Consider the following 124,938-nt stretch of genomic DNA (forward strand, 5'->3'; position numbering starts at 1 on the left):
ATACATAGCCAAGGGTTTGTAGTAAAAAAAAAATCGAATATTTGAAATTTTACTCTTTCTGTGTCATAAAATGTAGTTTCAAGAGCTGTTAAGTTAAGAATATAAAGTAATAAACTTCATAACTGTGGTCAGTTAAGTAAAGATAGCGCCTATATAAAAATTTTCTCAGACTTTTGGATACGTGAGTTCCAGTGAATCAGCGGGCGGTCAGCGGCGTGTTCACTGCCAAGGGCAGCCTCATCTCGGCAAGTCCTTCTAAAATTTGCCACAGTCTTAATGAAGCTGCTCTGCCTTTGGTGTCTGATGGTTGAACATAAAATCTTTCCCGTGGATATATATCTTACTGGCATTTTTTTGATCTCATCCATTTATTTCTCTCTATTATTCATATGAAGTCTGTTATTTGTTATTATTTAACTGATGTTAAAGTTAAGTTTCATAACTTAAATCACACATATTTTCTATATAATCTTAACATTTTAGTAAATCACTGCATTTTACTTTAACTGGATCTTTTTCTTTTGTTTATTTCATGTTGCACAAACATTTTGTACTGTTAAAAAACATGGTTGTGTTTTATATCATATTTCATTTTGTAATAAATACATTAAAGCACCACAGGGGTGGTGATGGCGCAGTGGATAAGACACACGATTTTGGTGTGAGAGACCCGGGTTTGAATCCACTGTGACACACACCATTGTGTCCCTGAGCAAGACACTTAACCCCTAGTTGCTCCAGAGGCGTGCGACCTCTGACACATATAGCAATTTTAAGACGCTTTGGATAAAAGCATCAGCCAAATGAATAAGTAAGCTAATCAGGGTATGCACATATGAATAACATATTTATATTTTCAAAAAAAAGCATTGCATTTGATATATTTAGTTTTATTGTAAAAATACATTAAAATAAGAGTAGCCAGGGCTGCATGTAATGGTTAGACTGAATGACGACCTCAAGTACTCTGCTGTTCCATTTGCAATATAACCGGACTCGAGTCTTCCCGTCCTCCGGAGTTCATTCTTTAGAGTCTAAACTACAAAGAACGCAAGTCCGAACTTGGAGTTCTTGGTATTGAGAAACAGCCCTGCAGGCATTGCACATATGGCTGTGCAGTGACGTGACTTCCCTTAAAAGACTGCCTGAATGTGATGAAAGAGACACTGAGATCTCAGTTACTTAACTAGAATCAGAACCAGAATCTGTACATTTTTGTGATTCCTTTTCTTTTATGTGATGATTCTGGTTGGAAAATTATGAAAATCAAGTGTGACTAATATTTGTGCACATCCAGATACAATTACAATTTAATGTGTGTCTGTGTGTTCTTTTGCAGTTGGAGATTTGCCTTTTATCTTCTGGCCTTTATCGGTGGTCTATATGCGCTTATTGATGTAAGTCATTTTGCCATTTGTAGTTTTACAGAGTTTTTACAACCACAGTTGTATTCTCATTTCCTGTAAAGACCCATTACATTACGCAATCCATTAATATCCTCTGTCTTTAGAAACCGTGGTTGTATGAGCTGGAAGAGATGTGGAAAGGGTTCCCCAAACTGGTGAGTTATATTTCTCAAAAAACACATAATATACAAAAAGCTCTCCTGTAGTGGATAATCACCAGATTTTTAGCAACAAATAAAATCTTTAATATAGACAAATATACAACAATTGCATGTTATAAGAAACTAGCTAGCAATAAGGTTGTATTTGTTAGCATTACATTATAGTAAATGCATTAGCTAACTTGAACAATATAGTTTATCAACATTCATTAAAGGGAAAGTTCACCCAAAAATGAAAATTCTGTCATCATTTACTCACTCTCATATTGTTACAAACCTGCATATATTTCTTTGTTCTGATAAATACAAAGGAAGATATTTTGAGAAATGTTTGTAACCAAACTATTTATGGACCCCATTCACTTCCATAGTATGAAAAAGAATACTATGTAAGTGAATGGGGTACATGGATGGTTTGGTTTAAAAAAAATTCTCAAAATATCATTTATTGTGTTCATCTGAACAAAGAAATATATGCAGGTTTGTTACAACATGAGTGTTCATTTTTGAGTGAACTATCCCTTTAATCTTTAAAAAAGTTGTTAGTTAATGCACAATGTCCTGGCATTAATGAACCTTTTATTTTGAATAAATCTGCGTGAATGTATTTGTAATTGCTGAAACTAACATTAACTTAGATGAATAAATGCTGTAGAAGTATTGTTCATTATTTGTTAGCTAATGTATAAACAAATGTCAACAAAACAAACTTATTGGAAAGTGCTGCCATTCGCTAAATGCTGTTTGAAATCATTTAGATCTCAGATCTAAGTCACTATTTTATTTCTCCTACATGGTTTTCAGGCGAAACACATCTGTGACTTAAATTGTGAACTGTGTTTAATCCCTGAGCTTTTAAGTTTTCAGTAATACAGTTTCCGCTGTACCCATGTGCCGATTTGCATTGAATTGTATTTGCAGTCAAATAATAACACTGATGCAAGTTAATAAGCCATTTGATTTTCTTACACATTAGTTATGAGTTTCATGTTTTCAAACCACTTTTTCTGAGCCAATGTGTAATCTCTCTCTCTTTCTTTTTCTTTCTCTTTCTCTTTCAGGAACTGCTGCCATCTCAATACTGGTATTACATGCTGGAACTTGGTTTCTACACATCCCTTCTCTTTAGTGTGGCATCAGATGTCAAACGTAAAGTAAGCCAGTCGTTCATTTTGCTGTCATTCGTTTCATTATTATCTGGCACGTCAGACCTCACCTTTAAGTCTTTAAAGGCATTTTATCCAGCAGCGTAATATTCAAAACAGAAGATGAATCGTTGCAGACTGTTTTGTTTTTCTGGCTTGGGTGGTTACAGATATTTAAAACGTTTTCATGTATACTTTTGGTAAAAAGGCAACATGCACTAAATGTGTTGTTGGGTAAACAAAAAATTATTCATGTCAGCATTTTTTTTTTAAACGGGTTCATCATAGAGCACCTATGACTGAAAGATGCACAGGAGAATTTGGTCTTTGAGTCATATGTTATATTCAGATACCATGAAATACAGTATCTTTTTGTCTAGAGGCACAATTTACCACACCCTCCTCCCTAAGTGGACAAAAAAATCAGCCCATGACAGACTGCATGCAAAACTTGACCAACCCTTTTTGCTGTATATCAACCTGTCTCATGTTTCAAATCCGTGTTTGAGGAGCTCAGATGCAATAGCCGCTTAAGGCAATCTTCATCAAAATGAGATGATAATAACCGAATGCTGTCAGCATGTATTATACTGTAAAAAAGAAGTTGTTGGTTCAACTTAATAAAGTAAGTTACCTGGTTAACTTAAAATTTTGAGATAATTCAACTTAAAATATTTAACTCAAAAACGTTGTGTAAAAATTGATTAACTCAAAATGTTAAGGCAACCAGCTAATTTACTTTTTTAAGTTGAACCAACTTTTTTTTTACAGTGTATGCGTTCATCAAATACTTTGAATATGCTTAATCCTGTCCTCAGAACATTCAGAAATTGCGATTTTGTTCCATTAAGAGTCTGATAAATTTGCTCTTTTACAAAAAAACACGTCAGACGCAGTTGGAAACTTTTGCATTTGAGCTCTTCATTTATTGTTTATATACAATAAACCGCTCTTAACATCTCAAAATAACGTCTCTTTTTGTTGGCCAAAGGTATTGTGTATTGACATTAGATTTAAAAGTTATCTTACTCTTTATCTTAGGACTTTACAGAGCAGATCATTCATCATGTGGCCACCATCACACTCGTCAGTTTCTCCTGGTGTGTTAATTATCTCCGAGCTGGAACCCTTATCATGCTTGTTCATGATTCTGCAGACTATTTACTAGAGGTAAGAACACACAAAACATCTTACAACATCACACATTTACACAAACGAAACAAGCTTTGTAAAAGATGTTAGGACTAGAGGAATGAGACGTCTATGAGACACTGTACTAGTGGAGATGTTGGCGGTAGGGTGTAACCTTTAAAGCAATGCATAAATGCATACTTTGACACCATAAATAAAATCTAGCAAATCATTCAGGAACTTTTAGTATGTTTTGATACATGTTTACAGCTAATTACTATACAGCTTACTATAACATGAGAATTCATGGTGAACACTAGTGTACAAGTATTTAAAACTAATTTCCTTCTCAATGTCTCTGTGTTGCTCTCCTATGTCTATGTGTAGTCCCCCATTCCACCAGCACCATCATTCTTATCATATTTGCTCTTTCTCTCTCTCATAGTTAGCTAAGATGTTTAATTACGCAAGATGGAAGAACGCATGCAACTACATCTTCATCCTGTTTGCTGCAATCTTCATCGTCACGCGCCTCATCATCTTCCCTTTCCGGTACACATCACATCTTCTGTGTCTCACATATGTGCTATCGTCAAATGATAAACAATTTTGCTATTTTAAAGAAAGAATTGCTACAAAATATCTTTACATTGTAAAAAAAGATGAAAAAAAAAATTTAGTTAATTCAACTTAAAAATATTAGTTGACTTAACATTTTTACTAGGGCTGTCAATCAATTAAATATTTAATCTAGATCTAGATTAATCGCAACTTTTTTAAAGTTTCTAATACACTAATCAACATGGGAAAGGACAAATATGGATGCTTTATGCAAATGTATGTTTATTTTTAGTGAAAGAGTCACCAAACTGATTTTGAGAAAAATCCAGTTAAACATTTTTAAAGGTTCAAAAACAAAATAACCGCATCCATACTTTATAATCATTGGTAAATCTAATAGATTTAGCACACATAAAGTAAAAACAATATCAATATATGTTTAACTTTTTTCTTTCTTTTATTGTTTGATTGACATTGAGACAGACAGCTTTACTGTAATGCAAGGATCTAATATAATGTTACACATCAGATAATTTTTCCAAACAGTTAATCAAACTTTTACATAAGACATTACAGATTATATGTGCGTGAATTCTGGTCAAAACAGATATTTTTTAAACTGTAATTCTAAGTATGCATATATCAGGGTTGCGTTTTTGAGTCTCGACACTCTTAATAACTCTCTAAACATTAATCAGGTCCCAAAATGTTTATCTCTTTATAACTGTTTTAACTTCAAGGAAGTCCTGCACTTTATTTTCTAATTTCTGTCAAAACTAAAACCAAAATATGAGACATGCAAGTTGATGGACATGCGTTTCTCAGAAAATGTACAAATATAGATTATTTTAGACGTTTGATGACTATTTACTGTCTCAATTAATCCAACCAAGTGCTTGTTCTAGGGTCAGAAATTGCGCATTGCATTAATCGCACGTCAATAAAATTTGTGTTTTTTTTTTATAAATTTACGTACATTTTGACTGCCCTAACTTTTTTGAGTCAATATAAAATATTAACTAATATTTTTAGGTTGAATTTACTCAAAACACTTTAAGGCAGCACAAACAAATCTTTGACAGTATAGTTAACATAAATTTTTTTAAACCAAATTTACGATTGTTTCTCTTTTGCAGGATCATGTATTGCACTTTGGTGTATCCCATGACCCTTTATACTCCATTTTTTATCTATTACCTCTTTAACGGACTGATGATGGTCCTACAATGTCTACACATCTTCTGGGCTGCGCTCATTTTACGCATGGCCTTCAAATTTCTGACCAGCAATGTAAGTCTTTGTGTCACAGGGTGTTTCATGTTCACATTATAGTTTCATATCATATTTACAGTTATATTTGTAATTTCCTGTGATATTTTTAATCTCCTGTGTTTCATGAACTTCTGATGTCGTTTCTCAACAGTGGTCAGTGGAGGACGAGCGGTCTGATAAAGATGAGACGGATGAGTCTGGAGAGGAGGATGGCGAGATGAAAAATGGAGAGATAAAGAAAAACGGGCCGATGAAGAACGGTCACGCTACATATAACAACAACCATTCTAAAACAGAGTGATTCGTAGGAAGAGCAGAAGAAATAATTTTTCTGATGATTACAGTTTTTATGAATGATAAATCGCTCTGTACACTACAGACACCACACAAACACAGTGGTCAAAGATGCCAAACCCTTCAGGTCATTCCTCTCTCTGGAGACTGAAACAGGGAGCAGCGTTGCCTCACTTGAGATTTTCTTAAACATGTGCCTTTGTTGCCATTGTTTGTTCTTTAAAAAAAAAAACATTTGTTTTCTTCACGCCAGATGAATAAATCTGCATCTACATATTCCTTCACACCCTAGAATTTCAGCCAAAATTGAGGTCCATTTGAATTACTATTCAACAGGAATTACATTCATTTGTCATTTAAATATGTGTCCACTATGAAATGGACAAATTCCCAACTTTCTAAGTTCTTGTAAAGGCATACAGACTATTTGGTAAGTTCCAGTTTAAACATTTATCAACTTGTATCTACTCCAAAGCTACAAGCGCTGTGCAAACACGTAGTGGCCAGTTGTAGCATGTTTGACTGAACAGATTTTTTGAGTTGGTCTGTACATTTCTGAAGGCAGAAACCAAAGAGAGAATGATTGTGTAAAGGAAGTTTGTGTTTACGCGGTCTGGTGCCTTTACATTTTTAAGGTCCTTAAGCAGCGGAGATGAATTATACATGTTTAAATGTTTAATCTATGTGGTATTCAGAAAGGCAGCTTTTGTAAGCGTTACCCAGATTAGCCTTTCCCTTTGTGTGAATTTTTATGTGAACAATGGATAACTTACCCATTTAAATTCACAAATATCACAGATGTTTTAAGTATGTTTACGGTTTCATTTCTCAGTATAAAGGGTCAGTTCAGATAACGTTATCTTTCCACTTTAAATGAAGAATCACATTTAGAGTTCTTTCATTGTAAAGCTGACCTGCTTATTTAAAAAAGAAACACTCTTGTACCACCTGTCTTATGATAGTAAGATTTGGCATTCTCTATAGTTTATTCATTATAAGCGCCTGCTATTATAACCAAGCTGTTTAATCTGCAATTAAGTGTTTTTGAATGCTTGCACTAATCTGAGGTACTGTAACATTGCTAGAAGCACCAAAGTAATTCATGAACCACATAGACTTTGATCAGACTCTGATGTCATCATGTGGACTTTGTCATTTTAAATTGACAAACACAAACCGTAGTGATAAAGGTTTTTTATTTATATTTGATTGGTGTTTTAATGTTATCTAATAAGGAAATATTTCTGTCTCATTGAGAGTTTACTGAGCTTTCTCAAAAGAGTGCACATGAGTGTAAGTGCCTTTCTGATCATACATTCAACCCTCTTAAAAAATATCAATAGTGCTTTTATTAAGCTTTAATTTACTGTCTAACCACCTAATAATACACTGCCCAATTTTCTGTTAAATGTCCCTTTTATCATTCCTTGCATTTACTTTTTCTTAGGTCATCTTTCTCCTCTGCATTGTTTCAGTTATGAGGCCAAGTCTAGAAAACAGTGTTATCTTTATTTTGTATTTTCTTGTGTTTTGTTATGATATGACATTATATCATGGAGAATGTTAACAATAAAATACTGAATGAGAGACACAGTTAATCTGTTCATCTGAGTCATCTCTCACCATGACTGTTTGATTGATGAAATGTCACCTGGGTCACCTGGGCCCTTTATCTCTGCCTTTGAAGAACATTATGTACTGTTTGCACGCTTTTATCAAGACTTTACGAGCTGTCTGTAGACATATGACCTCAAGGTAGGTCACTACCAATGGATTGTCAGGAATCCAATTTTTACTCTCGACTAATAGTTTACTGCAAGTATGTTTTAATAAAAAGAAGAAATGCCACTTGTGAAATGGCAGTAGGTGGAGCCAGCAGTACAGACAGGGCAGCGCGTCATAACCTGAAAACCACGCCCACCGGGGGGGAAACAATACATCCGTCTCCATTGACTTTGTATTGCGAGAGGCCGCCTCCTTGTCATTTCTGGCTTATAACAAAAAAAACAGAATAATGCCTAAAAGCTGCTGTGTGACAGGATTTAAAGCTAACAAGCAAAAAACCCAGAAATAAGTTTTTATAAGCTGTCGACCCCAAAAAACTAACGTTTAAAGACACAAAAGTGGAAACAGGCAACTTTTCATAGTACTACTAATAGTAGAACTGTGCCCACTAGAGGGAAACATAGTCGGCGATCTACTTTTTCTCCTTAAAGGCTGAGGTTTTTTTTGGCTTGTTAGTTGTGCACATTGTCACACAGCAGCTTTTAGGCATTATTCTGTTTTTAAGTTTTATCTGTAAATAAGTTTTTATAAGTTGTCGACCCCAAAAATGAGCGTTTAAAGGTGCAGTATGTACATTTTAGCGGCATCTAGTGGTGAGGTTGCGAATTGCAACCAACGGCTCAGTCCACTGCTCACCCCTCACTTAGAGAAGCTACAGAGTACGGTAGCTGCCACCAGAACAAATGTCATGGTCATAGAAAACTTAGTAAAAAAGGTTTGTCCGTTAAGGGCACACACATGGCGGCACAAAATGGTGACTTCCACGTAACAGGCCCTCAGTGTATGTAGATAAAAAAAGTCTCATTCTAAGGTTAAAAAAAACATAACGGTTCATTATAAAAAGGTCTTTATACAACCCGAGATAGTTTTCTATATTATTTTGCATTTCTGTCAAGGGATCCTTCTAAAAATTACACTGCAATTCCACAAAAGTGGAAACAGGCAACTTTTCATAGTACTCCTATTAGTAGAACTGCATCCACTAGGGGGAAACGTAGTCTGCGATCCGTTTTTTTCTCCTTAAATGCTAAGTTTTACGGCTCGACAGCTTATAAAAACTTATTTCTGTTTTTTTTTGGCTTGTTCACAGCAGCTTTTAGGCATTATTCTGTTTTTTGTTATAAGCCAGAAATGACAAGGAGGCGGCCTCTCGCAATACAAAGTCAATGGAGACGGTTGGATTGTTTTCCCCCCGGTGGGTGTGGTTTTCAAATTAGCATAACTGCGCCCTGTCTCTAGAGCTACGACCAAAATCCATAGACTGTAAAAAAAGATGGACGACGCGACGTCGCCTCCCTCCATTGTAATGAATTGAAGCCAAAAATGTCCGTCCACGGTCGCCACCATGTTACGTAAAAACGTCAGTTTGGAGCCAGGCCATGCGCAGAATGAATCGTCCGTGGAGCCAGAGGAGGAGCCGCGGTATCAAACTTCCGCCCAAATGCTCGCGCGACCAATTAAACCACGCCAATCTTAACGACACGCCCCGTTTCTACAGCATCAAATAACTAGCTAAAATGAAAGTTATCACAAAAATGAACACTTGAACATTTATCAATGTGATAACAACTACTTAAAAGGACTAAAACTATCTTTCGGAAACTTTTATTGGAAGTGTAAATATTTTTTTTATTTAGAGCAGAGTCCCATTTGTTTGAATGGAGAGGGCGGGGTTATGACTTGTACTACAGCCAGCCACCAGGGGGCGATCAAAGACCCAGAGGTTTCACTTTTCAAGACTTATGAGGCACACCCGCCAAAATCTCGCAAGATGAGCGCTGTTTTTATCCTAAACCCAACATCTCGCGAGATTTGGCAGTAAGTTAGCTGTATCCCCTCAATTTTATTATTTACCTAAATTTTACACTAAAGAAAATGATCACCATAATCAGTTTACGTTACATAATACATTTAGTCTTATATGGAAAAAATTATATTAAAAACTTGAATTTGAAAAGAATTGAATTAAATAGCCCTGGTTTACCTCATTTGTAAGTCGCTTTGAATAAAAGCGTCTGCTAAATGATTAAATGGAAATGAAAAGCATAATTTAACAAACCCCACTCCGCTGTACTGTCAGATTTCATCATCTATCTCTCATTTCACTGTCCTCACCCGAGCTGAACTTTTCTCACCTTACCCTGCAGACAGTTTGAAAACACTTGACTTGTGTACTCTCTAAAATAAATGATCTACTGTAATTGCATGATTGTTTTACATACAATTTTGCCAAAGCATTTCAAATCTGAAAATAATATGTTTAAAATATGTGTAATAATAAAAATAGATCAAATAAATATAAATTCCATTAACTTTTGCGACTGCTTTTAGAAATCGTTGTTTGTCGCCCTCTACAGTTTATGTTTGTTTAGTACAGAGTGAATGGGATTGAATGTAGAGTGGAGCGGCTAAGCTCGTGGAGAGTCTCGTGTGTCCTCATCGACGCGCCTCTCTGCTGCTTTCTGAAGACTGCAGGCGCCATCTTGGTTCCGGGGAGGTTTTTAAACTGGAAGAAAAGTCAAAGTAAAGCAAAGAAAAACCCAAATTAAACATCTGAAATCTGGTCCGTTCGGGTCGGCGACGAAGATGACACTCGGTGTAAAGTCATGACACCTGTTTTTAAATACTTTTAAGAGATTTTAAAAGAAATACAAGAAAACTATAAAGAAAACAAACATTGGGCCGGAGGGATTTTTGCAGCTGGGAAAGTTGTTTTGTTGACGTTAGCTCGCATGCTAACACTTTTACCTGTCGGATATGTCATCGACTAATCCAGGTATCGTGTAAAACACCGAATAATCAACATGAATGTGCTGTTTAATTGGTTTTGAACAGTTGACGTGGTTAGCGCGAGCAGCTGTTAGCATAGTTGTTCATATAGAGCCTGTAACGCATTATGCTAATGGTGTCAAAAGTGCACAAACACTCAATATCTGCTTTGTTTGTTGTAAAAGTTGGATGCTTGTTTGTTAGTAATGAAGAGTCACAGGTCGGTGACAGTCAGATTTGCTGACACTTGTAGCAATGCGAGCTTCAGCTGTCAGCACAGAGGCCCAAATCGATTCGCACATCTGCGTGTTGTCAGATGTAACGTAATGGACGAGAACTACAAAGATTCACTGACATCTGTGTCTATTTTAGCTTCATGGTCCGTCTAACTAAATGTCATGTATCTATTTTAATATAGATAGCATTAGAATAATTGTTGAGTTTATATTTTGTGTTGCACAGTCTGATCTTGGCAATGGTTTTGGTTGATCCCAAAATTAAGTCTGTACTTGGGATAAAGTAGGGTTCATAAAGCAATTTGGTTGCACTGCACTTTGTTTTTTAATAACCAAATGGTTACATAATGGAGAAACAAAAAATTCTTGATTAAATGCTTTTATACCTACATACATATCCGTTATATAATCTGCATCACACCTAGAGGCTGTGGATTAAGATGTGAGATCATTTGAAGCAATTTGAGGGTGGTTTCCTGGACAGGGCTTTTCTTAGTCCCAGGCTAAAATGTGTGTTTGAGCTGTCTTAATTTAAAAACATGTACAAAACTTGTACTGACATTACATAACAGAATAACATAATTTTTACATATAGGGGTGGTTTTCCAGACAGGGTTTAAGTCTAGCTCAAGACTAAAATGCTTGGTAAAGTTTTAGTCTGAAACAGCTTGTACTGACATATCTTAAAATATGTCAGTGCCATTGTTTTGACTCAAGATGCACACTTGATGTAAGGTATGTTTGTAAAAACTACCTATGTTTTGACTCAAGATGCACACTTGATGTAAGGTATGTTTGTAAAAACTACCTAAATCTCCTATTATAACTAAGGCCTAGTGCTGTCTTTATCTAAGCCCTGTTTGGGAAACGGTCCAATGATGTCATAAACTTGAGATTATGTATATGCTAATTTTGGGTACAAGAGTTGAATAAAGCTTAATGAATTCAGCTAACACTACAATTTAGGGATAATTATGCATGTGTGGTGTGTTTTAGATATGTCTGAGGTTATGGCTACATCAGCTGGATCTCATTCTAACGGCTCTGCGGTCGTCCCGAAGGGAAACAACAAGCGACAAGCAACGTAAGTCGTGCTTATGGATAAAAACACATGTGTTCTACATATAACAGTATGCAGTTGGCAGACACTTTTATCCAACAGTACTGATTGTTTCTGATTTAGTACCAAAACAAAACACTACTGCTCATATTCAATTGATCTCATGAAGAATCACAAATAAAAATATTTACAATGCCCTCATGTTGCATTGAAACTAATGTGAAGTATGTTCAACCTGATATTTTTCAATGAAAGTGATGAGGAAATGGGTGTTTTAACACTGTAATGAGCAAAAACACATCCTTATGTATTACATACTACTTTAGTCTAAGTCCTCAGGAGCCATGTCAAGTGAGAAACCAACCAAAATGTAATGCTTATTCAAAAATAGCTCTTCTACGAATTTTGAAGGCCAACAATTCATACTCTTTGCATATTGTGCGTTTTGTAAGAGCCGTGTTTACACTGAAGAGAGGAAGTCAAAAGGGTTTGGTTATATGAGGATGATGATGAATTCTGACAGATTTTTTTTTTTTATGAACTAATCTCCACAGTATGCAATCCTGCTAACAGTGATTTTCCAGAGGAAAACTGATGGATAACAGTATTGTGATTTTTTTTTTTTTTTTTTTTTTAGGGAAAGTTGTTTACGCCATGTTTTTAGCCCAGTGTCTGAAGTTAATTTCACATAATGGTCTGTCTGCTTTGCTCTGTTTGCCTTTCTGTTGAATCGATGGAGAAATGGAGGAATGTGGTTTTGGCTATTGTGCAATATGCTCAAGTTATTGACTAATGTGAATTTCCCTGGTTTTGTTTTTTCTCGTTCTTTATTCCAGCTCTGACTATGAGGACGAAGATGGAGGAAAATTATTTAGGTGAGTCATGATGTGTGACTTGGATGTGAACTGTAATGAGGTTTCTGACTGAGTCTAAAGTGTTTTTGTTGTTTTTGGCTTTTCTCAGGTGTGATGATGAAGGAAGTGGCTCAAACGACAAAGAGCGTTTTGCCAGGTATTGATTTGATAGAAATCAAAATACTGAATGAGTCAGAAGAGCACTGAGTGGCAGAGAATGATGGTACCATTGCTATGTTCCTATACCATTGGTACCACTGCAACATACACTTGGCCTGTTCTAGAATATGGTGTTGAAATTTGAAGCCCTTTTTACACACAGATAACGGAAAATGTGTCTGGGATTTGTGCCCATTTGATTTTGCTTCATTCACACTGTCAATGATTTTCTGAAATCTGTACGTGCTTTCACACACATCTCGTCAAGATCCCACACAGACACATGACACAAGTAATATATATTGGTAGATTTTTGCCGTGTTTCAAGTTTGCTGATTATCCATGATTTTACTTGGAAATAGTAGGTTGAATTGAAGTGCAAAACCAAGTTGTTTTAACATCATGCTGCATATTTTTACAGTGCAGAATCGATTCCAGGATGTGTTTGATTTCACAGAAACCCCATTCACACAGACCTCTGGTCCCAGAAAATACCCGTAAAATTGCCAGACAAGCGTCTGTGTGAACAAAAACTCGTCCCGTTAATCTTCTGGGATCGTTGCCGGAAAGAGGACCTAGTCAGATACCCGGATAACCCTCTGTGTGAACAAGAAGCCGCAAGAATGCCGTAATGGGCGTGTCGAAGTGAGGACGCGCGCGTCATCAAAACAAAAGTTATGGTTCAGCTCCTTACAACGAGAGATAACATGCATATAAACATTCACCACGAGAAATTTTGCAAACTAGATTGAAGCAGTTATCCGGAAATGATAAATGAGACGCATAAACAATGACGCACGTGCCGTAGTGAGGACGCGCGTGTCATGGCAACATGAAGTTGGTTCAACTCTTTAAAATGAGGGATTTACAAAATTCACGACGAGAAATGTCAGCAAACTGGACTGATGCAGATATCAGGTAAGTTGGCTTGTTACTTACTGCGTTGAAACCGAGATCATTCAGCAGCATAAAAGAATATCGCGTCACGTGCTCATTTGAGCTATAATAAACGAAAATACCCGCGCATCATCCCAACAAGATATATCGTTCAGCTCCTCAAAATGCGGGTTTTAAATGCATATAAACAATCACGATGAGAAATGTCTGAAAACTGTATCAAAGCAGAAATCAGGGAGCTCGTCAAATATCCACTCAGAAGCTGAGATCATTCACCGGCATTAGAACGGCGCGTCACGCGCTCCTTTAGTCTTATCATAAACAAAAATGCACGCGAGTGGTTCTAGGAGAGAGAAGTAATATATAATATGCAAACTTCAGACACTGCGTAGAAGAGAGGGGGCGGGACTTTTAATAGGTCACGTGTCTTTCCGGGATCATCAGTCATGGCAGTGTGAATGAAAAAAAAATGTAATCATCCCGGAAAAATCCCGGATGCCTTTCCCGTGTATTTTACGGAATGTCTGTGTGAAAAGGGCTAAAGAAAGGCACACTGGCAATTTGTTTTGCAATTTTCTAGGAATGATGCGCTGTGTAAAAGGGTTTTAAGGGGAAATATATGCACGGCTCGATAATAAGGATAGCCTGATGGCCTTGAGCCAACGTGAACGATGCTCAGCCCATACAATAGAACTGAATCAAACAACAGATCACTCGCTGCTCTTGACTTATTCAGTTTTTTATTAAAGATTAATCTATATTTAATTTATAAAGTAAAGACTTAGTAGCAGTATTACCTCACATTCGATTGCTTTCAATTCAGATTCTGTACCTGAAAGTACAGTACTGTTAGATCGATCAGAATATTATTTCATTAGTAAGTCTGTTCTGTTGTATTTATTTATCTATTGCTTATGATTTGATTATTTATTCTTAGTTTATTACTAAGGTAGGTTAGTAGTTTTTTACTGTTATAGCCTTGTTTATTAAGGCTACATGGGTTAAAAACGTTAATGACACTAATCAGGTTGGTTTTATTGTTGTGATCCACCTCGTGTTTTAACTGTTTAAATGTGTTCTGTGTGATCGGCCGCTAACACTGTATCCGAAGCAGATTCAAGATTTCAGCTGAACATGAAATGCTGCATCAGTTCACTGTTACTCCCTGATTCTTGCACTTCATTGATTGCACTTCAAGTGTTTTCTTTTGAGCACTTTCGTTCCTTTTCTATGTCCCTTTCTTCTTTTTCTCAGGCCGTTTGAAGAGGCTTTATCTTTCAGCTCTTATGAGATCTTTCATACGCATTTATCATTTAAAAATGAGTTCATGTCGTCTCACTTAGCAGCACTTTGATGCCAGCTTTATTTTCTTCTCCATCCATCTTTTTCTCCCATGCATCTCTCTTCCTCCCTTGTTTAACCTTCTCTATGTCCCTGCACCTCCTTTTCCCACAATTCCATTTGTCTGTCCGCCCATCTCTCATCCACCTTCTATGACCTCCTGACCCCAGGGAGAACCACAGCGAGATCGAGCGGAGGCGGAGAAATAAGATGACCGCTTACATCACAGAGCTGTCAGACATGGTGCCCACCTGCAGCGCTTTGGCACGGAAGCCGGACAAACTCACGATTCTGCGCATGGCCGTCTCTCACATGAAAACTCTCAGAGGAAGCGGCAGCACCGGCACAGATGGAGCATACAAGCCGTCCTTCCTCACAGACCAGGTTAGATATGAAGTCTGCTGATTCTTTATCGCACATATAAACTTTTTTTTCTGCCTTGCAAACTTGTTGAGCTTGCTACCTAGACAGCATTTGGACACCACACTTGCTTTCAGTTTGTTTAAGCATTGGCAACATTTTACTTCTCTTCAGGATATAGAGTTTGAATATAGAGATGATGGTAGTTGCCTATAGAGTGTGTCACATACACAGCAAGTCAGTTCAGTCATTTGAGACTCATCTCTGCAGGAGCTAAAGCATCTGATCCTGGAGGCAGCTGACGGGTTTCTGTTCGTCGTGTCGTGCGAGACCGGCAACGTTGTTTATGTATCTGACTCCGTCACACCGGTTTTGAACCAGGCACAATCTGATTGGCACGGCTCCTCGTTGTACGATCAGATTCATCCAGATGACATAGAGAAGCTCAGAGAGCAGCTTTCCACCGCCGAGAACAACAACAGCGGTAAGAATCGTTTATCTGTCCGCTTTTCATTTCATGTTCTTACAGTGTTTTTTTTCTTTAAACCTCATTGTCTCCCTACAGGTCGGATGTTGGACTTGAAAACAGGGACGGTGAAGAAAGAAGGGGGGCAGTCCTCAGTGAGAATGAGTGTAGGTGCACGACGCTCCTTCATCTGCAGGATGAGGTGAGAGACATGAACAATAAACAAATCTTTGTTAGGGCCTTGAGTCAAAGTCACTGTTTATGTTTATGCATTATTGATCCTTAGTGACCTGTATCTTCAAAGTATACTGTGTAGCATAGTAGTATTGATGGTGTCAGCAGCAACAACTTAAACAATGCAACTACCGGTAGATTTCCACATAGAATCAATAACAACAGAGTCCTTTTACAGTAGTTTAATTTTGATAAAGTAAATTACCTTCATTTATGTATCATATCTAACGCATATCAGCTATTACACAGGGTTAATTTTACTGTGTAAAATGATTGTATAAAATGTCCTTGAATTCTTGCCTGACACTCCACACAGTTGTGATCCATGCTTGTCATCTCCCCTTGTCTTTAGCAAACCAAAACATTTTATTTTCAACAAGGTATTTGTTTCAGAGATCATTTTAGCTACTAGCCAGATCGATTAATAAATACAGGCCGAAAGCTCACTCCCACTTAGCCACGTGTGCATCATATGAAACCGTCTATATTACTTTAAAGAGTAAAGTGGCTAAAGCTTGGCCTTCAGAATGGCTGAATTAGTTTTTTCACAGCATGTTTTTATTTGCATCTGTTTCAGATGTGGGGTTTGTCAAGTAGAACCAGTGTCCATGAATAGACTCAGCTTCTTGAGAAACAGAAACAGGTAAGATTTACTCTTTCATACTCTCAGATCTCAGTCCACAGTCAGGTACAGATGAAAACTCTCTCTTCTTCTGTAGGAATGGATTGGGTACTCCCAAAGATGGTGAACCGCAGTATGTGGTTGTGCACTGCACGGGCTACATTAAGTCATGGCCCCTCGCAGGTAACCACATTTACACACAATCAACCACGTCATTGGCTTTACAATTGGATTTGTGGAAATTGTCCTGCGGCATAAAAGTGTGAACATTTTATTTAACTACATTTTGATGTGTTTGTAAATACTTCTGGTTAAACACTGAAATGAAAAGGACCAGTTACTGAGCCTGATATCTTGACCTGGAGTTATATAACACATTCACAGATGTCTCTGGTCTCTTTGAGGAATTTTGGATGTGTTTTAGAACAATTCTAAGGAAGTGACCTCCCATCAGATCAGCTGCTATTGTCCATAGAGAGCAGATAAATCTCCACTGTCCGGTCAGATGACCTGCTGAAGAGCTGATGTGGATCTCTCTCTCTCTTTCAGGAATGACTCTGTCTGATGAGGATGCTGATAGTAGTCAGGGAAATCGTTTCTGTCTAGTCGCCATTGGAAGGCTACAGGTACTTACATTTATTCTGAAAGTTCTTTGTCAGATTTAAAGAAATGGTTCACCTGAAAAAAAAAATCTGTCTGTCATCACTCATTTACAATTGATTTAAAAGGGTCATGGCGCGGGCATTTTATGTTTTCTTACCTGTTACACAGATCATCCACGGATAAGCAGGTTTCACTTGCTCACACAGCTGCTTAAATGGTCTTTTAAAACACATTTTCTGTTTATTTATGACCCAAACAATATTAAGTACTATGATAAAAGTAGATAAGTTGACAGGCACATGCTCACTCAATGGATGGACGATGTTACAGGATTATCTCCAGTTGAGTTACACTTATCATACACTTGTCTCATAGAGAAACCTATACCTGCATGTATAGTAAAAGAGAGAAATTGAGGGAGTATAAAACATTAGATGTCTGAAGCTGGGTTTCCACCCAAACATGTGAATTAGACTCAAGTTGTTTGAGCCACTGGTATTGGTAACAAAGTAGTTAACATTTTCTTCAACTTTTATGGCATTTTTTATTATTAAAACATTCTGCTAGCACACTTTAATTTCTTGTTTGTACCCCTTATTTAGGTAACATGTTGCCCAGGCGACAACTTGAACAACATTAGTGTACCAGTGGAGTTCATTTCCCGTCATAACTGCCAAGGCGTCTACACTTTTGTGGATCATCGCTGTCTGGCAACAGTTGGTTATCAACCTCAGGTAGGTCTTAAAATGCTGGAGCTAAATGACTACAGCGCCCCAGACTGAGGCTTGACCTCAAGAAGACACTAAAGTTATTTCTAAACGGCAGCTACTTCAGGTTTGTATTTCTTAACAATGTTTTGTGCCACAGCAATTACTGGGGAAGAACATTCTAGAGTTTGCACACCCAGAAGACCAGAACTTATTGAGAGACAGCCTTCAGCAGGTATGTGTGTGTTTATGAATATAAATATAACTTGTGATGCCAAGCTCTGAAATATGTACTTTCAAAATGTGAAATATTTTTTCTTATTTATTTCTCTTGATTTTTGACCCTTGCTGTAGGTGGTGAAACTGCGAGGTCAGGTTCTGTCTGTGATGTTCCGGTTTCGCTCTAAATCTAACGAGTGGATCTGGATGAGGACGAGCTCATTCACCTTCCAGAACCCTTTCTCAGAGGAGATCGAATATATCATCTGCACCAACGCCAATGTGAAGTGAGTATTAAAATGTGTGACATGAACACAAATCCAGATACACACACACACATGACATCACTTCACCTCTCTTTGTTTGCTTGCTCATTTGTTGATGGTTTTGTCAAATTTTGTCAATTTATTTTCAGAAAATGGTTTGCTACTGTTTAATGTACAATGGCATTATGGAGTGTAATGTATTGTTTTACAAGCCAACATTGTTGTAGTTAATCCAGAATAAAATGTCTATCATCATTTTCTTTACTTTGTACTGGTGTAGTCCTACCAGTTTTTGAGCTTGACCGCCATTGGTCAGCATAGTTTTATTGTGGGTAAAACAGCATCAGAAACATGACAACAGATATGTAATGTGTGTTTGAACTATTCCTTGTATTACCTTGAAGGTAATCGAGTATAAATGCATTTGTGTGTACTTAAGAGCAAGAGTGTCCAGTTTAAACTGACCAATCTCTCTCCACCAATCCCTCGCGTGACAGTAGAGCTCCAAATCAGGATTCCCTGTCCCCCCTCTCTTCCCCGGGGGTGGCACTGCCCCCTTCACTGGGGCAAAGCAGCCCTAACTGCCCCTCCACTCCCAGCCCAGGTCAGATGACAGCCAGGTGAGAGCAGCAGACCGGCACTATGGTGCACTGGGCTTCTGTTTCTTCCTCTCTCCACCTCCTCATCCTCTCTCTGGTGACCCTCTTTCCTCATCTTAAGCTTTAGGGGGTAGATTAACCAGCATGCTCTCTTCCCGTAGGTAGCTGTGGTGTCCGTGGTAACCTAAGAATGCTGTAGGTTACCGGGTGTTGGGTTTGACGGTTGATGGTGGTGGGAGGTAATGTCATGACCGATGTAAACATCATTGTCGTCTGTTGTTCTCCACCACAGACAGATGCAGCAGCAGGCGGAGTTAGAGGGCGGGATGAGCAGAGATGGAGTGTATGAAACGAACCAGGTGGCTCTTCCTCAGGTAAACACACCTGAGCTCACAGGCTTTCTCTTTTATCCAGCATCCATTTGAAAATTAACACTTTCTTTCTATTCGTCTGTCTGTCAGGTTCCAGTGCAGACTGTGGGTGTAGTCGGTAATGATCACAGTAAAGCCTCTTTTGAACACACACGCACACACACACTATACTAAAGAAAACACAATGTCAATGTAATTTACTGGTTACTGTTTCTCTTACAGACTCCAAGACTCTGAGCTCCTCCAGTGTCTCTAGTGGACAGCAAGTTTATCCTTCAGCAGCATCTTTCCCCAATACTACACATCCCAGTGAGCCATTCAGGTAACACACACACATGTACACTCCGCCCACATTACTATACACTGTAAACAGTGAATATGACTATTAGATTTAAGTCCTGTATCAGTGCTACAGACACATTGTCAAATTATGTGCCATTCTCAGCAATTTGTTGGTTTATACAGAATTTGGCCAATCAGTTCTCCCCTATTAACTGTTTTGCTGATGAAAGTTTTCTGTTAGGGCTGCACTATATTGAAAAACAAGTGATACATTTTGATATTATGCAATGTTTGATATGCGGTACAGTTTGTAAAAGCAATTTGAATAATAATAAAAACATTATCTAAAAAGTGAAACAACGCGTATTAAAATCATTCAGTTAGTGCAAACCATTGTGATACTTGTATGGCGTTATGTACTTTTGCAGTATTTCGCTAACGCTGTCCTATTTTTCGTTTGTACTAAAGGAAGTTTTGAGAAAATGTTGTTTATGAGTTATACAGCAATGCTATGGCCAGGGGTCATCATTCAGAAATATTGATCCACTGAATGTGAATATTTGACCTGTTCAAGCATTCCATAGAGTGATGTGATATTATCATAAAAATATTAAATTGTCATTCATGCAGCGGGGTCTAAAGGTCTAGGGTCTGTATTGTCAGAATTTTGAATATGAATGTGTCCCATATCAATTAATGACAATAATATACATCAATATGATACTTATTTCTGACTAACACCACCCTCATTATCACAATGCTCTGACTGTGGGTCAGTTTTACCTTCATCTGACTGATTCTCTGCCTCGTCTTTGATCTCAGGTCAGCTGGTATGGCTCAGCAAATGGTGTCGACCCCTCACGCAGCAGGCCAAATGCTTGCACAGATGTCCCGTCAGAACGCACCCCCTGGAGCCGCCGCAACCAACAACAGCCCTATTCAGGCCCAGGCAGGAACCACAGTGCCACCTGGAGTTTGGTCTGCCACAAGACCGTCCTTTAACACACAGGTACAGAGATTTTAAGCTTAGAGTTGATTTATACATCCTGAATTTATTGACTAAATGAAGGGATTCTTGCCCATGTTTCTACTGATTCCATCTTGATTTCCTCTGTGTCTAGCAGGTAGCAAGCCAAGTAGGAAAGAGTCAGTCTCCCCAATTTAATATGGGAGGCTTTAACTCTGCCCCTCCAGCCTCCACCACCTCCTCCTTCGGTCAGATCAGTGGAGCTCCCATGGCAAACACATCAAATTACCCACAACTTAATAATCGCCCCAATGCCTCAACTAATGGCTACGGTAAATATTTCCACATTAAAGGGCCGTTGACATTACAACGATAACTATATAGTTTTAAAAATCATTTTATATTAAAGAGAATAGCAAAGTTCTCCCCAAAACTACAACGATAAAGGTTCAATTGACGATATCATTGGAATCACTTATAAAACGATAAACCATTGACAGACAATCAAATCTATTTAAACTTTGGTGCATGTGCATTTAAAATGACCGATGACTTTGTGGAGAAGCTCATTGCTGAGGTCTATAACTTAAAATTACCTCAGGTATCCAGCGCTGATGCAGTTGCTGTGAAATTGATTTTATAATGCTTTTTATTCTACTACATTGATACAACAGCAGGTAATATATATTAGTTTACACAAACTACTAGATTTACTGTTAAGAGTTACGCAAACACGGCGTATTTATACATTTAATGACATGTGAAGAATTACAAGCATTTTAATTATAGAAAATAATGGCATTTGAAATTAAAATTATTTGCGCGAGTACTGCATCTTATGAGCGAATTAGCATAAAGTTATTGTTATTTTCTGGTGATGTAGACTTTAATATATTGTTATCATTATAGTTAACGCTACAGTTATTGTTATAATGTAAACGGCCTTTAAGACATCAAATGTCATCTCCATGTTAAACAAGACCTGATCAGTTTAAAATACATTAGCATTTAGATGTCCTTGTTATTCTAGTTTTCTGACTTTTCCTTTTTGGTTCAGGTGATGTTAATCAGATGGGAGCACAGTTCACCTCCAGGCCAGCAGAGGGAGTGTCAGGGTGGCAGCAGTGGCAGAATCAAGCACATGCTCAAGGCACTGCCGACACACATCCACAGTCTCAGAACAACCAGACAGAGATGTTTCCAGTGAGTGAAGCATGCTCTTAAGCATGTGTTCATTTTTTATTTGAAAAGGAAAAAGTTACGATCAAACCTGTAAGGTTTTCTTTATTTAGTGGACCACAAAAGAAGTTCAGCAAAATGAAAATTAGAATGCTTGTGAATAAAAGCATCCTAATAGATCTGCAAACCAATTAACCGGGACTAATTGTTTACAGTTTATATGTGTGTGTGTTTGGTCTATAATAATTATGTGTATATAAATACACACAGATGCAAGTATATTTAAGAAATACATGTGTGTATATATAAATATTTATATATAATTATAAAAACTTCATATATAAAGAGATTTTTTTTCTTAAAATTATGCATGTGTGTGTATTTATATACACATAGTTATTATAGACAGTACACACACATATGATCTAAACAAAAACTTTTATTCTGCAAACGATTAGTTGTGATTTGATATCAATGACTAGGGATGTAACGATTCAATCGCGTATCCCATTAAAAATGCCAGTTTGAAATCGATTCTGAATCGCAAGGATGCGATTCTGTGTTTCATGCACAGCTTGTGTGTGTACTACGGCTCTGTGATCAGTAGGACCTTTTGTGTGTAAACCCCTCTCTTTACCTTTTCAGGATGTTCTTTCTATGTTGGATCAGACTGGAAGTTTCGGCAATGATGACTTCGGAGAGATGCCCATGTTTCCTCCTTTCCCAGAGTGATCCCACATTTTCTGTTACGTTCTTCTTTCACTGTTGCTCTCTTACTCTCCGTTTCCTTCTGTTTTAACCAAATTGATGGCAGAGTTTGTCAGGATCCAGAAGTACAGAGAGGCACCTGTAACAGTGCACCTGTTGCAAGTCATAATGAGGATACAAGAGAGACGGCATAGGGCACAGCCAGAAAAGACAGACAAACATTGACAACCCTTGTGTTTTCTACAGGGGTGATCATGTGTTCACTTTTTAAAATCACGCACAATTGCACAAGTTGAACACAAACAGTCCCACACTGTGTCATTGCCGAACATGCACATGCATCTTTATTTTGAGTTTTAATGAGGGTTGAACCAGCCCACATAAACACACACACAATATGACAGTCTTATCTGTTTATCACTGTGTATGTATACCGTATGCACTGCCTCATTTCTAATGCCACATTTTGATCCCAATAAAGTAGGAGGACTTGCCTCAGAAAAAACCTCTGAATGAATTAATGTTCAAGAGCTCGAAATGTTTTGGTGTCCAGCACTGTTTTCCCTGGATGTTAATTTGAAATGACAGGAAGGATATTTACTGAATTCAGATTCCTCAGTTCAAAGTCAACAATTGACATAATAAATATAAAGGCTTTTTCAGTCTGAATGGCTTATATTGGTGCGTAACCTGCTGCAATAGATCTGGACTGCTTTAAAACTCATCACAGACTGTGGATTGTTTTTCTCTTGTCAGTTCTGCCGCTTTAATATGTAAAAGCCGATTGCCTGAAACGTCACTTCCTGTCTTCACGTCTCTGCTGATGACATGATGTGCTCTTACTCGGGCATGTTTTTAAAACGAAACATTTTAAAATCTCAAAACCAAGCAATAAAGAGTAGGTTTTGTGTAAATGTCAGAAGCCATTTTTCTTGGTATCCTAAGTATTGTTATGGCTTTTAATGTTGAATATTGACAAACCTATTAAGAATAATTTGCGTTGTCAGTGTTTTGCTTTAAAATTCAGATTCTGATTGTTTTTATTCTAAATTATCCTTGTACAGAGATTTCTTTCTGAATTTTTAACATACTTCAGATGGATATTTACAGGTTTAATAGTTGAATTGCTAATAGATTAACAATTCAATGTTGAATTAAGTTTGTTATTGAATGTGGGTGTATCCTCTTTAATACTAAGTCAGACCATGTGTCAATATTCTTTCTCTTTTTATAAAGTGATATAAAATGGCCAATGCTCTGATTCTGTGTGTTGTTTGTTTCCATCTTGTTCCTGAAAAAGATTTTTAAAATGATGCGTGCTGCAGTTTGTTTAGTAAGCATAGATATAAATAAGCATATATGTATATGAAATGTTAAATGATGGAAGAGAACTTGGGCTTTTGTATTAAATTGTTATATTGTCAAAAATCTTTGTTGGGTTTTTATTTCAAATCAATTTAGCACATACACCAGTTTTTTTGTAGGAGACATGACAACCTTGCGTCATGCTTGTTTTCAGTTTTCAGTTTTAGTTTACGTTCTTGAGACATCCTTTCTCAGGCCTCAACATCTAACACCAGCAGCTCAGGCACTGAAGAATGAAGGGGTTTTACATCCTCAGGTACTGGATCTGATGTACGTGTAGCAACTGGTGTTGGCAAAGGAGACGATGTTTTAATGCATAGTGAAGATGATAGGCTTTCTCCTTCTGTTCCAATGCGTTGCTCTGAGTCTTTGACTCTTTTTGACCTCTCACCCAGATAGCAAAAATATCCGCAGGACTTCTTTTTGCCGCCAGCCCTAAGCTGTCGGCTATAGGTGCGTCCCGCTGGCGGGGATGAAACGTTTGCCGCCGAATACGTCACTCCCCTTTCTTGCTTAATTTATGCAAAAGCGGCTGCCGCCGGCGGTCCGCCGTCAGACCTGTTTGCGATTACGCCCTTATGACGCTTACTGCCTCCAGAGCACCGCCGGTGGTCCGCCGACCTGGGCAGGTGCTGAAGCAGAGATTTGAGGTGCTGACTTTCTCTTCATTCCTTCAGTTTCATTTGTCTTTCTTTTCTTCTTCTGACGTTCTCTTTTTTGACATTCTTCCTCGACTGCTTTCTGCAAACTCAGTCTTTGTTTCAGATGCGCTGTACTCCAGCACAGGATCCAGACTCACTCGCTTTTGCTTTGTTTACCATATTCCTTTAGGTCTTCCTCCTGTGCACATTCTCATGCATTTGCTCCCTGTCTTGCTCTGGATGTAGCGTGTTGTGGCCAAAACATCCAAGCTGTATTATGAGACTGTTTATTTGTCCCATAATGCACAACAGTTAAGTATTATTGTTACTCATAAAGTACCAAAAAAGCATTTATCAAAGTTATCTTCGATCCAAATCTGCAACTACTGCACACGCTGTCACGCGTTTACTGATTACCGGTGACAACTGATGATGTCATCAGAAACATCCTGTGCAAAAGGAGCAGGAAATGAACTCAAAACACTTTGATAAATGTATGCAATAAAGAAATAAAAATGCACAAATGTAATTTTGCGATAACTTACAAAACTGCATCTAATGGCTCTTTTATTTAAATAAATTAAGTTTAGTATACATGTATGTTTACAATTTTCCAGCAGTATTTGTGTATTTCTTTTAATTTTCTGTGCTGATTTGAGGGAAAATCTGGAGATGTAACAAAAGTAGCACCTAAAAACATGAGGGAAACATGTATAGCCAGAGAATGGTGTCCGATCAAAGTCTGATCAAATCTTCACGTGTGTTTTACAGATAAGGTGAGTGTTGTAAATGATGCCATCTAGCGACTGCAGCAAACAAGAAATGATCAGCAACATTACAGAGGTGGGTCTGTTGTCACAGTTGAGTTGTGCCTTTACTTTTTATATGCTTGTTTAATCAAGGCCGCAAACACCAGGGACCCGACCTATGTATTTTCTTTGTGGTGTGTAAAAAATTCTTAAAGTAAATTAATTTTAGGCTGAATTGTACTTGCTGCTGTAAATGTTGTAAAACCCAGCTGGTCTGCCTCAGCGCATGTCAAAATGATAGACGTAACAAATCAAATTTAAAAAGGCGGAGTAATTGGCCAATCAGATCAAAGAAGGCAGAGTCATCGCGAATTCTGGGTGTCGATGTTGCGCTTCAGGTTTAATGGTAACAGATCAATTAATTAATTAATTACCTTACTGTAATGTTCACTGAATATTAATTTTCCGATTCGTTTTTACTTATTTTGAATTAGGCATTGAATTTTGTGTTATGTTTTAGAAGTGAAGAAAATATCCTAAAATGAACAGCAGTGTATATAGTGTGTAAGGCATTCATCCTCTTAACTTTAATACAGTTGTTGTTTATATTTACTGCCAAACTGTAATTCATTATGATTTAGGATGCTTTATTATTTGATCACTGTTCATAATAAAAACTTGAGAGTAATTTTTCATCTTTCTTTACTTTTAACTGTGTGTTAAGAGTTACAAAAAATACTTGGGGCTACAAGACCATCGGAAAGCAACTTTGTGAGAGGGTGATAACAGCTGGAGTGATTGTTCGCCAGTGGAAGAAACACAAAATAGTCGTCAATCTAGTCTGCAAGATCTCAAGAGTTTCAATGTCCATGAGAACGGTAAGGAATCAGGAGGATCTTGTCAATAATCTCAAAGCAGTTGGGACGAGAGTCACCAAGAAAACACACTACACCGTGAAGGACTGTTACCCTGCAAGGCCCGCAAGGTCCCCCCTGCTCAAGAAAGCACATGAACATGAACATCTGAATGATTCAGAGGAGAACTGGGTGAAAGTGTTGTGGTCAGATGAGCTCTTTGGCATCAACTCAACTCACCGTGTTTGGAGGAGGAGGAGGAGGAGGTAAGCTGCCTATGACCCAAAGAACACCGTGAAACATGGAGGTGGAAACATTATATTTGTGGGTGTTGTTCTGCTGAGTGGACAGAACAACTATATCGCATCAACGGGACGATAGACAGTGCATGAACCATAAAAATCGTGGGTGAGAACCTCATTCTCTCAGCCAGGGCATTGAAAATGGGTCGTGGACAGGCATGACAATGACCCAAAAACACACAGCCAAATGTGCTCAAGAAGGTCCTGGAGAGGCCTACCCAATAGGGTAGGATTAAATTGTAATTAAAAAATTTTTGATATTGCAAGATAAATATTTTATATCTGAAATAGGGTGTTTCGTATCACAGCTTTCGTTTTGTTTTTTACCTCCTAATCTAGTCTATAATTTCTCGCTGTCTGGAATATGTCACTTAGACTTCACTCCATCCTCACCTGTGACAGGTAACACATGCCTTGACTCCTGAAGTGCCTGCTGGACTATAGTGTTTCTGAGCCGGCCTGAGGGGGCGTTTTAATCCCATATAAGGACTGATTGTTACCAAACTCCTGTTTAACAATTCATGTAGGACACAAGTGCCAAGTGTTGGTGTGTATGTCTCTAAGGCCAAAGCAAGACATGCTAATACCTGAGATAAGAGGACATGTATCCCTCAGTGAAGGGTGACCAGAGACAGCAGGGTGAGAGGCTGACAGAATCAACACTATCAACCGACAAGGTATTTCTTTTAAATGTATTTATTTCTAACTAATTGACTGTAAATGCCACTGTCAAGTCAATACCTTACAATTTACAAGTCAATTTTAGTAAAAATGGTAACAACTAAAAATCTCCAATATAATTTAATTTGTCTGCTTCGCTTTTTTATTGTACTGGAATCTTAGACTCATCTGATATGGACACGATGATCAGCATGTATTTGGAACTTGAACTGCTTTACCAACAGAAACAACGTACAACTGACCTGTGCTGCTTTTGCCACCTGGAAAAACACTGAAGAGGAGAAAACGAGAAAAAAAAGACAAAAATAAGCTTTTTGGAGGGATAAATTTTTCCACAGATGCATCCACTATCTTCACATTCCTCTGCTCAATCTCGCAAACGTTTTGGATAAATATGGACCTCCCTCTCCCTGTGTCTCGACTGGACATTGATGTAGATTTAGGCTTTGCGCTCTTCTTCTTGATTCTTCTCTGTTTGTTTCTGTTGGTTACAGTGGTGCGTTGTGCTCAGATGGTTCTGGATCCATACAGCGCCATCTCTGCATCCACTTACCAGGAAGAACAAGTGGAGGGAGGATGAGAAGCTTAATGTTAATCTCTGCTGGACACATTTAGTATGAGGCAATGGGACCGTATCAGAATGAAGCAGTCTGTTTATTTAATTTAGTTTTATTTTCTGGCTTTTTTCCACATGCATTGTTTTAAAGCAGCATTATGAATATGGCAGATGTTTTGTGACTTACAGTGCATTCACTATGAGTTATAGTTATTTTTTAGCACTATGAGTTCCATGCACTATAAAATTCCTTGTTGCACTTAAACTTTTAAGTTCAATCAACTTGAAATTACAATTAATTTCAACTGTCTTGACTAGTATGGAGTTGCTATAAATTATAAAAAATAATTTGAAATAACTTCAAGCTAATTAAACATATTTTTTCAAGTTGATTAAACTTAAAAGTTAACCATTAAAAGTTAAGTGTAACAAGGATTTTATTTTAACCCATGTTTTGTACCATTTATATTGCTAAACTAATCACTAAGGTAGTTTTCTGTCTATACTGAGTTAACACAGTCACATGTCAAACACCCTAAACATTTTAATCGTGGAAATTCTTACACTTCCTTTTGAAACTCAGTCAGAAAACACGTATGCGTGGTCTGTGTGGCATTCCAGTGAGGTTTAAGCACAAATAAATTAATTTTAAAGGATTTTGTTGAGTTGTTATATGACGCGTGTCCTTATTGAAACACAAGTTGAGTAATGTGATGTGATGAAATGAAGTGTCTCTTAGTATATTCTGTGTTTTGTTTTCGCTTCAGTGAGTCTTTGTTAACTTTAGTGCCTAGTGAAACTAGAAACCACATGAATGGATCTCATTACACTTTTCCAGGTGATCACACAACCATGATCATAAGGAGTGCTTTCAGCTTTGTTTAGTGTAATGCTTAAATGAAATTAATATGTGATGAATTTTTTTAAAGGGGTCATAGCGTGAAAATCTGACTTTTTTCATGTTTAAGTGCTATAATTGGGTCCCCAGTGTTACTTTCAACCTAGAAAATGTGATAACGATCAACCCAGTAACTTAATTTCAGTAAGCCATTTTCTGCAAGCATGTGAAAAATTAGGTCGTTCAGATTTCGCCTGTTTTGTGAGGTAGGTAGTAAGGCGAATTACAATAATACCGCCCCCTTTATCTGCACTATCCAACCACAGCACTGCCGTTTAGTGCAGAGAAAAAGAGGGAGAAAAGAAGGACTTGACAGCACAATTGAGATTCAATTGCAGCAAACCACCATCATTGTGATCAGTGTTTGCACTTCATCCGCTCATTTGCATTTTAAACGACACACCCAAAAACAGCACACTTTTGCTCAGCATATAAATTTGCAATTTTAACATGCTGTTATTAATTATCTGTGGGGTATGTTGAGCTAAAACTTCACATACACACTCTGGGGACACCAAAGATATATTTTACATATTAAAAATATCTCATAATATGACCCCTTTAACAATTTTAATTTAACACGCAAGATTATATATGTGTGTGTGCGTGCATATGTATACGTCTAAAATAATTCCTTATATTTAATCATAATTATACACTGCCAATTTAATTTACACATTACAAATATTTTGTAATGCAAAATTAAACAGGGTTATAAAATATGTGCAAATTTATAAACTAAAATGCCAGACAATTATCAACGTTTTTTGTCAAATGTTAAATAGATAAAGTATTTCAATAAAATAATATAATTATAAAATGCCAAATATATAAAGTCCATGCGATTTATCACGTATCATTGTAGAAGTGCGTCCCCTAAAAAAGGAAGTGTGACTTTTAGCTTGAAAGAACAAACTTATTCGTAGTAATGATTTGGACTTTTATTTTGAAAATTGGGAAGTTTTATTTTAGTAGTGGCTGAGCTCACTTAACTTAGTATGTACGCATGGATACCTACGTTGACATCGTTATGCATAATTGAGGAACTTAAAGGATCATTGAAGTTTTAAATGATATAAAATCACTTTTCCTCAATTCTTAATTTATTTTCGACAGTGATAGATTGAGAGGTAAACACATTGTTTCATAAACAGTGAGGCACGCGCATGTTTGTTATGACATTGTACTCTAGAAGGTCAATATTAAAAGGCATTTATCATCAGAAATGTAAATATAAATGCACTTTGTGATTGTTTCTGTAGGAATCTGTAAGCATGTCTGTGTTTGGAGGACTGTTGAGGGACGCGTTGACCTTCTGTCAATCATCAATGCTGATGTGCACGAGACACTTCAGTACAGGTGTGTGTGTGTGTGTGTGTGTGTGTGAAAATTTTAAAACTAACGTTACTTTTACACGGTCCACATTTTGTAGATCTAGTCATTTGTGCACATCATAAAAGCTATTTTTTTAATTCTTTTGAACAAATTGCTAATGTTTTGATGCATGAATTCATGCAACTGATAATTTACAGTCATAGTTTATAATAGAAAATACCGATACCTGTATCTGTTATACTGACAACACGATTAAGCATTTGGTGTTTAAACGATGACACAATGACTTGTCATTCATATGGCACTGATATGTTAATTGACAAATATTTACCTTTAATAAATGATCTTAGACTTTGAGCAAGTTACAAAGTTTTTTTAGGGTAATCCATGGTGTTGTGCTACTGTTTGTACAAATTGTTTTAAAAGTGCATGGTTCATTCATATCAAGATATTTTCCACTTTCCAGCTGGTATGTTGGTATTACCATATGAGAAAACATTTCTGAATCACATTGTAGTAAACATAAGAGATAGATGGTAGTGGTTTGTGAATGTATAAACCCTGATAGTGTAAGAGGTTGCAAGGAGTACCAAATTGAACAAACAATATAATTGCAAAAATAGAATTTATGAATGTGTAACGGTATCAACGGCATGGCAAAATCCATATCATGGTGCAACACAATACTGGTGATCACTTTCATACCGGTAAATTGTCTGACTGCCATGCTGGACCGATCGCCGGTTCGAGGACCAGAGTAAGATTTCTTGCAGTTTTGCCCAACACAAAAGCAATGTTTCTCTTTATCATTTAAAAACAAATATTTCAAGGGTTTTCTATGTCCATTGGAGATCTGAACCCGCTTTGAATTACGTAAACACCATAAATCTATGACATGTATTTTTGACCTTTATGTTTGCCAATGCTTTTATTATACATAACAGTATTACCATAGTGAATCTCACCTTGCTCATTCGGTTAGCTTTTATGTAGTTTGAATGTGTTTTATGTTCTGTATTACTCCATTATACAGGCAGTTGTGCTAGAATTCGAATGCATGCTATTCCCAAACCAAAAGAGGTGGACCGATGGACTGAGAAGAGGAGCATGTTTGGAGTCTATGACAACATTGGGATATTGGGTAATGTATTACTGTTGTGGTTTTTTGGCATTCATAAATTTTTTTCTAAATGTAAACTGCTTTGCTTTTTGTTTACATCTTGTACTGATAAATCTTGACCCAGCAAGTGCTTTAGGAAAATGGCAAAATAAAAAGCACATTAAAATCTTTGCAATATTGGTCATGTTGCTTAGGCTGGCATGTTCATGCAGCAAACTAAAACTGATTTTTCCTCTTTGAATGCAGGTGACTTTAGAGCCCATCCAAAAGACTTGATCAAAGGTCCTGTATGGCTCAAAGGTTTCCAGGGAAATGAACTTCAGCGTCTCATCAGAAAGAAGCAGATGGTTGGAGATCGTATGATGACAGAGGATCGGCATAACCTGGAAAAGCGGATACGCTTTCTCTATCGCCGTTTCAACAGATACGGCAAACACAGATAGACTGAACGCTTGTGAAAATGCCCCTTTAATCTGTTTTGTATTTCCTTTATATGTACTCATGTGAAATGAATCAACTTTTTTTGTTAAAAACAATTGCATTTACTGTACATGGTTACCCAGGATTTTCTCCAACAAAAATTAAACTCAAATGCTAAATTACAGGTTTACTTTTAAAACATTTATAAAAAAAAAAAATGTACATGTGCCTTAAAAAATGTATTTTCCCAAACACTCAAAATAGAGAACGATTTTTACGGTAGCATAGCAAACCAATGTGGTATAATAACATGGTGCAAAACTGCTCTGAGATCAGTGAGAGAGAGAACTGGGACTGGGGAAGCCTGTGAACTGACCTTCAGTCATCATGGGGTGCTCAGATTCAGTCTGTGAAGAATAAAAACAAATATAATTACTGTAACATGCAAACTGTTATTCATTTAGCGATGGTTTCCCGGACAGGGATTAGCTTAAACCAGGACTAGGCCTAAATTTAATTAGGAAATATAACTAGTTTTAACAAACATGCCTTACTAAAAACATTACTTGTGTGCATTTTGAGGCAAAACATGTATTTTAAGATATGTCAGTACAAGTTGTTTGGAGTTTGGACAGCTCTTACATTTATTTTAGTCTAGGACTAGTCTAATCCCTGTCTGGGAAACCGCCCCTTAGGGTTTAACCACTGAGCAATGATAAATCAATTATTATAAAATTTCACAACAGGAATCTGACTAAACTACAGCTGTAATGTTCTGACAGATGAAATAATACCCATCTAAAGTTAAAACGCTCATGCACTACACTCCATACCTGAAGCGTATCTCTCTCTTTGTCTTTTGGAAGCCGGTGCCTCTTTTTCTTGCTTACACCTGCTGATTGGTGGTTGCTGAATGTAGGGGAGGAGCTATCGTCATCACCACCAAGAGCAGAATCTAAACCAGCTTTTCCTTCATCCTGTTGAACACAAGAAGCATGTTACTGTATATGCTGATGAAATAAAAAATAACCTGATCAAGGAATAGTTCACCCCAAAATAAAAATAAGCTGACCCAATGTTACAAACCCCATTGCTTCACCTCTGAAGACATTTAATAACTGAACGGATTAGTGTTTGAAGAATGAATGTGCTCTTTTGGCTTTAAAATTAGGGCACCACTGTACAATGCCAACCAAATATAAGAAGCTAACATTTTCCATAGATATTATAGATGGGGCCCATTGACTTACCATAGTATTTTTTTTTCCTACTATGAAAAGTCAATGGACCCCATCTTTAAAGTGGACTATTCCTTTAAGAATAGACATGGAGCCAACTCAATGACAGCTCTGGTTTGTACAGTATTTGTATTAAACAGTATATCTCACCTTCAAGCAATCCGAGAAACATATCTCCATCATCTTTCAGACATTTTGCGTTATTTTAGTAAATGTGCTTGTTCTTTCAAGCTTTATAATGGTAGAAAACAGTGATCAGGAACAACTTCTGGCTTTAAACCCCATTCATTCTTCACAGAGGTAAGCCGCACAGCTCCATGGGTTAATAAAGAGCTTCTGTGGGCTTAAAGTTGTTCCCTGATCCCTGTTTTCTACCGTTGTGAGCTTGGAAAAGCAAGGACATTTACCAAAATAACTCCAAATGTGTTAATCTGAAAGACGCTGGACATATGTATCTCAGATTGCTTAAGTCATGGGGTAATGTTGATATTTGGCTAAAGTACTGCTTTAAGTCATTGGTCATAACTGACCACAGATATCGACTTCACTCTCTGAACAAATGGATCCAATTTAATGACTTGCAAATGGTCCTACAGATCAGATTTTAAAAATCACACATGAGAAGTTGATGTATTGTGAACAAAGCTTTAAAAAATGTCTTTATCTCACTTCTAGCGGGAAGGTGAGCTGTGCTGTCCTGTAATCATCTCCATATGAATCCAGAGTCTTCAGAAGAAACCTTAAACACAAATGCTCCTCTTACTTTTCTATAACTTGAGACTAATGATTCTTGTTAAAGCATCAACTGAACGAGGGTGCAATGTGCATATTTCTGCATCAAATCCGAATATACCTCCTTTCTTTCCTCAATCGCCTTGTCAGTCTTTGGACTTGATGAAGACGACCCAAAATCTTCTCATTCACCTAATAGAAGGTATAAATGGATTTCAGACTGTTTAAAACTGTGATAAATCTCTCAATTTGACCCATTTATATACTTTGTTTATCTTGTTAATACTTTCGGTGTAAAGAAAAGCATAGAATATAATTATGTATTTATATATATCACAGGGGATATATACGGAAAGCTTTATTCTGGTTGAGAAATGTTACACGAGTATGGATTATTTTTTAATAATCCCACACCTTATCTGTCAAATGTCTTAAAATAATCACCAGAACAATGTCTTAGCAATGTCTTCGGTAACCGTGGTATAAGCGGAAAAATTGACTCATTTGAATCATATCCACTTGGTGTTGGGCCACATTACGACATTGGGTGTGCATTATTTTCCAATAATTCAATGGCACATCGTCAATTATTCCTCACAAACGCACGCACGCACACTCATCATCATTTTGGGTTTTTAAACCTTTAACCAAAATAATCTTCATATTTGTGATATGGACTAATATGAGGTTATCGTCTCTTTTGTACAAATGATCAGTTTAACTTGGCAAAACAGCTCACCTGTTCAATCTCCTTGCATCTTTTACTGAGAACCTGATACTTTTTTTTGTCAAGCTCTCTCCTCTCTTCCTCCCCATCCTGTCCCGGGCCGGGTGGTGCCCCATCATTATCCAGGAGCTCACTGCCACTGGGGCCAAGCTCCACCCCACCCGTCTCCAGCTCAGCCTCCAGGATGTGACCCCCAAACAATGGGGGTAACGCAAGACCTGAGAAATCCTCCATCATCTGAAACCCACTGATAAACCCAATAATACTTTATATTACACACAAGAAGGGTATATGAATACGAAGTACAGCCTTCAGAAACATCATGAGAGATACTATAGTATACTATACGTAACTGTAATATGCGTACAATTGCTACTGTGTAGTATAATATCCTGCAGCAAGTGCCTACAGTGAATTGACGTTTACGTTTGCCTTCACGTTACTTACCTTTAGTTATGTTGTAAAAGTCCACACATGATGTACAGTTTATAGTGAATAGATAATGAAAATATCTCTTTCACGCTTCATCAGTTCAGTCAATATATAACCTTATCAATGTTATGTTTATAAGCACAGAATAATCGCATTCATACAATTTCCACATGTATTTCTTCTATAATATAATTTGAGATTTTCACCATTTCGGCTCTCAAAACATTTCAGCACAAGGCGCTTTTTAAATACGTCACTACAGTTTAGCCAATCCACAGCAAATGCGTCATCAAAGTCATTGTGAAACTACAATTTCCATAATCCTCAAGAGGCAAAGGACTACAGAAGCGAACATGGCTGCATGTGAGTACATTTAGCGTCTTAGCTGCTTGAATTTTGCTAATTGCTTCATACGAGTTTGATTTAATTTAATCTTGCGATAAGAAGTTTTTAAAAGACCACGCCAGATATTTAATAATAAACGTGCACTTAAAAATATTATATTTTAAACGTGTGAATAGTCTAATGACCTTGGGATCTCATACTAACATTAACGTTAGCTTTCGTTTGTTTTGGCTTGTACATCGTTTATTTAACTTAGATAACTTTACTTACTCACATAAGACACCGTGCCAGTTTCACATATATACATACGATATATAAATACCGTGCTGCCTGTTATCCATATTAAAGTTTATTGTTATTAAATTGGCTAAAATGACGATATTTCTATTTAATATCGATGTGTCATGACAGATCTGCACATTGATCTGATGTGCATCAATCATCAACAGCAATCTTTCTTTTTCCTTTATTTATAGTTGGAAGGTTTTTGAAGAACGCGTGGAATAAAGAGCCTGTAGTGACAGCAGCCTGTGGGCTTGGACTGCTGGGTGAGTGGGATTTAGTTTATCGGTGTACATCACCATATATACATTTAATTTAACAAGTACATTTTCTACTTTGTGATTTTAACACACATATTTTCACTGTCAGCTTGCATTGTGCCTCTTGTGAGCCCTTTTACGAAGTACACTGGAATGATGAACCAAGCAATTCCTTACAATTATCCAGGTATATTATCTCAAAAGAATGTATATATGTTACATATTTAATGTTATAAAATTATGAGCATGCATCTTTTCTGAACAAATGTCTGTATTATTTTTCGTATGTGACCCAGTCTGTGAAAACCCAGCTACAGTAAAAAATTTTTTTACTGTTTTCTACATTATGGCCTTGGCCTGGTGTAACAGACAAGGCCTTAGTTAAATTTAGATGTTTAAGCTTCAATTACAAACATGCCTTAGAAAAAGACATTACTGGTGTGCATCTTGAGACAAATCAATGGCACTTAAGATCATTTTAAGATCTGTTAAATCTTAAAGTTTCAAGTTATTTTCAGGTGAGACAGATCAAACATGTGTTTTAGTCTAGAACTTACCTTAAGCCTTGTCTGTGAAACTGGTGGAAATAATTCTTCAAAATGTAAAGAACATCAAAGTACAACCTTGATATATTTAATATTGACTGAGTAAGAACATGTCAAAGATTAAAACCAAAGTGAAATTAATGGCGGAAATCAAACTTTGATGCTCCCTCTCTCATTATTAGGTGTAAAAGCCTATTGTTTTCTTTATATATATATATATATATATATATATATTTTTTTTTTTCACTTTTGGGGACTTTGGGTCCCTTAACTTGCTCAACAACACAGATGTCAGAGTCGTCAGCCATTGGCAAAGGCTGGAACACGGGCGTGACAGGAGGGCTCCGTAGCACCCCCTGTAATGGAAAAGCAAATATTCGTGCAAAGATGCACGCACATGTACGAACATTGGTACATATAGAGATCTCATCAGCCTGAACAACTTTAGCAAGTTGTTTCACTTTTTTCAAACCTATTAGCTCCGCCCAACAGGACCATTTTGGATTGTTTCAAAATGCATGCGGTGAACTTTTAAATCCTCCTCCTAGGGAATTCATGTGATTGACACCAAACGTGGTGAACATGATGTCAAGACATTGGCGAAGCTAAATAGTGAAGGGATTTTTGATATCTCGAATGCTGCTGCTATGGCGAAGCAACAAATTAATGGCAAAATCAGAAAAAAACGAAAGCGTCTTATATCTAAGGCAAAAAAATCCTATTGTAATGACACACGGAGTGTATTTTTGGCCAAGGAGTCCTATCGCATCCATGTGGCTACTCTGAGTCCCAGGCATAGCGCCTTGTTTGTCTAACGTTTGTTTTACCTACAGTCTCCAAACGGGTCAGTAACAACCTAAAAAAGTGATATATAGAAATATGATATTTTCCTATTTAATGCCCACCATGCTTTGTCTGGGAGCCACCGTGTAATGATAAAAGTTGAGCCAGGGCCGCCATCACTGCTTGCAACTATATTAAGATTATGAGACTTTAGCCTGATTTTTACAGACAGGGTCACAACGTAATTTGAAGAATTGTTTGTAAAGTCAAAAAAGCCCAATTGTTTGCCCATAATATGTATTTTATATGCTTTATATTAATATAATGTTACGGTAAAACATTCCAAAAAAGTGTTCTTAGAGTTGGTTTTACTGTGGTGTTTGTACATAATGATGCATTTTCAGAAGCAGATATTTTGCAATGTGGTGATTTAAAGCCATCTTGTCAGTTTAATCTTAATCTGTAAAGTTAATCTTATTGAACTGTTTTTCTCCTCAGTACCAGTGCGGGATGATGGAAACATGCCGGATGTTCCTGCACACCCTTGTGATCCACAGGGGAAAAACTTAGAATGGTTGAAAAACTTTTAAAGAAATCCTTCAGAATCCTGTACAGTCACACCCACATGTCCGTGTTTCATTACATACATTGCTTCTAATAAAACCTGTTTATTTAAAACAATTACATTGAGTAAAACTTCATTTTCGGTTTTCGCAATATCGACTTGCTATTAGTGATGTTCTGTTCCAAATAAAAACATTGCTATTAATATGATGTAGAGATTAACTTTATTGAAGTTTAAAAGAAAAATCCACAGAGATACAGTTAGCAAAATGAACATTTAAGAGTCCAAAATATGTGACTGATAATAAAATGAAAGTAAAAAAAAACTTGTAGAAATAGTAGTGTGCCTGAGAGCCCTGCAGGTGACTTCATACCTCATTTAAGTGTTTATTTGGAAAAACAGTAAGCAAAGTAGACATAAACAACCTAGACAAGATTATACAGCAAAGTTCTGTTTTAAATGTAGACTACAATGCATGTTAGACATGAGATCAGCCAGCGTTCCATAGCAGGGGTCTCAAGGAAAATATTTAAACACAATGAAAACAGGAACCGAATGCAGGATCACATTGGTTTGGGAATGAACAATATAAAAAACAGTCCTAAAGTCAGATTGACAAAATTCAACCAAATAACACTGAAAACTTGTTTTTATTAAAATGTGGAAAAAGTTGCATATATTTTTTATATTAAAGATTATGCACTATTATAATTCACTAATCAAATGAACCAGATGGGAGCATAACAAATATTAATTCTGTTTTCAAATGATTATGATAATAATATAATTTGTAAAAGAAAAAAAAAAACGTTTTAGCTATATATCTACAGTATATTTATAATGGCTTGTATATAAGTTTGAGATTAACTTTATGCTTTTCTCAATTTAATCATTGTATAACAGAAAACAAAAAAATAATTGTTAATACTTAAAGGTATCAAATCAAAGCTGACAACATACAATTTTGAAGTATATTTTAAGATTACTATCATATTTTTAATACAGTAGTTTTAATGCAATATCTAATGCAATTTAGGAACAATTACACAGCGCACAAACGTAAACATAATCAGTTTTATGTACATTTCTACTTGCTGTATAACTGGAATTGAATAACATCCTCAAAAATTATGCAATAAAAAGGTGTGTAAGAGAGAGTTTTTTTTTATTATCTATTTTATAAACCTATAGCTACAGTGCTTTTCCACATCACTTCCTCCATCACGTCTCCACTTTCAAGACCTTTCTCTTTCAACTCCATACTCAGCATTCAGATCTCTTGCTTTAATACTATTCAAATGTTTGACTGCACCCTTTTAAAAATCAGACATTTAACAAAATATGTGACAAATCAAAGACATAAGACGATAAGGGACAAGAGACAAAAACTGAAAGCCTTTCAGACTTACATAAACACAACACAATTTTCCCCAAAATTCTTTCCAAAGGCTTTCTATAGTTATAATTCACCTTTACATTTATCCATTCAAATTGCCTACCAGCCAGTTAACCTTGCATGCTCTAAATGCCTTCTCTTTATTCAGTTACACAGGAAAAAGCAAACTTAGGATTTTTGTAATGTATCTTGTAATAAGAGGCAGTAAGTGATTTGTGTCACAGATCAAGCCTGATTTCGTCATGAAGAATCCTTTCTCAGCACCTTTATTTTTAAGACTGTTGATTAGAAAACAATGACTTTCACATCAGCGTTTGGGTAAACTGGTCCTAAAAAGCATTTTAAGACTTTGATAATGAGAATATATATTTTTATATGCATTCTGGCCAAGGTGTTTCCAAGCATGGACAACTCCTTAACTCTGCTTAAAATGATAGGAACAGTGGAATGCTTCTGACGAAAACAAAATGTAAATATAAAGCATTGCTCTTACAGATCTTGATTAAAACATCTGCTGAAACTGGACATCTCCACAAAGACCAGCTTTGACCCGCTATACTGAAAAAAGTCGCTTTTTCTGTTTCTTACTTTCCTAATTCCTACCTTTATTGTGAAAATCATGCTGTGATATAAATCATCTACACAATTGGGAACTACTGTAAATTGCAGAAACAATGTCACATTGAAGTCATTTTAACATTGCACCTCCATATGCCCTTAACACTACATAGGCCTACATTAAAACCAAAGAATGGCCTTAAAATATTACTGTGTCTAATAATGTACCTGTATAAATAAACATTAGATTTGCCATTAAGAATGTGTCTATAATTAAAAAACACTGAGTGGCATCTCAAACTCAATTTCAACATAATATTAAAAACATAAGTGGCACTGTTAGAGTCAGCATCTCTCTTGTTAATAATGAAAGGTTTTACTCTATAAGTGGGGCAGAGCGATCGTTGGTCACTGTCTTTCTCAGTCGAATATGGGCGAATGGATTGATCCTGTATAGAGGCAAAATGACATAATCAGACATTAAACATTATGTTAATACTTCTTTAATAAGATGGGTACTAACTTTACCTGGTTGGGGATGGAGGAGGGCACATGAAATCAATGGATACCTGTTAAAAGAAAAACAACCCTTAAAAAGTTGGAAATTCAAATTCAAAAACGAAAATTATGTCAATATTTACTTATGTTGGTCTACCTGTAAGAGTTTCTTAAAAGTATTTTGATAAATGATAGCACACAGTTGACATGAACTATACACGGGTTTCCTGTTTACAAACATTACAGGTTGCGTGCGCATCCAGGAGGCAGAAAGCCTGATTGTTGAGCTGGTTCGCTACTAATTATTGAAGCGTTCTTTATTGTTTGTATATAAATAAAACTTGATTTTAGTTGAATCTGTTTGTCTTTAATTTTGCAGTGTTACTGTGATACATGTATGAATGATCATGTTAGGCTAATGTAAATCTACAAACATCAGCACCCAGCACTGGCTCTGTTGGTACAATTAACTACGCAACAACTCCTTGGCATTCTGATTAACAGACACCGCTACTAGCCTACAACACGAGACACGTCTCTAATTTCTGCCTCTTGGTTGCGTGCGCAAGCAGTGATGACGTTGTATTGGATGTATTGGATTCCATAGTGGGAATAACAAATACTATGGAAGTCAATGGGTACCATCAAATTAGCATCATCAAAATTCTTTCTTTTGTGTTCAACAGAATAAAGAAACATACAGGTTTAGCCCAACATTTTTGGGTGAAGTACCCCTTTAAACAAATAACTTCAATTGGTAACACTTCACAAATTAAGTTTTGGCAACTTACATTTTTCATTTAAAGTTTTTCACTTAACTATTTTTACCTTTATACAGCGAAATTATCTTGCGTATAACTTCTGTTTGTAGCAGAAGGAATGATTCTGGAATGATGTTGCACTATTAAAAGTCATTTTACACACCCTATCCTTCAGGCGTTGTCCTGCAAGCCGTGGACTCATCTTTGTGGTTTCGGGGTTCAGCATGCTATAGGGACGAGGCCTGAAGGTGCTGACCCGCTGAGATACGATGTTCCTCTCCTCTTCTGAATCAGGACTGGCCTGTCGAATGTGACCACCAGGGGGCAACCTGTCCAACTGCCCCATGCTTGTGCTGTTCATCTTGGACAGGGGAGGAGGACTGAGTTGAAAAAGAGGTGGGTTTAATGAAAGACATGAAGAAAGATGAGAATGCAATTCCTTTTAAATAGGGAAGCACAACCTAACGCTTTGGCTCTATCAAAAAGTGATAGGAGTGCAAAAGTTACCCCATAGGTGGGGGTAATTGTAACAAAAACAGAGGGTTTGTTGTAACACCTGCTAGAAAATTTGGTTTAAACAAAATGATTCATTCAAATGCTGTCTATATACTAATGGTGGATATTGTTTATATATCTTCCTGTAAGAAATAGATATCCACACATTCATCCATCCATGATCCTTCATCTAATCATCCTTGTAAGCATTAATGCAAATAAAGAGATTTTTTTTCTGCACAATTAAGACAAAAACATCATAATTGTGAGTTATTTCCCCTGATATTATATTAACAGTTATCATTTTGATGAATAGTATTTACATTGTTTTCATTTCATTATCATTGTATACCTGAGGCTTAACTAACCCCACTGTGTAAAAATGTTTTCAATCACAGCTATCAGTTACTAGGAGTTGCTGACATGTTTCAAAATGGTGTTATGTGTTAGTGATTAAAATAATGTAAGGTTAGATTTGGTGACTCATACACCCAACTCAGAAATCAAAAAAGATGAAGAAATTGACTTTTATGCCTCCAAAACACTCTTTGTTCAAAATCTTAACCAAAACTTTTTACAAATTCACAGGAGTTCTTCTGACGGTAAGAGAAAAAGACCAAAAGCACAGATTGCTCAGCCCTGTATAAATGTATTACAATTAACCCTGCGTTAGTTTGTGCCTCGCTCACCCCTACATGTTACAACTGCAAGATGATCTTTTTAGCATGTAGGTAAAACGTAGTCTACAGACCTGATATCTTGTTGTCCAGGTGAGTTTGGGTAAGCCTGTGTGTAGGAGAAGGGAAACCATCCTTTTCTATAAAGGAAAAGATAAAACTTTAAAAATGATGGATAACTGGATTATCTAGGAGAAAATTTACATCACCTCCTTTTGAATTAGCCGGATACATTTCATGATACCTGGGCATAAACCTTTAAAGGGGACACTTCACAAGACATTTTTAAGATGTAAAACAAGTCACGCCCAAATGCATGAAACAGACACTCCCATCTCTGGAATAGCCTGCATCATTTTAATCCCGTCTGAATCGGTACATAAAAATCACAGACGTCCTGGGGGACACGTTGAAACTCAAACGTTTTTGGAAAACTAATCCCGTCCGAATAGTGCTTTTGTCTCTCTCTGCACTAAATGGCAGTGCCGTGGTTGGGTAGTGCAGATCAAGGGATGGTATTATTATAATAAGATCCCCTTCTGACATCACAAGTGGAGCCAAATTTTTTCACATGCTTGCAGAGAATGGTTTACCAAAACAAAGTTACTAGGTTGTTTCTTTTTTACATTTTTTAAGTTGATAGAAGCACTGAGGACATGACATGTCCCCTTTAACACCCACTGGAATATTTAACAGGTTAGATTCTAAATTCTCAAACAAACAAAACAACAAACCCACTGTGTTTAAATGATTTGGGAAAATCAAGCTCTGGCTTATTATGTTTTCATGTGTTCAACTGAAAAAAAAAAACATTGAAAAACTTTCCCAAACAACAAAAGGGAGAATGATGTAAATTCCAAGTAATCCAGAAACCTATCCAGTTTGTTGGAGGAATATGTTTTTGATATGGCTGATATGACTGGTATACATCCAATACTTTCTTTCCCTTTACTCTTAAATGATTCAATGAGAAGATACCGTCCAGTTCGCTCGTTCTGCCCATAGTGCCAGCCATCTCTGGGTTCACTGATCAGCAGGGTAAGAGTGTCACCCGGCAGGAAGGAGAGCAGACAGGAACCTCCTCCTCTTTCTCCTTCTTTCTCCACCTCTGAGGAGTCAGGAGAGTGAGGGAACAGAGCCTCCACACGAGTCGGAGAAGAGAGAGGAAGCACGCGAGGAAGTGTGGAGCCTGAGCAAAGACAGATGGACAGAAAATGTGCAATGCAAATAAACGATCACTGTAAACAATCTTTGACGCCTTCATTTGTTAAGTTTAATCAATTTAGATTTTTAAGTCATTTTAACTTACTGTTTTACATTTTTCATATTTTGGTCTACTACTCTTATAATTGGCATGACATTTGTTACTATGCATTTTAGTGGTTCTAAAAACAGGATTAATTATTTTTAGTATACAACATATATAATTTTTTTATTCTAAACATGATCAGATCCTCTCCAGAAAAAGCTCTGAATATGCACAAAACCAAAAGCAGCTCCTACCGAAGAATCCCGTTCGAGCCTCGCTGGTCTGTCTCCTGGGCAGTGGTAGTGTGGAGGTGGAGTAAACCTCAGCTCCTTTCAGCATGTTAAGAGTACTGGGTAAATTCGACACACCTTGGAGGGGTGTGAGGGCACGGGACAGAGGTGCACTATGGGGTAGTGGGGGGCTATGGGGGGCAGTTAGGGGTGGGGTGAGACCCTGTAGTGAACTGTTAGACGATGGGGAGGCGTGTAATCCGGTCACGCTCGCTTGCTGGGGGCTTGCTGAAGCACTGGAGTGGGAGTGGCCATTACTGGTGGGCTGCGGTGAAAGACCTGGGAGAGACTGGGAAAGGTTTTCAGCCTGGGCAGACCGCTGCTGCTGAGACCGACTGCTGCTGTCACCGTTTAATAAAGGTGGGACTTCCTGTACAGACAGTCTCTGAGAGAGGAACAGTGAAGTATCAGTGAGCATCAGAGCTTTATATTAAATTCAGATGAAAATTCTGCTCTCTGCATTACTTAATTCTGACTTCATTACTGGCCACCAACTTCATGCATTGCTTATTTATTGACTTTTGTCAACCTTGGGTGTGCTTTACAAATAAATAATGAAATGAAATAAAACATGACTGCATGGGTTGTATCAAATATATCAAGCTATTGCCTTATCTATAAAGGAAATGGAAATATGAGAATTCATATTTTAGTTGTCTAATCTTTATATTTTAAAGGGTAGACTGAGTAATTTAAGGCTAAAGCCGAAAGTATACTAGGGACGTCCGCGTATGCGCGCCGTCCGCATGACGTCATTTTCGTCATCGAGAGGGTCCGCGGCCGGCCGCGCGGACCGTCCGCGTGCAGCCCAAAATTTGAGACCGCGCGGACAGTGCGCGTACAGTCCGCGTACAACAGCGCATGCGCGTGAAAATATTTAGACAGTGCATTCCACTATAAACAATTATACAAAGGAAACAGACAGCATTTGCACACACACTATGGTTTTTCTTCTTTAACTTTTACTTCTTCAAAGAACAGAAAGCTCTGGAGCATGTTTGTTTGATTCCTGTTATTTGTTGTCTTGTTGTTTGTTCTAAACTGTGTTTGCAATGGTGGATGAGTTACTTTTCTTCACCTATCATAATGTTTTAATGTACTGTAAATGTCGCCAAATCAGTGCTGCCCTGACAGCCTGTTAGACTAATAATTTGAATAAGAAATCATTTGTATTGCGTATAGTGTCGAACGCGGCCATCCGCGTGTAGCCGCGGGGAGTATACTCGAAAAGCTGCGCGGACGCGTGCGCGCGCGAGCCGGACGCGGACGCGGAAAAAAAGTATACCGCGGCCTAAATATAGCCATAAACCATAAAGCTGCTCTCTCTTGCTAATCTCAAAGCATGCAGTACCATTGTTTGACAAAAGATGCCCCCAAAACACAAGCTTGAAACTCTGCGTATGTAAAAACCTAGAGCCTTGTCCTTACCTGTTCTCCTGGTTGAGATATTCCCAGTTTAGCTTTTCTCAAGACTTCAGCGAGTCCAGCACCTCCAGGGCTCTGGGGGGCAGTGTGCCGCAACAGGTTCAGTGCTCGCTCTGGAAGTTTGGTTGGCTGGGAACATGACTGTTGCCATGACGACAGCTTTTGAGACAAAAGCTCTCTCACCTACCCAACAAAACAAGGTTACTTTTTAGATTGCTGAAGTGACTGCAAAATGTAATCATATTCTTAATTCTTATATAATGTAATTCCTTGATGGTTTATGCAGCTTGAGTTAGCTGGTTTATGATTTAACAGCTAATCCGTCTGTTCTGGTACCTTGCAGTGGTAGTTCATAAGAAGTTTGGTGACAGAACACTGACGGTCCACTAGAAAACAGTAACGTCGTCTCTCTTCTGTCAAAGCAGAGCGGTAACCAACGGCAACCAGAGTGTCCAACTCCCCCTGTCGACGACTCATCAACTCCACATACTGCGAGAGAGCGAGAGAGAATGAGAGAGAGACCCTACATTAGTTCAGCTGTATTTATGTGTTTCTAATTTTTTTGTCCTGGATGCTTCTGCTTGGTCAGCTGTCCAATAAAAACAATATAGTTACAGATATGACACCAGCTCTCTCTATTCCTGCTCATTTTTAACAAATGTTTTGTAATTACATAATATATATATATATATAACTTCTAGTCTTTCGTCAGCTTTATTTTCTTTCCTCAACAATTTTCCCAACTATTCTTCTATTGTTTCAGTTTATCTTCCTCTCAGCCGTTTCGGATATCTGCTTAATGTCCTAATAACGGTTGTGAGTCTTTCTAACCAAATCACACATGCCTAGAGTAACACACGTGACAACATAGCTTAGGCCTATACAAACAAAGATATCAAGCCCGGCTGTAGCCAGCTATATGGGGTGGGCTGTGTGAGATGTGCTTGGTGGGCATTTTAAGGGGGGAACAGTATACACACCAAATAAGCCTGTAATACGACTGTAAATGGGGGCGGTCTGAGTAATTCTAAAGAGGATAAACCTCACAATATTAAAAAAGTATATTGGAATTTATTGGTTTACTACAGCCATAACAAAAGCACAACAATATAACAGCTCAGATATGAAAGGGTGGCATGAAGAGCAATATTATCAAGGGTAGAACTGAAGGAAATATATCAGATGGAAAGATTAATAAAAAAACGTTGGCAATTCTTAAAACACAACATTCCAGCATTGGTCAGAAATTTCTGTAGAAATGACAGTATTACAGCAGCAGTTTGAAAGGGACTTACTTTAGATTTAAATTAATTTTATTTACTGGCAACAATTTGTTCAAAGATAAATGAACATTAAACATTAACAAGTCTTTATTTTTTTACAGTAAAAAACTATTAAAAGTAACCACAAAAAAAACTAAATCAGAAAAAAACTGAAAAAGGTTGATGAGGATTTCTGTTTCCCAGAATGCTTTGCATGAGGCTGTTTTACACACTCTGCTTAACTTATACTGGGTTATTTTCAACCCAGCGTGGGTTATAAAGGGACAAACCCAGTCTTTGGGTTAAATTAACCCAGGAAATGTGTATATTTGACCCAACAATGGATTAAAACAATCCAAATTTTTTGGATGAAACACCCACGCATTTTTTAGGGTAATTTTAAATTGAATATCATGATACGTTGGGGTAAAGTCAGTCCGCCCCTGCTTATGCCTAGATGAGAAAATACACATGCTCTGATAAACAAACACTTATTCACATATGGATAATAAACTCTTGGGTTCACAAATCAGCTTTAGTGTGTTGGGCACTGGGTCTCACACATACAGAGCTCAATTCACTATTATGAATCGTGCAAACTAGAGTACATTACAATCCACTGTCTACAGCAATGAACAGTGAGGGCAAAGATCTGCTCATTTAGCTTTTAATCCAAAGTGACTTTATTCATTAGTTGAGCCTTTGTTTCTTTGTAAAGTAAGTCTGTGAAAGTCTCATGTGTTTGGATAGTTTTGAACATCATTTGATTAAAAAAAAGAAATCACAAAGTGAAACATTGTTGACTCAGACTCTTGAGCCTTGTAAACAAAGCGTTTAAACCTTATTCCCAATGAACATTAATTTAAACTTTTGTAAGGTAAATTGATGTAGGCCTAAATAATGTGATGCTATATTTGAATAGTAATATAATTGATTAGGATTAGAAACATTAGGAAGATTTAAAACTTTAATGAGACTTTTCTTTACTCAGTTGACTGTGATTCTGATTCATGGTCTCTCCGGTTTATTTAAGAATCTGTGGTTAAAAGAAGCTCTCTGTCATGTCATACTTAATTTTCAGCCAACCACATAACAGCAGTTATTCAATTTTTACTCCATTGTAAGCTTGTTTTACTGAAAATAATACAAAGTGGGTCCAAGGTCCAAGCTGGGATGGAAATAACTCTCAGTCACATTGATAATTCTTTCATCTTTGTTAAACCAGATCAGACTTTTATCTGTTAAAAAAGCTACAACCACTTCTTCATAGTTCACTTTCTTCACAAACTCACAATGACATGAGTTTCTGTTTAAATATATTCAGCAAGTAAATCTCTCGTCCTTGCATTCTGCACTCTAAAATCTCCTTGTTGTACTTAAATGTTTAGGTTTAATAAAATTGAAATTACAATTAATTCAAACTGTCTTGACTAGTGAGAACTTTATTATATTTTTTGATATGTTTTATCATTTGTTTTTATTTTTAACATGCATATAAAAGCCAAGCTAATATAAAAAATATATAATAAATAAATATGAATATTGAGGCTATTAAAGAGCACCTATTTCGTTGCTAAAAACAATGTTATTTTGTGTATTTGCTGTAATACTTTGTACAAAAGGCATTGAACATCTGAAAAGCTTCTGTGTCTCCAATTGGCCAGCTTACAAGTATTGGCCTAAATACCTCTGACGTCAGCCGGAAATGTGACGCTCCTTACCATGCTTTGAAAAATATCTCTTAATGGACACCATGATGGAGACCACTGACATAAGCTAATTAAACTTTATATTTATAACTTATAGCAACTTGTCACTAGTTAAAATGAAGAAAGTTAAAATTACCATTAATGTAATTTAAATTTTTTTTAACTTATACATTTAAGTGCAACAAGGATTTTTTTACAGTGTGGTGTCTAAATATCTGAATTGTAAAAAGTGCTTTAAGAAAGATACCTGCATCTCTCTGTCTCCATACTTATTGGGATGGCGGCTGGCTTGACTCTTCCTCCGCAGTTTCTTCAGCTGTGATTGGCAGCGCTCAATAGACTCCACCTTTGACTTCCTTTCACTCTGATACTTCTTCAGTGTCGCCTGAAAATTTCAAACATCACATTCATTTTTTAAGATCAATTTAATTATGTGCAAATGAATATTTTTATGCATAAGAAGCATTTCATGTGATAAGTACTGTACATTAGTTCCATTCAACATATCCTCCAACCCATACAATTATTTTGTCTGTTTGTCCATTCCCCCAAATACGACCAAAAGGTGCTTTTACTAAATTAGCACATGTACCGGCAGTAGATGAAACTTAATATATAAGGATATAAAATGATATATATTAGGGTATCATTTTGCAATGAAGTATTGGGATATGATTTTCACTTTAAACCGCCAGGATTCATTTTACTTAATTACACATTACATTATTCAGGCATTTAGGGCAAATAACCTATCCATTTATTTATCGTATAATATATTTATTATTCACACTGTAAACAAATGCAGCATGAATTTAAAATAATTTGGTTTTTCAAATCAATTCAACATACTATTTAAAGTTTTTGGCTTGTGAAAAGTTAACATTTCAAATGACAAATCAAGTTGAAATTGCTCAACTTAATTTGTTAAGTTAAAGTAACATACAAATATATGTTGATTTGACAATAATGCTGCATATTTTTTACAGTGATATAAAACACCATGCCATACAAAACAGTCCAAAAAATCCAAGTGTACCTAGGTCAAATTATCGATTTATATCAAGAAAAGATGCAAAAGTGATCACAATCCGCCTTAAATCTTAGATCTGTTGTATACTGGTTCAAAAGCGATGATATGTCATGTTTGATTGTGAGATACCATTGGCTCTGTGTGTCGTGTGACCGACTGCATCATTACGTCAGCTAAGAATGTGAAGCGCTATTGGCTGTCGTGACGTCATGCTCTAATGTTCTGGTTTATGTTTGCATTAGATCTGACTGTGTTTAACATTCACAGAGTTCATCATATCATGATTGTATAGCTTCAGTTCGCAAGGTTTGCAATGCAAATTGCTTGTAATACTTTTATACTAAAGGAGTGGATTCCTGATATCTGCTTCCTTTTAGCCAAGAGGAGATGGATTTGTATAATAACAGGATGTTTCTGCGCACAGGTGCATTTTTTAGGTGAGTGGGGCTTTAAAACGCAACCACACTGAGAGCACTGATCCCTTAAACATAACTTTATCTTGTATTAAGGTGCTATAAACAAACTATGAAGTCATTATTTTTGGATGACAGCCTCATTCCATTACACCCCTGTAAGGGCTCAATTGTAATAATGCAACCATTTTGTATATATTTTAAATTACAAGCCTCGTCCATCACCCATTTATCTACTATGGTATATTTGTGTCTAGGATGGGTAGACAATAACCTCTTTTCTATTTATTACTTTAATACTCAGAATTTACTACTGAGTTTACAGGAATAGTTTTTTGTTGATCTCTTTGAGCTATCCAAATAAAGAATTTCTGCCATGTTTAGTACATTAAATCACTTCAGGATGCACGTGAATATTTGCAATCCAGTGAGTTTTATTATTATAACTTAATAGTCCTTAGTCATCATAAGAGTAAACCATAAAGTGTGAAGTGGTAAGGTAAGTTGGTGACTGATTGTGTATAGATTATTGGGAATATATTGGACACTCACAGTGAGATATTTGATGTCCAACTCCAGTTTCTGTTCCAGCTGAGTCAGCAGCTCTGAATGAAACAGTTTCAGCTGTAGACAGACAGACAGACAGACAGACAGAAGAGTGATTATAGTGACAGTGGATTTCAGCACCACTTTAAGTCTGTCATATGTAACATAAGTATTAACACATTGAACTGGAAAAGTAATGACACAGGTTTCTTAAACTTTTCCCGTGATCTTTCATTGGTTGAACAAACTGTTAGCCCTGCCACAAAGTCACATAGAGGATTTTTTGTATATTCTACTCTAAGCTTATAACACAAAGACAGGTCAAGCATTTGTTAAATATAAGACACAGACATATTTTACTATTTTTGTATAAAACACACATGCACGCACGCACGCACGCACGCACACACACACACACACACAAATTGTGTCTTATACCCACCACATCTTCTAGCTGGACCTGGATCTGTCTGTGAACCTCTGCCATCTGAAATAACGTGTCACCTGATAAAATGCAAATTATTAAGACATTTTGCAAAACATTAAAAAGCATTTTAGCATTTTAAATTTGTATCCTCTGAATAGTCAAATGATATTTACACCTTAACAGATTGGAACTGAATGGTCATAGAGCAAAGATGGCAGAAAGAAGTTAACTTCATACATTATAATGGTTTTGAAATGACATAAAAGTGTAGATCATATCTAAGTGACATGTCTTATTACAACCCGTCTGCCAGTACACAGCTAAAGAGAACAAGTTATCCATTTATCATGTGTGACCCATGGCTTTGTCTGTCCATTCCTTAGTTTCATTGATGATGAAAATCTGTGGCCTGTATTGTTTGTGGTTGCATTGGGTTGCAGTGGATGTTGCTGTCTTTATCCCCTACAGGGCAACTGCGTGTGCAGCTTGGCATCTTTCCTTCTCCTTCTCTGCCTCCCCCCATCCCTCTCTAACACCCCCGCTGTGTTCAGCAGTACAATGTGATCATGTGATGTTGTTAATCTTTTAACAAAGACCTCTCTCTCTTTTCCCCTCTCTCACTTTCCCTTAGTTTCTTCATTTCCATTTTATTGAACAGGCTTGCCTCTTTATTTTCTTCCTCTGTAGTCTCTTGTTTCTACCCTGTATTTCCTGTAGCGCTCTCTTACCCAGTTCTTTTGAGCCCTGGCTGTCACTGGCCAGTTCTCCCAGTTTGACCAGTGCATCAAAGTAACCTTTAGCTGCTACTGTGACTCCTGGAGAGAGAGAGAGAGAGAGAGAGAGAGAGAGAGAGAGAGAGAGAGAGAGAGAGAGAGAGAGAGAGAGAGAGAGAGAGAGAGAGAGAGAGAAACATACATTAGAGAAATTAATTTACTAGAGTATAAAGTGGTTTAAATGAGACACATCATACTTTTTACATATATAATTATTTATTATTTATTCATGTTTAATTAAGCCTTTTATCTAACAAGAATAGTCATATTTTAGTTTTAATGACATTTTTGGAAACCAAACTGAGTTTACACATTTCTTATGTGTTATAATACTTAACTCTTTAATAGCAATTTATTATTTAATTGTAAAGGATAAGTAGTCTTAACTCACCCGTCAGAGCCTTCTCATAGTGTTTTCCCATTGTGACAAAGTTCTTCAGACTGGGGTTAAACTGGTCCAAAATGCCCTAAATACAGAACAGTTATTAAAATACATAACATATTTAGCAATAATAATGAAAATAAAAAATAAAAGCCTAAATAAATTCCCATTAAGTGCTATGTACAGTGTTAGATTTTACATTAGTACAGCACATTAGAGCTACGCTGCAATATATGAGCGTATGTACCTTATAGACATTTTCTGTCATCTTGTTGACCTCATCTGAACGTGACATTGTGATTTTCTTCTTCTTCAGGTCCAGACCACACCAGGAATACACAGTATGCACGGCTATATGGAGAACAAGGGAATGACCTGAAACAGATCATTTTTGTTACTAGCATAATCTTGTAAATGGCAAAAAAAAAACATATCTAAAAATAGTGTCTGAATAATTTGGTTAAAATCTGTAAAAAACAATTATTCGCAATGTAATGGGGTATTTACAATTGGAAAAAATGTTGTATTTTTGGAAAAAATAACCTTTTCAATTTGGCAATCTTTTATTGATTATTATAACAGGTAAACTTGGTCGGCCCTCCTAATGCTTGATTTGATATATATAATTTTTTTTTTACTTAATACTTTGTGTGTGCAGGTTTTTTTTTCGTATTTTTTTTCGTTTTCTGATTACAAGCATGCATATATAAATTGTATATATGTAAGTCATTTGTACATAACTGTTGAAAAATGGTAATAAAAATAACTGGGGAAAAATCTGTAAAAAAGTATTTATTAGGGATTAAAGTAATAAAATTACAAATCATGGCACACATAGAATGAGAGGAATGTATTAAATACTAAAATGGAAATGGTGTCATATTTTATGTTATGTGGTGACAGCAATGCATTTAACATACACTTATAAAATTACAATGGTAAAATACATTGAAAGCTCAAACTATCTGAAAATATTTAAAATATTTGATACAATCTCTTTTAAAACTATTGTAATCATGTTAACAGAAAGTTCCCTTTCAGTGAGTCACTACGACGTCACGTCGAGACCGACGAATTGGGAACTCGCATCGAGAGACCAATCAGCTTCGCTTGTATGTAAAAGAGCCAATGACTGTTGGCATGCAGTATTTGCATAATGCTGGCTCCACCCCGCCAGGTGGGTATAAATGCCAGCAGCAGACTGCATTCAGTAGCTTTTCGCTTTGGAGCCATCAGCTGTGCATTGCTGAGTCAGAAGCAACTTATGTGTTTATTTAGTAAGAACCTGTGCGTGGTAGTTGGGGTGACAGCGCTACAGCGGCTTCCAGTGCCTGCATTAATTTTTTTATTTAATCCAGAGTACTCGTCCTCTTTGATGGGAGCTGCTTACAGGGCCTGTGGGGTAGTGGCCTCAGCCCTGCACGCCATGGCGCTGCTCCAGGTCCATCAGACCAAGTAACTGAGGGACCTGCACGAGGGTGGTCATGACCAGACAGCCCTGAAAGAACTGTGTGCGGCCACCGACCTGGTGCTACGGGCGACCAAGGTCACTGCACAGGCTGTTGGACGTGCGATGTCCACCATGGTGGTCCAGGAGCGCCATCTCTGGCTGTGCCTGGCCGATATGAGTGAGGCGGACAAGACACAGTTCTTGAACGCACCCATATTCCAGGCCGGCCTCTTCAGCGAGGGCGAAAGTTTTGCCCAGCAGTTTTCGGCTGCCCAGAAGCAGACCGAGGCGATTCATCACATCCTGCCTCGGCGTCAACCCGCTGCTACCACCGCTGCGCCGCCGGCAGCGCCTCAGTCTGCTTCTCGCCGAGGGCGTCCACAGGCGACCGCCCCCGGTCCCCGCGCCGCCCCAGCAGCGACATAAGCGGCGTTGTGGATCCAGTCGTCGGCAGGGCACCCCGCCCGTCCAGCCTCCCGTGAACCCTGGCAGGAAGCACAGAGGTAAGCGGCCCTGAGATGGGCCACCTGGAGATGGCGAGGACTGCTCTTGGGGAGACGGTGACCGCACCGCTCCCTCCTCCGGAGAAGGCCGGGTGGGGAATCTTTTGTTCAAGTTAATTTCTGTTCAGCCTGCTTTTCAGCCGGCACCCACAACCTCACCAAAAGAGCAATTTCCTATTCCTTCTCCAGGTTATCAGAGGGTGATAAGCACCAAGGGCGGTCATCCAGAGCCGACCCACACGTTCTCCCCACCGTCGCAAGCAGATGTGCACGAGCACACAAAGAGCTCAGCGAAGCATCCTCGCAGCTCGGCCTTCCAACTGCGGAGCAGAGTGAGTCTTCATGTACGCTTGCCTGTTCCCTCACGGGCGCCTACACAGCGCAACGCTGTGGGCATCTCGGCTTCGCTCGGCTGCCCCAATGTGGGTACATCTGTGGTGCCTCTAGTCCCGCTCGTACGGTATCTGGTCGCCTGGTGTCCCCCCAAGTTTGCGAGCATCCTCTTCACTATGGTGAAAGACGTAGATGCCCACATCTTGCGTGCGGAGATCGCGGTCCTTTTGGCAAAGGACGCGATAGAGACGGTCCCTCCAGCCAACATGAGGTCAGGGTTTTACAGCCCTTATTTCATAGTACCCAAGAAAGGCGGTGGATTACGACCGATCCTCAATCAGCGTACTTTGAATCATGCACTTCACAAACTGCCGTTCAAAATGTTAACGCATAAACGCATTTTTCAGTGCATCCGTCCGGGGGATTGGTTTGCAGCCATCAACCTGAAGGACGCGTACTTTCATGTCTTGATACTCCCACGACACAGGCCTTTTCTCCGCTTTGCGTTCGAGGGGCGAGCATATCAGTATAAAGTCCTGCCCTTCGGGCTTTCCCTGTCCCCTGTGTCTTCACGAAGGTCACAGAGGGTGCCCTCATTCCCCTCAGGGAACATGGCATTCACATCCTTGCTTACCTCGACGACTGGCTCATAGTAGCACAGACTCGAGACAGGTGCAAGTCACACCGGCATGCCGTCATACCTTTCACCCGTGGTCAGACCCTTCCTTCCTCTGGGGAGGCGTGCCCTTGAAACAGGTCTCCAGGCATGCTGTGGTTTTCACGGATGCCACAGGGTGGGGCGCCACCTACAACGGGCATGCAGTTTCAGGGGTTTGGACGGGGCCCCAACTGCACTGGCACTTATATCTTGCTCTAGTCTGCCTCAAGGGCGAGTTACAGGGCAAGGATTTTCTAGTCCGTACAGACAGTACAGCGATCGTTGCCTACATCAACTGTCAGGGTGGTGTACACTCCTGTCGCATGTCACAGCTCGCTCGCCATCTTCTCTTGTGGATTCAGAAGGAGTCAGGCTGAGCTATCACGAGCTGCAAGCCCCGGCGAGTGGCGACTTCACCCCTGCACGGTTCAGCTGATTTGGAGATGGTTCGGAGCAGCACAGGTAGACCTGTTTGCTTCCCCTGGAGACCTCCCACTGCCAGGCCTTGGGGTCTTCGCAAATACGCATTTCCCCCAGTGAGCCTTCTGCACAAACATTGTGCAAAGTCAGGGAAGACAAGGAGCGGATCCTCCTCGTGGCCCCATACTGGCACACGAGGACGTGGTTCCCAGAGCTGGTGCTTCTCGCGACAGCCCCTCCCTGGCGAATTCCCCTGAGGAAGGATCTTCTTTCTCAGAGAGGCGGCACAATATGGCACCCGCGCCCAGACCTGTGGAATTTCCATGTGTGGTCTTTGGACGGGACGCGGAGGTTTTGAGTGATTTACCCATGCAGGTAGTGAACACTATTGCTTTGGCGCATGCACCGTCTACTAGACAGGCTTACGCACTGAAGTGGAACCTGTTTGTGTAGTGGTGTTCCTCTCAGCGAGAGAACCCCCAGGATTGCCCAATCGGCATCGTGCTTTATTTTTTACAGGACCGGCTGGAGAGGAGGCTGTCCCCCTCCACCATTAAGGTCCATGCTGCGGCAATTTCCACCTACTATGCCCCTATTGCAGGCAGGTCGGTTGGTCAGCATGACCTGGTCATCAGGTTTCTTAGGGGGGCGAGGAGGTTGAATCCATCCCGTCCCCCCTTCATACCCTCTTGAGATCTTTCCGTGGTGCTGAAGTCTCTCCAGGACGCCCCCTTCGAGTCACCAGGACGCCACTCTTGCAGTCAGTGAATGTCAAGTTTCTTTCTATGAAAACTTTGACCCTACTTGCATTGGCCTCGATAAAGAGGGTAGGGTACCTGCATGCGTTCTCGGTCAACAAGTCGTGCCGTTATATCGGTGCCATAAATCCCAAAATATATTTTTGGTAGAGTTTGGTACTTCCTCCTACGCCCATGATAATCAGACGTGGCGTAGCCTTTAATGTCAGCTTTGCATCAGATTAATTCTTGAAAACCTGTGTTGAGCTTTTTGGCGACCATATGAGCGACCCCTAGACAGGGGATCCCATGTGTGTAATGTCTGTGGAGCTAATTCAATCCCACATTTTCCCTCAGCAGACTTTAAGTCTGCAGTCTCTGTGTAGGTGTAGTCTCATTACATAGCCACCCCAGAGATTTTTTGATATGCAGAAAGCCCTATGCGGTTATTCCATATCGTAATATGCCCTCTAAGTAACCTTTATGGAATGTGGCTTCCGCAGTGTTCTCTGCTACCGCCAGCGGGAACGCTCCCAGTGGTGCCTAATGGTTACTGAGTGGGTTGGAACAGCAGTGACCGGCCTCCTCTGCATAGACCCAGGTTTCACTTACGTAAAGAGGTGAAAGGTTAATGCAGGGCACTGGAAGGGACAGCCTTCCGTGGCATTTTGGTAGGGATTCCAAATTCGTCGGTCACGACGTGACGTCGTAGTGACCGACTGAAAGGGAACATCTCGGTAACGGATGTAACCCTCGTTCCCCGAAGTAAGGGAACGGAGACGTCACGTCGCCACGGTCGCCGTACCATTGCTGAGTTGGCCGGCCTTGATAGCTCCTCAGCGAAAAACTACTGAATGCAGTCTGTTACTGGCATTTATACCCACCTGGCGGGGTGAAGCCAGCATTATGCAAATACTGCATGCCAACATTCATTGGCTCTTTTACAGCAAAGCTGATTGGTCTCTCGATGCGAGTTCCCAATTCGTCAGTCACGGCGTGACGTCTCCTTCCCTTCCTTCAGGGAACGAGGGTTACATCCGTAACCGAGATGTTTTCCCACAATTTTAATACCATTGCTCGTTGTAAGTGATTGTAACTTGTGATTAAAATAGTGTTTATAACTTCAACTGAACATTAATATTGAGTTATTTGAAAATAAATCTGAACTAATAATTCATGTTTAGTTACATAATATAATGTGACCCTAGACCACAAAACCAGTCATAAGGGTCCATGTTTTGTTAGGATATGACAATATTTAGCCCAGATACAACTATTTGAAAATTTGGAATCTGAGGGTGCATAAAATATAAATATTGAGAAAATCGCCTTTAAAGTTGTTCAAATGAAGTCCTTAGCAACACATATTACTAAAGATAAACACATTTATATATATATTTATGATAGGAACAGTAAAAAATATCTTCATGGAACATGATCATTACGTAATATCCTAATGATTTTTTTGCATAAAAGAAAAAATCTATATTTGACCCATACAATGTATGGCTTTTGCTTAAGATATACCCGTGCGACTTAAGACATATTAGAGTTTACATTCATGCGAAGGCCTTATTGTGTAAAAATTTATTTTTTAAACTTTGGTATTAAAATAAAGTAGGGATAAAAACCCCAGGAATGTTAGATGTTGACACATTTCTGAAGGGATTAATACTTCTGTTCAGCTACAAGATTACTTAGGTCAGATATTGTGTGTGAATGTGATTAAAACAATCTTACAGTTCTTGAACTAATTTATCACAAAGGTGTTTGGTCTCAGGTCACGGCTTTAAACAGGGCAGTCAAGAACCTATACATCTTACTCAATAAAGCACTTATGTATGCCAATGACATGCACGCATTGCAGTGTTATTGTCAGGGTTTTTGTCATGTTTTCTTGTTTTGTTATGTGCATGTCTTTTATTTTGAAGTTTTCAGGTTCATGCCTATTTTATTTGTGGTTTATTTTGATATCAGTTATTGCCATGTTTGTCTCTTGTTTCATGTGTTGTGTTTACATTGGTTCTCTTGCAATATGTGTCATGTTCCTATTGGTTCTCTGCCCCTTTATAAGCCCTCTTGTCTCCATTGTCTAGTGTGGGTTTTTGAATGTATAGGGATAGTCGTTATTTATAGTTGCCAAGTTTCTTGTTTTGTCATGCCATGCCACGATTCTTGTTCATGTTCCTGTTTATGTTTATTTACTTTATTAAATTATCATTCTGCGTATAGACCCTGCACCTCATCTCGTGTTTGGACTACACACACCACCCCGCTTATTTACAGTTATCATTGGGCAAATATGGGTTGTTGTCATTGTAGCCATGCCAAAATCAGTTCCACAAAGCTGAAAGCACATTTAAAATATAATTGTATGGTGTAGCACACATATTTCCCTTCAGTGGGCAATGTAAACAGCCCCAAACCTTTATCCCCCCCACCAAATCACAAACAGGACTTGATCTTACATTTCTCCAGAGTCTAACTGTATGCAGGCTCATGGAAACTGAGAAACATTAAAACTCTGTAGTAAAGCCAAGATCTCACAATGCTCATGCGCTCGTATTGTGACTTAAATATTATAGCTATTTGTTAAGTACTGTTGTAGACAGAAACATACAATATATATTTAATGTCTGAAGCAGAAACTTGTTAATTTAGGGTGACCATACGTGCCATCTGCATCTTCCGAAAGTCATATTCGTTGACCACATATGTCATCAAGGTTTATTACTCCAGGTTCTATTTTAGAAAAGCAACCGTTACATTTCAAGATAAGAATGAAACCAGATTACTACTACTACACTAACCATGGTTTAACTATGGTTTTTGAAAACCATTGTTAATCAAAGCCATGCTTATTTTGTGGTTACCAAGCTTTTACTACAGTAACCATGGTTTTTTGGTTTTAATTGTAGTAAAACCATGGTAAATTTTTGTAAGGGATTACAACTTTCAATTTTTACAAATTCTTTGAGGTTAAAATATATTATTGAGCCCATGAACTGATTTTATTTGATTTATATGGATTAATCATAACTAATACCATCACATTTAATTAACGCACAAGATAAATTTACTTACATTAACATTATAATAGTTTCATTCAGTACACTCTAAAAAATGCTGGGTTATTTTCAACGCAGAGTTGAGTCAAAAAGGAATGAACCCAAACAATTTCGTTAAATTAACCCAGAAAATGTTTATATTTGACCCAAAAATGGGTTAAAACAACAAAAATGGGCTAAGGCCACCACCACCAGCTTTGTTGTTTTAGAAAAGGTTTAATGTACATCCATATGTATGTGTATACAAAATCAAATTAATTAAAATCTGAACTAAATGTCTTGTTTAGGCATCAGTCAGTATTTAGTGTGACCTCTCTTGGCATTAAACACATCTTGAGCTTTTTTGAGGAGACTAAAGTCCTGAAGTCATTTGATTAAAATTAGAAATTAGGATTTCATTTCATTTAGGTTTAAGAGATCCTGCTGCTGCCTGCTATTGTTCAAGTGGAAGGGCAGTTTACCCTAAATACTCCAGCTTATACTGTTTTATACTCATTTCCTGTACTTTCTGGTTGTATTATAACAGAGACTGAGAAATGATTATATATGATCACTATACCATTGCAAAAACAACAAATTTAATGGTGGCATGGTGGTCTCCGACTTATGCACAGTATAATAAATATCTAATTCAAACTGTTGATGCTAAGAATATCAGCCACACAAAGCAAATACGTTTGTGTTTTTATTTATATACTTTAATCTCATCCTGAAGTATGAATCAGTCTACAAAGAATTTGTAAAGATTTGAAGGCTATTCTAGGTGTACATAGCCTATGTTAAAGGATATATTATGTTTAAAATGCGGTCTATACATTGATTTAAACATTTTATATGCCATATTTAAAATCATAATTCTTTAGTTCAAAGAGTACAACAATATGAAAACCTTAAATGACTTTTCATAGAGACCTAATACATTTTGTTAAGGTTTGCCAAAATTACTTCATGGGCCACCCATATTAGTGAACCTTTTGTGATGAAGTAGCCAAAGCCATCATAAGACATTGTTATTGCATGTCTGAAGTTCATGAAATTGAGTCTGACAGGTCATTTTGCCCTGGAGGAGAACAATGCTTCCCAAGACCAAGCTCAAGAGTCAAAGCACTGAATAAACACAACTCGCGCCCTTTGGAAATATCCTGAATAAAACATTCCAGTCAGGATTACCCATCACATAAAGCTTCACTTACAATACAGCAGTGTTTACACCAAGACACCACTCTCATGCGTTTGTTATTGTGGAAAAAGTTAGAATTTCACCCATACTGCAGTAAACTGAGATCATGAACCTCAAATATCAATGTCATATAACACTTTTGTTTATTTTCTGTTTAATATTAAAACAGATAATCGGCCTGTAAGAAACATCTTTCATGGTTCCTCTACAGTTCACAAGTCTTATTTATTATTAAAGACCTGATAAGCACATTTTGCTCCCTGTATTGAAACAGCTGGCTCTAATTTCTTTATTTAATATGCATGTAACCAGAAGAAGTTTATTTTATGTCACAGACATGAACCATGATTTTTTTCTTGCTATTACTAGTCAGAGCTATTATTATGGGGAAGGGAAGGATATTTGGATTTTATTGGACAAAAATGTATATACTCCTGAGTGTCAACATGCTTTTGGTCTGTTTTAACAGAAATTAGGAAGATTAATACAGTAAATGTGCACAGTAACATTTTTACTGCCTTACATTTTTTTGTTTAATCAGCTCAGATTTACAAGTCATTTCAACTTACAATTATTTATCTTGACTAGAGAGGAGTTGTTATAACTTATAAAATATAGTTAAAATATGTCAACTTCATTGTACAAGTTGTAACTCATCTCTTGTAAATAATAAATAATAGTAAGTTGAAATGACTTATAAATCTGAGTTGATTACACAAAAAGATTATGGAAGCAAAGAATTTTATTTGAAATAATTTTAAGAAGTTATCTTATAGGAGTTAATTAGCCTACAAAGAGATGTTCTAACATAAATGGGAACAAACTAGAGTCATACAGAGTGTGTAACATAATCACAAAATGTTTTTGGTAACATAAGTATTATCACTGTACTGAATGCAATTTCATTTAGATTTTGTGTCGTGCATATGTAGAATAGGCTACTAATGGTCATCATTTTCAAAGCAATTGGCTGGGCGATATCTCATTGGTGAAATTCACACGAGTCACGTGTGTTCCTGTCTATAAGCCCTTTTTACAAAGAGATACACAGAAAATGCATCCGGGATTTAAATTTGTTTTTTTCACCAATGATTTTCTGGAATCTGTGCGTGCATTCATACACATACCTTAAAAATCCCGTAAAGACATGTGATGTATTTAAAGTAGGGATGCACCGATACCGATACTGGTATCCGGTGTCGGCCTCGATACCACATTTTCTAAAGTACTCGTACTCGTTAAAAGTCCCCAGATACCTGGAATCGATACCACGGTCTGAGAAATGTCTATGTTTGAGCGGCGTGTAAGGGGTTAATGCTTCTTGTGTTGTCCAAGGAGGCAGAGTTTACAACAAACTGGAAAACTAGTCCTTTGTTTTTTGTTAAATTATATGACTAAAGCTGTTACCTGTAAATTTAAATCATGTTTTTTTATTAAGTACTCGGTATCGGCAAGTACTGAAATGCAAGTACTCGTACTCGTACTCATATTCCAAAAAAGTGGTATCGGTGCATCCCTAATTTAAAGTCCTGCACTTTTTACGTTTTTTCAGCAGCGTCTGAATTTTGCTTATAATCTGTGATTTCTCTCTCTCGAAACTACTGGAGTGCATCTTTGTTTATGATAAGATCGTAAGGAGCGTGTGACGTGCTGTTCTGTTATGCTGCTAAATGATCTCAGCTTCAGTGCAGACAGTAAAGAGTTCTGTTTCAGTCCAGTTTGCAGATATTTATGGTTGTGAATGTTAATCTTCATTTAATTCCCTCTGTGTCAAAGAGCTGAACCATAACTTCTTGTTGAGATGACACATGCATCCTCACTATGGCATGTTTCTGCTATTCCTTAACACACAATGCTTTCCGTAAATGTTACAGAAATGTCACTAGGTCCCTTTAACGGGAGCAATCCCAGAATATTTACGGAAAGTGTTTGTGTTCACACACAAGCCTCTTGGCAAATTTTACAGATATTTTCTGGAAATTTGCTGTGAATGAAGTTAGAAGAGCGTTACATTAACTGCACAAAAGTCATATAAGCTAGATTCTCAGGGAACACATACTGCTAAAAATGTACAAGTGCACTGTTAATTGCTTTGGATAAAAGCCTCTGGCAAATGCATAAATGTAAATCTAAAAATGACAGCACAAGACAATTGTTATGGTCTGTTTACTGAACAGAGAAAAACTAAGATCATTAAGTTCATGTGAATTTCACTAATGAGACAGCTATAATCTAAATCATATTTTTCTTATTGCTAACACCTGTTCCTTGTTCTGGTAAGTAAAGTGTCTGAATGTGGGCATATTGGTTTGTCTGTATTTTGGTGAATGCTAGTCATAGGCCTATGGGTTGTATTTAAAGGTTAAATAGTAAAAATTCTACACACATCATATTGAACAGTGTAAAAAATGTAAAAAAAAAAATAAGATTAATAAATTTGAAGTGACAAATAATAACTTAAGCTAATTCAACGTTTTTTTTTATCATTTACAGCAACTCCTGACTAGTCAAGAAAGTTGAAATTCATTAATAATTTAAGGTGATTCAACATTAAAAATGCAAGTGCAAGGATATTTTTATAGTGCAGATGCAGTAATTGATAATTAGCCAAACAACACAATTTGTAAAAAAACACATTTAAACAAATGATATACAGACAACTGTAAACTCCAGCCTAAAAATGTCATAATAACATCTACATGATTTGATATGAACTACGTCAAAACTATTAATACATTTTATTCAACTATTATTTAACTCAAACAACGTGACACTATTATGTAATTTACATTATAAAAAATATTACCGCTTCTTCACAGACGAGATGAATCACATATTTCAGTAAATGTCAGTGGTGTAATAATTCAAAGTTGTAGAGTTTTATTATTCGTTGAATCAGACTTTATCAACGATATAAAATATCGATTTATTGGCGCATATATCTACTATGTAATATCAGGATTATATAGGTTTTCTTACCTTTTCTCTGTTCATAATTTCTTCTCCGCTTTGTCTGATCAGTTTTTTCCTCTTCTTTCCAGTCGCTGCACTTTTCCTTTTCTTACTTTCCCCTTCAATGGTGGGGGTAGTTTGTTTGACCCAGCAATGCACTAAATCCACCGTCCACCCCTCACCCTATATCTCCCAATCTCTCAACAAGAAATCAGGTCAAAACATCCTGGCACTCGTCACATTACTCTCACTTCTTCTTACACACATAGCTACAACTTTGCATCTTCATACCGATAAACTTACACACCCTATACTGTCTGTTTAGTGTCTGTTCAGTCGATGTCTCTCAGTGCTGGATAATGTCTTCTTACTTTCTTTCTTTCTCTCTCTCTCTCTCTCTCTCTGACTGGGTCTGAATGTTAATGGGGTAACGGGACTGACTGAACTGTGTGAATAGCGGCTCTGCTGAATAATGACGCGTCTGATGTCAGTACATCACATTCACCAGCCAGCAGCGCTCTTATCATCATCATCATCATTCACTCTGTTATTAACACAAACTTTCAATCTTAACCTTTTTATTCGTCGGGTGAGTCAGACAAATGCACAAATGACTAGTTTGTTAACAGGCACGTGCACAGATAGGGCTGTGCAGAACACATGCCCTTTTTGTCCTTAACTCAAAAGTGCTCTTTATTTGAGGTGTTTAATAAATTTTTTAAATATATAAATCAATGCTATTGTTAAGCATTTACGTCTGCCTGTCTGTTTTACAAATAAATGTATCAAATAAAATGTATTAAAAAACAAAATATTTTTGGATCCGCTCAAACTGTCAGTCAAACCTCTTAACTCCGCCCCCTGAGAGCAGCAAGCTTTAAGTTCCACAGCAGTCAGAACAGCTGAACGTCTTGCAACGGTAAATAAATATCTTGTTGTTTGAGTACAAAGCTGCCACATTAAGAAAGTAACATTAGTGTGTCTATAACGGCGCATGTTTTATAAATTTGAGCCGAATTATCCATAGAAGGGATTGGGCGAGTGGGCAATCAGGGGGCTCCAAACTGCGACCAAATGGAGTTTTTGACAAAGCGCGAGCAGTTTTTTAAACAACTGTGTTCAAGCATGTGAAGGGCACCCCTGACAACAATACGGATTGCAGGGTCGGGTTTTTACCGCTTTTTTGCATGACGCGTATTAATCGTTTAACTATGCAGCCCGGGTAAAGTCAACACATTTCAGACCCTTGAGAAGACGAGCCTGCGCGGGTAAATGTCTAGCCTACATTAACACCAAAAATATTATAGATTAAAGGTCTTAGACATCATATGCCCAGTTAAGGAAAACTGGATAGAAAACGAGAAACGTGTAAAGGATACAAGTATGTACAGTATATTGCCCTGCCACTCATTACAATATGCTATCTGGATATAATTTATTGTATATGTGTGTGCCTTGACTTAGTCAAGGGAGTTGTATGATTATTTGGTTCATAACTTTTTATTCTGAAATCAACTGCATAGAGTTAAGTCTATTTAGTATTTTTTTTAGTAATGCAGTTATTTGCACCTTCAAAAGACCAAGGTTCCTCAGCACAGTTTTAGCTAGGTAGGCAGAGATACATGTTGAATATGCTAATCGTATGGCTAAAGTGTAGTATAATCTCCTATTTTGATCTTTAATCTCCTATTTCCCCCTCTTCTCAATGACATACAGAAACATGTTAACCAAATAATAAAAATTATCAGAATAGATTTTTTTCTTCAAACATATTTTTATTTAACTGTATGTATGTAAGCAGAGGAAAAAATTAAAATGAATATATTCTACAATTAAATAAGAGCGAGTACACAAGAGCAGTTCATAAACACATGACTACAAATAGGCCTAATACAGACAACCACCCAGGATGTAAATTGTTAAAGCCAACTTACAAGGCCAGATATCCTTTGCACTGTATAATGCCAAGCTATCATAAAATGCCATTTTTCATTCATTAGTAGTGATTTTTTTCAATCATTAATAGTGAATTAATATAAAGCTTTAAAGACGATTATTACGTAATATTTATTTGGAGGGGGTGCCCTTTTTCAGTTTCAGTACATGCCCCTCAAAAGGTCTGTGCACGGCCCTGTTTGTTAAATTTAAAATAATTTTTATTTGGCCCTGGTTAGGGAACTACTTGATTGGAACTAATTTTGTTTGTTAGTTTCTTTATCACTGTAGGCTATTTTGTGTATATTCCCCAATGTTAGTGCTAAAAAAAACAATAAAAATAGTTTCTCTTTGAGTTTCTGCTGGTAATGTGTTGGAATCTTCTGGACGTTTATCTGGCAGATGATTGAAATAAAATGTAAAACTTAAAAAAAAACATTGTAATTGAGTTGTTTTCAACGATAAATATATTTGAATTTGTAAAGCTTTAATGTTTGAGTATGAGGTTTATAGAGTCTTGTTCAGTCTTCAGGTTTGCTCCAAGACGGATGCCTTTCTATGAGGTGCCCCTAGGGACTTTTTTCAGAATTACCATGCATATACATGTACTTTTCCTCTCACATACACATATGAAACCAAATTCATTCACATACTATAATGAAATGCTCACACACATACAAGTGAAATGCTTTTACAAACACAACTGAAACGCTCTCACACATACAACTGAAAATATTACATTCAAAAACACAACTGAAATGCTCACACACACACAACTGAGATGCTCTCATACATACAATTGAAAATATAACGCTCACACACACACAACTGAAACGCTCTCAAACACACAACTGAAACGCTCTCACACATACAACTGAACGCTCTCACACACACAACTGAAACGCTCTCACACACACAACTGAAACGCTCTCACACACACAACTGAAATGCTCTCACACACACAACTGAAACGCTCTCACACACACAACTGAAACGCTCACACACAACTGAAACGCTCTCAAACACACAACTGAAACGCTCTCACACATACAACTGAAACGCTCTCACACACACAACTGAAACGCTCTCACACACACAACTGAAACGCTCTCACACACACAACTGAAACGCTCTCACACACACAACTGAAACGCTCTCACACACACAACTGAAACGCTCTCACACACACAACTGAAACGCTCTCACACACACAAATGAAACGCTCTCACACATACAACTGAAACGCTCTCACACACACAACTGAAACGCTCTCACACACACAACTGAAACGTTCTCACACATACAACTGAAAATATAACATTCAAAAACACAACTGAAATACTCACACACACACAATTGAGATGCTCTCATACATACAATTGAAAATATAACGCTCACACACACACAACTGAAACGCTCTCACACACACAACTGAAACACTCTCACACACACAACTGAAACACTCTCACACACACAACTGAAACACTCTCACACACACAACTGAAATGCTTTCACACACTCAACTGAAACGCTCTCACACACACATCTGAAACACTCTCACACACACAACTGAAACACTCTCACACATACAACTGAAACGCTCTCACACACACAACTGAAACACTCTCACACACACAACTGAAACGCTCTCACACACACAACTGAAACGCTCTCACACACACAACTGAAACGCTCTCACACACACAACTGAAACGCTCTCACACACACAACTGAAACGCTCTCACACACACAACTGAAACGCTCTCACACACACAACTGAAACGCTCTCACACACACAAATGAAACGCTCTCACACATACAACTGAAACGCTCTCACACACACAACTGAAACGCTCTCACACACACAACTGAAACGTTCTCACACATACAACTGAAAATATAACATTCAAAAACACAACTGAAATACTCACACACACACAATTGAGATGCTCTCATACATACAATTGAAAATATAACGCTCACACACACACAACTGAAACGCTCTCACACACACAACTGAAACACTCTCACACACACAACTGAAACACTCTCACACACACAACTGAAATGCTTTCACACACTCAACTGAAACGCTCTCACACACACATCTGAAACACTCTCACACACACAACTGAAACACTCTCACACATACAACTGAAATGCTTTCACACACACAACTGAAACGCTCTCACACACACAACTGAAAAGCATTTCAGTATGTTGTGTGAAAGCATTTCAGTATGTTGTGTAAAAGCATTTCAGTATGTTGTGTAAAAGCATTTCAGTATGTTGTGTAAAAGCATTTCAGTATGTTGTGTAAAAGCATTTCAGTATGTTGTGTGAAAGCATTTCAGTATGTTCTGTGAAAGCATTTCAGTATGTAGTGTAAAAGCATTTCAGTATGTTGTGTAAAAGCATTTCAGTATGTTGTGTAAAAGCATTTCAGTATGTTGTGTAAAAGCATTTCAGTATGTTGTGTAAAAGTATTTCAGTATGTTCTGTGAAAGCATTTCAGTTGAAACGGAAGCTGGTTGAAATCTCCAGTCCAGTTGGTGGCAGTAGTGCACCTCAAGAGACCGAGTGTGGGCGAGAGAGAACGAGTGTGCGGGTAAAGGATCAAATAAACATACTGAACCATTTTAACTTGTACGGTAGCATTAAGTTGAGGTATCCTGCAGTTTTTAAATATGCCTAAAAACTTTTATTATCAATTATAAACTATTGTATGGAGTCAAGGGATTGGGGGCGTATACAACTCGCCTGCGTGTGTTGCGTCATCAGCTTGAATTGCAGACGCAGACTGAGGTGGAGCTGAATCAGACAAGAGACATGCGGCTGGATCAAAGTTACGGTATGTGTAAATTATTGTTTTCTTTCAATTCGCCAGTATTAAAATGGCGTTTAGTTAACTAAATGAACACGTTTACTCAAATTAAAGAATTTAGAGACTAATCAACGCGGTGATTTTATTAGCAGTACACTTGCCGCAGACAAGTTAAGTAGAAATAATACTTCTGTACTTTTACTAGGATAAAGCCATGTTTTGATTAGCATTTGTATTCCAAAATCATGGTTAAACTGTAGGGCCATGGTAAATTCGTGGTTACTACGGTTTTTAAAATACCATAGTTAAACTGCTTTAGTGTTTTATGGGTCGTGGCACATCATTATGAGTCCTTTGTTATTGTCACATTAGTTTGTGTTTCTGAGTTTGTAACCGCATGTTTACTCTGTCTCTCACAGGCGGACACACTTTGCATGGCTTGATGGTACGTGTCTTAGTACTGTAGGAAAGATTGCTTATGCTAACTTGTGTAACCTTTTCATGAACATATAAAATATCTAATAATTCTGTTGTTGTGTGTGTTCCAGGTGTTGTGAACTGGAAGAAATAAAACATTCAAGGCTCCTCCAACAACAATTATCCTCTTTGAAAGTTTTACGTTCGTTGAATTAAAGTTTATTTGACTCCATTTTCATTGTTTTTATTTCATATATTATTTATAATTGTAAAGCAAATTATTACAACCTGATAGGAAAGCATATGATTTACTAAGAATTTCAGATAACCTTATAATGAAAATCCTTCTTGGTTTACAAGAAAGAGAAATACCAATCTAATGCAATTGAAATTTTCAAACATGTAAAGTTATGTTCTAATAATGATTAATGTTTGACATCAAGGTAACGATCACTTTAGCCTTCCACTAATATCAGTTTAAAAGGAAAGATTTGATATCGTTAATCATACATCAAGAATAAAACAGAAGACATAACTAGTGAAACGACCTTACAGTGCAGTGTGCCAGTGAGGTAGGGTGGCGGGTCACTGCAAATTGCCTGTATCCAGTGGTGGGACAGTGTCCGGATGGGGAATAACCACTTTAACATTTCTGCTTCATTCATAGGGTGCCAAATAATACAAAATTACAGAAAATACAATCTGGCAGAATGTCTTTACAGCATTAGAGATTAATCTTTACCAAATACAAACTCAGAGAAAATAATCTGGCAATAAAGGCAGACACAGACAAACATAGCCAAAATAAGAACCTTCATTGTGACAGTGGTGAGGTCAAGAGTCACACAATTTCTCCTTTATTGTGGTAAATGTAAAGATCCTATAGTGAAACACTTTACAAAAAACGCTCAAAGTGGAGTTTCACAGCTTTTCAGAATCAGACCAAATAAAGATGTTCCTGGGGGAACATAGACATCCATTAGCTGCTGCTAAATTTATTTAAACAGTTTCAATAATAAACTACAGCCCTGATCTGTACAGCACTTTTGTTTTACCTTTCACATGTCTCTATTTAAAATGTACATTTATTTACTTCGAATGTTTATATCTTAAATTCTGTTTTCTATAATAAATATTCTCTGATTCAGATGTATTTAGTACTTCTTCACCTTATTGAAATTCCACATTTGTGTTTGTTACTATTGCGTTTAATGTAAATGCTTGGCAATATTGTGACTACAAACAATCATGCCAATAAAGTACCTTTAAATTGAAAATAATACCAAACATGATAAAATTATTTGTTGAGAAACAAAAGTTGTATTAGTAATATCAGAAGTGCTTTTCCAGGAGAGTTTGTCCCTAGTATGTATCCGGTTGTTAAGTCTGACAGCACAACTTCTGGGTCCAAATGCTCCCATCTCGACACCTTAAATAAACAACATACAATAATAATTTACACTTACAGTGCAGTGTAAAACTACCAAAAAAATCGCAATCCTAACCTTTATCTCCATATAGAAATCCCTGATGACCGGAAATAATTAATAGTCTATGAATTGTTAAAGTATTGTTGTCTGTGACGTTGTGAGCTTAGAGAATGTGTCTGCAAGTTTATAAAATATATCTTAAATGTGTGATATGAATAAATAGTGCTTTTTAAACAGCTAAAGGGCTGTTTAAATAATATCCTCTATTGAATGAGTGGAGGCTTGAACCCGGAAACAAAATTCCTTACGTCATGACTTAACAACCAGATAAGGTACAGACTCTTCCCCAGGTAAGCTTTAATATGGAGCTTAATAAGATGCTGGAAAAGGAGAGAATATCCAGAAACTGAAGGATTTTTCTGAAAATCAGTGGAGAGTTTATCGGCGCTTTCTAATTTTCTCGATCAAACATATCACAGAACATAAGAACAGTTCTTGATCATCTCAATAACAAAACAAAAGGTTTTAAACTAAAGAACATTGTCCTTCAGTATAAACTTTCAAAGAGGATAATTGTTGTCAGAGGAGCCTTGAATGTTTTATTTCTTCCAGTTCACAACACCTGGAACACACACAACAACAGAATTATTAGATATTTTATATGTTCATGAAAAGGTTACACAAGTTAGCATAAGCAATCTTTCCTACAGTACTAAGACACGTACCATCAAGCCATGCAAAGTGTGTCCTCTGCCTGTGAGAGACAGAGTAAACATGCCATGCGGTTACAAACTCAGAAACACAAACTAATGTGACAATAACAAAGGACTCATAATGATGTGCCACGACCCATAAAACACTAAAGCAGTTTAACTATGGTATTTTAAAAACCGTAGTAACCACGAATTTACCATGGCCCTACAGTTTAACCATGATTTTGGAATACAAATGCTAATCAAAACATGGCTTTATCCTAGTAAAAGTACAGAAGTATTATTTCTACTTATCTTGTCTGCGGCAAGTGTACTGCTAATAAAATCACCGCGTTGATTAGTCTCTAAATTCTTTAATTTGAGTAAACGTGTTCATTTAGTTAACTAAACGCCATTTTAATACTGGCGAATTAAAAGAAAACAATAATTTACACATACCGTAACTTTGATGCAGCCGCATGTCTCTTGTCTGATTCAGCTCCACCTCAGTCTGCGTCTGCAATTCAAGCTGATGACGCAACACACGCAGGCGAGTTGTATACGCCCCCAATCCCTTGACTCCATACAATAGTTTATAATCGATAATAAAAGTTTTTAGGCATATTTAAAAACTGCAGGATACCCCAACTTAATGCTACCGTACAAGTTAAAATGGTTCAGTATGTTTATTTGATCCTTTACCCGCACACTCGTTCTCTCTCGCCCACACTCGGTCTCTTGAGGTGCACTACTGCCACCAACTGGACTGGAGATTTCAACCAGCTTCCGTTTCAACTGAAATGCTTTTACACAACATACTGAAATGCTTTTACACAACATACTGAAATGCTTTTACACAACATACTGAAATGCTTTTACACAACATACTGAAATGCTTTTACACAACATACTGAAATGCTTTTACACAACATACTGAAATGCTTTTACACAACATACTGAAATGCTTTCACACAACATACTGAAATGCTTTTCAGTTGTGTGTGTGAGAGCGTTTCAGTTGTGTGTGTGAAAGCATTTCAGTTGTATGTGTGAGAGCGTTTCAGTTGTGTGTGTGAGAGTGTTTCAGTTGTATGTGTGAGAGCATTTCAGTTGTGTGTGTGAGAGCGTTTCAGTTGTGTGTGTGAGAGCGTTTCAGTTGTGTGTGTGAGAGCGTTTCAGTTGTGTGTGTGAGAGCGTTTCAGTTGTGTGTGTGAGAGCGTTTCAGTTGTGTGTGTGAGAGAGCGTTTCAGTTGTGTGTGTGAGAGCGTTTCAGTTGTGTGTGTGAGAGCGTTTCAGTTGTGTGTGTGAGAGAGCGTTTCAGTTGTGTGTGTGAGAGAGCGTTTCAGTTGTGTGTGTGAGAGAGCGTTTCAGTTGTGTGTGTGAGAGAGCGTTTCAGTTGTGTGTGTGAGAGAGCGTTTCAGTTGTGTGTGTGAGAGAGCGTTTCAGTTGTGTGTGTGAGAGCGTTTCAGTTGTGTGTGTGAGAGCATTTCAGTTGTGTGTGTGTGAGCGTTTCAGTTGTGTGTGTGAGAGCATTTCAGTTGTGTGTGTGAGAGCGTTTCAGTTGTGTGTGTGAGAGAGCGTTTCAGTTGTGTGTGTGAGAGAGCGTTTCAGTTGTGTGTGTGAGAGCGTTTCAGTTGTGTGTGTGAGAGCGTTTCAGTTGTGTGTGTGAGAGCGTTTCAGTTGTGTGTGTGTGAGAGCATTTCAGTTGTGTGTGTGTGAGCGTTTCAGTTGTGTGTGTGAGAGCATTTCAGTTGTGTGTGTGAGAGCGTTTCAGTTGTGTGTGTGAGAGCGTTTCAGTTGTGTGTGTGAGAGAGCGTTTCAGTTGTGTGTGTGAGAGCGTTTCAGTTGTGTGTGTGAGAGCGTTTCAGTTGTGTGTGTGAGAGCGTTTCAGTTGTGTGTGTGAGAGCGTTTCAGTTGTGTGTGTGAGAGCGTTTCAGTTGTGTTTGTGAGAGCGTTTCGGTTGTGTGTGTGTGAGCGTTATATTTTCAATTGTATGTATGAGAGCATCTCAGTTGTGTGTGTGTGAGCATTTCAGTTGTGTTTTTGAATGTAATATTTTCAGTTGTATGTGTGAGAGCGTTTCAGTTGTGTTTGTAAAAGCATTTCACTTGTATGTGTGTGAGCATTTCATTATAGTATGTGAATGAATTTGGTTTCATATGTGTATGTGAGAGGAAAAGTACATGTATATGCATGGTAATTCTGAAAAAAGTCCCTAGGGGCACCTCATACCTTTCTGTAATGTTTAGCTTCATCTATTATCAGACACACCTGTCTATAACTGCTTCAGGTGTGCTTGATTAGGATGAGAGGCTGCGTCTGAAAAACTTTTTGCCTCGCTGGCTCATGAGGCAATGACTTCGGAGGCATGAAGACAGCTCAGAGAAATCCTTTCGGACACACTTCATAGGCAGCGTGTTTGACATATAAACAGAGAGCGCCTTTGTGATAACTTATCACATATTTGAAAACTACAATACTAATTTCTCTCTAGAAATGCAATTAAAAGGTGTAAAAAAGGCTCGACCAATCACATTCCTCATGGGCACACACGCACAGAATTGTGGGACAGGACAATGGAGGTATCTCAGGAGTAAGGAAGTAAACCTAACATTAGATTTGGACATGCCTTGATGCCTTCCTGCCTTGGAAAGCTGCTGCAGAAGGCAGCAATTTAGATTTTTCGGACACATCCGCAGTGTTACTATAATTTTCAGCACGATTTCTTTTATACTGAATATTTGCATTAAAAAACAGAGAACACATGAAACATTATTTTTACCACAAACTAAAAAGGTAACAAATGAAATCACGATAATTGACACATAAGTGCATTAATATCTTGTGTAGGTACTAATGAGATTTTCTGGATAGTTGCACCCCACTGTGGTCACACATGCTACTGTATTTACATTTAGGTCAGTGCTTTACAATGCAGTAACTTTGTGTTACCGCTAGTAGGAGCACTGATCTGTGGTCCAGATCCACTTAATAATGTATGCATAAATGTGTTTCACCTTGTTGCTCTGTCTAAGGTGTGCTGCTAAAATATTTGGTTATTATATTTATTGGTTTTTTCCTTACCCCAAATAGCTGGAAAAAATCTAGGGTTTAAGTTATTGCCTGTTGTGTTTCACATGGAGTGTAAGTGTTGTACGGCAGGTAGGCTACACTGTAAAACAAAACTTTTTTACAAGTTAATTTTACGTTAATAAAAGTTAATAAGTTAATTCAACCTACTATTTTAAGATTTTTACCTGTGATAAGTTGACATGACTTATAAAACAAGTTGAGATTTAGTTTAACTTTACAAAAAATATATGTTGAGTATTATTTTATACAGTGAGCTACACGGCTGCAGTACCTTTCGTATTGAATATATAGCTCAAGATTAAAAACCCCATTTCAAGCTTTTATCTTGCTGTTGATTCATTCTCCGCCATAAAAAATAGGATCTATTTTGACTCTGTTTCTTCCGGAGATAAAGGGACACCACGTAGCACCTCCTCATCAGGTCTGACCTAGTAACCAAATGGATCTCTGTCTCTCTCTCTCTTTCTCTTCCTCATCTAATACCAAAGGGCTTTGGTATTAGATGAGGACATTATCTCAGCAGACAGTAGTCAACTTCTTAACACTTTGTGTGTGTGTGTGTGTGTGTGTGTGTGTGTGTGTGCGCGCGCGTGTGTGTCTGGACTGGTTTTGCTCTAGTTGGCTATCTGCCTGAGATTGTTTTGCCAATTCATCTCTTAATCTTAATCTACAAATTTTATTTTTGCTTTACCTAAACATCACACAAGAAACGCTTAATGTACATAAACAATAGCTATACACTGTAAAAACAAATGCAAATTTTTTGTCAAATCAACATATAGTTTTATGTTACTTATAAAAACAAGGTGAAATGTTTTATGTTATGTCAACTTATTAAGGTCAATACTTTAAATAGTAGGTTGAATTGACTTGCAAAACCAAGTTGTTTTAACTTCATGCTGCATTTTTTTTTTACAATGTATTTGCTGCATTATTTGAGCTACGAAACAAGTCTGACTTACATTTATTTGTGTGTGCTTGTAATATGTATATATTATGAGGTTTATTTATTCACTTCTTTCCAGCACCTGTGGCAATATTCATTATGAGAACCGGTTGATCTACAATAGTTAATCTATACATGATGAGGAGAACATGGAAATTGCACATAGAAATGGCATCCTGACCCAGCCGAGGCTCAAACTGGGGACCTTATTGCTGCAAGGCAACAGCTGAGCCACCTAAAACATAATGAGGTAAGGCAGATAATAGCAAAATATGTTACATTCTAAGACAAGATACATACGTTTTTTTGTACCCATTTTTGATGTTCACTTTATGTGTCATTTTGTGTTAAAATAAAACACAAGTTGTGTTAAAAGTAACACAAAATGTGTTGTTCCAATAATACAGAGATGTGTTAATTCTATGACAATGTATTTATTGTGTTGTCCTTAAACTAAAACTAATTGTGTTGTTTCTAACACATAAATTCTAAGATTGTATGATCCACAGAGATGGATTTGCAATAACTTGACTATAAAAAAATATAGTGACAAAGTTTCAGGCATTGTTGAATGTAATTTTTCATATACATTAAAAATTATGAAAAATTTTGAAAAATGCAACAATTCATATACATATGGCCAAAAGTGATTGCTTTTTGCTCTTTATTCAAATATTTATTTAAAAATAAATTGTTAACATGTTGGATTGATTTGTTTGGAGTATAAACTGAAGCTCAGCTTTGAGAAGAATTTAAAGAGATTTGGCAAAAATTACAATACAACACACGTGCAGAGTTGTATGTATAGGTCAATGACTACAAAATATTACCACAAAACGAGTCAACAAATGAAGAGTTTAGTTCCAAAACGAGATAAATCCATTTTTAAAATGTTTGTCAAAACATGTTTATTATTATCTTGTTTTGGAACCAAACTCTTCAAATATTAATAACAGATAAAATTGTAGTCAATGTATGCTTATTACCTGTGAGCTTTTTGATTAATGCATTTATTTTGTATATTTGAATAAAACTCGGTTTTTCTAATGCAGTATGCCTTTTTGCCAAATTATTTTGTAAATAAATATTCACTGGTTCGTACATTGTAGAGTGGGCCACCCTTGGGGGGACAAAGTTCTATAATATTTTATAAAATACATTGATTAATTATAAATTCTGTGTAAATACACCTCAGAAAAATAAGGCTATAATCAACAGCAATACATTTTCTTGGGGGGGGGGGGGGTGCAAGCCAAAATATTTGAGAACAAATTCTTTAAGTTAAGTATTTTGTCCGTTTTGTACCATAAAACTCAACAAATATTGATGGTTTAATTCTGAGGGGTGCGTTTAAACAAAAATCCCCAGCCCCTCTCCCCCTGGACATCACTTAGTAACTGTGGAGTACAACAGTCTTCAACATTATTGTTTTTTACCGATCTAATGAGATTATCACAGGAATGTGTGTGTACAGTCTTTATCATGCTTAACACTTCTGTTGCACTAAACACTCTTGTCTGTTAGCCGGATGGTATTTATTCAGTCTGTCCTGGTCTCCGTCACCTTTCTCTCAGTCTTTCTGCTTTATATGTTTATATTTCCTCCTGACCTCAATCAGTGCCCATCTGTCTCTGTGGTGACTGTGCTGGATTTCTGCTCAGACTTTAATCAGGCTGGTTATCTTGTTAAGACCTATGGCAGCATGTGACACAACAGAGCCTCCAAAGAAGAGGAAAGAATTCACTGCTCACAGGAAACAAACAGTGCCCAAACAAAAACATTATTATTTAAATCCACTTTTACAAGGTTTTAGATATAAATTTGTCAATGTGTGAACACAACCACCCTTCAGTGACAAAAATCCACCCACTCCTCCTTTTTAATCTCCATTAAACCAAAACAGTCTCATTAGACATGCTGTTTTTAATCTATTAGCAATGTCACTGCCATTTTTATAAATTTTGAAGTCACATTTTGTTTTGTTATGTTTCTGGTAAACTTATTTACACTTCAAAATTCATAAAATCTCTATTCATCTGTGCAGATTAACTTGTTGGACAAAAAGTGTCATAAACTTTTTCTTAAACACAAAGCTTATTTTTTGTGAGAAACCCAATGTCCCGCTAACTTCTGGGTTGGCCTACAAAAATACGTCAACCCTGCATCCCTCAATATAAAATGATTATTGTCTCAGACTGTCTTCACAGGAATCAGATATATTTGAACTGAAAGCGCTCTTTTGGTAATGGGAGTGAGGATTTGTAGCTCATTTTCATTTAAAAGTATGACAAAAGCGCTTTTTTTGCTCCCACCCAAATAGGGGCATTTTGGTCATGCTGCCTTGACACAGCCTTATCTTAAATCTTGGCATAAAAAAATTGGCATAATAGGTGCCCTTTAAAGGCTCAATTCTGAGTAAGATCCAGACACTTTAGAAAAGTAAATTGAACATTGAATCTTTAAAAGTAAATTGAACATAAAAGCATTTCAGGTTAACGGGCTGTTGAATGCTATGAAAGAAGGTAACATTTAGATATATGCATGGCAGTTAATAAATACAGGAAAATATATATTTCAAATACTGCTGACACTTTGAAAAAAACAGAGGAGATGTAAAGAAGGATGCAGGGCGACCTGAGAGAGAGACAGAGAGAGAGAGAGAGAGAGAGAGAGAGAGAAAGGGAGGGGACTACATTTGATTCGGTCCCTTACTTACAAGTTGTTTCGTGGCTGAACTGGTCTAGTATACACGATGACAGCAGGCAAAAACACAGAGTTGGAGCATCTCCTGTTGCTAAAATCTATACAGCAGGTAAGGAGATGGAGATTATAATATATATGAGAGCAAGTGTGAATGACATTGATGAATATGTTGTAGTTTTCTCTGTATGTGTTTATAAGTAACTTTCTTTATTATATTATTTTATGAGCAGCGTCTCTGAGGCTGGACTTATTTGTTATATGCTGTTTGAGCTTTAACAAATGCAGTAGAGTTAAATCTTCTTTAAAACTTTTTTATGATCAATCTTGGTATTATTATTGTAAATAATAATAATGTATTTTTGCAGACACGGTGGTGGTTACCATTGTATCTTATACTAAATGACAGAATCTACGATTGCACAGTCTCTCTTATTTCTCTCTTATGTCTTACTGCATAATTTATACCTGTAACACACATGTTTTAAATAAAAGATGACATATTTCACAGTAAAATATCCTCAAATATTTTGTAAGGAAATGGCTTATTTGTGTAAATGAAAATTCATTTGATTTGTTAGATTAGAGCTAACTGATGATAATCATGTGCAATGGGGATGTTTCATGGCTCTTTATTTCTGGATTGTATTTTATAAACTCATTTTGTGTTTCTCAGTTAATGTTTAGACCCGACAATCAGGCTAATAGTGGTGGATTAAGACAGATAAAGTGATGATTGAGAGAGGCTAAGGGAAAGAGCTTCACGCTGTTCCTAACTGCTACCATCTGGCTCACCTCCTAAGCTCATGACAAACACGATCTTACAGCACACACGTGTGTCAGTGTGAAACTATATGAGGAATTATTGCCTGCTGCTTGATACAAATGATGCATTGCATAGTGGTGAAGTGAGATATCCTTTATTATATGTTTGAAACACCTGAACCCTTGACCTAAAGCTGGTGGCACTAAACCAGCAAAAACTCTTCATACTTTAATAACTTAAAGCAGACGTCTGGTTACAGATGATCAGACAGTGTGGCCTGGATAGAAATGACATAATAAAGATAAAACATGCAGTGCTCTCTAGACAGTCTGTATATTAATATATCTTAGGAGGCGGTTTCCAGGACAGGTCTAGTCCCAGACTAAAATGCATTTTTGAGCTGCCTTAATTTAAGAACATCTTGCACTGACATATCTGAACATAAATCAGTTGATTGTTTTGTCTCAAGATGCACACCAGTATTGTTTTTTTGTCCTAATATAACTAAGGTCTAGTCCCGGATTAATCTAAACCCTGTCCGGAAAACCTGCTCTATGGGTTGGTTTCCCAGACAGGGATTAGACTAGTTTTAGACTAAAATAAATGTAAGAGCTCTCCAAACTGAAAACAACTTGCATTGACATATCTTAAAATACATCAGTCCCCTTTGATTTGCCTCAAAATGCACACAAGTAATGTTTTTAGTCATGCATGTTTGTTAAAACTAGTTATATTTCCTAATTAAACTAAGATCTAGTACTGGTTAAGCTAATACCTGTCTAAGCTAATACCTGCTAAAACCACTCCTATATGTACAGGCCTATTTATAATGCAAGTTGGACAATTCCAGAATTTAAATATTATTGTTTTCTTTTTACGAGTTAAGTTTAAAATAACCTTCCTGTAGTTCAATAGGTAGAGCATTGCTTAGCAGCACTAAAGACATGGGTTTGAGTGAGCACACATAGTGGTAAAATGTATACCCTGCAGTGTACTGTATGTCACTTTGGATAAAAGCACTGAGCAAATAAATAACATTTTTAACGTAAACTTTCCAATGCCCACTAGTTGTTACATTTAATTTTGTAACTTCTTTACTTTTTTGAATTTGGTTTGATACCTTAATTTAAATTCATTGATTGAACAGGAATTTTCAAACATCTTCAGCTAAATTTTGCATGACTTACTTTGAAGTTCTTCCTCATCACATAACTGGTACTGTTTTTGTAATGTTAACTATATAACAACACGTCTTTATCCAAACTTCCTTCCTGCAATTCCTCAAGCACTTAACAGTAATTAATCCAATTATTACACAAAGTTCAACCTATACACTACATAAGTCACTGTACAACACTCTCTCTTAAACACATCACACGCTAATACTCTCTAGACCCTTGATGACGGCTCTGCTCTTCACTTATCCTCATTAGAAGAGACTGTGACGTGCAAGGGCGTAGGTTTGATTCTGGCATTGGTGGGGACATAAATAAAATGGTCGCATTGCAAAAACTGTTTATCACCGTTTACTTGACATAAACAACAGACAACTCAGTATGCACTTTACTCCGTGACATCTGACTCGCCACCCCCGGTGCCATCCCAAATTTAATGTACTATAATAAACAATTCGTTATGTCCTAGAGCCTAATAAACAGTAGCTGTTTAAGTCTTTGTCAAAAAAGAAAAGAAAATCACATTGTAACATATATGAATCCATATTAACTTTATAACATTGAAGAATATGCAATTAATATTTAATTCTTAATTTAATTTTGCCAAAAAATCCCAGTGTTGAAGTAGGTATGTATATCATGCTGTTTCCTGAACACAGTTTATTAACGTTTCTGTAGTTCACATTAAATCTTCTTTTCATTAACAGACAGTTAATCAGTGTGAAAAAAATAGTTTAAGTTTAAAATGCACATTATGTCTACATCTGTGCAAGTAATGACCACAGTGCAGTAATGAAAGTATTCAGCAATCATGACATGAATTCATGTTTTTACCATGTTGGGGTTATTTTCTTTCATGGATTAGGGACCCTCTAAATAACCTTGCCACCCCATTTATAAAAGGTTGACAGAAGTTTGCAACTCCTCAGGGTTAACATGGGATTGTCGTGTATTGGTGAAAACACTGTCCTTGAATCATTATGTGGCACAACTTTTTTGTGCATGAAACAGTTACAGTGGGTATAATAATACTTTCTTCCTCACTTACCTGTAGCCCGAATAATCACGCGCGTCTTGTTGAGTGAACTTTGGCGCGTTGTACAAAGTGAAACCATCCTATCTATCACACGTAGCGAGTAAAGACAAGCCCATCAAAAAGTGATGTGCGTTAGAGAGGCGGGATTCAAGAATGCTAATCCAATCATATTAGCAATGTGCGTTAGAGAGGCGGGACTAAAGAAATGCAAAGCCAATCATATTAGCGATGTGACTTACGGAGGCGGGCATTGCAGAGAACGAAAGCTGTTAACCGTTTGTGTACCACATAGAGCGTTATTTTTACAGAACGGGATTGCAAATGATTTCTAATCTAATTTAAATGATTTCTGACAAAAATATAATAAGTAAAAAATAGAAAACACAAGAACAAGACGGACATTAGTGGTTATATATGAATACAGATTAATTGTTTGGTCGAAATTATTGCTAGGGACAATTCAGTCTTCTCTGAATATTGGTAGGGACATGTCCCTAGCGTCCCACCCTAAATCTACGCCCATGGTGACGTGCAAACATTTACTACTGTGGACGTCATTGTTGTTCTGCATTACTGGCTAACATTATTTACTTAACCAGTTTAAGTTACTTTAAAGGGACACAAGGCAGCATTTTTATGTTAATAAATCATCTTCGTAAGTCGGTATATGGTTAAATGACTCATTACGTGAGTAATGAAGACTCTCTCGCCCGCCCCTACCGTCTGTAGGAAGAATACCCCACTTGCAAGTTCGCTGTATCCGACCCGGTGTGCTTCAGTCTCGTATAGTCTTAGATATAGAATGCATTTACTCCCAGACACTAGGGGGAGCTAGTAGAGAAATAATACTCAGACTTGCCTTGTGTGCCTTTAAGTTAAACTGACCAAAAGTAAAAGTTAGAAAAGTTTTTTTTGTGTGTGTTTTTCACTCCTTGAATCAAGAACCAATGTTCTTTGTAGGGTTCCCAAGTTGAGCATTCTTAATGTGCATTCTTAAAAATAAAGGTGCTTCACGATGCCACTGAAGAACCATTTTTGGCTGTATGGTTCCATAAAAAAACTTTTAACATCTGAAGAACATTTTTTGTTTCACCAAAGATTATTTGTAGTAAAAAAAGGTTCGCTAGATTATGTAGAATTTTTTTCTTTTAAAAACTGAATGATTCTTTGAGGAACCAAAATGGTTCTTCTATGGCTTTGCTATGAAGAACCGATAAGCAGCTTTATTTTTAAGAGTGTGGTTCTCAAATTTCTAGGACTTTCTTGGACTAGAATGTAATATTAATGAGATTTCATTTGTATTTCTTTTAAATGTGTATTTTTAGGGAACTATGCTTAATCGTCAGTGATGAGTGTAATCACTTTGGTTTTCTTTGCAGGCTTTCAGTGAGCTTGTCTGAAGAGACGAGGAAGACAGTTTTAAAGGATTACGTGTAATACATCTGCTCTCTGAATGAAAATTAACCTTGAAGAGGATGAGACTGTACAAGACACAGTAAGCTGCAAGATACTTTTACAAGTAACAGAAAAGTACACATACAAGTGTAGTCCTGTAAACAGAAGAACCAGACTGAAAGATTATGGATCTTGATGTTCTAAACACAAGGGAGCCAACAATAAATGCTTCAGGATAAACCTAATTTTTTCCTAAAACTGTTTATTTAATTAAATATGATGTCCAACTTGCACACAACAAGCTCTATTCCACGACTCAAGAGAACAAAGAAATGGATCTTGCTATTCTTTGTTTTCTGTTATTCTGCATGTGTTGGAAGCAGTATTCCAGGTTCAGACCACAACCCTCATTTTATCTGCACCCCCATCCCTGCTGATACTGATCCCGGGTGTTTCCCTACAGTGGGCGCCACTATTGGCCCCACAAATGTACACCACAGTGGACCAAACGGGAACAGCGGGTATGGTATGTCTGAGGAGGCAAAAGCCACAATCCTACACCTGCGGGAGAGTTTGGTTCAACAGAAAGAAACCATCCTGGACATGAGGGAGACTATCAGAGAGCTCACTGCCAAACTGAACCTGTGCGAGGGCTTAAGTCGTAGCATGGCCAACCATGACGACCAACCACATCGGACGCCTGCACGCATGGCCCACCACGCCTACCTGCCAACCCCTGATAAGGCTCATCTCGGGTGGATGGGGCCTGATGGTCACCATGGCAACCATGGACTTGACCTGGGTCATTACGAGGATAGTGCCACAGGACATCACAGTGGAAAGGCTGCGTTGAGTGAGAAGCACGTTGGGGGTGCTGAGATGACCCTTTCACCGTCATCCACGCCAGAGCAGATCAACAGGATGCTTCAGACCCTGAAAGAACGGCTGGAGAATCTGCAGGTATAGTACAAGTGTTGAAGAAAAATGTATGATAGGGGAGGGCTTAAAACAGGACAGATGATGAGATAACGGCCTATAATTATGACCGGTGTTAAGCAGAATGCAGAGAGAATCTATGAGGTTCTGATACTGGTGAAAAGATACATTAAATAAACCTGAGATACAGGTTTGGCATTGTGTTGATTTGTAATTTGATGCCTACCAAAAGTTTTTTTTCATAAAGCAAAACCGATCAAGAACATCTTGTGTACTGTATTAAACTTTGCAAGCCATTTCTTAGCCTATTATGTTTTTGCAGACACGAAATACCTCCACAACCTACTCCAGTTCACTGAAGGAACTCTTGCAAAGGAAGATCAGCGCCCTTGAACAACAGATACAACACCATTCTGCATCACTAACCAATTACAGTGATGATGATGATGGTGATGATGAGAGCCACCATGACCATGATGACAGCCTTCATGAGGACCACCATGATAATGATCACCACGACGATGATCACCATGATAATGATCACCACGACGATGATCACCATGACGATAGCCACCATGATGACAGCAGTCAAGACAATGATCACTATGACAATGATGTTCCTGAATATGGCTTTGGGAGGTCATCTTATCACTCACGGGGGCACAAAGGAGCATTGAATAGAGTGCACAGCAAGTTGGACGCAGTTCTCAATCATCTGCAGCACAGACTTGCTGACACAAGTATGACCTTTTGCTCAATTAGTAAAGGATAGTGTTACTTAGCTGCACAAAATGTCATGGGTTTGATTCCTAGAGAACACATATACTAATGTATACTTTGTAATACGCTGTAAGTCATTTTGGTCAAAACAAAGCATCTGTCAGGTGCATAAAATGTTAATGGCCACAGCAAGTGTCCAAGCAATTCCCACAGTTTAGATGCAATCCAGCTTAAACGACACTACAAGTAGTGGCAGCTCGTGACTGCTCATCTGAGGGGCGCAAATTCAAAATAAGTTTGGAGTGTCATGTGTGTTGCTTGTGTTTTGTCAAAACAAGTGCCTGCTGCACACGCGTCAAAACCATTTATGATAAAAGAGATGCTCATGTTCACAGAATACAAGCAAGACACTTCCTTAACAGTAAACTCTGATCACGCATGAGATTATGTGAGTATCTGGCAAAAGCGAGCGTCTCTTTTATCATTAACTCTTTAGACGCATCTGCAGCAGGCATTTATTTTGACAAGACACGTGATGAACATAGGATCACTCAATGCACAAAACAGATACTTTGATATTGCGAACCACACACATGATGGGCTACATACATATTGTGACAAACTTCACATCGAGCACCCTCGAAAAAAGAAGCCACTGGCCGCCACTGTTGATGGACCAGGGTTTTAGTCTGACTATTCAAACATGGGAATAGGTTTGTTTTTGATCTAAGGTGGTCTTCAACCTAGAAACAGCTTTACTGATAAAGTCATCTGAGCAAGGCTGGTTAGAGGTCCTTGAACAAGCAACAAGTCATTTAGGCTGCGTCCCAGATGGCTCACTTAATGTGACTTGCAGTCTTGTGGACTCACAATGCCACCCCGTACTTGTGTCTGTTAAGTCCACAAGACCGCAAAGTGTCCCCCTTGTCATTAAGGTTTAATGGTACTAATGGGCGCCCCATTTTCGGTCGATATGCGCCCTGGATCCGCACTTTTCTGAGCCTGTATCTGTGCAGGCTTTGCAGCAGAGTTCTTCCCCACAGTCATAGTGGTGTTACGCCGTGAAAGTGCAGACTTGTAGGAAGACCAAAGTCTTTTGGGTGCCATTTGGGACAAGGCCAATCTCTTTGCCTATCTCCTTAAAAATAACCTGCTCTTCTTTAAGTGCAATAAACTAGTTTTTCTAAAATTAACAATATGATCATCTCCACAGGCTCTAGAAAGAACAGCAAAGTCAATGAAGCTTTCCAGATTGGATTCCCCATGCAAACAAACTACATGTACGGTCGTGTTAAGCGCACTCTGCTGCACGAGATCTTCTCATTCACTTTATGTCTGTGGATCAAAGCCGGTGTCGGGCCTGGACTCGGGACACCGTTCTCCTACTCGGTTCCTGGTCAAGCCAATGAGCTGGTTCTTATTGAGTGGGGTAGCAACCAGATGGAGCTGCTGGTTGATGACAGAGTACGTGGGAAAAGAGAGAAAACAGAAAATAGAGGTTCTAGATCTCCTAGTTATTATTTACTTTTTTTAAAAATATTTTAAGGATAGAGTATTAATCAGTAAACCACAGCTTTTGGTTTATGGTCTTTAAGGTATTACTTTTAACTATCTTCTCTTTGAACCATAATGTTTGGGTGGCTTTTGATGTAAAGCCTGGTGGAGGAAACCCAAAATTTGCTAATGAGTCAAGACACGTACCTTAGGTGTGGTGCATGTCAGTGTTTGGCTGCACTGTTTATGTGACCATGGTTACAAATAAAACTACTGAGATTACCAATAGTAAGATGTCTATCACAAACATAAAAAGCAACTGAAAGGTCATCTAGGGTTTTATTCAATAAGTATCCGTTTTAATATGACAAATAGTCCAATGGTCCCAAACAAATCCCTTTATATTTGACTAGGACAGCTGAAATTTGCATGGTTGCAGTAAAAGGAGAAGTGGCATTAGACAATAGAAATGACACTAAGACACATAGGTGAATTATTTATGTGAAATAGAGGATCTCATCTGTCTTCCTCTTTGTTCTCATTTGATCTGAGTCTACAGTATCTCTCTCTGTGTGTGTATTAACAGGCCGTCACTTTACCCCTATCTCTGAGTGATGGTAAATGGCACCATGTGTGTGTGGCGTGGTCAACACGGGACGGCCTATGGGAGGCTTACCAGGATGGTGTGAAGAGAGGCTCAGGTGAAAATCTCTCTCCCTGGCATCCTATCAAACCTGGAGGAGTCTTCATACTGGGACAGGAACAGGTACAAGTACAAACAGTTAACTTAAAATCTGTATTACTCATACTTACGGCTAGGGATGTTGCTTAGTGGTTGCTCTGTGGTGTTACTAGTTGGTTGCATAATCTTTTTAGTATTTACATTTACTTATTTTAGATGGTCTACATGCAGAAAACAGAATATGGCCCATGAGTGTGAGGAATTTTTTTAAGCTCACATACATTTTCAATTAGTTAAAACATTAAGGCCTAGTTTTACAGCTTAGCTTATGCCAGGACTAGACCTTAGTTAAATTAAGGTGTTTAAACATCTTTAATAAACACGTCTTAGAAAAAACTTTACTGCTGTGTATCTTAAGACAAATCGATGGCATTTGAAAGACGTTCTGTCAGTGCAAGTTACTTTCAGACAGCTCAAAGTGTTTTAAGTCTAGGGCCAACCTTAAGCATTGTCTGTGAAACCAGGGACAAATGAAATTAACAATAAATGAAAGATAATGATCACATTAGGTTTGCAAACAATGACACGTTTATAGCTTTAGTGTGCCTGCATAAATGCAATGACTCAAGGTTGCTGACTAGCAATAGTTACTAAATCAAACTTTATTTACTTGCATACAACAGTTAATGAATACTTTAAAAAGGGCTACAAATCAGGAGATAAAGTTATAATGAAAATATTTTTTTAGTAAATAAAGGTCAAAAGCCTGAATAAAGTGTGTATTTGATGTTTAAATACTATTTCAATCATGACAACTCTCAGAATGTAGCATTTTAATGTGACATGGAATCTACATAAGCTTTGTCTTAGTGGTCTAAATCTACTATGCTGCTGCTGGCATGATTGAAGGCTTTTGCTGAATCATGCACATAATTACAGAAGTTAGGAATACATGCTACTACAAGGAAATAGGGAGAACCCCATAGCAGATCTATATTAGGCAGGTGGTGCTGGGGGAGGAGGTGGGATAGAAATAATTCAATGGAGCGCTGCATTCAGATGAACCAGGACAGGATGAAATTAAAATAGGTCACAATGATAAAAAGAGCAGATTGATTGGCTGTGCTGTCAACTTTATAAGATCCAATCAGCTGCATGGAAGAGTTTCATTACTGAACTTGGTCTATTTTTATAATTTTTATTTCAGGACACACTGGGAGGCCGTTTTGATGCCACACAGGCATTTGTTGGTGAAATCTCAGATGTGCAGATGTGGTCTCATGTTCTCACAGCCCATGATGTCTACAGCTTGGCTTCATGTGGTGGTCATATGACTGGTGACATCATCGCCTGGTCAGAATCAATAGTGGAGCTGCATGGAGGGGTCACCAAATATCCCTTTGACCCCTGTCATTAAAGAGTGTATAATTCTTCTGAATGGCAAAATGTAAAATCACAGTTCATTTTGAAACACTTCAATGACTTCAAACCTGGTTTTAATGCAAAGCTTCCAAAACACTGCCTTTTGTTTACATAATAAAACTTAAATGACCCCATGACCTTTACAATTTCAACATGTAGTTTTGTGTTGTTATCATGTATTTATATAGCTCATTTCTTTCTTACTGAACTTTGTATTATTTTATTCTTCTACTTAAATGACACTTTGTCATTCATTTTTGATGCAAGAACATATTGTCATAGATTGAATAGAAAAGCATAGAATGTGTGGATGCTGACCAGAAGTTAAAATGAGACTAGAAAAGAGAAACCAGTTTATAAAAGATTCAATATCTTACACTGTAAGAAGAATCTATAAAAGATGCAGCGATACCAAAGAGATGAGTTAAAAAGAGAAAACAAGTTTGCTATATTTAATATTTTTGTGGAGTTTTTTTTCTCTTAGGTTTTACAGTAATGCATTTGATAAAACCAACTTGAGTAGGCATTTCTGGACATTTGTAATATATTTTTAGAGTATTTTAGAAAGGTGTTGTGTAATAATTTGCAATAATTTAATCAATCTATTTGCTGAGGCACCTGTAAATGGTTATTGATTCAAAAGACTTGATTTCAATAGTAACTTTCGTGTTTTAGACCATTTATTTAATGTTTTTATTTGTTTACTAATTTGCAAACAGAAATTCAATAAAGCAACTAAACTTTACAATTAAACAAACTTGCTGTTCAAATCTGAAGCCTCACATCACTGGACTACACTCTCTGAAAAATAAGGTACAACACTTGTCACTGGGACAGTACAATTTTGGCACAGATATGTAGCTTTGAGGTACTATACCAATGTGCACCTTTTAAATGTGTGCTTTTTGAAAAGGTATTTGATTTCATAATTGCATAAATAAAATGAGTTGTGCAGTTTTGACTTACAAAGTCTCTCAGATAAATAGCAGCTCTGTCTTTGGTTATCCTTTTGCCATTATTAGATCATAAGCCAGTTAATCAGAAAGGTCCCAGCTGTAAATTCCAGTTTCTATACTTGTTTTGTTTCCAGACAAGGGTTGTACATGACATACATCTTTGTCTTTACACCATTACCTGTTTTGAAAAGGCTATACAGACTGTCTCTGTAAATAGATTAATAAATCATAATCATGTCAGGTCCTGATCTCAGGGGGCTTATTTCTGCGATAAAAACCGTCTGCCTGTGCATAAGCCTGATATTTACACCGCTGTTTACCACATAAGTAAAGTAAGGAACATTAAATATAGATTCTTAACAAATGCAGACATTTCACAAGAAAAACCTGTTTACCTTCGGTTTTAGAATAGTTTATGTTATTAAAAGACATATTTATATTTAATTTTGTTTTAATAATAAACTGTACTTTTCAGAATGATTTGCTGTATGCAGTTACTGTAAGTGCGGTTGTTTCAGGAAATAACAAACCTGCAAATGTTGCAACTGGCCAATCAGAATCAAGCATTCCAATGAGAAATTAACCTAAGCATGGTCGTTTAAACCCATTGTTGGTTCAATTCTAAACATTTTATGGGTACATTTTAACCATTGTCCCTTTTTGAGAGCTTGGTTGAGTGTACCAACTTTACATTTTATAAATACATTAGTTTTATGCTTACTGTGCCAGGCCCAAATCTCTATAATATTCTGATCCCATTGCATCCCAAGGACCACCTTAAAGTTAGATCTATAATCTATTAGATTTATTTTTGTTTTATTTTATGCCAGACAAACCTTAATTGTGTAAATGAGTTTAGGGTGGTTTAAATCCCTCTAAGTGTGAGCAATAATAATAGTGACACTTCCCTTGTCAAAGAAGATTAATAAACAATAAAAAACAAATAAATGAAAATGTTTTGTGTACTTCTGTTTATTAGAGTTGACTGGCAACAGTGTACCATAATTGAGTTCTTGATTTGCTACATGAAGAATCTTTCAACAATCTGTGGCCCATCTAAAGACAGACACTTAAAAACACTGAGGAGAGACATAAAGAAATGCTTTCATTCGTCTTGTATTCAAAGACTTTGGCACCTTCGCACAACTCATCAAGAATGCCCAGAGTAAAAGACTCCAAAACATATTCAAGTCATTAAAAATCATTTTACTCTCTTCATCAGTCCATGTCATGCCCTAACTATTGTTTTAAGCACATATCTTATACCCAAGGAATGTTGCAGTCAGCAGTTGATGCCATTTAACACTTGTAGTCCCTTGAGATCTCTCTCAGTCATATTCGGCCCATAGGTTAGCATTAAATACGATGTGAAGCATATTAACTACCAATTACTGGAAACGAATGCTTTGTATTAGCACCTGTTACATGTGCAGTATTAATTGTATACTGAGAGGGCACTAACCAGTCATGTAGTGAAAACTATTAAAGTGACACAAACATGGATTCTAACTCCAAAGTTTTAAATATGTCTTAATGTCAAAGACATCCATTAATATAGCAAAGCTTCATACTAATTGAGAAAAATCACAAAAGTCAAGCAAAATGCACTGCTAAACAATTCTCATTACTGACTTTTTCATTATTAGTATATTTAAATAGATCGGATATTATGACTTCAGAGCAATATTAGTGTTCCGTATAATTCAGTTTTTTTTTGTTTGTTAAAAAACATTCAATGTTGCTAGTGTTTTTTTTTTTTAAATTCGTTTACATTTTGATGCTCTCCACCTCTCTCTATAGCCTATACTGATTGAAATACCAATTTGTTGATTCACAATAGCCAAGTACGGTTTAGAAATACGGAACGCTAATAGTTGCTTGACACGTGCCCAAAATCTTGCCATTACATCCACTCTTTACAAAAGATGCTTCAATTCAATACAACATGCATCCCCTATTCTTATTACTTTAAAGAACAAAAACAATAAATTATAAAAATGCTATCAATCTGTGTAAACAAACATAACAACATATATTTACAAACAGAATAAAGGCTAAATATATTGTACATTGAAATAAGCTGCCATGGGACTCCTTCAAAGTAACCAGCGTCAAGTCAGAGGAGTAACTAGTGTTTCACACGATCAGAAAAACAGATGAATATACAGGTCATTGCTACGTCTGGCACATCTCTAAGCATTAGAAAGGATTCAAAAACAATTGTTTGTGGGGTTGAAAGCAGCAAACAGCTTACTCGCTCTCTTTCTCTGACCTAGCAGATGCACGTTTTGAGAAAAAAAAAAAATCCCACGAAATGTTCCCACATCACGTCCGGGTCATATTTCACAAACATCATGAAAAGAAGAAATAATAGTTTTCTTCAAGACCATGAGACCCATTCAGTTATGCACAAATAACTGAATTTTTATTAAGTAATGTGAAAAAATAGATATGCAAAAATTATACAATTTATGCCATCATGATAGTGTTTGTTATGCTTAATTGTCATAAATGTTTTTTTTACGCTAATATAGTTTTCTTCTAGGTGAAATGTGACCTGGACATGATCTTGTGAGATTCCCTCCGAAATGTTGTAGCTGTAGTGGTTAGGTTATCTTTAGTTCAAACACTAGCAAAAACATTCATAAACAGGCCTGTGGGGACTTTTAAGGCTATTTACGGACTCACATTTGGCAAACTATGCATTTGACAAACTTACTGCAACTGTTCACAGGAAATGATGTCATCAGCTTTTCTTTTTTTTAATACTGGGAAACATTATTTTGGTCCCGCCCCATGGCCAAACATAACAGTATTAGTCTAAAATGATATCTAACAGTTCATTGATATATCCCAGGAGTGAACCACATGCTTCAAATGGCAAAAACTGATGGGCCTAATTCACCCTCATCCAAATCTTAATATAATTTGCGTTTGTAGCAATGACCTTCATTAAATCTTCATTTATAACATAAACTCAACTTAATAAGAGATAAATAGTTTCAGTTCAAACAGGCAGAATAGACTCAGTAAATAGCATTCAGACTAACCGAAGCCTTCAACGCGAGCAAAACTTCTTTCAATATCAGTAACACAATCTACAAAACAAGAGAAGCTGAGCTGTGGTGAAGGCTATGTTAGATCTGTCCCTGATGATGATGATGGTGATGATGAAGAATACATCAGGCTGTTTGGTTGTCTACCCTGTAACGTGTAAGAACTTCACAGTACGATGCTGTCAATATCGGCAAGATCGCTGGTCAGAAGCCATCAAACGTGAGAGCGGCAGTATGGAGAGAGAAAACTAAAACCAAACAGACCGCTCAAACTAATGACGAAGTGGAAGTGTGCAAGTAAAATGCAGAGAACTAAGTAATGTGCGATGAAGGGTTAAATAAATAGTTCACCCAAAAATGAAAATTCGATCATCATTTATTCACCCTGAATCTGTTCCAAAACCCGTATGATTGTATCCATCCCTGGTAAGACTGAAAGTAACAGGGAGTAAGGACTAAAGCAACGCATCAAAAATAAGCTAAAAGGACCTTTATGTCAAAATTGAAGTTCACATAACAGGTTTGGGGAAGAAATTTGTAACATTTCCCTCAGTGAGCTGCTAACTGGACTCCTACCGAATCATTGATAACGTCCAATTCAAAAACATTGGTTGATTGGTTGACCCTAGTAAATGCACTTAAGAGAGTTAAGGGCGGATGTCAACATTTTGACAGAAAAACTTACATTTTGGTTCCTAAGTTTAATGTAATATATTTAAATGGTGCTTTTCATAGTTTTTTGTTTGTTGTCAAAGGCTCCAGTCCTCATCCATTATTACTGCATTGAAAACCTGATACCCAGACAGAAAGTTATACGGATTAAGGAACAATGAGAGGGTGATGAAATAATGACAAAATTGTCACTTCATTTGAATGCGATCGGTGCAATTGTCCAAATATTTTGAATGTCAGCATAAAACAGTTTAAAGGCTTGTACAGGCTGGTGTGATGACTAGTGAATAACACTGTAGTGTAGAAGTGTAGTAGAAGTATGTAGGGAACAGAAGTATGAATAAAAGAGTATTGAACGGGTCAGACCTGCACAATCCAACCACAGATGGTTTAGTGTTCAGGTTTGACACAAATATCAATGTGTCCATAAAACCAGCATAATGGCAGGACAAGAGCTACCTCGATGAGTCAGGGAAGTATTGTTTGTTTCTCAGTGAATGGAAGAAGCTTTTCTGCGCTGGAGTAAGATGACTGTAAGATTATGGAAGGATCATGAGGAGAAATTGAGGGTTTTATGGTTGCTCTTCCTTTTTCTTTAGTGAAATGCGTTTCTTCCTGGCTGCAAGCATCTCGTAGAAAGGGTCCACGCTCACAGCAGATCTGAAACGATAAAGGACATAAAATCATTAAGGAGTGGAGTTTTTTTTCACGTGTTTGTATATATTTTGTGTTAAAACAGGAAGTTGCGATAGTAAACATCAAGAAGCTTATGTCTATAATTAAAACATTTGCATTATACCCATAAATCTGTTACATGCTATTGATAATAAGAAGCTGATGTTAATGGGGATTCATTAAAGGAGTCATATTATAGGGCTAAAAAGCACATTACTTTGTGTATTTGGTGTAATACAATGTGTTTGTGTGGTTTATGGTTAAAAAAAATCATTATTTTCCACATACCATACATTTTTTTAGCACCTCTAAGTCCCGCCCATCTGAAACAGGTCGTTTGGTACAAAGCTCATCGTTGTGAGAAAGCGCGGTGTCAACGGGTGTGAACTGATTGGCCAGCTATCCAGTGCGTTGTATTGTGCGGAAACAACAATACTACAGTGTGATTGAAAGTTACACCCTCTTTCTTTGCGTATATATGAGGGCGGTGTTATGAAAATGTTCAAACCAGTATGACGTCAAACTGCATGGGCGTGTTAAACCAGCCGTTTTAGGTGGACGTGGATGAGACTTCATGTTTAAAAAGAATATCTCTTTGGATTTGAAACTTTAATTTTTGCAACTTTACAGATCTTTAATGTCCACAGACATCATTAAACAGTCTAAAAACAAAAGAAAACATGCAATCTGACAATATGACTCCTTTAAAACATTTGATTGGACAGAAAGTAATCAATTTCAGCTGATTTTCCAGACAATGTCTACATTCTAAAAGAAACTTTGTCAACACTTTACTGGAGTTTTAACGTCTGTTTACACTGGACATAAACACAGCGTGTTAGGGATTTTCACTGGAAAATGAAAAATTTGTCATCATTTACTTATCATTTACTCTTGAACATGGATAAAGATATAAAAAAAAATGAATAACGAAAATAGTTCTGGGGCACCATTTACTTTATTTTGTTTCAACTATGGAAGTCAATGGTGTCCCACATGAGCTTAGTTACAAACATATCTTTATTTTTATTCAGCAGAACAAAGAAAGTTATACAAGTTTGAAACAACTCAAGTGACAGAATTTTCATTTTTCAGTGAACAATCCCTTTAACCAATCCCTTTAGTTTAATGGTGACTGCACACCAAAAGCAGATTCAATTATTTGCAGGAGTAAATTACATACAAAGTCGATGCAAAGACGTAAATAGATGTCGGACAATGCAAGGGCAATTGCCACACACAGGCAATACTGACCTAAGTCGACACTTTACAAATTTGAAAATGCTAAATTCCTATAGCGAAGAACTCATTGACAAGTCCTGCTGACTAGGGATAGGACGGTATGAACATTTCTTATCATGATTAGTGACCAGAGTTATCAAGGTTATCAATATTATCATGGTTTTGTTATAATGAGATGGAAATGTTCAAAAAGAACTGATACAACATACTGAAAAAATATAAAACAAGTTTTATTTTTGAAAATCAAAATTTAATATTTTATTTCCCTGAAATTATTTCTGTGGTAAAAAATTAAAATAAATCTTTCTAATAAGTTTACCGTGAATGAATACAATACATTATGACAGGATTTACCACGAGTTTTGTTGTAATGATAATTAAATTTTAAAGTCGCCATGAAACGGAAGTATCAATTGCCTAATTTTCCCCGTGGTGACGTGTATCCGAGAAAAACCGGCCTCTGAAATGAAGGGCAGGGCTGGATTTGAATTTGTCCATCGAGATCTGATTGGATCATTTGAAGTTTGGTCGTGTTGTTAACCCCTGACCCCGCCCACCTGCCATACATTATGACCGGAAGTAAAGAGAGATCGTTTTTAGGAGGGCACATATTCCCCTCACGGTCTGCCAAACATTGCTAGTTCCTTCAGAAAATGCAAATACAGTTTGATTATGCAAACACAGGCTGAGGAGAATTTACACTTGATGTGAACAGCACTCGTTACTTGCAAGTCACTTTATCTCTTCAAAACTTGGCTTCTGAGATCTCATCTACCTTCATAACTCACTTGCTGTTGTCCTGGATCACTTACTTGATGCTGTGGATCCATTCGTCTTTCTCTTCTGGGGTGGGGGCAGAGATTCGGTACACCATGTGATTTCCCTCCACCACTCTGCCATCAGCTTCAGTCTTACACGCTTTAATCAGCTGACCGCGGTTATTAGGGATATACAGCTCGAAACAGTTCTTTAGGGAAAACATCAATGTCTCCGTTAACATCATAATCTTACATCAGTCTATCAATGAAATCAACATTTAACACACTTACTGGCTTCCTGGGATCTTCAACCTCACGTATACTCAGATTTTCCAAAGGAATGATGCCTCTGGGCTCTTTATCCTACACACAGAAATAAACAGGGAGTACCATCAATGACAGGACAATTCTGTAATGTTAACACAACTGTAAGGGGTCACGTACAGTCAGTTCGGCCATGATCAGAAATGTTGACATGGCTCTTTACAATACTCAATTCTGACTGGTCAATGATAACACTGCATGGTGTAAAATGATCACAAATTTCCCATAAAGCTCTGCTAGTTTCAGGTTTTCATTTTCATTCATCTAACAGAGAGCAATTTTACACCCATGCACGGTCTTCATTTCATCTGATCTGCTGAGACTTATATATTGCGGTGGGAAATATTTCAGACGATATTAGACATTAGATATTTTGTAAAATTTGCTTCGCATAAATGCTTCTAAATGATTACATTTTAATGTAACGTTTTTAATTCAAATGAATATTGTCTTTTTATTGAATTACCCACATCATGTTTTTTCTGACCGATTTGACTGTACATTGTCTTGCTTGTGGTGTGGATGTGACTTACTGTTGTGTACTCAAAGTAATAAAGACAGTTATCTGTCAGAATGAACCACCGTCTCTTCCATGTTTTCACACGACCTCCTGAGAAAGAAGATTACGCTAGATTAGAGGTGTAAAACAGGACCTTAGTAGCTACAACAAATCAATACTTTCCTTTGTGTCAGTCCACTGGTAAACCGCATAGACAGATATACAAGATAGAAATACATCAACTACCAACTAAATAAACAAGACTGTTGAGTTTCTGAGGAAAATGAAAGTAGTGCTTACCTGAGTAAACCTTACAGCCACAATGCTAAAGTCATGCTAAGTGTTTGTTAGTGCACTATGTTACTTAATTCTTTCTAAAAAAAAAAAAACATCTTCTATGTTCTTCAACCCTTTGGTTATACTTGTAATATGTGACACTGGACCACAAAGTGCAATTATTTGAAATTGAGATTTATACAACATCAGCTTTCCTTTTATGCATGGTTTAATAAAATAGGACAATATTGCAATTATAAAACGAATTGAAAATCTGGAACTAAACATAAAAAAAAAAAACTGCATTTAAAGATCAAAGTCCAAATGCAGTCTGTATACATTAATGCATTTTACTAACAAAAACAAGGTTTGTTTTTTTCTCTCTACTGGCTAACCACAGTAATAACCTTGTTGACTGAATTGGATAAACTACAGTGATGGACACTGAAATTTTGACAATGGGTCGTGACTTTTTGACTCGTTTAGAAGCGTCTCTTGACTGCTTCAGAATGGAAGTCAAGGGCCATGCACAAACATGTCATTAAAACAACACTTAACGTTCATTTGTGGTGTGGTGTTTGTTGATGATTAAAAACAAATCTATCGGCGCAATGCATGATCTCAATCCGTGTTATTTGCTATAGTGGAACTATTTTTTCAGATACCTCACAACCGCGTATATACTTCCGCTCTATATTTGAGTCTGAAGCGTTAGCACACTCCCGACCACTTGATGGTGACAACCACTTTGCCATACATGGACGCTGAACGGAACTCGGTGTCTAGCGTATAGAAAGTCACAATCGAGCTCAACTTCAACCCTAAGACTGGTCACTGAGCCATCAAATATGGGAAAAATTTCTTCTGAGGGAAACCGAGCAAAAAAACTACAGCCACATGTAAACAGACCCTTTTCTGTTTCCCGGCTGGCGGTGGAGTGATATATCAGCGAGCAATGAGCCTTCCAAGAGAAGTCAATGGAATTTTACAAAATGCCAAATAAAACACGACAGAAACTGTATTTCGCTACACAACGTTTTTAATCATCAACAAACACCACGAACCACTCGGTGAGTAGTACAGTTTTGAAAATGAACGTTAAGTGCTGTTTTAATGCATGTTTGTGCATGGTCATTGACTTCCATTATGAAGCAGTCAAGAGACGCATCTAAACGAGTCAAAAAGTCAAGACACGACCCATTGTTTCAGTGTCCATCACTGTAGTTCATCCAAAACAAACCAGAAATGAGACTCAAAGTGTTAAATACCGGAATAATCCTTTACCGGACTTGTAACATTTGGCATCATCATTGTGTCATTTTTATTATGTAAATTGAGTGAGCAAAAGCAGAATCGGCTCCAAATATCAGCTCAAGAAAATCGGCAGCCTGTATCGGTCATCGGCTAAGGCTGATGAAACAAAAATCGGTATCGGCATCAGCACTGAAAAATCCATATCGGTCGGTCCCTAATTTTGACCCATCCAATATATATTTAGCTTTTTCTACAAATATACCTGTGCCTCTTCTGACTGGTTTTGTAGCCCAGGGTCACATATGTATAAAATTGTTGTTTGCTTGTTAAAGCATATTATAGTGATGCACCAAATGTCCGGCAACAGAAAGTATTTAGCCAAAAAAGTAACAAAAGCAAGCGAAATGTCAGCATTTTCTGTGATTTTCCAAAAAAATCTATTGAACTGAACAATAACATTGTTGATAACCACATAAAATAATCAGCATAAAGTGAAAGGCACGCATGGTTTATAAATGCAGCAAACACGTTGCACTGTGAAAGCATTTGAAAGTGTCTTGAGACTTTTGCTATTTTCGGCCAAATAGTTTCATTTGCTGAACATTCGGTGCATCACTAGTATACTCTATTTGACTGTACGATGCATGAAAGCATGTACACCAACTAAAAGCAAAAACAATCACTTCTGATTTGCTATGCAAACACAACTAATGACTGTTCAGTACTGATCTGACACTGTGCTAAGACGACCTAGTTAGGGAAGAGAGACTGTACGTACCTCCTGCAGGGTGAACATCACCAGCAGCAGAAAAATCACAGGTCAAGCAGAGCAGGAGCCAGAAGAGGAGATCAGGAAGAAGGAAATGAAGGGGGTGGGGGTCACGGGATAAAGAAAGAGAGAATAAGAAACAAGGACGGGGGAGAAATAGATTTAAAAGCGTTTAGTGCTTGGGAGATCACAGAGCTTGCCATGCAAAAAGAAGGTAAACCTTTCAAACACATTAGACGTTTGTTGGATTTTAAGGAAAAACAGTGCAAAGCAATCAGCAATGAAATAACAGGAAACCATGCAACGGCAATAAGAGACCCTGCCAAACGCGTTACATTGATTCATAGAGAAGACAGAAAACTGGTTATACAGAAACCCTCCTGGTCTGCACGAGAGACTCACCCAGTTTGAGGAGCCAGCCCTCTCGATCAGGGTTAAAGAAAGTGTGTGTCAGATCATTCCCATCATCCTCTGGGATCTTAAACGGCTCATTCTTGATGCTGTCATACAGGTTCTAAAGAAAACATTTATTAGCAGATTGGCATCATCACTGAAGCCTTTTAAAAATACAATAAGTATTACATTACGATTCGCTCATCGCACAAACACATCGTCTCTTACTCTGAGAAGATCTTCTGGTAAGTCTCCACCATCATTGATGCCTCTGTTCATGCTGATGAAGCGCTCCACCGTTGGCTTGTCCCGAACATTGGGGTTATGCAGACTGGTGTTCAACATGATGATGGCAAACGACAGCACGTAACAGGTGTCTGTGGGAAGAGCGTGTTTGAGAGGACTGTGAGAGCTGATCTATCCGTACAAGTATGATAATCCCTTTAAAACACTCCTGATATGAGTTTGGATCAGTCGATAGTGTTTCACCTGTGCTCTGGAAGACTCCAGGATTACAATGACAGTATCTCTGAGCGAAGGCCTCCATCATCCTGTCGATCTTCTGAGCTTCACCTGGCAACCGGAAGCTCCACAGAAACTGCCTGCAGTAAACAAAGACATACACACGCACATCAGCACTTCAAATACATTAACACTGCAATAATGCATCATTAATGTGTATAGATAGTAATAAAAAATATGCAAAGAAAACAAGACTATTATAAGGTACCAAAGATAAAAATGACATGGTTTACCTAAGGGCTTGAACCAAGTTGAGATCTGTGAATTCGTGAAGATCCACAAACGCCTGTAATACTTTAATATTGAAGTCATCTCTGATAGAGAAAAACACATAAGGGAAAGGGTTATTTTAAGTTTCTGTTTTAATATATTTGTTCTTACTTTCCAATAACATGAAGCGCTGTTTGAACTCAACTTATTCCTCAGGCAACCTACTGATTAGTTGAAATTGAGTTGAAAATACGTAGTTTTGCACACCGCTAATATACAAGCTGTCACACAAAAATATAAAATCCTTTCTTTTACTTCTCACATAAATCAGACACCATCATGTCCTCTCTTCAGAAAAATGAGTCACACACTGCAAGAATCACTGAATCACTGAACATTAATTTAATTCAGCAAAAGTGCACATCACCTTTCACCCAAATAGTCTCCTATTGCAGTTTTATTAAGACCTTCTCCTTTATACAGAAACTGGGCAATGTCCTCTGGAGTGTGTCTGAGAAGCTCATTCTCCACCAGAAACACAATTCCCTGAGAGAGAGAGAGAGAAAGAGAGAGAGAAAGAATACGAGTGAGAGAGAAAAAGAGAACAAGTAAGAAAGAGAAAATACATGATTTGGACAGGATGTATACTTGCACATTATATATAGTTGAAGTCTAAATGAACTTATGCAATGAGTTGTCTGCCACGTTTTTACAAAAGTTTTAAATGTTAATATAAATAGTTATTTAAAATACTTTTCCCAACATAAATAAAATAAATTAAATTAAATCTTATATTTTTAAAAATAATGAAAGTAGCAAAAATGTACCTTTTTCGGATCCATGTTGAATTTTTTCCTCCCCATAGCCACATGTCGACTCTTCTGTAAAGTTTTACTATAAAAAAACATGGAAAGATAATTACAATGTGTGTTATGATGAAATGATGAAAGATGTCTCACTTAGGCTACATCCACACAGTCAGTGTTTGTGATTCACAATGGTATTTACTAACAGGTAAACTCTTCTGAATCGTCCTATTCATACAACGGCTTACAGAAGCAGCTTAAATGTTGTCTGTATGAATGATGTAGGTCCCACACACACAGACCACAAAACTAATAAAAGAACCTCAAACCAAATAAAAGACAACTGTATTTAAAACCTGCAGATAACACAAAGCTCTCTTTGCGAGTTGCCAAAGCCTTGTGATGAAAAACACAAGAAACAAGCATATGTGCAGTTTTCAGTACATAATATCACAACTGGCTATCAAGTATCCAATGCAATTCTGTTTACACAGCACATGTAAACTTAGATGAAAATAAAAGCATCACTATTGTTCATTTTTACCAAGCTGTGTGAATGAAGCTGTATTTACCACCTCGTGTACAACTACTGAACATTCATGTAAATGCCTCTAATGTTTACACAAGTATTGTGTGTGTGTGTGTGTGTGTGTGTGTGTGTGTGTGTGTGTGTGTGTGTGTGTGTGTGTGTGTGTGTGTGTGTGTGTGTGTGTATTTGCCTTTCTGGCTCAGTGGAGACCACCTGGAGAAAAAGGCAAATACAAATACAAGAGGAATTCAATTAAACACACAGGCCAATATGCGTGTCAGGATAGACAAACCTGTTCCCAGCAATATTATAAACATGTAGTAAAGTGATGTCAAAGGTACAGCAATTTTGGTAGCAAATTAATACTACAATTAACCCCTAAATGCATACATGCTTCACCAATCATTTTACCACAAATTTGTGGCTTTAGCAATCAGGAATATTTATCTAATACTGATCTCTATACATCCTAAACTTAGTATAAATCTGTCCTAACACTTCAAGTTAACAAAAAAATAAAAACACAATGGAAAAATTATGCATATGTTATGTTTTGAAGATACTTTATTTGTCATTAAACAAATGCCAAAAACTATACAACATTAAGATTCTACACCAATGACGTTCCGGGTCTCTTAATAACTCTATATAGTATTAAAGGGTTAACAAACACAACACAGGCCTTTCTAATGTATCGACAGTACCAAGTACCGAATCAATCTGGTATACCCACACCTGCTATCTAAGCACCAGATGGCTGATTTCTCGGTGCTCTTCACATAGCATCACAGTAATGTGCATGTGCCAAAATCAACATGAGGTACAAAAACTTCATAAAAAACTGCTTGTCTTTTAGTCCTACTTTATAATTTTGTAATCTGGTTCTTTCTTTTAATTTTAGTACTGAAATATCACTTGTCTTGAACAGTTTTAAATCTATATACTCAACTATGAGGTTACTTGGCTGTTTTTTCTTGGGTATCAAAAAATGTATAGGATTTTACAGTTCTTTACATCGAGCATCCAAATGTTATGATTAGTTAGCGGCATTAGTTTGTAAACAGACTAACCTGCCCTCTGTGCTGGTTTCCAGACCCTCCACCTCTATTATGGCTTCTCTCAGCTCATCTTTCAGTCTCTGGATCTCCAGAAGCAGAGCTCCCTTCCTGCGCCGGATCTCCTCCAGTTCGGAGCGTTCCTCTGGGCTCAGGTCCGCTGGGACTGCAGGGAAAGGGGGGCTGAATTAGCACACAGGGTCCAGTACAGCTTCATTTCTACATACTTCACAACCCCTTTAATAGTCCCTGATTTCCCTACACGCTTCTGACATTCTTTTACTGCCGACTTGCATCTATTCTTATTTACTGTATGGTGTGAGACATAAACACAATGAACATACACAGATATGATGTTTACATAATTCCTCACTGGGTTGAGTAAAGTCTACATCGAGTTTATCTGATGGAGTCTCTCTTACAACACCAGCTGGTGTTTGTGTGTTTTGAGGGAGCAAGCCACGACAGAACAGAGCCAAACCCACAGCACATCAGAAAGCAATGCCTGCAGGTACCAACAAACACTTCGGAAATCCGTCATATCTCACAGCTCAAGATTTCAAGATCGAAAGCAGATTAATACAGTTGGCATCTATTATCTGAACAACAACATCAGTCATACAGGTAGTAAAATGCTTACCAACTGTTTAATCAGCCTGCACATCTTTGCCATGTGTCTACATTAAGTTTATATTTTAGTCAAAGTGAAGTGCGAGATAGTAAAAAAGCTTTCATCTGCATAAATAAACCCTTGTAAAGAATAAGTTAACAAATCCAATAATATCAATCAAATTAGGTAAATGAACAGGTAAACACCACATAATTTCCTATAAGATAAGATTTATTAAACACAAACTGTTGACGTTATTCAGCGTACGATTAAAGAAAATAAATGCAACAGAGATGTAGAGGCCAAACATGAATGAATCCACTGCAATGACTGGTGATTGACAGCTGCATTACGCCCCGAAGCCGCAAAAATGACAAATATGACAACGTTGCGATAAAATTACGCTTCAAAGCTTTAAAATATCATTAAATCGTCCTGCACGATGCCTTTCAGATGCTCATATTTATATGGAAACCGACAGTGCGTGATGCAGCACTAAAAAAAAACACAAAACTCGCTTTACTTACTGTAGTCCAGATCATCCATTTTGGGGGCTTTGCTTTTAGGCATATATGTGTCAGAATCAAATGTCATTCAATAACCGAGAGATGTGGATATATATTAAAATATACCCCACGAATGAAAAGGAAATAAATAAATAACTAGGCGGAGGACCGAAAGAGGACTCAGACAAAGGAGGAGTTGAGACCGGAAGTTACGCCTGTCAGTCCGTCGTTAAAAAACATCCCGGAGTGGCGGCCATCTTGGTAAGGTCTACAGACGCGAATGTGTCAGATGCAATTTACCCCCATTGTCGATAGGGAGTGTCAAGAGTATAATCACACAGGATAACAAATGTGATAAAAATGGAATAAAAAAGTATATGATTTAGCAAGACCGCGTTTGCGCAGGATTTGGGAAATTACATTCAGTTTCAGAGGAAATTATTACATTATATGAAGATATTTTTGGGCATACGCGAGAATCAGTAAATTAAATCACACAAATAAAAAGCGGTCTATATTAGAAATTAATTTCACAAAAGCGCGTGCGAATCGACGATACCGCGTGCTTTTTTGCAGGAACAGTGCCGTTTCCACAACAGAGGGCTCGACGGCAGGACCAAGTGAGTTAATTAATTAAGTTTTTAATCACTAATTAAGTTGCATTGGCTGTTGTTCATCTAAGTAACGTTACTATATTTACCACGGTAAAAATACATAAAACCGCAATTTCCCACTACTTTCATTGGCCGTTTTAATTAAGGCCTAAACTGTTCATGTTAATGGTCTGGTAACTATGTTTAGAAAGTGGTTTTTAGACTTTGACAAAACGTCTTACTTAAGATTTGAATGTCATCGATGGGTTTTACATGTGGATGGGAGGTGGGTTGGTGTAAATTTGGTTACATTCTGATAAGGCATATTTATTTTAGGACATGCCGAATGTGTTGTTTTCTTGTCCAGCTTGAGCAATTTATAAAAGTAAAATGTCAGTAACTCCAAACAGACAGGAATTCATTCAACCAAAAAATTATAAAGTCAAATACAAAGAACTGAATGGAAAACAGCAGAATTTGCAAAGCTAAACATTAAACATCATAAACATTCATTGTTAACAATATTTTGTTAATAAAATATTAACACACATTTTTCAAAGCAACAATTCAATATAAAAGCATTTCATTTCAAGTATAGCATAAAAACTATAAGAACATTGTCATAATTTACAGCAGTTACACTGTAACTGTAGGGGTCTTTAATGCCAACGGTAACAGTTTACTGTAACTTTAATGTACCAATAAACAAGCAATATGGCAAAATCATTTTCTTGTCTTTTATAACAATACAGTAACTGTGATTGGAGCTGTATGAAAAAATAAATAACAGCGTGTTTAAAGGGATAGTTCGGCCAAAAACGATATTAAACCCATGATTTACTCACCCCCAAGCTGTCCGAGTTGCATATGTCCATCGTTTTTCAGACAAACACATTTTCGGATATTTTAGAAAATATTTTAGATCTTTCTGTTCATTAAATGTAATGTCACGGGGTCCAGCAATAGTCCACGACCTTCAAGTCCAAAAAAGTGCGTCCATCCTTCACAAATTAAATCCAAACGGCTCCAGGATGATAAACAAAGGTCTTCTGTGGGTAATCCGTGCGGTGTTGTTGTAGAAATATCCATATTTAAAATGTTATTAACGTTATAAACTACCTTCCGGTAGCGCCGCCATCTTAGACTCAGGAGAGAGTATTAGCGTAGTGTACGCACTTTTCTTAGTGACGTATGACAAATTCGGAGGGCGGGGGCACAGAGCAGCAGCAGAGAAACTCTGTACGCTGCGTAAGCTCTCATCCTGAATGCGGATCACTCCAAGATGGCGGCGCTACCGGAAGGTAGTTTATAACGTTAATAACATTTTAAATATGGATATTTCTACAACAACACCGCACGGATTACCCACAGAAGACCTTTGTTTATCATCCTGGAGCCGTTTGGATTTAATTTGTGAAGGATGGACGCACTTTTTTGGACTTGAAGGTCGTGGACTATTGCTGGACCCCGTGACATTACATTTAATGAACAGAAAGATCTAAAATATTTTCTAAAATATCCGAAAATGTGTTTGTCTGAAAAACGATGGACATATGCAACTCGGACAGCTTGGGGGTGAGTAAATCATGGGTTTAATATCGTTTTTGGCCGAACTATCCCTTTAAAGCTAAAGTGTGTAATTTCAACAGCAACACTAGCAGCACCAATTTTGAGAAATGCTGCTGAGAATTAAAATCTTTCAGTTAATGTTGTGAGTGTTTGTCAGTGGGCAGATATGACTTTTGGGGTAATAGAAAATTTTTGATTCCTCTAATAGCAAAGAAATTACCCACTTCACCTTTAATGTAAATTAGGGATGGGCAACTTCGGTCCTGGAGGGTTTAGCTGCAACTTGCCTAAAAGTTTCTAGTATGCCTAGTAAGACCTTTATTGGCTGCTTCAGGTGTTTAAAGGCAAATCTGTGTGACGTAGAGCTGTTTGAGCTCATGGGCTCTCCTGATTTTGCAAAGTGGTTGATGTCCTCAGGGCAACATTATGTTGACCCTGAGACAACATTTCAATCAACCAATCAGATTTCAGAAATAGGTTTAGAAAAATGTTGTCCTTGGGTCAACACAATATGTTTCCCTAAGGATATCAACCACTTGACAAAATCAGTTCGAGCTTGAGTCGTGACTCACTCGGATCTTTCACCTGGATCTTTAAATTAACTCATGAGTCGCGAGTCTTTAGTATCATTAACCTGGATCAGTTGAGTCCTACTACAATTCAATGTAAAACCATAAACAGCCCCACCACACACACAAACCTCTTGCAACATTATTGATGAGACTTCGCTCGCTCTACAGATCCACTCGGTACCGGCTGATCTGCGCAAACGGTCTCTGGAGTCAGAGCCGGAAACACTGCAGATTTGCAGATCAGCCGGAAACATTGTAGAAATCAGCCGGTTAGTGGATCTGTAGAGCAGTGAAGTCTCTTGAGTCCCATGGTCTGCGAGTCTGCAATGTTTCCTGCTCTGAGAATCTCGAGTCGTGCGGATCAGCCGGTTACAAGTAGGTCTGTACTGAGTTTCCTTGGCAATTTAGCAATACTGACTCAAGTGACTCACACAACCCGGATCACTTTAGTTTTTGATTCACAATAACCTGAATCCTTAAAAGGAATCGAGTTTGCCAGGCCTAGTGTGACGTCCCTTCCTGTTTGCGTTCGAAGTGTTGTCAAACAAAACGGAGCGTAGCTAACTCCTCCCCTCCCCCTCTCTTCCATGCTTTCTGAACGAGTCATGAATGCCCCACTCCCAAATCCTTGTCATTAATTGTCTGGAACACTTTGTTATGTTTTGTGGTGGTAGGTTTGACCACTCTGTTTTTGTTGCAGTTTGTGAAGCCTGGGCTGTCTGCAGAGACCGCGTTTTTTTACAGTGTGTTCAGAGGACAGGCAGCTAGCAGATAGTGAGGAGATGTTTACTGTATGAAACTTAAAATGTTTTATGGCCTAAAACGCGTGAATTCACTTAGAGCACCTTTCATTATGGTTGGAGCTAAACTCTGCAGGACACCGGCCCTCCACGACCGAAGTTGCCCATCCTGATGTAAATGATAATAAATCGGTGTAACAGTCTAATGTGTTTTTTTTTATTCTAACATGTTTCTTGTGTATTACTGTTTTACCCTGAATTCATCAAAATAATTATTTCCTTTATTTAGGGCATTTGGTGTTACATGGATCTCCCGACTTAAAAAGCCTGTAAACACTGACCAAAGGGAACATTGACAAAGCTCCTAACATAGAGCCAAGCTGCACTACAGCTCCACACCACACAAGGGCGCTGTGGCCCTCATCTCGCAGGATCACTCCAATAATGACCTTCACGTAGGACAAGGTGAGAACAAATGTCACCCAGGTTATGATCTAAAGATGGGGAGAAAAATAGAAAACAAATTATTAATTTGACTTAATATGGCATTAAGTTAATGTTACTTTTACATATCACATGTTGTGTTGTGCTATGCCTACATTGAATTTTCCACATTTTCTGAACATGTGGAAAAACTGTATTGTGTATTGCCACTAAATATGACAACATTTGGGGAAAACTTACAATGAGTGCTGCTCCCAGGTCATGGTGGATCAGTAGAGGGCAAGGGCTAAGTGCTGCCACAGCCATAATGTATGCCCCAAATCCTGTGCCAGTAACTGTTAAAACCCCCATGAGCACCAGAGACCTTGAACATTAGAAGAGAGATCAAGATCAGTCAAACTATATTTGGAACCGTTGCATTTATTTGTCTAATACAATTTACTCTCACCTGATTGGTACAAACATGGCAATGAAGCAGGCAACTGGATTGGCTACTGCGGACAAGGTGGCCGCAAGGTGATAGGCCTTATTTCCATAGGGCAAACAAGAGTAAGACTGAACTGAGGGTAAAACAGCATTGGTCAGCGCATTGACCCAAGCCAAAATCACAAAAATGAAGACCAGCTCTATTCTGCTGTATGTCCTTTTTCCAAATTTGCTGTGCTGCTTTTTTACGTGGCTTTCAGAGGAATCCAGCATAGGCCTCTGTTCTGGAGTTTCGTCCTTCAAGGATTGGCTCATATCAATCTTCTCTACCTTCTGAGAATCACTGATGTAATCTTTGCCCTTGTGTTCCCGTTGTACAGCTGGATGGTGGTTGAGTAGAAGAAAAGCACCCAGGCACACCATCATCATAGCACTGAGGAACAGGAAAAAAACCTGTGCAGAAAAGTTGGCGGGCTGATATTGTGCCTGTAATTCTCCATCAGAACCCCAGGATGAGTTCCCAAAACTAAAATTGGCATTAGCACTAGCATTCTTACAGTGGACCACCCCCACACCTTGGGAAAGAGCCCCTAGCGCTGGGACAAGACCGCTGAGACCCTCTCCGATAAAGTAGGTGGTAAGGTATTTAGGTTGTAAACGCATCATGAATGGCAAAAAGGTGACTGAGGAGGTGCAGTCCACAATGGACAAAAGGAAGCTGAGACACAGTAAGGCAGCACTGTGCTTACCATTGCCAAAAGTAAGTGTGTGCTTCCAGAGGAAAGCCATTAGGAAGGTGGCCACCACACCGACCGCCACAATGGTGTAGATAATGGGCCGCTCGTCTAGCACACCAGGCCTGAAGCGATGCATGAGTGTGATGAAGAGAGGGCCAATGTTGGCCATCTGGATAATTATAGTAAGGTAAGAGGGCAAGTACCAGCCCTCAGGAATCTCATGCACTATCAAAGGAAGCTCTACCCACATCCCATTAATGGCCACCCAGGAGCCAATGCCAAATAGGCAGGACAACACGTGTGTGAGCCACGACATGATGAAGAGAATGATGTTGACTGTTGTCAAAAAGCCAGCCTGTTTCAAATGTTATCTGAAAGATAAAAACAGTCATCAGCTTGTTAGTTTTACACCTAGTCCTAAATCTTTGAGGAGTATTGTCTATAATGAATCAAGAAAATACTTCCAATGAAGCGATTTAAATCACATAAATGTTGTACTGTGCACAATGAAAATAAAGGTGAACAGGCTTAAGCTTTGAACCTCTAAGTCTGTCTCAGTTAGCATATACCTGCAGCAAACAATATTTGTTTCTAGCAAAAAAGAAATTCAGTTTTGTGCAGTTTTTGAAGAAAATGTGAGTTGTTTTTGCTAGAGCCCGACCGATTTATCGTTTTGCTGATTTTATCGGCCGATATGAGCATGTCGCAGATATATCTGTATCGGCGTATAAGCCGCAGATATGCAGCCGATATGAACGTTCCTTACAGAAAACATTAAATGCTTTTGAAAGATGTAGGTACTTGTTTGTCCAGCAGAGCGTGCCCTATTGGTTGCTAATGGCGACCCAGGTCACTTCACTGTAGTGACACTAGCCAATCCCCCACCCCCTTCACTTCAGTCAGTCTCTCAGTTCAGGTGGCAGCAGTCATGTGGTGTCACGTGGTGTCAAGACGCGCTTTGGTCGATTGGATTATAAATGGATGAGAGAGACACATTCCTGTTTACATTTTGTGTTTTTAATCCGTCTCTTTTGTCCACTTGCGAGTTGTTTAAAACGCAAGCGGAAGAAATGACGCGAGGCGAAGAAATGACGCGCTTTCACTGACGCGCAGTCTGTGGGAGTACAGCTGCTTGTGCTGTTACTGAACATGCTCATTTCAAAGCAATTGATTAAATAAGCTCGCGCAACTTTACACCCTCGCTAAATAAGAGGCGCAGACCAGACGCTTTAGTTTTATAAAAGTTTAAAGTCCCGGCAGAACACTGTGGGTTTGTGTTATAAAAACGTTGTGCAGTACATTAAACATAAGCCTACATCAGTATGTTGTCAGTAAGTCAAGAATTGACGTCTTAACGGTAAGTTTCTAATTAATTTGTGAAGTACATAACTTACTGTAAAGCTAATAAACAATGACTTTATAAGTTTTCATTTTTTTAAATAAGCCCAATATAACATTATTCTCGTCAAAACTGACAATGATTTAAGTTATATTTATTTTGTTTTGTTTGTGTTTTAAAGTTATTTATAATAAGTCAAGTTGACTGTTTTGTGCACTTATATTAGAATCATTTTGGATAATAAAGTTTATTGTTAACTTGTAAAACACACCTGCCTATATTACATATCTTTGTCAAGTTATTTTAAGTGTTTGATCACCACATTTGTGAGTGATCATTGCAAAAAAAGTATTTATACATAGTATATTCTGTTAATGTATATAGTGTATTCTATATACAGTACTGTAGTATAATATACTGTAGTATATGTGTACTGTACTATAATATGCACATAAAGAATATCAGCCGATATATCGTTATCGGTCTTTTTTTACTCCCTAATATCTGTATCGGCATCGCCCCCAAAAAATGCATATCGGTCGGGCTCTAGTTTTTGCTAGTGCAGGTCTTCATTATTGTGCGTGGTTGCCACAAGTAGTCTACAGTCATTTCCACCACATTGTTGAAGTATGTGATGCGGTTGTAAAGTGGTAGCTTATTGACTAAGGTCAAATGAGGTGCCACAAGAAATTATGGTTTCTAAAAATTGGTACTTTAGTGCAGGGGTCTTTTTAAGATGTTACACGTCACTGCGCTGCCATGTTTGCAACTTCTAGCAAGACCTGTCAGAACCCTTTTACACCTGGTTACTTCATGCGTTTTTTCTGATCGAATAGCTATCCGATCATAAAAAATGCCAAGGGGCAGGGCCAGATTTACTAACAGTTTGGGCCAGCGCAAATCATGATTTGGGCATTAAATAACGACTTTTGGGATTTACTAAAGACGCGCAGTGGATAATTAGTGCTGAAAAGTTATTTTTGGGACTGACCTTTCTGATTCATTTAACTGATTCCCACAACAGGATTTACTAATGTTTGCCCATGTGATATTACTGGTATTACTGCGCCATTATTTAACGCAGAAAAAATTAAGTCTTAAATCATTTTGCGCTTGAAATGGCTGCAATTGTTGCTAGAAGAAGAGGCATCACAGAGATCAGATAATGCTAGATACAATGCAGAGGATTTTTTTAACATGTAACAGTTTGAGGAACATATTATTCAAAAATATTGTTTGCCAAGCCATGTTATTTATTATTTGCTGAAGTAAATAAAAGAGGAGTCACTTGGAAGTTACACAATACCAGACGTTTCAAAACTTCTTGTAAACCTAAATTTTTTACCCTCCAGTTCTTTTCAGTGTACTATGGCTTTGTTAGTTGGGATTACACCCACCTTGAACTAATTTGCGCTGATCTTATTTATGTTTTTTATCACTTTTTCCTCAAAGATGTCACTATACTTCACCCATTCAACCTTACCAAGCAGCAAAACAGGTTAACGTATTTTTAGCACACATAATACTACAACAATTCCCATAAACACATAAATATATCCACTCTCTAAATGACTTCCTCATTCTATTATTCTATGCATTTCCTGCTCATTGGATGATTAAATCACCATTTACCACAATCTTCCAGTGGTGAATGACAAATTCAATGTCCTTGAATCTTCCTTTGTCTTAAACAACTCCACTTTAAGCATACTCATGTTAACACACATACACATCCCACCTTATGTCGGAGCAGCCACCTGACCTCTGCTGATCCTCCACAATATTAGTTCATTCTGAATGTGACTGTGGATTCATCAGCCTTTAACAAGTGAGACTGAGCTCCCTCTTTATATTCCAGCTCTTTACCGTTCTTCCTGTGATATTCATCTGATGGAAATAAGATCACGCAGGCGCAAACTTTCATTGTGTAAAACCCAGATCCTTTATCCCAGTGGGCTATCATTCAAAGCCATGTGCTCAACTGTCTACCGGAGAGTGAACTAGGCATGACGCAACTAAACCCTCCCCCTCCTTCTCCTCCTTGTCCTACCAACCTTGACGTGAACCAAAACAGGAAGTGTAGCTATTACGTGATAGCTCCTCCCTCTGATATTCAAATAATCTTGTCTCTGCTTTCATGCAGGTATTTAAACACATTACACATTAATTGTTTCAGTCACGTGATCCGTGTGGCGCCCTGGTGGGCAAAAAGGTGGGACAAAATGACCGATTACATTGGTATCTCTATAGGAGAGCTGCACAAGCTGGTCATTTCTCCTAATATTTCCATCTATGAGTATTTAGATCATATGCCAGCAGAAGAAAAACAAAGACGTTAACATAAGCTGCAAGTTTTGAGTACTTAAGATTATAAACAGTACCCTATTATATATTTTAAAGTCACTAAAAACTGTCAGATTAATGTCAGACCTCCACTTTGACCCGTTTACATGCATTTCATGGAAAATTAGGCTTTGTCCACACGAAGCCGGTGCATTCCCTAGCCGATCATTTTTTTTCCTGGCTCTAAAAAAATAATTTGTAAACACGAAACCACTGTAACCGACTGAAAGCGGTGTAGTATATATGCCGGACCAGTATGGGGCGCTGTAATTCTGCCACAGATATACACTATACATGGAGAAGAAGACTTTGAGCATGCACATAACCAACGTATGGTGTTGTCCATTAGCGCTTGTTGGTCACCACAATTGCATAGAAGCAATAGATTTTGCTGTAATAAAGCTAGTAGGCTTTAGTAGCTTCTGTAGCACGAAAACAATTACGTAGTCCGCCGTTATTGTTGTTGCTGTTACGTGTGACGCTTCAGACACGTGATGTGGTGACGTTTGCGCTTCACATAATATACGGATTGGCTGTACAGACGAAACCGCAAGGGTGTCGGTTTCAGATTTATCCACTTTAGGACCCGGTTTCAAAAAATAGCGGATTCAGTCTCCCAAAACGCCGGATCCGTGTGAATGAAACACCCAGAGGTGTAAAGTACTTGAGTAATTTTACTTGATTTCTGTACTTAAGTACTATTTTTGGGGATTTTTACTTTACTTGAGTACAATTAAAAATCAGTACTTTTACTTTTACTTGATTACATTTTTTAAAGAAAAAAAGTACTTTTTACTCCTTACAATTTTATTTACGTTCAAAAAGTACTTCTATTTTAGATATCTATTTTTGCTTGCTTTGTCAAACGCATTGAATTGCGCTGATGGTCAGTTTAATTGAAATGTTATTTATTCTGGAGCCTTTGGACCACACTGAGGAAGTGGCCAACAGTTCATCTAATGATGAAGATTTTTTGCTTCTTTGAAACCGACAACACATGAAGTGTGACACGTTTCCTGCTGTTTGCAGCCTCTCTTTCAAGGCTAATACCCTGTTCACACTGTCAGTCCAAATTTTGGTGCATATCTAATTTGACAGACTCACTGTCCACATTGTGTTTCACAACTGTTCAGATCCGATCTGTGCATCCTGTAGCCATTTTCCGGATTATCTGCACTGTTTCTATGGCAATGACGTTGCGCTGGCATGACAATCTGACTCGACGTCTGACGTGTTTTATGTGATGTGACAGCATGACGTAACCGAAAAGCTACACAAATGCGATCAGGACGGTAAGACTGAAATGGATTTCAAACCACCTCTGGATGTAGCCTGAAACGGATTAGAAAAACAGATTTCATGTGGTTTTTAGCCGTTCACCGTTCTAAATGTGATTGGATTCCTATCGGATATGCACCAAAATCGGATTTGGACTTACAGTGTGAAAAATGTCTAATACAACTTATCCTGCATCGGCTTCCTGTGAGAGGCTGGATAGAGCTTGAAATTTAAGTTAAGTTCGAGGTTTTACAATTTTGAGTAGCATGTTGCATACTAAAATTCATTGTCATTGTCACGGATCTCTGCATTTTTCTGTGTCTGTACCACAGACTTTCTTTTCCGTGTCAGTTTCACGTATTGGTTACTCAATTGTTTTTCCTATTTTCTTACAATTTTCCCATGGGTTTGGGGTTAGAACGACTTTCTGTAACATAAAATGACATCCAAACCCAACTCCTAACCCTAACGTCAGGCGACAATTGTTTAAAAGTATGGAAAAAATATTTATATCTGTGTGAATTCTTGTAAAAACAGATATTTTTAAAACTGTAATTTTGTGTACGTGTGTATATATCGGGTCACGCACTCGTGCATTTGTGTGCACACGCTTCATAAGTGTGAGTAAGCGGGAGGAACTTTTTTAACATCAAGCAAGTACTGCACTTTATTTTCTTATTAATGCATGTTTTAATGCATGTTTTAAATTAAATTCTGATTTCGCCACTTTGCTTCTTTGCCTTCTCTGTGTGCTGTGCCCCACCTCCTTGCTTTTGTTACCCCTCCCCTCGCGTGATATGTCATTTAACATGGCGGCGCCCGTCACGGAATCAACACTGGCCACCACGAATAGAACTTCCATGATTCCTATTTACATGTATATTTTACTGTTTAAAATGGCTTAAATTCATTGTTGCGAGCGCTCAGCGCGCCCCTCTCTCTCTCTTTCTCGTGTTGCGTGAAGCGCTTCGACAGCGCGCGTCTCTCTCTCGTGACAGTGCAGTGGTGGCAGTGCTTTAATGTCCGTTTCTCCGTATACTTTCTTTTTCGCGTAAATGTCATCAGTCACGGATGTTACTGACAGAGAAGACGACTGATTCAGTTTATCATGACTAAACAAAGGTTAGCAGTAGTGCTTCACACACACACGTTTTCTTGATGTGAGAGCTATCTCTCTCCCTATGATGCGGTGTGCAAGTGCACGTGTTCTGTAGTTTTCTGTGTAACAACAACAACAACAACAGTGTTTTCTCTCATATTTAACCCATTTACTCCTGAAACGCCTAAAACCTATGTTATTCCAGGATAAATACCCTTATCTCCTGAGGGTTTTCAGAAAAAATACTAAGAATTGTCAACGTCTACCAAAAACTTAATATCTGAAGTTGAGTTGTTTTATTTTTGAATAAAAAGACAATATGTATTTTCTTATTTTATAGTTAAAGTATAATTTTTGTATATATTTTTTTAAATGTTGCAGAAGCACTTTGTTCCTACGTGAACTACCTCTTTGCACTTCAATAAAAAAAGACATTTTTTGACATATTTGTTTTGCAGTAGTTTTTTGGGGAGTTTTTTTTCCACGCAAAGCAACCGAGATATATATCGTCTATCGAGATATAGAAAAATACATCGAGATATATTTCCCACTCCATATCGCCCAGCCCTACTTTGTAGTGTCATGTGTTTTGCTCGTGTTTTTAAAATGTATGTTTGTTGCATCATGTAAACTATGTGCATCACGTGTCATGTCAAAATAAGTGAAAATATGTGAGTATCAATGGGTTGACCAGCTTGGAGCAGAGATTAAACTAGCCAACGATAATGCTAACGCCAAGAGTGAGGCCCTAGATAAACGGGTGTTCGCTTTTGAGGCTGCAGCCAACAGCCACTTCGATCTGATTTCTGCTCTGGAATGGGAACTGGCTAACGTGCGAAGGGAACTCCCTACCCAGAAAGCACGAAATGAGGACTTTAAGGCACAGTTGCGTGTAAGACTGCGTATTACCGAAGGTATGCGAGTATCTAGCAAACGTGAACCAAGATAAACCCTTTAGATTTGTGTGCAGCAGGCATTTTGACATGACACGTGACGAACCACACATTTGGCTACATTGTCATGTTGTGACCAGCTTCACATTGTGCGTTTTCGGGCGCTTTTCCGCTCTCAGCACTCCTTCAAAAGCGCGTGCTGCAGCTAGCAACAATAAACGAAAGGCGTTTGGTGCACATAAATAGCGTGCATACGCTCACTGCCCGTAGAAAATCATTTAAAAAAAGGTGCCTTCAACTGCCATAAATGCGTTTGGTGTGATCGGCCCCTTAAGCTGCATTCAGACTAGCAGAGACTTTATTGCTGTGTGTCGCCTGTCTTTTCCAAAGGTTGCTCATTTCGGCGGATGTCGCCGAACTTCCATTTAAATGAATGAGATCGCGTCGCTCTGCTACTGCTAGTCACTGCTAAAAATATAGTGATTAATATATCCAGTGTTTGCATGAGGTAACCTTTGAATTTGATGAAGTGGTCACTGTAAGTACGTGTGTATATTGATAGCTGCCTGCCATAGTTTTCCCTCACTGCGGACAGGGGTATACTTTATGACACAAAATTCACAAACTCCTCCTTGTAGAGGATCACATCAAATGTAGGTGCACAGTATACGCACTCATAATGGAAGCAACACAGTTGTGTCGTGCACGCGGTGTGACATGCTCGTTTTTTCCAGGCCCGTCCACACCGGATCGAGTTAAAAACATCTCAACTTTTCAGAATGCCGCAAGGTCATGTGACAAGAACCAACCAACGGTCGCGTTTTCCCTGCGGTTTTAGACGTGAAATGTGAAACGGTCCTTACAAAAGAGCAGTGCGGTGCAGCTTTTTATGTTGCTAGGCAACCACAGAGGCAGCTGTCATGTCAATCAAATATTGAAGCGTGAGCGCTCTTTTGTTGTTAACTGTAATATTAGCAGAAACTTTAAAAAGAGGACGCTTGCTCTGACCTTGATCGAGGGTGAGAGCTGCACAAACACACAGGAAAAAGTGAAAGTGACTGTAACTTCGTCATCACAACGAATGGCCCACCGCTCCCCTCATTCGACTGGACAATGGATAACGTCGTGGGCTGTTTTGCTCAGAGAGCTCCTGTAAAAATGCATGATCCTTCTTTCTGTATATATAGTTCTAACTTTATTATAGTTCGTTCAACATCTACTCTAAGAGGTTTATTAGTTTCTTTGCAATAAATGAATTGCAATATATTTGGCATTCTAAACAGCCTGTTACAAAACCACCTTGTTACTAAAGTCATTTGTCAGGCGAGGCTTTTTAAGTTCCTATTTTGTAAACTGATTAATATCCTCTAAACACAGTGGAATTATTGTGTGAAGCTGGCTGGATGTCAAGGGCTGTAAAGGACTTCATTGTTACAATAGCACTTACATTAGTTCTTGGTATTCACAAAAACAATTACAACAATACTGTATTATTAGGAATTTCTGAGAAATTCCAAACCTTGCATTTAAAAAAGGCATAAAATAAAGTTATTTGTGCCCACAGATTTACTGCGAGAGCCAGTTTTAATATAATTATAAATATAACACACACACACACACACACACGATATAAAGTGTTAGTAATATATGAACAGGCCTATGCATATTAATTTGTATGTAAACAAAATAGTTTTATAATCGTTTTAGAATAAACACGTAGGCTATAAATATAAGGAAGAAATAATAGAAAACAGGAAAATGATGAAATATTAAATAAATGGTATTATATAGAATATATGATAATATTGCTTTTTAAATGTTCTTTAGTGATTCATACTGTAAAAATATATTTTTACCAATAAAGATCAATACAGTACATATACATCACATACATGCACATATATCAGTAGCCAACCATTTCAACTTTTAATTTATCTATAAAATAAACGTAACGTCATGAAAACGCTATAAGAAACATTACACTAAAGAGAAATATAGGGGAAACAGATTTTGACAGAACACCGGATCCATAAAAATCAAAGTTTAATGCTAAAACAGTTGACGCAGTGCCATAAGCAACAGAGTACCACGAGAAATCTTGTGGAGGAGGCTGATTTCAAATCGCTCTCGCGTTACTCTGACGTCATCCACTTGTCGTTTCTTGCAGCGCTTTGTGAAGTCGTACACACATATTAATTCATCCTACAAGCCTATTTTTTTGTTCTTTAGTACATTAATATGAAATAAGGCCAAAATGTAATTTTAAAATGTATTTAGGTAACACTTGTAATACATTTGAACCCATATTAGTATGAAAGATGAGTACAAGATTACTTAAAGTGGTATACATGTTTGTTATACGAGATAGTATGTTAAATGCATTTCAGTTTATATTCATGACATCTCAAAATAACACAGATAAGGACACCTATGTTTTTAAGATTATCTTAAGTACAAAAAAATTGCCTTCTTCATTTTTGTTTTGCTTTTCCCTCCATTGTACCGAAAGTGAATCGAACCGTGACGCCTGAACCGAGGTACGAACCAAACCGGGACTTCTGTGTACCGTTCCACCCCTAATCTACCATGTAAAAAAAGTTGGTTCAACTTAAAGGTACCTTGTTGCTTTAAAATTTTAAGTTAATTCAACTGACACAACATATTTTACACAACGTTTACTAATTTAAGATGAATAAACTCAACCAGGTAAATTAAGGAAAGATTAAAAAGATTCACTTTTTAAGTTGAACAAACAAATCTTTATTTACAGTGTATTCCGCACTACCTGATACGCATTTGTTTCTGTTACGCACCTTAAAGACCCACTGAAGTGCCTTGGAATTAGGGCTGTGCAAAAATATCGATACAGCGATATTTCAATCTATACTATTAATATTTAAAAAAAATGTGTGGAAGCACTTTGGCTTTAAAAAAAGTTTAAATAAAAATTCAGCTCTATTTTTTACATTTGTTTATAAAAAAAAGTATTGCAATGTATCCCAGCATGTAACGTATTGTATCGTATCATGATACATTAGCCTATTCAGAACGAATTTACCAGTAAATACAAAAATGTGCTGTTCACACATGCAATGAGGTTACGTCTTTTTACCAGTAAGACATCATTCACACATCAGTATCAAAATACCTTGGACCCAGAATTCCTTACATCATGACTTAACAAGCGGATAGAGTTTTGTTTATGGCACAGTCCAGGAAAGCTGCATTTGACCGCTTGTGAGCACCACAGTTGTATTAAAATACAGTTTAAAGTCCCAAATTAGATTTAATATAAAAATGTTATTACAGGATTAAAACAATGATAACAATGATGTTGAATTTATTTTCGTGTATTGCAGTGGTGTTAGTCTCCTCTTCTTCTTGACAGTGGACAAGGCTGTCTAACTGTTTGCGATATTTGATCTCAACCACAGTGGTTTATATGTTTAGAATCTAAATGGGTTTTGTTTTCACTGCAGATTTGTGCATATGATTTACTCTGTGCTATCGTGCTGGAGCACACTGTGTATGTGCACTAAAGCAGCTCGAGTGACACTAATGCCCTAATGAAAAACATATTTGCACAGCCTTAAAGCGTCATGAAACACTAAGCCACACTTTTTTTAGATCTTAACATAGTTGTGTTGCACATCATAAAAGACAATGTTAGCACCTGTTAATTTTAACATTTGGAGAAAACTTAATTTTTTAGCTTTTTGTGATATTTTTGTCTTCCGTGTTGAAACTCCATATTGTGCCAACGTCACGGGCTGTTACGTGGCAAAGTACTTTCGTACATCACGGCGCATCAGTGTCTAATTATTATTTATGAGATTGCGTGTTCTTATCCAATGCAAAGAAGTTTTGCTTTTTGTGTGTGCATGCATGCATGTGCTTCATGCAGCCAGGTCAGCCAGGGTGGGGGTCGTGTCTGGGGCTCAGGACAATCACACTTGGATATGCGGTTCTGTATAGTAAAGTAAATATGAGTGCGCCATGATGCACACTCTGTAAATACGTTGGATGATTTTCCCCGCGATGCTGTCAGGGCGAGACTCACCATCAACTGAATTTGTTCGGAAAAGCTACGGGAGGCAGGTTGGCTTTGACCTTGTCCTGAGGTACCATGTCCTGAGGACTTTTCCTTATCTTCAAACACGCTATTATTTCAACTCTAGCAGTTTTACTTGACCTTTGTTTAAATTAAATATTATATTCAGTTTAATTATTTCTGTAATACTGCTATTCTTAGTAAATCGTAACTGATTCGTAACACTAGCTTATTATATCAGGTGCCCGGCCCAGTCCTCACTGTTCTCACAGTGTCCAGAACGTAAAGGCGTTCTAAGCGAATCTGTGTGTTGATTTTTGAAATGTGTTTTCAAACAAACTGAGCGTAGTTAACTCCTCCCCCTCCCCCTCCCTTCCGTGCTTTCATGAACGCGCCCAACCCAACCCCCAAATCCTTCTTGGCGTTTATTGGCTGGAACACTTTGTTTTGTTTCGTGGTGCAGGTTTGGCCACTGTGTTTATGTTGAAGTTTGTAGAGCCTGGGCTGTCTACAGAGATCGCGTTTTTTACAGTTTGATCAGCGGACAGGCAGCAAGCAAATAGTGAGGAGATGTTTGCTGTATGTAACAAAAAAATTTTTATTGTCTAAAACGCGTGAATTCGCTTAGAGTGCCTTTAAGTTGCATTTTTCAAAATGATAGTGAGGTAGACTGGAACTGAAACAGCAGGGTTTCATGACCCTTTAATTATTTTTTATCCACTACATGGTGCACTATGTGCCATAAGGACTAGTAAATGCATTAATACAAGTGTTAATTTCAGGGGTGAAGAATGCAAAGAACGTAACCGCAAGAACATGACGATAGCGTATACAACTGTTGCAGAGCCATTGTCATATTTCAGTGTTGTTCATCATGGCACATCTGAGTTCATAAAACAGCAACATCTTAGCAATATTTGAAGACTGTGAAATTACACATCTTTATTTTAATAAAATATTCCTCTATCCTACTGTTTTTACAAACATAATTGGTTGTCTGATCATTAAGATTATTCTACATTCTTTAATTTTACTAAAAACAATTCAGTTAACACTAACAACAGCCCAAATAAATTTCACATTTGTAAAAAGAATGTCAAAATTAAGTGCTACAATATTCATTCATGTTCCTTTAAAAAGTTATTTTACAATTTCCATTTCTAAAACTTTACATTCTTTACAATGAATGTCCCGCCAGCTGCAGCCACCAAATACAAAACATGTCAGATCTATACAGGACCTACCTTTTAAATCAAGTAAGATGTTTATGTGAATCTTGAGTTGCTCCTCTGTTGAGTGCCCTCAGCAGTGTACAGGCAAAATCAAATATCTGGGTGAAGGGATGTGCTGGAGCAGGCTGTTATATCAGACAGACCTTGATCTGAGTCAGTGTTGAAGAAGTGAGATGGGGGTCAGAGAGATTGCATGGGAGGGAGCAAGTTTCTCAGAGAGAGGCATGTGATTTATTTATGCCATAGTTAAAAGAAAAGAGTTAAAAGAAATCTAAGCATAAGGAAATGTTTTTTTTTACCAAATTTAAACTCTTATCATTGTGTACTCACACTCATGTCGTTTCAAACATGTAAGCTGTTATTTTCCTGTGGTTCTTCGAAAGGAGAATTCTCAATGTGCTCGTCAACAACAGTATATATTTGCAAATGTCAGCAATTTTTTATTTTATTTCTATAGGACTTCTCACAATTTTGCATTTTAGCAAAGTAGTTATATAGTGAACACAGAGTAGTACCGGCAAATATATAGATTAAAATGTATACTTTATGTTGATAGTCCACTATCATGTATTTTGATAGACATTCTACTAACTATTAAAGCAATAAGCCCTGCAAAGCAGTGGGGTTACAGTGTGCATTTTATAACAGCTAAGGGGTGTTGTTAAGCACGACGTGAAGCGGAGTGCCTAAAACCCCCCTAGCTGTTATAAAATGCACTGTAACCCCACTGCTTCGCGGGGGTTATTGCTTTTATAAAACGGTTACTTTATATGCATAATGTTAGTGGGATTTTATAAAATAAAACACAAATAAGTTGTAATTATATTAGTAAAAACATTACTCTTCTGCCAAACAAAGTAGTTCCTCAGAATCAAGTGTAACTGAAACAGAGCGCAGTTCCCAACCAACACAGATGCAGCAAAGACACAATGAAAATATGATTTAAGACTGTGATGTTTATTTTATAAACCAACATTCATCTAATTTATACATTAACATTTATATCGTGCAACTGTTGAAGTGATGATCAAATATGCTTGTAAGCATGCTTAACTCTTTCCCCGTCAGTGTTTTTTTTTTAACTCTTTCCCCGCCATTGACGAGATATCTCGTCAATTAAGAGAAAACGCTTCCCCGCCAATGACGAGATTTTCCGTCTTTCCACAATACCGCTATTATCCACCAGGTGGTGCCCTTCCGTAACTTTTTAAAACCGGAAGTATTGCCCTATGGCAAGCTGCTGCATGTCCGTGTCTGTTTTAAAGATCGCTCTGAATGGGATCTCTATGAAAAGTCCGTCATAAAAATGGAATTATCTCTGCTTTTTGCTCAAAATATGGTGTTTTTTGCAAAAACCTACCCATATTCAAAAGCTGATTGCAAAAGAACTACTAAAGGTAGGATGAAACGTTTTTTTTTTTGTTTGAAAGCAGAGGGTCTGTTCTTTCATTTGGTATATTGTATGTTTATATATTTAAAGAAGAACATTTTCTGGAAGGCATTAAACTTTGGTGAAAATCATGAAAAACGCTGGCGCTGGCTGGTAACTTTTTTTAAAAACGCTGGCGGTGAAAGAGTTAAGTTGCCACCCAGTTTTAGTTTAATGCCTTGCAGATAAAATTATCTTCCTTAAATAAACATAAAATATCAAATGAGATTATACAATTCATTAATATGTTCATAAAAGATAACATCAATACTCAAATCCTGTCACAAAAGGATGGCTATTTTCACATATAGATTTTTCCTGCTCACAGAATCTCAGGTTTGCCCTTGGGGGCATGACATGCCAATATTGGGTGCTTCCCTTCAACCTAGCTATATCCCCTTGCACGTTTACAAAATGTGTAAATGACACCTAGGGTTGAGACTGAATGCCAAGAAAAGTATGTTTATCCCAAGTTATGGAAGACCAAAAGAGACAAAAATGTCCCATTTGCTAAATGCCATGGAAAGTGTGCTTCTCTAGCACAGAGGACCTCTTTTCTGGGCGTAGTATGGATTTCAATGACAATGCAGGCTCGGTTGTCTCCTGCTCATTTAGAATCCATCCTTCAACCTTGTGGTTTCCTGAGAGGCAACCCGTTTTCTCATGTTTAAGGTCACATGAAAATGCTTTGTGCCTTAGTATTATGGTAGAAATCGTGGTTCATTTCCCAAGAATGCCAGTATATCCTGTGTGTTTTCCCCAAATCACTCTGTTCCCAGGAGTTCTGAAGAGGGTCTGCCAGCAGAAGGTGCAGCTGTTGCTTGTAGCACCTTTTTGGGTTTCCCGAGTATGGTTTTCGAACCTGGCCTTCCTTCTAGACAGCTCCACATTTCAGGTGCCGATCAGGAGGGATCTGTAGTCTCAGGCGAATGGGAACCTGTGTTTTACCCCTGCCTAGAGTGAATGAGTTTGTGGGTCTGGCCTCTGAGGAGGCTTCGCCGTCATCCAACATGTATCCCAGACATTAGGTTTGTTTCAGTTCATTTGACGCCGCAAAAACCGACAGGAAGGTGACATCAAAGTACCACGAGAGTGATTCGAGAAATAAGGAGTCGCTCTCGTACTACTGTGATGTCGTTCGTCTTTTCTGTGTTCTTCGTCATACACATGCTTGTTGAGGATGCGATTACATTCGGGAAGTCAAGTACAAGACACAAAACACTGACATTGCAGAGTGACCTGAAAGATTTTTTATTGAAATGGATTGGAACAAATGATGGACATAATCCTCTCTTGTAAGTCACATTGGTCTACTAGCCTACTGCTGTAAATACTGCAAAATACTGTTAATAAGACTATACTGATAGTAAAACTGTTAATAAGAAAGTTGTTCATTTGTAGGGCTGGACCAGAAAATTTGAATATTCGTTCCGTGGGTTGACATTCGATTTTCAGTTTTGAGATTCGAATATATTTATAAATATTTTTCAGCGTTAATGCAGAGCTTTTGCCAAGCAGGAAGTGCGCTTCACGCTCCCGCTCTGTAGGTGGCGCAGAGAGACCAACATCCATAGCCAACAACCACCAAACGCCACCAGTGGAAGAGATCGCCTCAAACGGAAAGCGCGCTTCCTGCTTTGGCATTCACGCTAATAGTGTTGTAAATAACGTTCAGTTTCATGCAAAAACTGATCGATTTGCTTCACAAGACGTCAATATGTCACACAGAGTTATGGGGGATTACTTTTGTATTGGATATATATGCTTTAGCTCTTAAAGTGTGCGGATCGATTGACTTGCATGACGGAGCACTGGGGTTTCTGCAAAATATCATCTTTATTGTTCTGCTGATGAAAAAAGCATATTGGATGGTGTAAGTGTTAGTAAATAAACTTGATTTTGAAAGTATGCTACCGTTTTATTATAGTTTGTTGAACTTCGTTCATTTATTTTCGTTGTTTTATTTAAATAGCCTACCCTTTACGTTGTCAGTTATTACTGTGCTGCTAATTTCTGATACGGGAATGTTTGTTTGTTAGAAAAATGCTAGGCTTCCTTATTAAAAGTATTGCTCTTGTGTTTTGTTTCACTAATGTTGTTCTCGCTTGCGCTGTTCTGTAGTATTTTTAAAGTTTATTAATTCTAAACGTGTCACATGTCCATATTGCACGAAAAAAGGCACTACACTCCCTTGGGTCCGCAGCAACACATCCGCCATATAATAAAACTGTAGACAGACAGACACACACATACACACACACAGAGATTCCTGCCTTTATTAGAGAAAAATATGTTCAGCCCCTCCTTCCGAAGCTTCGAATATTCGATGGTATTCGGAACAGCCCTATTCATTTGCATGTGTTTATAAGCCTTGCAAATGTTTACATTTAAGCGATTTTAGATTTTATTTGAAAGCCAAAGATGCTAAAGTGAGCTGTTTTCTGTGTGAATAGACACGCGCACACACTCATGGACACAAACTCAAAAGCCCACGCACGTAATTTTGTTCTTTTCTATTTTATATGCTTGTAATTTTTTGATTTGTTCTTATTTTATTTTCCCACATCCCTTTTTTTGCTGATCTGAAAATAATTCAACCCCTGACTCAAAAAGCATAATGTAATTCATTTAACCAGTAGCCTACTATATTACTAAATTACATGTAGTAGGCCTTTTGTGCACATGTCGCATACGTCTGTAAACTCTTGTGTTACCAAGGCAACGACTGACACATTTGTATTACATTCCAAAGGGTGCTATTATCAGCCCCACAGTGGAAAATGAAACCATAACCATACTTGCTCAGTTGGATTGCAGTTGGGTAGAACTGTTACACAACGACAATGGTTTAGCATGATGATAGAAACTACCTTTTCCCAATATTTTAGATATGAAGTGGAGATCTGACATTAGTCAATTTTCCCAGATCAAGGTGTGGCTTTATAATAAGGGGCCTAAAACCTGCCAGTTAAAAGCTGTTGAAACATATCCTAGTCTGAGCAATGATTTTGTAATATTGAGCAGAGGTTCTGATACAAGAGGAAAAATTTAGTTTAGTGGAAAAAAGGGTCTAATACACACCATCAAAATTAAGATTTTTTTAGTTCTTCCAGTCCAATGTCAGTAAATGACTGAAACTGTTCATATGGAATTCTGTTATTTAGTGTATGAATGTTTACATTGGTGGCTATATACAAAATTGATTTATTCACAAAACCTAAACCAGTTCCCTAAAGCTCCCAAATGTTCTCCATTCCACATGTTTACTGGCATGCTATGGGATGTTTAAACTGAAAAGAACCAGCGCTGTTTCCCGTTAAATACGTAAAAGCTGACAATACAAATTGTCTGCTGGACAGTTTTGAGGCAGATTGCATATTGTTATTTTTGATATTCAGTGAAGAGAAAATGATCAGTATTATTAAAGTTTCCATTCTTTCTGTGATTTTAAAGCTTTGATTGTGTTTATAGTGGGCATTATAACATGTGTTCATGTTTCACATGTGAAAAACGCGGTATTTTTCACACAATTAACTTATCTGTATAGCGCTATTTTCACTATCCTCAAAACAGGCTGATGTCTTACTTGTTCTATGAAGTCCCTCCTTCAGAAATACATAACGAGTTCTGATTGTGTAGTTTGTTTAGTGTGTTGTGATTCGATAGCAGCTTAGCTTAGCAGAGCTGTTTGAGCCAAAGCTGGTGACTGACGTTGGAGAAAATGATTTATTTATAACTATTTATGGATATGTTTCTTTATAACCAATGCTTACTCCCTCACAGAAACATAAGATTAAAAAGAGTATGTGCTGTTCTTTTAATCTTAACACCCCCCCACCCTTAAGAGTCTTGGGGTGGTGGAAAGTTTTTGCTTGTCTAGAATTAACACACAGCTTTCACCCATAGTCTTGTTTAAGATGTTTTTAGATGTGTGTGTGTGTGTACATGTTACATTCATGACGCATGTTGTTGTTTTTATCTTTGTGGGTGTCAACTCATCTAAATAAAATAAGCTTGCAGAGAAAGAATTGGAGAGAGACAGCCTGAGCATCCTTGTGGGATAGCTTTCTGATGCTCTCCCGCGCGAGGATAAAAACCTTATATTCTTGGCCTGATATGTCTTAATTTTGTTAAGGTATAAGTTGAATAAACCTGACAGACGTATTCCTGTGGGCGGAGTTTAGTCAAAAAACTGTTTTACTGACGTCATTAAAGCAGGAAGTAGAGGGCTGTCCAAACCGGCCGTTCGTTGTAGGCTTTGAAAAAGGAATTCTATTAAAGAAAATATATCGCCTGGCAGTGAACTTTGAGCTTTATCATTTTACAGCTATTATTTATGCTATTATAGCAACATTACACACTAACTAGGTTTTAAAAAATGGGATCAGGAAGAACGTGACCTTTAAAGTTCCTGTGAACCAGAAGTTGAGATTGACTTTACTTCCATGTTGTGATATATTTTCAAGTGAAATGGAATATGAAGCAAGGAAAATTGTAGGCGTGGCCTGTGCTTTCCACTGTGGTTTTATTGGATATAGAACAGTAGGCATTTTCATTCAGAAAGGGGGCGGAGTTAACTGATGCTCGATCAAGTCATCAGAGAATGATTGCCATTTTTCAGATTTTGATTGAAGTTTGTAAGGGGATATGAATTAAAAAAAGAAGACTTATAATAAACTGTTTATAATAAACCGTTTTAATTTCATTGGGACTGTGAATTTTTCTTGTGTTCACCTCTGCCA

At 37.6% G+C, this 124,938-nt stretch overlaps 9 protein-coding genes and 3 long non-coding RNA genes across 19 annotated transcripts in view; 8 read left to right on the plus strand and 4 right to left on the minus strand.

Annotated features, from left to right (window-relative positions):
- Positions 1 to 7,568, plus strand: part of LOC135728266 (ceramide synthase 2-like) — a 29,701-nt gene extending 22,133 nt beyond the window's left edge. Inside the window, exons 5-11 of the mRNA XM_065246422.2 lie at positions 1,340 to 1,397; positions 1,511 to 1,561; positions 2,629 to 2,721; positions 3,754 to 3,882; positions 4,289 to 4,395; positions 5,541 to 5,694; positions 5,828 to 7,568. Coding sequence (XP_065102494.1) covers positions 1,340 to 1,397; positions 1,511 to 1,561; positions 2,629 to 2,721; positions 3,754 to 3,882; positions 4,289 to 4,395; positions 5,541 to 5,694; positions 5,828 to 5,977 — 742 coding nt within the window. The 3' untranslated portion in view covers positions 5,978 to 7,568. The remainder of the gene's footprint in view (positions 1 to 1,339; positions 1,398 to 1,510; positions 1,562 to 2,628; positions 2,722 to 3,753; positions 3,883 to 4,288; positions 4,396 to 5,540; positions 5,695 to 5,827) is intronic.
- Positions 7,569 to 10,202: 2,634 nt separating this feature from the next.
- arnt (aryl hydrocarbon receptor nuclear translocator) lies at positions 10,203 to 24,076 on the plus strand. Of its 7 annotated transcripts, none has more exons than XM_065243029.2 (21): positions 10,203 to 10,531; positions 11,757 to 11,844; positions 12,657 to 12,695; positions 12,784 to 12,831; positions 15,242 to 15,455; positions 15,702 to 15,915; positions 15,997 to 16,099; positions 16,709 to 16,774; positions 16,851 to 16,936; positions 17,303 to 17,379; positions 17,959 to 18,090; positions 18,224 to 18,298; positions 18,418 to 18,569; positions 19,046 to 19,168; positions 19,440 to 19,521; positions 19,609 to 19,648; positions 19,741 to 19,840; positions 20,623 to 20,809; positions 20,925 to 21,099; positions 21,825 to 21,970; positions 22,592 to 24,076. In XM_065243029.2, the coding sequence occupies exons 1-21, from the start codon at positions 10,513 to 10,515 to the stop codon at positions 22,676 to 22,678; spliced, it is 2,253 nt and encodes a 750-aa protein (XP_065099101.1). In that variant the 5' UTR covers positions 10,203 to 10,512; the 3' UTR covers positions 22,679 to 24,076. The 7 variants fall into 7 exon arrangements, with proteins under 7 accessions (XP_065099101.1, XP_065099099.1, XP_065099103.1 ...); XM_065243027.2 differs by having other exon boundaries at positions 19,049 to 19,168; positions 20,922 to 21,099; XM_065243026.2 differs by having other exon boundaries at positions 10,204 to 10,531; positions 20,922 to 21,099.
- Positions 24,077 to 24,425: 349 nt separating this feature from the next.
- On the plus strand, positions 24,426 to 27,640 carry LOC135720965 (uncharacterized). The gene is made up of 6 exons (XR_010521378.2): positions 24,426 to 24,669; positions 24,851 to 24,971; positions 25,432 to 25,503; positions 26,134 to 26,791; positions 26,905 to 27,242; positions 27,409 to 27,640. It is a non-coding gene; the product is annotated as an uncharacterized lncRNA (long non-coding RNA).
- Positions 27,641 to 29,662: 2,022 nt separating this feature from the next.
- On the plus strand, positions 29,663 to 31,757 carry mrpl51 (mitochondrial ribosomal protein L51). Of its 2 annotated transcripts, none has more exons than XM_065243036.2 (4): positions 29,663 to 29,853; positions 29,963 to 30,059; positions 31,069 to 31,176; positions 31,402 to 31,757. In XM_065243036.2, exons 2-4 carry the CDS (start codon positions 29,975 to 29,977, stop codon positions 31,596 to 31,598), a joined length of 390 nt encoding a protein of 129 aa, XP_065099108.1. In that variant the 5' UTR covers positions 29,663 to 29,853; positions 29,963 to 29,974; the 3' UTR covers positions 31,599 to 31,757. The 2 variants fall into 2 exon arrangements, with proteins under 2 accessions (XP_065099108.1, XP_065099107.1); XM_065243035.2 differs by having other exon boundaries at positions 29,663 to 29,830.
- Positions 31,758 to 31,784: 27 nt separating this feature from the next.
- tfpt (TCF3 (E2A) fusion partner) lies at positions 31,785 to 34,938 on the minus strand. The gene is made up of 6 exons (XM_065243034.2): positions 34,720 to 34,938; positions 34,285 to 34,519; positions 33,667 to 33,737; positions 33,483 to 33,552; positions 32,409 to 32,552; positions 31,785 to 31,982 (listed from the first exon to the last, which is right to left on the minus strand). Exons 2-6 carry the CDS (start codon positions 34,507 to 34,509, stop codon positions 31,908 to 31,910), a joined length of 585 nt encoding a protein of 194 aa, XP_065099106.1. The 5' UTR covers positions 34,510 to 34,519; positions 34,720 to 34,938; the 3' UTR covers positions 31,785 to 31,907.
- Positions 34,939 to 34,995: 57 nt separating this feature from the next.
- Positions 34,996 to 37,600, plus strand: ndufa3 (NADH:ubiquinone oxidoreductase subunit A3). The gene is made up of 4 exons (XM_065243037.2): positions 34,996 to 35,067; positions 35,526 to 35,597; positions 35,701 to 35,778; positions 37,418 to 37,600. Exons 1-4 carry the CDS (start codon positions 35,058 to 35,060, stop codon positions 37,507 to 37,509), a joined length of 252 nt encoding a protein of 83 aa, XP_065099109.1. The 5' UTR covers positions 34,996 to 35,057; the 3' UTR covers positions 37,510 to 37,600.
- Positions 37,601 to 37,690: 90 nt separating this feature from the next.
- Positions 37,691 to 63,093, minus strand: LOC135720930 (BAR/IMD domain-containing adapter protein 2). The gene is made up of 15 exons (XM_065243038.2): positions 62,704 to 63,093; positions 51,623 to 51,750; positions 51,385 to 51,460; positions 50,949 to 51,035; positions 50,236 to 50,297; positions 49,800 to 49,871; positions 48,052 to 48,189; positions 45,170 to 45,322; positions 44,837 to 45,016; positions 43,373 to 43,793; positions 42,848 to 43,058; positions 41,944 to 42,009; positions 40,861 to 41,077; positions 39,967 to 40,007; positions 37,691 to 39,887 (listed from the first exon to the last, which is right to left on the minus strand). The coding sequence occupies exons 2-15, from the start codon at positions 51,668 to 51,670 to the stop codon at positions 39,815 to 39,817; spliced, it is 1,845 nt and encodes a 614-aa protein (XP_065099110.1). The 5' UTR covers positions 51,671 to 51,750; positions 62,704 to 63,093; the 3' UTR covers positions 37,691 to 39,814.
- A 4,010-nt stretch (positions 63,094 to 67,103) lies between these two features.
- On the plus strand, positions 67,104 to 69,497 carry LOC135741658 (uncharacterized). Its single transcript, XR_010529553.2, has 3 exons — positions 67,104 to 67,462; positions 67,855 to 67,880; positions 67,984 to 69,497. It is a non-coding gene; the product is annotated as an uncharacterized lncRNA (long non-coding RNA).
- Positions 69,498 to 76,774: 7,277 nt separating this feature from the next.
- Positions 76,775 to 87,385, plus strand: LOC135720963 (neuronal pentraxin-2). Its single transcript, XM_065243079.2, has 6 exons — positions 76,775 to 76,825; positions 81,070 to 82,045; positions 82,344 to 82,761; positions 83,955 to 84,205; positions 84,822 to 85,001; positions 86,125 to 87,385. Exons 2-6 carry the CDS (start codon positions 81,362 to 81,364, stop codon positions 86,332 to 86,334), a joined length of 1,743 nt encoding a protein of 580 aa, XP_065099151.1. The 5' UTR covers positions 76,775 to 76,825; positions 81,070 to 81,361; the 3' UTR covers positions 86,335 to 87,385.
- Positions 87,386 to 88,257: 872 nt separating this feature from the next.
- On the minus strand, positions 88,258 to 102,836 carry cyth2 (cytohesin 2). The gene is made up of 12 exons (XM_065243041.2): positions 101,473 to 102,836; positions 100,351 to 100,501; positions 98,773 to 98,839; positions 98,373 to 98,491; positions 97,969 to 98,049; positions 97,703 to 97,815; positions 97,442 to 97,590; positions 97,223 to 97,334; positions 94,556 to 94,632; positions 93,990 to 94,061; positions 93,753 to 93,907; positions 88,258 to 91,683 (listed from the first exon to the last, which is right to left on the minus strand). The coding sequence occupies exons 1-12, from the start codon at positions 101,537 to 101,539 to the stop codon at positions 91,596 to 91,598; spliced, it is 1,251 nt and encodes a 416-aa protein (XP_065099113.1). The 5' UTR covers positions 101,540 to 102,836; the 3' UTR covers positions 88,258 to 91,595.
- Positions 100,548 to 106,306, plus strand: LOC135720935 (uncharacterized). Its single transcript, XR_010521370.1, has 3 exons — positions 100,548 to 100,959; positions 105,215 to 105,390; positions 106,176 to 106,306. It is a non-coding gene; the product is annotated as an uncharacterized lncRNA (long non-coding RNA).
- On the minus strand, positions 103,671 to 109,871 carry slc52a3-2b (solute carrier family 52 member 3-2b). The gene is made up of 4 exons (XM_065243040.2): positions 109,610 to 109,871; positions 105,818 to 106,903; positions 105,610 to 105,733; positions 103,671 to 105,419 (listed from the first exon to the last, which is right to left on the minus strand). Exons 2-4 carry the CDS (start codon positions 106,846 to 106,848, stop codon positions 105,207 to 105,209), a joined length of 1,368 nt encoding a protein of 455 aa, XP_065099112.1. The 5' UTR covers positions 106,849 to 106,903; positions 109,610 to 109,871; the 3' UTR covers positions 103,671 to 105,206.
- Positions 109,872 to 124,938: the final 15,067 nt, after the last annotated feature.

The sequence above is a fragment of the Paramisgurnus dabryanus genome, chromosome 13, assembly GCF_030506205.2.
Source record: "Paramisgurnus dabryanus chromosome 13, PD_genome_1.1, whole genome shotgun sequence".
In the NCBI taxonomy this organism is placed as follows: Eukaryota; Metazoa; Chordata; class Actinopteri; order Cypriniformes; family Cobitidae; genus Paramisgurnus; species Paramisgurnus dabryanus.

Coding starts and splice junctions, on each gene's coding strand:
- tfpt (XM_065243034.2), bottom strand. CDS start 34,509: ATGATGGAGGATTTCTCAGGTCTTGCGTTACCCCCATTGTTTGGGGGT. Junction 33,553..33,666: donor CGATTGAGGAAAGAAAGGAG/GTATATTCGGAT, acceptor TTTGTGTTTAAG/GTTTCTTCTGAAGACTCTGG. Junction 31,983..32,408: donor AAGAGAGAGATACGCTTCAG/GTATGGAGTGTA, acceptor TATTCTTCACAG/ACTGAATCTGAGCACCCCAT.
- cyth2 (XM_065243041.2), bottom strand. CDS start 101,539: ATGACATTTGATTCTGACACATATATGCCTAAAAGCAAAGCCCCCAAA. Junction 97,816..97,968: donor AACTTGGTTCAAGCCCTTAG/GTAAACCATGTC, acceptor TGTTTACTGCAG/GCAGTTTCTGTGGAGCTTCC. Junction 91,684..93,752: donor GAATGGATCCACAGCATCAA/GTAAGTGATCCA, acceptor TTATCGTTTCAG/ATCTGCTGTGAGCGTGGACC.
- slc52a3-2b (XM_065243040.2), bottom strand. CDS start 106,848: ATGTCGTGGCTCACACACGTGTTGTCCTGCCTATTTGGCATTGGCTCC. Junction 105,734..105,817: donor GCCATGTTTGTACCAATCAG/GTGAGAGTAAAT, acceptor CTAATGTTCAAG/GTCTCTGGTGCTCATGGGGG. Junction 105,420..105,609: donor ACCTGGGAGCAGCACTCATT/GTAAGTTTTCCC, acceptor CCCCATCTTTAG/ATCATAACCTGGGTGACATT.
- LOC135720930 (XM_065243038.2), bottom strand. CDS start 51,670: ATGTCACGTTCAGATGAGGTCAACAAGATGACAGAAAATGTCTATAAG. Junction 51,461..51,622: donor TGACAGAAAATGTCTATAAG/GTACATACGCTC, acceptor TTCTGTATTTAG/GGCATTTTGGACCAGTTTAA. Junction 50,298..50,948: donor CCAGGGCTCAAAAGAACTGG/GTAAGAGAGCGC, acceptor GCATTTTATCAG/GTGACACGTTATTTCAGATG.
- LOC135720963 (XM_065243079.2), top strand. CDS start 81,362: ATGATGTCCAACTTGCACACAACAAGCTCTATTCCACGACTCAAGAGA. Junction 82,046..82,343: donor AACGGCTGGAGAATCTGCAG/GTATAGTACAAG, acceptor ATGTTTTTGCAG/ACACGAAATACCTCCACAAC. Junction 85,002..86,124: donor TCATACTGGGACAGGAACAG/GTACAAGTACAA, acceptor TTTTTATTTCAG/GACACACTGGGAGGCCGTTT.
- ndufa3 (XM_065243037.2), top strand. Junction 35,598..35,700: donor CTGTGGGCTTGGACTGCTGG/GTGAGTGGGATT, acceptor TTTCACTGTCAG/CTTGCATTGTGCCTCTTGTG. Junction 35,779..37,417: donor AATTCCTTACAATTATCCAG/GTATATTATCTC, acceptor TTTTCTCCTCAG/TACCAGTGCGGGATGATGGA.
- arnt (XM_065243026.2), top strand. Junction 16,775..16,850: donor TTCTTGAGAAACAGAAACAG/GTAAGATTTACT, acceptor CTTCTTCTGTAG/GAATGGATTGGGTACTCCCA. Junction 21,971..22,591: donor ACCAGACAGAGATGTTTCCA/GTGAGTGAAGCA, acceptor TTACCTTTTCAG/GATGTTCTTTCTATGTTGGA.
- mrpl51 (XM_065243036.2), top strand. CDS start 29,975: ATGTCTGTGTTTGGAGGACTGTTGAGGGACGCGTTGACCTTCTGTCAA. Junction 30,060..31,068: donor CACGAGACACTTCAGTACAG/GTGTGTGTGTGT, acceptor TCCATTATACAG/GCAGTTGTGCTAGAATTCGA. Junction 31,177..31,401: donor TGACAACATTGGGATATTGG/GTAATGTATTAC, acceptor CTTTGAATGCAG/GTGACTTTAGAGCCCATCCA.